The sequence below is a fragment of the Phyllobates terribilis genome, unplaced genomic scaffold, assembly GCF_046119375.1.
Source record: "Phyllobates terribilis strain yellow unplaced genomic scaffold, ASM4611937v1 Scaffold_1__5_contigs__length_1240528914, whole genome shotgun sequence".
Lineage (NCBI taxonomy): Eukaryota > Metazoa > Chordata > Amphibia > Anura > Dendrobatidae > Phyllobates > Phyllobates terribilis.
In genome coordinates this window covers 307,368,534-307,512,712 of record NW_027362761.1, presented here as the reverse complement: position 1 = coordinate 307,512,712, position 144,179 = coordinate 307,368,534, and the positions used below count along the sequence as shown (strand labels likewise).

The window sequence follows — 144,179 nt, the reverse complement described above, 5'->3', positions numbered from 1 at the left end:
ATATGATGGTATCAGTATAATCAAAATAATTTAGAAATATAAATCCTACAAAAAATTGTCAGCAGACTGTCTAACAATGTTTTGGAAATATAAGTATACATTGTATACTACATTGATACATAGGCTAGCAGCTAAGGCTAAAGAACACAATAGTTCTGCTATTCAAAGATATATTTATTTTACTCACTTATATAGCGTCATTAATTCCACAGTGCTTTACAGACATTATTGGCACTGTCCTTATTGGGGCTCACAATCTAAATTCCCTATCAGTATGTCTTTTGGAGTGTGGGAGGAAATCAGAGAACTGGGAGAACATACAAACTCCTTGCAGATGTTGTCCTTGGTTGGATTTGAATCCAGGACCCCGGCATTGCAAGGCTGCAGTGATAACCACTGAGCCACCGTGCTGCCCTAAAGATCATAAGAATATAGCTTTAAACTATATAAAGTGCATAGTGCATAAAACAAAGGCATGTGCCTCAAAATAAATGGCAAGAAAGAATATATAGATGGTTTTAACAATACCTTAAACAAAGCTGCAACTACTCAGATATATAGGAAACCAGGAGTCCCTACCCCCAACGTACGTTTCGTATGTTACTTCTTCAGGAGGCCAATCATTTATATACACCTTCCCACCTGCTTGTTTTCCATCTATCTCCACTTTTCTCTGGCTCTATAAAGCCAAAGCTGTCAATCAAAGAAGAGGTGGCGATACAGAGAAAATAAGGGGGAAGGTGCACTTAAATTTTTGGCCAATACAAGGGTGCTCCAAGTGCCTGTACTTGGTTTTAACAGTCAAATCCTTTACTCAGGCATCTTTTGTGGCAATTTACAGCCTTGAGTCTTCTTGGGTATGATGCTTCAAGCTTGGTACACTTACAGGCAATCAGAAGATGTGACAAGTTTCGGTGAGGTGACGTCGAGGATCAGAGGGTCAAGGTGAGCGGTAAGGTAAGTAATATAATAATAAGTAATAATTTCTTAACCTTTTGATAGCCCTTTACGGGTAGGAAAAAAATGTCAGTCACTATTTTGCCAAATTCATGCCTAAGCGAATCATAAAAAAAAATTCTGAAATCTGAAAAATCACTGATCTTTACTAAGGATTTCTTTGTTACACTAGCACTTTTAGGACTTCCATTGGATGAGTTACTCATTTTCATGAATAGGGCATTGACTGGGCAATTTAGATGACAAATAAATTTGAAACACTATTTGTGACATGAATATACAAGGTAAATATATGTAAATGGGGGTGCACGAGTGCCAAATGTGGCGCCCCTGAGGGTTCGGCCGCCACAGGAATGCTACACTTCTTTATTGGAGTGTGGTGTTCCTCCTCTGAGGTAAGTCCGGTGTGATGGTAGTTACCTAGTTTTGCATCCAACGCCACATTTCCACCAGAGGGAGCTAATATGCACTAGATGCTGCTCTCCCCTGGTTACAGGGAGACTGGGGAACACAAAGTGGTAGGAACCAGTTAGTGGGTGTGGGTGGAGGAACAGTTAGTTAGTGACACTTCTAATTTCATATTTAATAGAATGCCATCTTTGATCTTGGTCCTTTTCATTCTTTTTGGTCCTCCTGACCTGTGTGGTCTCGGACAGTGTGTCTGTCAAGTGGTCGTACTGTGCTGTCATCTACTGTGTGTTAATGTGACTTCCCTCCGGGAGCGCAGATCCTGTGTGGGCCTGCACCGGTATGGGACACAGCCCTCGTACCCCGATCTATGGGACGAGAGGGAGGTTGCAGACAAGGAATGTCTCAACCCGGCCAAGGACCAGGATCAAGAAGGCCCGGGAGCTTTAGAGTGTGGCTCCCTAGCAAATGGGTCCCGGAGAGGATGCAGACGGAGCGGAGTTCGCCACCTGTCATCTCCTACCTGATCTATTCAGAGGGATTCCGTCTGCAAGAGGGGTACCGGCCCCCGCCACCCGACCTCGTACTCTATGTCCAGGACGGGAAAGCCCGGTTAGGCCCAGAGGATCCCGCCAGGCTTGGGATGGAGAGGAATTGCCACCCGAGCCATACACCTGAGAGGAGCTCAGAGGGAGACCCGGCCTATCTACACACGCACAGATGGGAAGGGGTAAAGTCTGTAGTGCAGGAACACCCTGGTGTAGGGACGCTGCCGGACACTGGACTTCCTCGGAGGTAGTCGGACCCCCGTCCCTGGTGGCCGCAGGACTCCGCGAGGAGCTGGGAGAAGCCTTGCGCTGCTTATGAGAACTGTGAGTAAAGCCTTGGAAATTCATCCCTATGGCCTCCGGACTGTTCATTACGCGTCATACCACGCGACACGGTGCCCGCGTCTCTACTCCCGCACTACTACCCCCCCTTAATCCCTCCTTGCCTGCCCTGAGGCCGCGCTCCGCCTGTGGGGAGCAGCGAGAACTTTGGCCGCCATGACACCGGGCCTCAGCGGACTGTAGCGGCGCTGGTGGCACATCACCAGACACCACAGGTGGCGTAGTCGACAATTACCACTCAACCCGGATAGCCCTAACATAATTTTTAATGTGACGGCCCTGGGCACGGAACGGGTCAAGGCCACGACTGCATCGCCCTTCTCAACATCTGACCCGGCTCCGAGTACCCCATCTTCCCAGGGCAGGGCTTGAGAGGCGTCACACAATCATAGGGCAAAAAATGACCGGGTGCAAAATACCTACATTGACAAGATAATCTGAAGCAAAAAAAGAAGAAAGAGACAATGTAATATGGAAATGCACACCTATGAGTCAATAGTGTTAAATCAAAAAATTCCAAAATGTATTAATGTACACTGACACAAACATGCTAAAACCAATTAAAAACAGAAACCATACAGAAAAACCATATCCACAAGTAATCGATAACCTGAAAGTACAGATAATGACATAGATCAATTGCGTGTGGGCGTTTTTGCTCACACTTGTTTTTCCATTAGTCTGTGCAGTCTGTGGGCTTCGCTCACTCCTATGGTCCCTCTCCCATTTTCCCCACTACATCCACATGCATTCCTCTTCATCCCACCACATGGAGATCTATATGACTAACACTGCCTTTGACAGGTTGGAGTGGCTACACTAGTCTGCATTTCAGGTTCTTTGCTCGCACACTGGATTTGTATAGTTATACTGTGTATGTGTTATATGAGCCATTATATAGGTGCTATACTGAGGTTAAATATTTTCTCCAGGGACGCCTGGTTTTGAGTTCTATATCTTTATTATACTATATACCTACCGTACAGACCAAAAGTTTGGACACACCTTCTCATTTAAAGATTTTTCTGTATTTTCATGACTATGAAAATTGTACATTCACACTGAAGGCATCAAAACTATGAATTAACACATGTGTAATTATATACTTAACAAAAAAGTGTGAAACAACTGAAAATATGTCTTATATTCTAGGTTCTTCAAAGTAGCCACCTTTTGCTTTGATGACTGCTTTGCACACTCTTGCGATTCTCTTGATGAGCTTCAAGAGGTAGTCACCGGAAATGGTTTTCATTTCACAGGTGTGCCCTGTCAGGTTTAATAAGTGGGATTTCTTGCCTTATAAATGGGGTTGGGACGATCAGTTGTGTTGTGCAGAAGTCAGGTGTATATACAGCTGATAATCCTACTGAATAGACTGTTAGAATTTGTATTATGGCAAGAAAAAAGCAGCTAAGTAAAGAGAAACGAGTGGCCATCATTACTTTAAGAAATGAAGGTCAGTCAGTCTGAAAAATTGGGCAAACTTTGAAAGTGTCCCCAAGTGCAGTTGCAAAAACCATCAAGCGCTACAAAGAAACTGGCTCACATGAGGACCGCCCCAGGAAAGGAAGACCAAGAGTCACCTCTGCTTCTGAGGATAAGTTTATCTGAGTCACCTGCCTCAGAAATCGCAGGTTAACAGCAGCTCAGATTAGAGACCAGGTCAATGCCACACAGAGTTGTAGCAGCAGACACATCTGTTAAACAACTGTTAAGAAGAGACTTTGTGCAGCAGGCCTTCATGGTAAAATAGCTGCTAGGAAACCACTGCTAAGGACAGGCAACAAGCAGAAGAGACTTGTTTGGGCTAAAGAACACAAGGAATGGACATTAGACCAGTGGAAATCTGTGCTTTGGTCTGATGAGTCCAAATTTGAGATCTTTGGTTCCAACCACCGTGTCTTTGTGCGACGCAGAAAAGGTGAACGGATGGACTCTACATGCCTGGTTCCCACCGTGAAGCATGGAGGAGGAGGTGTGATGGTGTAGGGGTGCTTTGCTGCTGACACTGTTGGGGATTTATTCAAAATTGAATGCATACTGAACCAGAATGGCTACCACAGCATCTTGCAGTGGCATGCTATTCCATCCGGTTTGCGTTTAGTTGGACCATCATTTATTTTTCAACAGGACAATGACCCCAAACACACTTCCAGGCTGTGTAATGGCTATTTGACCAAGAAGGAGAGTTATGGGGTGCCATGCCAGATGACCTGGCCTCCACAGTCACCAGACCTGAACCCAATCGAGATGGTTTGGGGTGAGCTGGACCGCAGAGTGAAGGCAAAAGGGCCAACAAGTGCTAAGCATCTCTGGGAACTCCTTCAAGATTGTTGGAAGGCCATTTCCGGTGACTACCTCTTGAAGCTCATCAAGAGAATCCCAAGAGTGTGCAAAGCAGTCATCAAAGCAAAAGGTGGCTACTTTGAAGAACCTAGAATATAAGACATATTTTCATTTGTTTCACACTTTTTTGTTAAGTATATAATTCCACATGTGTTAATTCATAGTTTTGATGCCTTCAGTGTGAATGTACAATTTTCATAGTCATGAAAATACAGAAAAATCTTTAAATGAGAAGGTGTGTCCAAACTTTTTGTCTGTACTGTATATTCAATTATTTTTAATATAAAATTAAATGTACCACTTTATTAGATTTTATTTATTCATTTTTACGTTGGCCACTGGGGCTGCTATTTTTTGGGGGGGGGTGTAAGAAGCTAAGCAGCATCGTACACACCTCACTTACGGCAGCCCTGGCCATAAGAGACAGGAGTCGGTGACCGACCCTATCTCTTACATTAGAGGCTGCTCCTCCTGCCTCTAGCTACCACCTGGGCGTGGGAGGAGGTCGTGGCCATGTTTGTGGAGCCCACAGTGTAAGCTGCAAGCTGCACATTCACCCTGTCATTGCATGCACAAGCAGTGTGTGCGATGACAGTCTGGAGCAGCCGGGCAGCGGGGGTGCCGGGCGGTGGAGTTCCCGGGGTGAGTATGGGCTGCGGCGGTGATCTCAGCCTGTCAGTATTATAGTACAGGCTGCGGATCACCGCCGCCCTGTTCAGGACACAGCAGAGAGATCATCCATCTGCTGTGCCCTGAACACACTGAACAGGACACAGCGCTGGGTGGAAGCGCCGGGAAGGTAAGTACAAGAGTTTTTTATTTTATTGAATATATAAAGCCATATATACCAGGAGGAGGATGATGATGGGGGCCATATACAGACAGAAGTTATGTCGCTTATCCATGTTATGTAAATAAAAGCTTATAACCTGATGTTAAATTCATCCATTGGTTTTATAAATTCCTCTTTTGAAAGCTGAAAACCTCCCAAATTTGGTTTAGGTTAAGAAAATAAATTGGCATCAATGCTGAAATATTGATCATTTAATGAACACAGAATGGTCAGATTTTGGCAAGACAAAAGTTTTGTCGCCCACCGAAAGTAATGTGATATTCAAACAAATAATTATCTTAAAATACAAATATATGCTGCATAACATTGCTGAATGAAGTTGTGGTGTTATTAGAGTCATATTTAATATTTTGTGTGACTTCCATGAGCTTGAAGGACTGCATCCATGCGGTTCAACAATGATTCATACAATTTATTAATGAAGTCATCAGAAATAGCAAAGAATGCAGTCTTGCATGCCTCCCAGAGTTCATCTAGATTCTTTGGTTTTGTCTTCCAAGCTTCCTCTTTCATCCTACCCCAAATATGCTCAATGATGTTCATGTCTGGTGACTGGGCTGGCCAGTCCTTGAGCACCTTGATCTTTTTTGCCTGGAGGAACTTTGTTGTAGAGATGGATGTATGAGATGGAGCACCATCCTGCTGCAGAATTTGACCCCTTTTATGATTTGGAATGTAAGAGGTAGCTAATACTTCTTGATATTTTAGGCTATTGATATTGCCTTCCACCTTGCAAATATTTTGCACACCCCCATACTGAATGTAACCCCAGACCATGATCTTTCCACCACCAAATTGAACTGTTTTCTGGGTCTATTTTGGATCCATATGGGCTCTAGTAGGTCTTATGCAGTATTTGCGGCTGCTGTGGTGTAATTCTACTGAAGATTCATCAGAGAAATCCACCTTCTGCCACTTTTCCAGCATCCATCTGTTTAGCAGGCTGTGGGACTTTGCAAATGCCACATGGTTTTTTAGTTGCCTTTTGTTTAGTTCTGGCTTCTGGGCACTGATTCGACCATGGAGGCCATTTCGAGATAGAATCCTACAAACTGTTCTAGTTGACACAGGGACTTGAGGTGACCAGGCCTGTTGGAGCTCTGCTGCAGTGGAAGAGGGGCTTGCTTTGGATTTTCTAACCAACAAACGTTCCTCCTGAGCAGTTGTCTTGCAGGGTCTGCCGGACATGGGCTTGTCAAACACATCTCCAGTCTCTTCAAATCTTTTTTTAATTCTTTGTACTTGACGCTGAGACACATTAAATGTGCCAGCCACCTCTGCAGTGGATCTGGTCTTCAGCCTCTTGATAATTAAGGCTTTGGTCGCAGGGTGGATTTTTGGAATGTTGTCAGAGCTCAAGCTGCAGTTCAAGTGAAGGTCTGGGGTGCTGGGTTTCTTTTTATACACACCCACTAATTAACCGATAATTTACTGACCACTGGTGAGGATGTAAACTAGAATTGGGTGCATTATATGACCTTTTGTCTTGCCAAAATCTGACCATTCTGTGTTCATTAAATGATCAATATTTCAGCATTGATGCCAATTTATTTTCTTAACCTATACCAAATTTGGGAGGGTTTCAGCTTTCAAAAGAGGAATTTATAAAACCAATGGATGAATTTAACGTCAGGTTATAAGCTTTTATTTACATAACATGGATAAGCGACATAACTTCTGTCAGGGAGTGTATAAGGAGGAGGATGATGATGATAGGGGCCATATACAAGGAGGAGGATGGTGATGGGGCCATATATAAGGAGGAGGAGGATGATGATGGGGTCCATATATAAGGAGGAGGAGGATGATGATGGGGGCCATATATAAGGAGGAGGAGGAGGATGGGGCCATATACCAGGAGGAGGATGATGATGGGGCCATATACAAGGAGGAGAAGGATGATGATGGGGGCCATATACCAGGAGGAGGAAGATGATGGGGCCATATACCAGGAGGAGGATGATGATGATGGGGACCATATATAAGGAGGATGATGATGGGGCCATATACCAGGAGGAGGATGGTGATGGGGTCATATACCAGGAGGAGGATGATTATGGGGCCATATATAAGGAGGAGGATGATGATGGGGGCCATATATAAGGAGGAGGATGATGATGAGGTGGCCGTATATACCAGGAGAAGGATGATGATGGGGCCATATACCAGGAGGAAAATGATGATGGGGCCATATACCAGGAGGAGGATGATAAGGTTATATACAAGGAGGAAGAGGATGATTATGGGGGCCATATACCAGGAGGAGGATGATGATGGGGCCATATGCCAGGAGGAGGATGATGATGGGGCCATACACAAGGAGGAGGAGGAAGATGATGGGGCCATATACCAGGAGGAGGATGATGATGATGGGGGCCATATGTAAGGAGGAGGATTATGGGGGCCATATATAAAAAGGAGGAGGATGATGGGGGACATATATAAGAAGGAGGAGGATGATGAGGTGGCCGTATATACCAGGAGGAGGATGATGATGGGGCCATATACCAGGAGGAGGATGATGATGGGGCCATATACCAGGAGAAGGATGATGATGGGGCCATATACAAGGAGGAGGAGGATGATGATGGGGGCCATATACAAAGAGGAGGATGATGATGGGGCTATATACCAGGAGGAGGATGATGATGATGGGGGCCATATATAAGGAGGATGATGGGGGCCATATATAAAAAGGAGGAGGATGATGGGGGCATATATAAGAAGGAGGAGGAGGATGGGGCCATATACCAGGAGGAGGATGATGATGGGGCCATATACCAGGAGGAGGATGATAATGGGGCCATATACCAGGAGGAGTATGATGATAGAGCCATATATAAGGAGAAGGATGATTATGGTGCCATATATAAGGAGGAGGAGGAGGATGATGGGGGCCATATATAAGGAGGAGGGGGAGGATGATGGGGGCCATATATATGGAGGAGGAGGATGGGGGCCATATATAAGGAGGAGGAGGAGGATGATGGGCCATATACCAGGAGGAGGATGATAATGGGGCCATATATACCAGGAGGAGGATGATGATGGGGCTGCATGTACCAGGAGGATGATGATGGGGCCGTATATACTAGGAGGAGGAGGAGGATGATGGGGCCATATATATATAGTTTACGATATATACCGATAGAAGTAGACGGAGCAGGGTCACACATTACACCACTGCTCCCATAGAAGTGGTGACACCGGAAGCGTAGCTAGGGTTTGGTTTGAGATGGTGTACAATGCAAAGTTCTATTGTGGTACCATGTTAGCCAGAAAAATCTATGTAAATACTTTTATGCCCAAAAATGACAAAAGTATTCTCGGAGTGACACCTTTATTGGCTAACCATATATATATATTGCATATATTTTTTTTTCTGGTTAGCCAATAAAGGTATCTTTAAGAGAATACTTTTGTCATTTTTGGGCATCGGTTTAGGATAGTGAAACTTCTGAGTGGGCCCCTAACCCTGATTACAACTACGGTGGGGCACCCTAATAGTACATGTAGGAAAACCTCAGCAGATGACCGCGCTGTTACTAAAAGTATTAAATACCCCATATAGTAAGTATAATGCCCTCCCCATCGGACTCCATATAGTATAATGCCCACCCCATCGGCCTCCATACGGTAGAATGCACTCCCCATCAGCCTCCATACGGTAGAATGCACTCCCCATCGGACTCCATATGGTAGAATGCACTCCCCATCGGCCTCCATACGGTAGAATGCACTCCCTTTCGGCCTCCATAAGGTAGAATGCACTCCTCTTTAGGCCTCCATACAGTAGAACGCTCTCCCTATTGGCCACCATACGGTAGAACACACTCTCCATCAGCCTCCATACGGTAGAATGCACTCCCCATCGGCCTCCATACAGTAGAATGCACTCCCCTTCGGACTCTATACGGTAGAATGCACTCCCCATAGACTTCCATACGGTAGAATGCACTCCCCATTGGCCTCCATACAGTAGAATGCACTCCGCGTATCTAACAGAATCGGTACTGCCGGCCGTCCTCGGTGACACTGTACTTGTCAGTATCACTGGCAGTCACCAACAAAATGGCTCCACACTGTGATCCTAAACTTCATCCTCTCTTATCCTGTTACAAACACCAAGAAGGGAGAGAGGGAAGTGATGTCACACACGTGAGCAGATTCAGCCCACATTTACTGCAGTCGTAATGTGAGCTAGTTGTACACTAGGTTTTCATGGCAAATTTCAGCAACTGCACCCCCTAGTGTTTAAAAGTGGAAATACCAAACCTTTTAAAATTATTTTTCATATTTTACTTTATTCAAAACAAATGATAATATTCTTTAAAAAAATTAAAACATTAATACTTTTTTTCAATTGTTGAAATTTTTTTTTTATGGCACCTTTCCTTTAAGTTAATCAGCTAGTGTGCAAGCAGTAGGAGAAGCAACATTTAAAGAGAAACAACACAACCAAACTGTAACCATATAACAGTTAGTAAGAGCTGTCAAACATGGGAGGGTGCTGTGTCCCCCAATGAAGGCTCCGAGAAACAGATTTTACGGTGAGTAACCAAAAATCCTGTTTTCTCTATCATTTCATTGGGGGACACAGGAAACCATGGGACATCCCAAAGCAGTCCCTGGAGAGGGAAACAGCAGAAAACTCCATTCAGGTTGGAGCACTAACCACTACCGCTTGCAAAATTCTCCTATCTAGGCTGGCATCTGAAAAAGCGTAGTGTGGGGTTTCTACTCACTTGAGTGAGACGGGAGGCAAACAGGAAGCATGTTCCTTTAAACGTCCATGTCGGTTTATTACTTCAGAACCCAGGCAAAAGCAAAAGGAATACAAACAGCCTTTATTTCAGGCCAAAACAAAGTAAAGAGTCCTTAAGGCAAAGTCTCTTGTTAGCCAGTCCAGTGGGCACACAGGCTAGATAGCATCCCGTTCACTGGCTCAGTCGGAAGACCACAACACACAGGAGGCCTTCTCCCTCCAAACACACAGACCATGTGCCAAACAACGACCTGCATTTTTTTTTATCTTAACCACACCCAGAGGTGAGGTATGTGGGTAGCTAGACCCACCCATTTCTCCAACTACCCGTAACCCGGCCCCAGGTGCACCAAACAGTCCTCAGTGCTTATGTGCACTAGATCAACATTCCGAGTTACATCACAGAGGACAGCCATCTCTGTGATACATACCTCCCATCAACTGAGTGTCCGGTAACCACCTTACAGTAGGTATGAACCCTGTAAAACTTGGCGAACGTGTGAACAGAAGACCAGGTCACCGCTTTGTAAACCTGTAGGGCGGATGCCCTATGATGAACCGCCCAGGAGGAGCCCACCGCTCTGGTAGAGTGGGCCTTAATCCCAGGGGGAGGCATTCTGTTCTTAGTCTGGTACGCCTCCAGTATTGCCATCCAGATCCAGCGAGCAATTTTAGCCTTGGACACCGGAAGGCCTCTCCGCGCTCCCTCAGGGATAACAAAAACAAAGTCCATCCTATGGAAGGGGGCGGTCCTGGCAAGGTAAACTCAAACTGCCCCGACCAGGTCCAACCTATTCAGGGAGCGTTCCAGAGGGTGAGTCGGAGTTGGACAAAAAGAAGGGAGATTGGGATGAAAGGTGGAAAACACCTTGGGAAGAAAGGAAGGCACCAGTCGCAAAACCACCTTGTCCTGGTGGAAGACAAGAAAAGGGGACTGAAGCTCCGAAACGCGCCTGATGAAGGTGAAAATCACCTTCCAAAAAGGAAAGGCAGAGATACTTCTCGTAGTGGCTCAAAGGGGGAACTACTATGGGCCTCCAGAACTAGGTTGAGGTCCCAGGGATCAACTGGCATTCGGTATGGAGGAGCTGCATGGGCCACGCCCTGAAGAAAGGTTCTGACTTGAGAGTGAGAAGCCAAATTCTTCTGGAAGAGAATCGATAGAACAGAAACTTGGCCCTTCAGAGAATTGAAAGCAAGGCTTGCGTCAAGACCCACCTGAAGAAAAGGCAGAATCGAAGAAAGTGAGAAACTCATAGGTGCGGTGTGATTCGCCTCACACTAACGGAAAAAAGCTTTCCAAGTCCGATAATAGACTCGAGACGAGGACGGCTTCCGAGCCCGGATCATCATCTGAATTACTTGTCCCGAAAACCCAGACGTTCTTAGAACCTCGGTTTCAACAGCCATGCCATCAAATCGAGCGACCGAGAATTGCGGTGGAAGATGGGGTCCTGGGAAAGCAGATCTTGCCTCTCTGGGAGCTTCCAAGGAGCGTCCGCGAGAAGATTCATGACCTCTGCATACCAGGATCTCCTGGACGAATCCGGTGATATCAGAATGACTGATACCCCTTCCGCTTTGATCTTCTTCAACATTCTGGGAAGAAGGGGAAGGGGCGGGAACAGATAAGGAAAAGACATACAGCGACCAGGGTATCGCCTAAGCGTCAACTCCCACCGCGAGATGATCGCGGGACCTGGAGACGAACTGCTGAACCTTTCTGTTCAGCCGGGATGCCGTGAGATCTACATCCGGAGTGCCCCACTTCAGACAAATCTGAAGAAAGACATCCTGATGTAGGGACCATTCTCCTGCCGCGAGACCCTTGCAACTTGGAAACTTGGAGGCCTAATTCTCTAAACCGGGGATGTGTACTGCAGATACTGCCGGAATCTTGTTCTCTGCCCAGAGAAGAATCTTGGAGACCTCGGCTAATGCCAAAATACCCCAAGTCCCTCCCTGGTGGTTGACATATACCACAGCTGTGGCGTTGTCTGTCTGAACTCTGACTGGCAGGCCCCTGAGAAGGTTCTGCCAGTGGAGAAGGGCCAGCAGAATGGCTCTGATCTCTAGGATGTTGATCGGCAGAGAGGACTCCTCCACCGACCAACATCCCCGGACTGTCAGGTTGCGAAAAAACACTCCCCAACCGAGGAGACTGGCATCCGTCGTCACGACTTGCCAGTGAATGGGAAGAAAGGAAGACCGGGAGCAACAGTCCTCTCTGGTCCTCTTACGGTCATTGTTGGACAACTTGGCTGATGAGTCCTGAGATCCGCCAACAGAGGAGGGGGGGTATCGGCAACCGGTCCAGTATGGATACAAGGGACTAGGACACCCTAGTGAGATCCGCAACGGATTGCGACAGAGAAGTCGCCCACTCTGGGATAGGGGTGGGGCCACACTCTTCAGAAGCAGTAGAGGACTCCTGAGTAGTAAGAACAGCGGAGGTACTGTAGTCCTGACAGAGGGAAGAAGACTGACCTGAAGGTAGTCTGCATTTACAAGAGGAGCAAACATGATAAGAGCAGTAGAGGCCGGAGGGAAAGAGTGCTCCCCTTTAAAATTAGACATGACAAGAGATAGACTCACTAACTAATGCCGGAGGTTAGGGGACAGAAAGATCGCTGAGGAGAGTGTCAGTCTGCAAAGCAGAGCTTACCCACAGGACAGTGGTCCTAAGGCAGGCAGGTTGAAAGTCCTGAAGACTGGTCCTCAGAAAGCGTGGAGGAGAGAGCACAGTGCGATTTCAGCTCCTAGGAACAAGGACTCCTAAAAAGAAGGATCCCAGGCGCCGGAAAATGGCAGCCACAGAGGAAGAGGCGGACCCTGGGCTGTAAGCATGGCGTGCAAACCCAGCGGCACAAAAGGAGGGAGGGGGCATGACCGCAATGTGCGGGAGAAAAGCTTGTGCGATGATACTGAGGAGGAGGGGCAGGGCTAAACGCCACGGCTAGGCCGCACAGAAGCTGGGGCCTAAATTTGTGAGAGGTCGGCGGTGCGGAGGCCTAGAGGAATGCGGTAAAAAGAGGCCTTGAGCCTCCCACTCATCCCAGATACACAGGCATACATTCGGATAGCCCCAGATGCTGTAGATCTGTGTATGTGGGTACCCCAGGGCCATACTGCCCCTCCTAATATGGTCAGTTCTTCTTCACCATCCTTTTCTTCAACTTCTTCTTTATCTTCTTTTTCATCTTCCTCTTCTTCATCTCCTTTCATCTCTTATCCTCTGGCATGGGACCTGAAAGAAAGAGGAGGGGGTACCTCTGCATCCCTGAAAATGTAAAGGACCATCAGACATCCAGGACTCGGTAAATCGTGGGGACATCCGATCCACCTGAGACCATCAGGCTCTGGTAAGCGAGCGGACACGAGAGGGGGGCCTGGACCGATCGTCGGGTCACCTACACACTCTACATGTGTTAGGGTTTAAGGTCCTGCCTGATAGATATATGAGTATATGGGGTGACATCCCACGCCGTACTCATAGCCTCTACATGGGAGTGCAGTGTGACTGTCGCGCACTGTATCCCTCCAGAGGTAAGGAGAAGAGCATCTGAAAAAGAACAGAGGGAGACGTTACTGGAAAACGACGAAAGCCGAGGTTGATCTCGGTCTAGCAAAAGACCTGTGTCCACCTCCTGACACTAAGCTAAACTGATTAACTTAAAGCCAGTCGGTGGGGTGTACTTTGCTGGGGAGGAGCTATCTTTTTATGCATAGTGTCAGCCTCCTAGTGGCAGCAGCATACACCCATGGTTTCCTGTGTTCCCCAATGAAGCAATAGAGAAAGTACGGTCATTTACAATTTTAATCAAATTAAATGGTCTTTATGACTCCTGGTATCTGTAGATATTAAAAAGCATTTGGGTCTAACACATGTCCTTATAGTACCCCGCTACTGACTTCAGACTATTTTAAACATATAACAAGCAAATAGCCTCTTCTGAAAGGAAAATGACCTCAACTCTGGCACCACCTACTGAGGGTAACAATCTTAAAAAAAGACAAAACTGATCCTTTAACGAACCTTGCCACATGACGTTACATAAGAAGCCAAATCAGACAATTAATTTGCAGACATGTGTTTCTCTGTGTTTGCCCCACTACAGTGCAAAGCAGGTCATCTGATTTGGCTTAGTAAGAGGCCTCTGACAGAGGGAATATTTCTCCTGGAGAATGCCCAGATGACATAAGGAGCCTTATAGGCCATGCAATGCTCCTCAGGCAATTTAAATATGAAAACAGCCTCTTCAGAGAGGAAGTGGACAGGAACTCTAGTGCCACCTATTGGAGGTATGCAAATTGCCTCTTCAGAGCCAAATCATATCTCATACTTTTGCACTGACTAGGAGCAGAAATACAAAACACAGTGTCAGCAAATTGAAATTCTGGTTTGGCTTTTATACTAAGTCGTATGGAAAAGCTCATTAAAGGGTTGATATTGACTTTTAGGATTGCTACTTCCAATAGGTGGCACTAGTGTTCTAGTCCTCTTCCTCTCTGAAGAGGCAATTTGCTTGGAAGCCTCTTGACCCTGGCATTCCAGGAATGTCACTCTCCACAAGGAGAAACATTATCCCTTAGAGATCCCTATTGGGGGTAGTAATCTTAAAAGTCAATATTGACCATTTATCGACCGCCAATACGTGCCACTAGAGTTCGAGTTCTTCCTTTGAGAAGAGGCATATTTAATTTCCCAGAGGAGCAACGCATGGCCTATAAGTCTCCTTATGACATTCTCCACGATGAGAAATGTTCAGCCTTGACCTGAAGTATATAACATTTCCACCAAGTTTTGTCCCCTCGTCAATACTTTTGAAGCTTCAGTACACACCTGTTGTATGGTACAGGATCAGATGTGGTAAAGTGAAAAACAGATTACAATATTGAGAATGATATTGTGTGAACCTAGTCTAACTTCTTCTTGGAACCATACCTAATACTGCAAGGTGTCAGAACAGCGTATCCCTATTGCAACTATCCCATCCCCACCCTACCATAAATCTGTCTTTTTTTGGTTCTGTACAACTAAGAATCAGGTAGGCAGTCCAACAAAGATTTGCTAACTTTTGGGATGGTTTTGCTTTAATTGTTTAGACATGTATGGCCCATTAAACATTTATAGTGATCTGTCCTCTCCTGCATTACATAATCTTTTTTAATAATCTTTTTATTTATATAGCGCCAACATATTCCGCAGCACTTTACAATTCAGACAATTTACAGACATTATCGGTACTGTCCTCATTGTGGCTCACAATCTACATTCCCCATCAGTATGTCTTTGGATGAATAAAGATTTTGTCTTGACATTGTATATACACTGCTCAAAAAAATAAAGGGAACACTTAAACAACAGAATATAACTCCAAGTACATCAAACTTCTGTGAAATCAAACTGTCCAACACTGATTGACAATCAATTTCACATGCTGTTGTGCAAATGGAATAGACAATAGATGGAAATTATTGGCAATTATCAAGACACACTCAATAAAGGAGTGGTTCTGCAGGTGGGGACCCCAGACCACATCTCAGTACCAATGCTTTCTAGCTGATGTTTTGGTCACTTTTGAATGTTGGTTGTGCTCTCACACTTGTGATAGCATGAGACAGACTCTACAACCCACAGAAGTTGCTCAGGTAGTGCAGCTCATCCAGGATGGCACATCAATGCGAGCTGTGACAAGAAGGTTTGCTGTGTCTGTCAGCGTAGTGTTCAGAGGCTAAAGGCGTTACCAGGAGACAGGTCAGTACACCAGTAGACGTGGAGGGGGTCGGAGGAGGGCAACAACCCAGCAGCAGGACCGCTACCTCCCCCTTTGTGCAAGGAGGAACAGGAGGAGCACTGCCAGAGCCCTGCAAAATGACCTCCAGCAGGCCACAAATGTGCATGTGTCTGCACAAACGGTTGGAAACCAACTCCGAGGGTGGTATGAGGGCCCGACGTCCACAGATGGGGGTTGTGCTCACAGCCCAACACCGTGCAGGAGGCTTTGCATTTGCCACAGAACACCAGGATTGTGAAAGTCGCCACTGGCACCCTGTGCTCTTCACAGATGAAAGCAGGTTCACACTGAGCACATGTGACAGGCGTGACAGAGTCTGGAGACGCTGTGGAGAGCCATCTGCTGCCTGCAACATCCTTCAGCATGACCGGTTTGGCAGTGGGTCAGTAATGGTGTGGGGTGGCATTTCTTTAAAGGGCCGCACAGCCCTCCATGTGCTCGCCAGAGGTAGCCTGACTGCAATTAGGTACAGAGATGAGATCCTCAGACCCCTTGTGAGACCATATGCTGGTGCAGTTGGCCCTGGGTTCCTCCTAATGCAGGACAATGCCAGACCTCATGTGGCTGGAGTGTGTCAGCAGCTCCTGCAAGATGAAGGCATTGAAGCTGTGGACTGGCCCGCCCGTTCCCCAGGCCTGAATCTGATTGAGCACATCTGGGACATCATGTTTCGCTCCATCCACCAATGTCACGTTGCACCACAGACTGTCCAGGAGTTGGCGGATGCTTTAGTCCAGGTCTGGAAGGAGATCCCACAGGAGACCATCCGGAACCTCATCAGGAGCATGCCCAGGCGTTGTAGGGAGGTCATACAGGCACGTGGAGGCCACACACAATACTGAGCCTCATTTTGACTTGTTTTAAGGACATTACATCAAAGTTGGATCAGCCTGTAGTGTGTTTTTCCACTTTAATTTTGGGGGTGACTCAAAATCCAGGCCTCCATTGGTTAATAAATTTGATTTCCATTGATGATTCTTGTGTGATTTTGTTGTCAGCAAATTCAACTTTGTACAGAACAAAGTATTCAATGAGAATATTTCATTCATTCAGATCTAGGATGTGTTATTTGAGTGTTAACTTTATTTTTTTGAGCAGTGTATATATTTTACACATAATTTAGCCCCAGATCTTTTGTCTAGAATGCTTTGAACATGTAAGTGAAGCGGGATGCTGAGGCTATGTGTACACTGTGCATTTTCAAGGTGTTTCCGCACGGAAATGGGCCAAACATGCTATGGAATCCTTGTGCCAGCTAGTGCAATGACAATCCTGAAGTGCTGTGCACATGATCAGGAATGTTCCTCTCAGGATTGTCATTGCATTTAAATCTGCAGCATGTCAATTCTTTGTGCGTTTTTGCAGCGTTTTTAATCCATTGACTTCAATTGAGTCAGTCAAATCCACAGCAAAAACGCAGGCATAAATATATTTGGGGATTTGCTGCGTATTTGACTGACTCAATTCAAGTCAATGAGTTAAAAACGCGGCAATAACGCACAAAGAATTGCCCGCTACTACTCCTTCCATCATCCTAAGGCCGCCCCCGCTGATAACAAGAAAGAATCAATAGACTCCTTTAATTCTGCCATACAAAGGTTGTCTTTTAGAAGGTGATCATTCATTTTCCATGTCCTTGAACGCTGGACAAGGTAGGGAATGGATATACACTGCTCAAAAAAATAAAGGGAACACTTAAACAACAGAATATAACTCCAAGTAAATCAAACTTCTGTGAAATCAAACTGTCCACTTAGGAAGCAACACTGATTGACAATCAATTTCACATGCTGTTGTGCAAATAACCAAACAATGTGAACTGAGGTCTAAGATGGTAAACATGCAAGAAATAGGAGCATGTTCACACTAGCAAAAAGAAGCAAAACCTACAAAAGACAAAAAATATATCTCATACCCTACCATCATTATATATAAATGTAAAGCAAAGTTGCATATGAAATATAGGGTTCTTAGTGAACTATTTTTGATCAAAAAAAGTATACAAGCCGTCCCACCAGCGACAAGGTGACCCTAAATTGGGACAGTACCTACACTGTCTATATTAAAAACCTAACTGTATATCAAAGTTGAAGTAATGCATATAGAAGGGTAGACAAATAGGACCGGGTCCCAACTCCAGACCACCTAGGTACGAGTTCAGACTCTGCAGAAAAAGGAAAGGTACGGACATAGAGAAAAACAGGAAACAGGCTAGAAGAGTATACAGACAAGAACAGACACAGTAGCAAGATACAGGAGCGGGTCTAGGTATGCAGCCCCTAGAAGGCGGAAGGAACAGGCTAGGAGCGTGTTCAGACAGGACAGACGAGATACAGGAGCGGGTCTAGGTATGCAGCCCCTAGAGGGCGGAAGGAACAGGCTAGGAGCGAGTTCAGACAGGCCTGGAAATACAGCCTCCAGGAAAGGCAGGCAAGCAAACACAGAAAGGGACCTGGCACATTCAGAGTGAAAGAGCACACTGAATGAAACACAATGCTTAGGCAGGGTTTCTTGGGAGGAGCTGGGTTAAATACCAGATGACAGACAGCAATAGGCTGAGGACGCACAAGGGGTGTGCCCGCAGCAGGTACAAGAAACAGGAAGTGATCGGGCGCCGCCCTTAAGCAGCAGAAACAGAGGCAAGCAAACAGCATGGAGGGAAGCCAGACTAGCAGACTGGACTGGAGATCAAGTGCGCGCTCTTGCACAGTGGGAGATGGATCACTATGCAAGGACGCCGCCAGGTATGTTACACATTACTTCAACTTTGATATACAGTAAGGTTTTTAATATAGACAGTGTAGGTACCGTCCCAATTTAGGGTCACCTTGTCTTGTCGCTGGTGGGACGGCTTGTATACTTTTTTGATCAAAAATAGTTCACTAAGTACCCTATATTTCATATGCAACTTTGCTTTACATTTATATATAATGATGGTAGGGTATGAGATATATTTTTTGTCTTTTGTAGGTTTTGCTTCTTTTTGCTAGTGTGAACATGCTCCTATTTCTTGCATGTGTACCATCTTAGACCTCAGTTCACATTGCTTGTTTTTTTGTCTTGTTTGCATTCTGTGCAAATTAAGGGTGTGGCATCCCCTTTGTTGAGCTGATTAGTATATATGTAGCTTACCACGGGCCTAGGTGGTCTGGAGTTGGGACCCGGTCCTATTTGTCTACCCTTTTATATGCATTACTTCAACTTTGATATACAGTAAGGTTTTTAATATAGACAGTGTAGGTACCGTCCCAATTTAGGGTCACCTTGTCGCTGTTGGGACGGCTTGTATACTTTTTTTGATCAAAAATAGTTCACTAAGTACCCTATATTTCATATGCAACTTTGCTTTACAATTATATATAATGATGGTAGGGTATGAGATATATTTTTTGTCTTTTGTAGGTTTTGTTGTGCAAATAGAATAGACAATAGATGGAAATTATTGGCAATTATCAAGACCCACTCAATAAAGGAGTGGTTCTGCAGGTGGGGACCACAGACCACATCTCAGTACCAATGCTTTCTGGCTGATGGTTTGGTCACCTTTGAATGTTGGTTGTGCTTTCACACTTGTGGTAGCATGAGACAGACTCTACAACCCACAGAAGTTGCTCAGGTAGTGAGCAGCAGGACCGCTACCTCCACCTTTGTGCAAGGAGGAACAGGAGACAGGAGGAGCACTGCCAGAGACCTGCAAAATGACCTCCAGCAGGCCACAAATGTGCATGTGTCTGCACAAACGGTTAGAAACCGACTCCATGAAGGTAGTATGAGGGCACAATATCTACAGATCGGGGTTGTGCTCACAGCCCAACACAGTGCAGGACGCTTGGAATTTGCCACAGAACACCAGGATTGGGAAAGTCGCCACTGGCACCCTGTGCTCTTCACAGATGAAAGCAGGTTCACACTGAGCACATGTGACAGGCGTGACAGAGTCTGGAGACGCCGTGGAGAGCGATCTGCTGCCTGCAACATCCTTTAGCATGACCGGTTTGGCAGTGGGTCAGTAATGGTGTGGGGTGGCATTTCTTTGGAGGGCCGCACAGCCCTCCATGTGCTCGCCAGAGGTAGCCTGACTGCCATTAGGTACCGAGATGAGATCCTCAGACCCCTTGTGAGACTATATGCTGGTGCGGTTGGCCCTGGGTTCCTCCTAATGCAGGACAATGCCAGACCTCATGTGGCTGGAGTGTGTCAGCAGTTCCTGCAAGATGAAGACATTGAAGCTATGGACTGGCCCGCCCATTCCCCAGACCTGAATCCGATTGAGCACATCTGGGACATCATGTCTCGCTCCATCCAACGTCACGTTGCACCACAGACTGTCCAGGAGTTGGCGGATGCTTTAGTCCAGGTCTGGGAGGAGATCCCACAGGAGACCATCCGCAACCTCATCAGATGGGAAACGGAAATACACCGAAAACTAAGAAGAAAGAATGGGATATATAAAATAAAAACAAAATTGTATAGAAAAATGAAAGAAGAGCAATCTGATGAGGGGAAATAGATATATTTTACACCTGCACAGCAGAGTGTAAACCCCCTGGAAGGACGGGCTTTCTACCAGGGAGCCCCCCCAAATCAGACATCAGGCCATACCTTTTTGCCTTAAAACCTATGAGAGATAAGCAGCCAAAAGCTGTCAAAGATTAGCATCTACTTATCATTATATTTAACGTTAAATCAGTATATCATATATCCTTATGGAGTAATATCAATACCGTCCAAGAACGGAATATTATTGACATAATATAATCAGATCTTATTATTGAGAGCCAACCATATAAATGAATTATTCGTAATATGAACTATACTCATTGCTGAAAACATTTTAGAGGAATATAACACTCTAATATCCTTCACAAGATTGACTAGCGCTGAAGGCTAGCGTATTGACCACAGGATCCATTAGTAAGAGACGATTCAATCTGGGGAGTGAGGGATATGTTTTCCATTGTTCACTCTCCTATATTCTTCTCTGGATTTGTTTCTTGTCGCTCTTTGTGGTCGTGGATTCAGATCTGACTTGGGGCCTCCTGGGAGACTCGGCCAATCCTCTGTTGATATAGATACATGGGGAATCCCCAAACCTGTAACAAAAGCTGGAATGTCTCCAGGGCAACGTACCACATGTATAGCCCCTGAATGGCAGACCTGTAGACAGAAAGGGAAACCCAAGAGTATAAAATGTTCTGCTGTCTCAGAACCTCTAATAGTGGCTTTAATGCCTTCCTCTTCTGTAGTGTGTGACGTTATAAGTCAGACATGAGTTGAACAGGATATTCTTGCTATAAAATGGAGTCCATTTTTCTAGCTTTGATTAAGATGCTTTCTTTTGTTTTATATTTGTGAACCCGGCAAATCACATCACAAGGTTTTGTCACATCAGAGGATCTGGGGCCCAAGGATCTATGAGCCCTATCTAACTCATTCTCTAAGAGCAGACCCAAAATTGAATTAAACAAATGACGTAGTGTCTCATCCAATTTATGGTGTTCAATTGTCTCTGGAAGTCCTCTAATCCTAATATTGTTGCGCCTTCTTCTGTTTTCAATATCATCTATCAAATTTGTTAGGTATTCCAGCAGTGCCATAACTATAAACTTCGGGGCCACGGGGCGAAACTTCATAGTGGGGCCCCTCAACATTTCAATCACTAGAGGTTGTGCGGAACGTGGTGAAGCCTGCTACGCATTGTTGTATACAACACACAGGCTTCACCACGTTCCGCAAGACCTTTGATAGATTTTGTTGTTTATGATGCAAGTTTTAGAAGTTAAATATTCAGTGAATATGTTTGGAAAATTAATAAGGTGAATAATTCCAAATATTGCACAATTTTCAAATAAATGTATATGTTTATTAAATAGCAGGGCTTCTCACAGTTTGTCACAGAGATATTTGTGTCTGCTGAGACTCCTCTCAATGATGCTGAGAGTTTGTTACAGTCAGTGTGCACTGTGCCGGCCTTGCCAACTCTCTGTGATCTCCAGACTAACATATTGTTACAAATCTTGTGCTATGAGACTCTCCAGGCCAGTGCAGGTTTCCATTCATTGACAGCTGGCAGAGCTCCTGGAAATTATTGAAATGATAGTCTCTCCTGTCCTCCGGGTGACATTGTCTGACAGGAATATAGGAGCTGGGTATTTTATGAGAAATTAAAGTATTAAAATACATTTTTTTACCATCAGTTTGGGGCCCCTTGGGTGGTTGGGGCCCCGGGGCAGTGCCCCGGCTGCCCCGGTTGTAGTTACGGCCCTGTATTCCAGTTGGTATGAGTGAGAAGAGAAAGTTTGTTCATGAGTATTTACTTGTTGAGCAATGGATGCCGTATGAGATTCATCAGCAGACACCTTTTCTGTTAACTCTTGTATATCCCCTCTAATGGAGGCTGCTTCAGCCCTGTAAGAGGACTCCAGTCTAGACATATAATTCTCCATGTCCTCCCTGGTTGGAATAGCTCGTATTCGGGCTCTGAGGTCCCTCCACACTGCCTCACATTGTAATGAGTCATCCTGTTGGCTCTCCTCTGAGCAGTCAGGGGAAGGAGGACATAATAATGCAGGGAAGGAGCCTCTCAGGGGAACTCCGGGCATCAGTATGCGACTGGAGCCTCTCCAAGCCAGGGCCTGCAGCAGAGGTAAGCACTGCCCGATCTGGTGTGTCCAGGGGCCGGGGTCCCAGGTGATCCTCTACCACGCACCTGAGCTCTGAAGGCGCGAAGCCGGGATCTGCCATCTTGGATTGAGGGAGATCCCCCGCAGCAGCAGCGAGGCCTCCCGCGGCTCCCCAAGTCCGAGGAGCCAGGTGCGCATCCTCCACCGATGAAGGTATCGTCCGCTCTGCTAACATTGATGTGGGGGAGCATTTACACCGGGAGATTTGGCCCTCCGATGCAGAAGCTGAGGAGCGCTGGGCAGGGACAGCTGACGCCATCTTTTATCCCACTCGCACAGGAGAGGCAGATGCTGTACTTCTCAGGTAGCGGGTAATATTTGTTGGAGGGGCCCACTGGTCTGCGTTGTGTTCTTTTTCTTTTTTGCCGGCATTGGCAGTGTTTTGGCCCGATTTGAAGTGGTAAGAATGCCCTGAAGCTGGTCTAGGGACGGGAGCAGCTAACCATGCAATTTCACTCCTCCATAGCCAGGCCACGCCCCCCTATTCTGTAATTTTATTTAAAAGAAAAGATTTTATTCTGGCCATGTCTTTATTTCAAAAACTTTACTACGGGGTTAATAATGGGGGTGTCTTATAGACGCCCTCCATTATTAACCTGGGCTTCATGTCAGCTACCAATACAAGGCTGACATGAACCCCAACCCTATTACCCCACTTGCCACCGCACCAGGGCAAGTGGGAAGAGCGGAGGCTAAGCGCCAGATTTGGCGCATCTTATGGTTGCGGAGACCAGCGACTCCGCAAGTGAATTTGACATGCTGCAGTCCTGAAAGACGTGCCGCATGAGACTGTCCGCGGGTGATCCGCAGTCTCAGATGCACGCATAGTGGACATGAGATTTCTAGAAATCCCATCCACTATGCTGTAACATATGGCCGCCGCGGGTTTGACATTGCATAAATACTCAGCATCAAACCAGCAGCATTTCCTGATCATGGGCACCTAGCCAAACTCATCCGCAGCATGTCAATTTCTGTAGCGGAGCCGCTGCAAATTTTGACTGATTGAAATGTCATTACATGCGGTGGATTCGCATATACTGACACAACACATGTGTTATTAGGATTAATGGGATTAGGTGTCTCTGCTACCTAACCCTGGCTTTAGTAATGAAGAGGTGTCAGCCAGACACCCTCATAACTAAATAAAGAGTTAAATAAACATACACACAGAGAATAAAACACTTTATTTAAAATACAACAGACACATTCTTTAATAATTTAAATTAACCAATATACTCACCCCAGGTCCGACGGTAATCCAAGGGTTAAAACGTTGTCCCACGTTTTTTTTTTCAAATATCTTTATTTAGCTCCAAAAAAGCATTCATTGCTGTACAAAAACGAATCAAAAAAGCACCAAAATTACAACAAAACGCACGTTTTTGCTGCCAAGAGATGCAGAAACCTTGCGGAAATTTCCGCAATCAAATACTGAACGTGCGCACATAGCCTTTTAGGTTGTGTTTTACTTCCTGAGTTTTGGTCTACAAATGCATTATTCAATACATCAAGGAGCTCTTGTAAAAAAAGCATAAATCAAGCCAGCATGCTATTAGTTTGATAGTCCAGGTCAAAACCTCATAAGTAGTGTTGAGCATTCCGATACTGAAATATCGGGTATCGACCGATATTCGCGGTATCGGAGTTCCGATACTTTTAGAATATCGAATACCGGAATTGGAAGTTCCCATAATGCAATGAGCCAATTTAATTTTATTCAGCCAATGAGGATCCTAAGAAGTGTAGGCACATCCTGTTAGGCATGTTAGGCATGTTAACTAATGGCATGGCTGTGATTGGCTGCTGAAATGATGTCATGATGCACTATAAAAGCCGCCGCCGCCATTTTGGGTTCACTCTGCTGTGAATTCAGTAAGGGATAGGACGCTGCTGTTCTGAGGGACAGTTTTAGCTACCTATTTGCTTTATTGTGCTTTACCCAGGCTACTTTATAAACCGCTGTGCGAGAAGCTTTCTTTTGCCTTGCAGCGCTAGTGCACAGTTCTCTGCACTGTTCACGGCTGTCTGCGAGGTCTCTGTGTGTGAGTGCAGCTCACGGTATAGTGTTTTCTGCAGCCACGTCTGGTTGTAGTCCGCTCAGCGTGCGTCACTGCCTCATACATTGTGCTTTTTTGCATTAGTGCTGCTCATTTTTCCTGATTTCTCCTATTAGTGTGGTTCCATCCGTATCCAGATAGATTGCTTCCAAACACACTATATAGGAGTAGATAGAGAAGCTTTCTTTTGCCTTGCAGCGCTAGTGCACAGTTCTCTGCACTGTTCACGGCTGTCTGCGAGGTCTCTGTGTGTGAGTGCAGCTCACGGTATAGTGTTTTCTGCAGCCACGTCTGGTTGTAGTCCGCTCAGCGTGCGTCACTGCCTCATACATTGTGCTTTTTTGCATTAGTGCTGCTCATCTTTCCTGATTTCTCCTATTAAGCTGCGTTTTTCATGCGTCTATGCTGCTTAATTTCCGGAGCGTAAACGCATGTGAAACGCTAGGTAATCCGCTCCCCATGGTCCCCAATGGGATTCCGCAAGTTCTATGCACATGCTGCGGATTTTTCCGCAGCGTCTATGCTGCGTTCAAAAATCCGCAGCATGTCCATTAATTTTTCGTTTCCGCAAGCGTAATTGCCTTGTGCAATGCATTAAAAACGCAAGGCAATTCCACATGTGGAAAACGCGCGATAAACGCGCGATGAACACGCAATAAACGCATGCGGAATTCCGCATGCGTTTTTCCGGGAGAGGACTTGCAGAAATGAAGCAGAAATTTTCTGCTTCATTTCTGCAACGTGGGCACATAGCCTTAGTATGGTTCCATCCGTATCCAGATAGATTGCTTCCAAACACACTATATAGGAGTAGATAGAGGAGCCTTTCTGCAGCCTTGAGCCCTGCAGCCCCAGCCAGATTAGTATTAGCCTATTTTTTGTAGCCTCATCTATTGCATTGTAGGTTACCTTCCTGCATTGTAATAGCTACAAAAAGTTTGTGATACGATCGGTTTTACATCTTTGGGCACATCCAGTGTCTTTTTGTGAAAAAAAAAATGTAAATAAAGTTCACCAAGCACTCCACTTTACAGTTGTGTAGGTCACATTAGCTCATATTAAAGTCTGGTCCACACTTTATAAAATTAGTGTTTCTTATACCTGTTAGCAGCTGTTCAGGAATAAGCACACTAAGCCCTTAGTACTTTTCTGCCTATCTTTATCAGTCTACCAAGATGAAGAAGGCAGGGAGTAAGGCATGTGGTCGTGGGCGTGGGCGTGGAGTTTCTGCAGGGAGAGGACATGGGGATTCTGTGCCTGCTGCGGGCCCCAGTGACTCAGCATCCCCCAGTTTTACCAGGGAACAGTCCTTTATGCGCAGCTTTGTAGGAGCTTGCCATACCCCACTGTTGTGGGAGGACCAAATTGAAGCCGTTGTCGGATGGATGGCAGCTAACGCATCGACATCAATTAGTTCCAGATCCTCTCAGGTCCTGAGCACTGAAGAGCACCCATCTGTCTCTTTACCACCTGCCAAATTGCTCAGGCAGTCAGAGAGCCCTGGACAGGAGACATCTCTACTTCTGTTCTCTGAATCTCTTGGCTTGGAAAGCACACCTCAGTACGCATCTGATGATGAGACTCAGGTGCCACTTTCTGGTGCGTACTGTGCTCTCGAGACTACCCAGGAGAAGCAGTTGTTTGAAGAGGGTAGTGTAGATGATGAGGTCCTTGACCCATCATGGTGTGAGGTACAGGAAGGTGGTGGGAGCAGCTCTGAGGAAGAGATTCCCCGAACGGCCCAAAAAGGAGGGAGAGGGAGGGGGCAGACTTGGTTGCCTGTAGCCTCCACTTCGGCACCCATTAGGAGCATGCGTCTTCCAAAACCCAAAACGGGCGCTCCCAAGACTTGCAGTGCCTGGTCCTTTTTTGACACAGTTGCAGATGACATTTGCTTTGTCAAATGCAAGCTGTGTAATCAGAAAGTGAAAAGAGGGAAAAGTGTCAGCAACCTCAATACCACAAATATGTGGAAACATGTGCGGACCAAGCACATGGTGGAGTTACAAAAACACACTGAAGACCTAGGCCAACCTACAGCGCCACCTACCACCTCTTCAGCTCGTGTTGTAGCCTCTTCCTCCAGCTCACACACAGCTGGTTCGGCTTCCTCACAGGATCGCCATGGAAGAACCTCTGGCACTGTTGTACAGAGACACAGTGTCAATCCACCCACAGCACCACGTTCCCTGTCATCCTCACATTCCCAGGCCAGTCTACAGCCATCGTTAGCACAGGCATGGGAGAAAAGGCGCCCATACTCGGCAAACCACCCCCGAGCACAGGCTCTGAATGCTGGCATTGCAAAACTACTGTCCCTTGAAATGCTATCATTCAGGCTGGTGGAGACTGACAGCAGCAGAGCGACGTGTGGTTTGTGCCAGCGAATCTCCAGCCAGGCATGGTAGTGTGTGACAATGGCCGAAATCTGGTGGCAGCTCTGGGCCTAGGCAACCTCACTCACATCCCATGTCTGGCACATGTGCTAAACTTGGTCGTGCAGAGTTTTTTGAGGGACTATCCGGATCTTGATGCACTGCTGCACAAGGTCCGCATAGAGTGCACTCACTTGCGGCGTTCCAGCATCGTAAGATCGCGCATTGCAGCTCTGCAGCGTCGATTACGCCTTCCGGAACATCGCATCATATGTGACCTACCCACCAGGTGGAACTCAACGTTACATATGTTGGAGAGGTTGTGAGAGGAGCAGGCATCAGTAATGGAGTACCAGCTGCAGCAGGCGCAAACAAGTCGCACTGCGCTTCTTTCACACTTCACCACCACTGAGTGGGCCTCTATGAAGGACATCTGCCACGTTTTGCGTGCCTTCGATTATTCCACGCAGATGGCGAGTACAGATGATGCACTAGTCATCATGACTATCCCCCTTATCTGCCTGCTTGAAAAAACACTGCAAGCACTAAGGGAGGAGGTTTTGGAAGAGGTGGAGGATGAGGAGTCACAAATGCCATCTGCTTCTGTACAGTCTGCGCAAGAAGGTTCCTCACAAAGGCCTAGGCAGGGGACACTTTGAGAGGAGGATGAGGAGGAGTCAATGGAGGAGGAAGACATCTGTCCAGAGGAGGGAGGTACACAATGCTCTAGTAGTCAGTATCTAGATCGAGGGTGGGGTGATGCAGAGCAGGCAGAGATCACGCCTCAAGCAGGGGACAGCGTTTCTTGGCCAGTTGGCAGTCTGCAGCACATGGTTGATTTCATGCTGCAGTGCCTGAGAAACGACCGCCACATCGCCCACATTCTCAACACGGCTGATTATTGGGTGTCCACCCTCCTAGATCCTCGCTACCGGGACAACTTACAAAGCCACATAACACCATTGAACCGGTAGTGTAAAATGCGAGAGTACGAAGACACACTGGTGCATTCCATCATGTTCTCCATTCCACCCGAGAGCAGTGCTGCTAGTGCTTTACAAAGCAGCTCAGTGCATCGAGGCAGCTCTGCACAAAGAGGGAGCAGAAGCAGCGCCTCAGCACAAGGCAAGACCAGTATGGCCCAAATGTGGCAAAGTTTTGTGTCCCCGCCACAAATGTCTACACCATCACAGACGGCTCCAGTCAGCAGGAGGCAACGTTTCCGTCAGATGGTGACAGACTACATGTCTTGCCCTGTCAGTGTACTCCCAGACGGCTCTTCCCCTTTCAAGTTTTGGGTCTCTAAGCAGGATACATGGCCAGAGCTTAGCCAGTATGCATTGGAGGTGCTGGCTTGCCCTGCTGCTAGTGTATTATCGGAACACGTCTTTAGTGCCGCAGGTGGTGTATTAATGACTCGCCCCCTGGGAACCGGGCTTCTGTGCGATGCTGGGGGTAGTAGTGGCAACCCGATCCCGTGGCTCAGGGTGGTCAGACCAAATGCTGTGGCAGTCTATTTTTAGAGTTATGAAAGTCCGACTACGCCACCCGTGGATTGCGGTCAGGGATGACCGCCGCTGCAAGGCAGACCGCTCAGGCTGATGGTGGGGTGCAGCATAGGGATAGGATAACTCCTCACGGGAAGAGTGCAGCCTCAGGGCAGCGTATGTGAATGCTGGGGGTAATAGTGCAGGCTGCAATAATCAGAGTTCAGAGACCACTTCAAACAGTCCAGGGTCTTTATTGCAGGTATTTCTAATGACCCAACAGGAGTACAGGGTAGGAATAGGCCTGGGTGTCTGAGAACATTCGGGCGAGCCCCACTGGTCAGGGTGAGTGTGAAGGCCTACCATTCTCTCTCTGCCCTTGCTGACTATCCCCCTTTTTGTGGTATGATAGCCCACGTCCCTGAGCTGGCCGTGTACTTCGCCTGTATGGCTTGTGACTCGGGCCTTAGGTACCTGTTACTTCTTTGTGCTGTACTGGTCCCTCTGTGTGGCGGAGCCTCCAGGCTTCTTAGGCCAAGGAACCTGAAATCCCTTGCGGGTTGGTTATCTGCTGCAGGGCTTGCAACCCTGACAGCCTCGGACCCCAATGTCCGGTTGTGTAGTTCTCTCTCAGCCAGGACCGGCTCTCGTCGCCTCTGTCCCTGGCTTGCTGTTCCTCCTCTGCCTCCCGGACTCCTCAGCAGCTGCTGACCTGTCCCTTTCCTCTGGGAACCCTTCTGGATGCTTCAGAAGTGGGTCCTGGTCTCTCTAACCCTGCCCTCAGTTCCAGCTTTTATAGGGGCAGCCTGCTCCCCCTACTGACCTGGGACAGGAGGTGCTGCATGCTCCCTCCTGCTCTCAGACACAGCCTTTAATAATTGTGGCATCCAGGCCTGGGGTGACACATTCCCCCCTAGTAAAATTTAGTACTCCGGGACTAAACAGGAAACACAAATATAGGGCATAAATACATGACCATAAACACAACAGTGAAAGAAATAACAAACAACACCACATATTGAGTTCTTTAGGTCACAGTGTGGTCTGTGACCGGGTGTCCATTTCACCCAATAAGGCGAAGTTTTTGAGCGATGTGGGGACCTGTCCCTATAAACCCCAAGTTCCTGGCCTTGGGCGTGGTGGCAAGGCTGAGCTACCTACTTTGGATCACAAGGAGGCCACGCCGGACAGGTTTTTCTTCTGTGGCCAACTTCGAAAGAGGGCACCAAGTGCAACTATCTACATGGTAGTTCCGGTTATTCACTGTCCATAACCTGTTAGTCCATTGCATCTAGGAAAACTGGAGAAACATTATTAATAACCAGGGTACAAACATAACACATTAAATAGATACATTATACATTTAGATCTTCCAGCGAGCTGGTATTTGAGCCCTAGTGCTCCGGGTTGACCTCCGTAACCTACTGTCTGGTGGTGGTCTAACCTGGCTTTCCCCACTAGTATTAAGGGTACAGCTACTAGCTGGGTTCACAGGCAAGGCAGGCAGCTGTCTTCGGGTTCTTTGGCTTACCGCAGGCATGGCAGGCTCACTGTCAGCAGAGGGTTGACTCTCCTGGGCTGCTGGCATGGGTTCTTCTGCCTCTGGGGTTGCTTGTTCTTCTTGTTCTTCCTGCTCTCCTGTAGACTCCTGCTGGGTAGGTTGAAGGAAGTGTAGGACGGGTACCACTATCGCGTCATTTATCCGAGTCCAGGTCCGGGGGAACTCTCCGAGAACTGTGCTGATCATTTCTTCCTTGTCCTCTGCGGGTTCAAGGTCATCTTGATCTTCACTTGGACTCTGCAGTTGCTCGGGGCACCGTTTTAGGTGGTCTCTGGAGACGGTGCTAGTGGTTTCTCCTCCATCCTTGGTAATCACACATACCTTTGGGTTGTTGTGGTCGGACTGCAGTACTGTGTACGGGTCTCTCTCCCACTGGTCGTCCAGCTTGTGAAGCCTTCTCTTCCGCTTCAGGACCTGCTCACCAGGTTCCAGGGGACCAGCAGGGGCGTGTTGGTTGAAGAGCCTCTCTTGCTTTTCTCTCGCTTGAGCCAGACTCCTATCTACACTCTCCTGTACCTTCTTGTACTGTAGCCGCCGTTCCATATCCCAGTCCGTGTCTGGGGAGGTGTCCTCGGGTGTCAGGACTCCCATCTCCAGGTCTATCGGCAGCTTACCTGGTCTTGCGCGCATCAGGTAAGCCGGGGTGCAATTTGTAGCATTCACCGGGATATGGTTGTACAAGTCAATCAGGTCTGGCAGCTTCTCCGGCCACAGGCTGCGTTCTTCCAGGGGCAACGTCTTGAGGAGATCAATGACGATATTGTTCATTTTCTCACACAGCCCGTTGGTTTGCGGGTGGTAAGGCGTTGTCCGAATCTTCCTACAGCCGTAGAGGTTGCAGAACTCCTGGAATACTTCAGCCTCAAACGCTGGACCTTGACCTGTCAAGACCTGTTCCGGATACCCGTGTGGGCGGCAGAAGAGTTGCTGGAAGGCTCTGGCCGTTGTTTGGGCTGTCAAGTCTTTAACAGGAACCACCACCAGGAACCGGGAGTAATGGTCCACAATCGTGAGGGCATAGACATAGCCGGACCGGCTTGGAGCCAACTTCACATGGTCCAGAGCTACTAGCTCAAGAGGCTGCCTGGTGACTATGGGACTCAAGGGTGTCTTCTGGCTGGTACGGTCCTTCCTTCTGAGGTGGCATGGGCCGCAGTCCCTGCTCCACTTCTCTATGGCCCCTCTCATACCGATCCAGTAGAACCGCTCTCTCAGTAGGTACTCCAGTTTCTTCCACCTGAAGTGTCCCGCTCTGTCATGGTAGGCCTCCAGGACCATTGCTGCATCTCGCCTTGGGACCACTATCTGCCAGGTCAGCTCGTGCGTCCGGTGGTTGACAAGCCTTCTGCACAGCTTGCCCTCGTAGAGGAATAGCCTGCTTTTCTCCTTCCATATCTGCTTGGCTTCCTCTGGAGCGTCCGGGCCAGGGCTAGCGTCTGCCTGGGTTAACAGGTCTTTCACCAGGCGAACTGCAGGGTCACTACCTTGCGTTTCAGCCCAGCCGTGGTGGGGTAAGGGGTTGAACATGACAGTGGTTAGGTATTTGTCTCTTACCCGGTGAGAATACTGAGTGGCCCCATACCGGTGGAACGCAGGGAGCTCTACTTCCTCCAGCTCTTCCGAGTCTTCTTCTCCTTCAGGTAGGTGGGGCATTCTTGATAGGGCGTCTGCGTTGGCGTTGGTCCTGCCTGCCCGGTACTTGATTGTGAAGTCATAATTGGATAGCCGGGCCATCCACCGCTGTTCTAGGGCACCTAGTCTTGCATTGTCCAGGTGTGTCAGCGGGTTGATGTCCGTGTACACAGTGAACTTTGCAGAGGCCAGGTAATGCTTAAACCGTTATGTGATGGCCCACACCACTGCCAAGAATTCTAGCTTGAAGGAGCTGTAATTCTCCGGGTTTCTCTCGGTGGGTCTCAGCTTCCGGCTGGCGTACACGATCACCCTTTCTCTGCCCTGTTGGTTCTGTGACAGTACGGCTCCCAGCCCCACATTACTGGTGTCTGTGTGGAGGATAAAAGGCTGGCCATAATCGGGGTAGGCCAGGATTAGGTAGGCCAGGTAGGCCGCGTCACTCCAGTACCGCTTGAAAAGTACGTAGGGGATGGTAGTCACTTGGGACCCGGTGTCTAGCAGTGCACTCATGGGGATACCGTCCTGCACTACGGGTAAAACCGGGCGTCCCCCCACGTACTTATCACGCCAATTAGACGGGCCTGATGACCTTATGCCTGGAGGTTGGCCCTCTGCCCCAGGTCGGACCCATTTAAAGTACAGTACCTTGCTATGTGTCCTGGCTGACTGCAACGGCGGCAAATCGGCTGTCCATCCTCAGTGTAACAGTCGGCGGGCCTCCCTCTGAACGACGGGATCCTCCTCTGTTGACGCCACGGGACATCCTCCGGACTGGAAGCCAGCTTGATTGGTCTTGATGGTTCCATCTGCAACGACTGTACGGTCCTGGTCAATGCAGCCACACTCTTGGTTAATTCTTGGACCTGATGGTGCAGGTTTGCAGGCTGGGATGAATTTAGGGCCTGCGCATCAGCCCCCACTATGTCTGCGGGGTAGGGCGCCGCCTCCTGGTGGTAAGTGATGGCAGGGCGCCGGGAAACTACAGCGCCACCTGGTGCGGGTTCTCGGAGCACCCGGATGGCCCTATCCTTGAACTGCGCAAAAGTCAGATCGGGGTTCTGTAGGGCCATGAGGCGCAGCTGGGTTCTGTGGGCGCTGGACAGCAGACTTTCTATGAACTGGTCAGTCAACAGTTTATCGGTGTCCTGCACGCTGCCAGGGTCAGCTTGTTTAATTGCTCCCAGAGCTTCTTGCAGGTTCAAGGCATAGTCTCTGATACTATCTTGGGCTCGCTGCTTACAGCCATAGAACCGCATTTTGATTTCTGCTGAAGTACGGGTATCAAAGGCACTCCACAGCCGGGTCAGAATGTCCTTTACAGTCCTTTTCTCCTCATCTGACCATGATTTCGCTTCCCGCTGGGCTGCACCGGTTAGCTGCCCCGTCAGAATGCTCACTTTCTGTTCTTTTGTCAGGGGATAAACTTTAAATAAACTGTGCAGTTTTTCCTTAAAGTCAGTTAATGTATGGGATTCTCCTGAGTATCAGGGCAGCCAGGCTGCTCCGGGGATGTAGGGCATGGAGAACGGCATCACTGCTGCTGCAGCCACGCTGGTGGTAGAAGGTCCCTCCGCGTCCGTCATATTCCTCCCCCCTAGTTAACCGTGGCCTACCTTCCGTTGATCCTCTTCCGTAGGCCGCGGCTCCGCTGGTGCTGCTCCAGGCGAGGACCTTGCGTGGCGTCCTGGTGACGTCAGCGTCGCTCTCTCTCCTTCCAGGACCTTGCGCAGCGTCGGTGCATAGGGCGGGGCTTCAGGTCTCTTGCGGTTTGGACGTCCACGCCCCTCTTCTTCCCGCACGGCGTCCTGAAGATGGCATCCGATGGCGGGAAAACGGCTGAAGATGGCGGGAAACGGCTCCGGATGGCGGGAAACTTCACTCAGGTAAGTACAAAGTCTTTTTCAGGCACGCAATACCCGTTTGTGGTGGGTTGGTCACAATCCTGCCGACTACGCCAAAGCTGACTCGCCCCCTGGGACATGGGGCACCCGGAACCGGGCTTCTGTGCGATGCTGGGGGTAGTAGTGGCAACCCGATCCCATGGCTCAGGGTGGTCAGACCAAATGCTGTGGCAGTCTATTTTTAGGGTTATGAATGTCCAACTACGCCACCAGTGGATTGCGGTCAGGGATGACCGCCGCTGCAAGGCAGACCGCTCAAGCTGATGTTGGGGTGCAGCACAGGGATAGGATAACTCCCCACAGGAAGAGTGCAGCCTCAGGGCAGGGTATGTGAATGCTGGGGGTGATAGTGCAGGCCGCAATAATCAGAGTTCAGAGACCACTTCAAACAGTCCAGGGTCTTTATTGCAGGTATTTCTAATGACCCAACAGGAGTACAGGGTAGGAATGGGCCTGGGTGTATGAGAACATTCGGGCGAGCCCCACTGGTCAGGGTGAGTGTGAAGGCCTACCGTTCTCTCTCTGCCCTTGCTGACTATCCCCCTTTTTGTGGTATGATAGCCCACGTCCCTGAGCTGGCCGTGTACTTCGCCTGTATGGCTTGTGTCTCGGGCCTTAGGTACCTGTTACTTCTCCGTGCTGTACTGGTCCCTCTGTGTGGCGGAGCCTCCAGGCTTCTTAGGCCAAGGAACCTGAAATCCCTTGCGGGTTGGTTATCTGCTGCAGGGCTTGCAACCCTGACAGCCTCGGACCCCAATGTCCGGTTGTGTAGTTCTCTCTCAGCCAGGACCGGCTCTCGTCGCCTCTGTCCCTGGCTTGCTGTTCCTCCTCTGCCTCCCGGACTCCTCAGCAGCTGCTGACCTGTCCCTTTCTTCTGGGAAGCCTTCTGGATGCTTCAGAAGTGGGTCCTGGTCTCTCTAACCCTGCCCTCAGTTCCAGCTTTTATAGGGGCAGCCAGCTCCCCCTACTGGCCTGGGACAGGAGGTGCTGCATGCTAATGGTCCCTGACCAGGGAACCTCCCTCCTGCTCTCAGACACAGCCTTTAATATTTGTGGCATCCAGGCCTGGGGTGACACACTAACAGACCGTCGCATCCGACTATCCTCCGATAACGTTGACCGGCTTACTTTTCTGAAAATGAACAAGGCCTGGATCTCGCATGAATTTGCCAGTCCTCTTCCAGATTTACTAATTGGTTGTCAACAGTATCCAGGTCTCCTGTTGTGTTCATGTTTCTACCACCTGAACTGTAATCCCTGGGCTCCAACACCGCCAGTTGCTGCTCAGAAGTGCCGTCTGCACAGTCAACACTTGCTCCAGTGTTATTGGGGTTCAGTAACATCAGCTGATCCCCTGCTGTGTGTCCGGCAATTTCTCCTGCTCTGTCCACATTCACACTACTACTGATTTTAAACTTGCTCCAATTAGGCCTCTGGCTCCTCTCTGTTTTCAGTATTTACCCTGGGCTCCAACACCGCCAGTTGCTGCTCAGAAGTGCCGTCTGCACAGTCAACACTTGCTCCAGTGTTATTGGGGTTCAGTAACGTCAGCTGATCCCCTGCTGTGTGCCCGGCAATTTCTCCTGCTCAGTCCACATTAACACTACTACTGATTTTAAACTTGCTCCAATTAGGCCTCTGGCTCCACTATGTTTTCAGTATTTACTCTGGGCTCCCACACAGCCAGTTGCTGCTCAGAAGTGCCGTCTGCACAGTCAACACTTGCTCCAGTGTTATTGGGGTTCAGTAACGCAGCTGTTCCCCTGCTGTGTGTCCGGCAATTTCTCCTGCTCTGTCCACATTCACGTTGATTTTAAACTTGCTACAATGAGGCCTCTGGCTCCACTCTGTTTTCAGTATTTACCCTGGGCTCCCACACCGCCAGTTGCTGCTCAGAGGTGCCGTCTGCACAGTCAACACTTGCTCCATTGCTATGGGGGTTCAGTAACGTCAGCTGTTCCCCTGCTGTGTGTCCGGCAATTTCTCCTGCTCTGTCCACATTCACGTTGATTTTAAACTGGCTCCAATTAGGCCTCTGGCTCCACTCTGTTTTCAGTATTTACCCTGGGCTCCAACACCGCCAGTTGCTGCTCAGAATTGCCGTCTGCACAGTCAACACTTGCTCCAGTGTTATTGGGGTTCAGTAACGTCAGCTGTTCCCCTGCTGTGTATCCGGCAATTTCTCCTGCTCTGTCCACATTCACGTTGATTTTCAACTTGCTCCAATTAGGCCTCTGGCTCCACTCTGTTTTCAGTATTTACCCTGGGCTCCAACACAGCCAGTTGCTGCTCAGAAGTGCCGTCTGCACAGTCAACACTTGCTCCAGTATTATTGGGATTCAGTAACATCAGCTGATCCCCTGCTGTGTGCCCGGCAAATTCTCCTGCTCTGTCCACATTCACACTACTACTGATTTTAAACTTGCTCCAATTAGGCCTCTGGCTCCTCTCTGTTTTCAGTATTTTCCCTGGGCTCCAACACCGCCAGTTGTTGCTCAGAAGTGCCGTCTGCACAGTCAACACTTGCTCCAGTGTTATTGGGGTTCAGTAACGTCAGCTGATCCCCTACTGTGTGCCCGGCAATTTCTCCTGCTCTGTCCACATTCACACTACTACTGATTTTAAACTTCATCCAATTAGGCCTCTGGCTCCTCTCTGTTTTCATTATTTTCCCTGGGCTCCAACACAGCCAGTTGCTGCTCAGAAGTGCCGTCTGCACAGTCAACACTTGCTCCAGTGTTATTGGGGTTCAGTAACGTCAGCTGATTCCCTGCTGTGTGTCCGGCAATTTCTCCTGCTCTGTCCACATTCACACTACTACTGATTTTAAACTTGCTCCAATTAGGCCTCTGGCTCCACTCTGTTTTCAGTATTTTCCCTGGGCTCCAACACCGCCAGTTGCTGCTCAGACGTGCCGTCTGCACAGTCAACACTTGCTCCAGTGTTATTGGGGTTCAGTAACGTCAGCTGTTCCCCTGCTGTGTGTCCGGCAATTTCTCCTGCTCTGTCCACATTCACGTTGATTTTAAACTTGCTCCAATTAGGCCTCTGGCTCCACTCTGTTTTCAGTATTTACCCTGTGCTCCAACACCGCCAGTTGCTGCTCAGAAGTGCCATCTGCACAGTCAAAACTTTCTTTAGTGTTATTGGGGTTCAGTAACGTCAGCTGTTCCCCTGCTGTGTGTCCGGCAATTTCTCCTGCTCTGTCCACATTCACGTTGATTTTCAACTTGCTCCAATTAGGCCTCTGGCTCCACTCTGTTTTCAGTATTTACCCTGGGCTCCAACACCGCCAGTTGCTGCTCAGAAGTGCCGTCTGCACAGTCAACACTTGCTCCAGTGTTATTGGGGTTCAGTAACATCAGCTGATCCCCAGCTGTGTGTCCGGCAATTTCTCCTGCTCTGTCCACATTCACACTACTACTGATTTTAAACTTGCTCCAATTAGGCCTCTGGCTCCACTCTGTTTTCAGTAGTTTCCCTGGGCTCCAACACCGCCAGTTGCTGCTCAGAAGTGCCGACTGCACAGTCAACACTTGCTCCAGTGTTATTGGGGTTCAGTAACGTCAGCTGTTCCCCTGCTGTGTGTCCGGCAATTTCTCCTGCTCTGTCCACATTCACGTTGATTTTAAACTTGCTCCAATTAGGCCTCTGGCTCCACTCTGTTTTCAGTATTTATCCTGGGCTCCAACACCGCCAGTTGCTGCTCAGAAGTGCCATCTGCACAGTCAAAACTTTCTCTAGTGTTATTGGGGTTCAGTAACGTCAGCTGTTCCCCTGCTGTGTGTCCGGCAATTTCCCCTGCTCTGTCCACATTCACGTTGAATTTCAACTTGCTCCAATTAGGCCTCTGGCTCCACTCTGTTTTCAGTATTTACCCTGGGCTCCAACACCGCCAGTTGCTGCTCAGAAGTGCCGTCTGCACAGTCAACACTTGCTCCAGTATTATTGGGGTTCAGTAACATCAGCTGATCCCCTGCTGTGTGCCCGGCAATTTCTCCTGCTCTGTCAACATTCACACTAATACTGATTTTAAACTTGCTCCAATTAGGCCTCTGGCTCCACTATGTTTTCAGTATTTTCCCTGGGCTCCAACACCGCCAGTTGCTGCTCAGAAGTGCCGTCTGCACAGTCAACACTTGCTCCAGTGTTATTGGGGTTCAGTAACGTCAGCTGATCCCCCGCTGTGTGTCCGGCAATTTCTCCTGCTCTGTCCACATTCACACTACTACTGATTTTAAACTTGCTCCAATTAGGCCTCTGGCTCCACTCTGTTTTCAGTAGTTTCCCTGGGCTCCAACACCGCCAGTTGCTGCTCAGAAGTGCCGTCTGCACAGTCAACACTTGCTCCGGTGTTATTGGGGTTCAGTAACATCAGCTGATCCCCTGCTGTGTGCCCGGCAACTTCTCCTGCTCTGTCCACATTCACACTACTACTGATTTTAAACTTGCTCCAATTAGGCCTCTGGCTCCACTCTGTTTTCAGTAGTTTCCCTGGGCTCCAACACCGCCAGTTGCTGCTCAGAAGTGCCGTCTGCACAGTCAACACTTGCTCCGGTGTTATTGGGGTTCAGTAACATCAGCTGATCCCCTGCTGTGTGCCCGGCAATTTCTCCTGCTCTGTCCACATTCACACTACTTCTGATTTTAACCCATTAACCCCCGAGGGTGGTTTGCACGTTAATGACCAGGCCAATTTTTACAATTCTGACCACTGTCATTTTATGAGGTAATTACTCTGGAATGCTTCAACGGATCCCCAAGATTCTGAGACTGTTTTTTCGTGACATATTGTACTTCATGTTTGTGGTAAAATTTCTTCGATATCACTTGCGTTTATTTGTGAAAAAAATGGAAATTTGGCGAAAATTTTGAAAATTTTGCAATTTTCAAACTTTGAATTTTTATGCCCTCAAATCAGAGATATATGTCACACAAAATAGTTAATAAATAACATTTCCCACATGTCTACTTTACATCAGCACAATTTTGGAACCAAAATTTTTTTTTGTTAGGGAGCTAAAAGGGTTAAAAGTTGACCAGCGATTTCTCATTTTTCCAACAAAATTTACAAAACCATTTTTTTAGGGACCACATCACATTTGAAGTAACTTTGAGAGGTGTTTATGACAGAAAATACCCAAAAGTGACACCATTCTAAAAACTGCACCCCTCAAGGTGCTCAAAACCACATTCAAGAACTTTATTAACCCTTCAGGTGCTTCACAGGAATTTTTGGAATGTGGAAGAAAAAAATGAACATTTAACTTTTTTCACAAAAATGTTACTTTAGACCCAATTTTTTTTATTTTCACAGGGGTAACAAGAAAAAATGGACCCCAAAATTTGTTGTGCAATTTTCCCTGGGCATGCAGATACCCCATATGTGGGGAAAAAACACTGTTTGGGCGCACGGCAGGGCTCGGAAGGGAAGGAGCGCCATTTGACTTTTTGATTGTAAAATTTGCTTGAATAATTAGCGGACGCCATGTTGCGTTTGGAGAGCCCCTGTGTGCCCAAACATTGGAGCTCCCCCACAAGTGACCCCATTTTGGAAACTAGACCCCCCAAGGCACCTATCTAGATGAATAGTGAGCACTTGGAACCCCCAGGTGCTTCACAAATTGATTCGTAAAAATGAAAAAGTGAAGAAAAAAACACTTTTTAATTTTTACGAATCAATTTGTGAAGCACCTGGAGGTTCCAAGTGCTCACTACGCATCTATATAGGTGCCTTGGGGGTCTAGTTTCCAAAATGGGGTCACTTGTGGGGGAGCTCCAATGTTTGGGCACACAGGGACTCTCCAAATGCAACATGGTGTTTGCTAACAAATTGAATGGAAAATCGGCTAAAATTGTTAGCGGACACCATGTTGCGTTTGGAGAGCCCCTGTGTGCCCAAACATTGGAGCTCCCCCACAAGTGACCCCATTTTGGAAACTAGACCCCCCAAGGCACCTATCTAGATGCATAGTGAGCACTTGGAACCCCCAGGTGCTTCACAAATTGATTCGTAAAAATGATAAAGTTTTTTTCACTTTATCATTTTTACGAATCAATTTGTGAAGCACCTGGGGGTTCCAAGTGCTCACTATGCATCTAGATAGGTACCTTGGGGGGTCTAGTTTCCAAAATGGGGTCACTTGTGGGGGAGCTCCAATGTTTGGGCACACAGGGGCTCTCCAAACGCAACATGGTGTCCGCTAACAATTTGAGCCGATTTTTCATTCAATTTGTTAGCGGACACCATGTTGCATTTGGAGAGTCCCTGTGTGCCCAAACATTGGAGCTCCCCCACAAGTGACCCCATTTTGGAAACTAGACCCCCAAAGGCACCTATCTAGATGCATAGTGAGCAGTTGGAACCCCCAAGTGCTTCACAAATTGATTCGTGAAAATGGAAAAGTGGAAAAAAAAATACTTTTCCATTTTTACGAATCAATTTGTGAAGCACCTAGGGGTTCCAAGTGCTCACTATGCATCTAGATAGGTGCCTTGGGGGGTCTAGTTTACAAAATGGGGTCACTTGTGTGGGAGCTCCAATGTTTAGACACACAGGGGCTCTCCAAACGCAACATGGTGTCCCCTAACAAATTGGAACTATGTCGCGTTTGGAGAGCCCCTGTGTGTCTAAACATTGGAGCTCCCCCACAAGTGACCCCATTTTGGAAACTAGACCCCCCAAGGCACCTATCTAGAAGCATAGTGAGCACTTGGAACCCCCAGGTGCTTCACAAATTGATTCGTAAAAATTATAAAGTTTTTTTCACTTTATCATTTTTACGAATCAATTTGTGAAGCACCTGGGGGTTCCAAGTGCTCACTATGCATCTAGATAGGTGCCTTGGGGGGTCTAGTTTCCAAAATGGGGTCACTTGTGGGGGAGCTCCAATGTTTGGGCACACTGGGGCTCTCCAAACGCAACATGGTGTCCGCTAACAATTTGAGCCGATTTTTCATTCAATTTGTTAGCGGACACCATGTTGCATTTGGAGAGTCCCTGTGTGCCCAAACATTGGAGCTCCCCCACAAGTGACCCCATTTTGGAAACTAGACCCCCAAAGGCACCTATCTAGATGCATAGTGAGCAGTTGGAACCCCCAAGTGCTTCACAAATTGATTCGTGAAAATGGAAAAGTGGAAAAAAAAATACTTTTCCATTTTTACGAATCAATTTGTGAAGCACCTAGGGGTTCCAAGTGCTCACTATGCATCTAGATAGGTGCCTTGGGGGGTCTAGTTTACAAAATGGGGTCACTTGTGTGGGAGCTCCAATGTTTAGACACACAGGGGCTCTCCAAACGCAACATGGTGTCCCCTAACAAATTGGAACTATGTCGCGTTTGGAGAGCCCCTGTGTGTCTAAACATTGGAGCTCCCCCACAAGTGACCCCATTTTGGAAACTAGACCCCCCAAGGCACCTATATAGATGCATAGTGAGCACTTGGAACCCCCAGGTGCTTCACAAATTGATTCGTAAAAATGAAAAAGTGAAAAAAAAAACACTTTTTCATTTTTATGGATCAATTTGTGAAGCACCTGGGGGTTCCAAGTGCTCACTATGCATCTAGATAGGTGCCTTGGGGGGTCTAGTTTCCAAAATGGGGTCAATTGTGGGGGAGCTCCAATGTTTGGGCACACAGGGGCTCTCCAAACGGAACATGGTGTCCCCTAACAAATTGGAACCATGTCGCGTTTGGGGAGCCCCTGTGTGTCTAAACATTGGAGCTCCCCCACAAGTGACCCCATTTTGGAAACTAGACCCCCCAGGGAACTTATATAGATGTGTGGTGAGCCCATTAAACCCCCAGGTGCTTCACAGAAAATCATAATGTTGACTTGTGAAAATAAAAAAAAAACATTTTTTCCACAAAAATGCAAAAAAAAATATTTTCACAAGGATACCAGGAGAAATTGCACCCCATAAGTTGTTGTGCAATTTCTCCTGAGTACGCATATACCCCATGTGTTGGAAAAAACTACTGTTTGGGCGCATGTAAGGGCTCGGAAGGGAAGGAGTGACGCTTTTGAACGCAGACTTTGATGGAATGGTCTGCGGGCGTCATGTCATGTTCTCAGAGCCCCTGATGTGCCTAAACAGTGAAATGCCCAACAAGTGCCCCCTTTTTGGTAGTGGTAGTTGATTTTTGAATTTTGTAATGTAGTGTTATACATCAGTTGTGTAGGATAACCTGACGAACACTACACAACTGATATATGACAACCTGACGAACACTACATCAGCTGTGTAGTGTTCGTCAGGTTGTCATACGTCAGAAATTAATTTAATAGTCCATCGAAGTATGGTACCTTTTGAAGCAGTCTTTCATACACAGGCCAGGTTTGTCAGGGCAGGTGTCACATTGATAAATGGTGTCCTTGCGTATTCCACTTTTATAACACACTCGGCACCTCTTTTGTGACTTTCCTTTTTTTCCGCTGTGAGGGATCTGCCCTGGGAAATTCTGGCCTGGTACATTTCTCGGTCCTTCAATTCCAGAAGTACTGGGGCCCGCTCTGTCACCGCTGCCAAATATCAGGGCCTTGATAAATGTTTCCTGAAACTGAAGATACGACGCAGAAGTCTGGCCTGCACATTGTGACAGAAGGAAAGCGTTGTGCATTGCCATCTGTACAATGTGCACGGCCAGCTTCTTGTACTACACTCTGGCCTTTCTCAAAGCACTGTACGGCTGGAGGACTTGATGAGAGAGATCAACTCCCCCCATGTACTTGTTGTACCCCATTACACAGTCTGGTTTGACGACCTGAGTAGTGGAACCTCGTACAGTGCTGAGTGTGCTGCCATCACCATGTATGGTGGTCAAGAAAAGGACATCCCTTTTGTCCTTGTACTTGACCATCAACAGGTGGTCGCTACATTGGGCTCTGCTCTCACCCCTTCTGAGCAGCTGCCCAATTAGCGTCTTTGGGAGGCCTTTCTGATTTTTGCAGACAGTACCGCAGGCTGCGGTACGTCGCGCAGAGAGGGACTTGAAGAGCGGGATACTTGTATAAAAGTTATCCACGTAGAGGTGATAACCTTTATCAAGCAGTGGGTGCACCAAGTCCCACACAATTTTCCCACTCACTCCCAGAACAGGGGGGCATTCAGGGGGTTCAATCCGGGAGTCCTTCCCTTCATAAACTCTAAACTTGTGAGTGTATCCTGAGGTACTCTCACAAAGTTTATACAGCTTGATCCCGTACCTTGCCCTCTTACTGGGCAGGTACTGCCGGAATCCAAGCCGCCCCTTGAAAGAAATTAAGGACTCATCCACACAGATGTCACTTTGGGGCACGTACACTTCACCAAACTTGTTGTTGAAGTGTTCGATGACCGGCCGAACTTTGAAAAGACGATCAAAGTTCGGGTCATCGCGTGCAGGACACCTTGCATTATCTTGGTAATGCAAGAACTTGTAGATGGCCTGAAAGCGTGTCCGGGGCATGACCATTTGGAACACTGGAGTGTTATACAAAACGTCAACACTCCAGTATTGCCGAAGCTCGGGCTTCTTCAAGATCCCCATAAGAAGGACCAGGCCCCAAAACTTCATCATTTCTACTGCGTCTACAGGAGACCAGTTAGAAAATGATGAAGAGGGGTTTTGTTCTAAAAATTGATGAGCGTATAAATTAATTTGGCCCACCATGAGGTTTATAAAATCCTCAGAGAAAAAGACTTTGAAAAAGTCTATTTCTGTGAGGCCGGTGGTGTCAAACTTGAGTCCTGATTCCGCCACGAAATCAGGAATCAGCGGCTCATAATTTTCGGGGGGCGAAGTCCATATAGGCTCAGTAGTGGGGGGCGCTGGAACATCTCTCCTGCGACGACGGCGGGGCGGGCCAGCAGAACCTGAGGAAGAGGAGGAAGAAGAGAAGGAGGAAGACGACGAGGAGTCGGAAAAACAGAGAAATGTGGGATCCTCACCCTCGCTGTCAGTGTCGGAGGCAAGAATAGCATATGCCTCCTCTGCTGAATACTGAGTTTGGGATGAGCAGGACATTGTTTGTTATGTATGTGGTGCGTGTGTGTCAATACTTTATTGAGAGTGTGTGTGTCAGTACTTTATTTAGAGCGTGTGGAAAAAGGAAATACTGTATGTGGTGCAAACAGCGAGCACGAGTGTTGATTGGTGAACTATGTCACCGATCAATACTCGGCGGCTGCTGGATGTGCGCACAGATGTGTGGGGAGTGGGAAGAGGGGAATTGGGTTGGATGAGGGGAGATCAGAGATTACTTACCAAAGTCCTCTCTGTTCTTCTTTCAGGACCGGGAGCCCGGAGCAGGAGCCCAGCGCTGGTGACCGGGAGCCCGGAGCAGGAGCCCGGAGCAGGAGACCGGGAACCCGGCGCTGGTGACCGGGAGCCCGGCGCTGGTGACAGGGAGCCCGGCGCAGGAGACCGGGAGACCGGAGCAGGAGCCCGGAGCAGGAGACCGGGAGCCCGGAGCAGGAGACCAGGAGCCTGGAGCAGGAGCCCGGAGCAGGAGCCCGGGAGCCCAGAGCAGGAGCCCGGGAGCCCAGAGCAGGAGACCGGGAACCCGGAGCAGGAGACCGGGAGCCCGGAGCAGGAGACCGGGAGCCCGGAGCAGGAGACCAGGAGCCCGGAGCAGGAGACCAGGAGCCCGGAGCAGGAGACCGGTACTGGAGCTGGAGATCAGAACCAAAAGAATTAACAGGGACACTGGGGTGAGGCGGATTGGGGTGGGAAGGGGGGTAAAAAGACAGGGGAGTGGGAAGAGGGGTAAAAAGACGGGAGTGGGAAGAGGGGGATTGGGGTGGATGAGGGGAGATCAGAGATGGACTTACCAAAGGGTCACCAGGACTGGAACAGAAGACCCAGAGCAGTAGACCGGAGCAGGAGACCAGGAGCCCGGAGCAGGAGACCAGGAGCCCGGAGCAGGAGACAGGGAGCCCGGAGCAGGAGACTGGGAGCCCGGAGTAGGAGACCAGGAGCCCGGAGCAGGAGACAGGTACTGGAGCTGGAGATCAGAACCAAAAGAATTAACAGGGACACTGGGGTGAGGTGGATTAAGGTGGGAAGGGGGGTAAAAAGACAGGGGAGTGGGAAGAGGGGTAAAAAGACAAGGATGTCGGAAGAGGGGGATTGGGGTGGATGAGGGGAGATCAGAGATGGACTTACCAAAGGGTCAGCAGGACTGGAACAGAAGACCCAGAGCAGGAGACCGGAGCAGGAGACCGGGAGCCCGGCGCTGGTGACCGGGAGCCCGGTGCTGGTGACCAGGAGCCCGAAGCTGGTGACCGGGAGCGGAGCTGGAGACTCGGACCAGAGCTGGAGACCGCTGCAGGACGCAGAAAAAAAGGTAAGGGGGGGTAAAAAGAGGGGGGAGGGGGGATTGGGGTGGATGAGGGGAGAACAGACTTACCAAAGTCTTCTCTGCAGGATCAGCAGCAGGATCAGCAGCAGGCTCTGGAGCAGGAACCACAGCAGGTCAGGAGCAGAAGATCCAGGACGCTGGAGCAGAAGATCCAGGAGCAGCGGCAGCAGCGACTGGAATGGGTGAGAAGATGGTCTTGTGGTGTCACAGAATATTCTGTGGCACTACAAGGCCCAGCACAGACACATCAGATGTGACCACTCTGTAGAAATCCTCACCAAGTGTGAGGGTCTGCAGGGCGGTCTGCAGGGCGGTCACAGGGTGATGATGGGGTGGTGACAGGTGGAGGTAATCTGATTGGAGCAATCATTGATGACATTGATTGCTCCAATCAGAGTACCTGAATACAGGTGATCAGGCGGTCACAGGGAGGTGTCACCTCTCTGTGACCCCCTGTGGTGCATGCTGTGCCCCAGCCATCTGATTGGTGACACTGATTGCACCAATCAGACAAGGCTGGAGCAGAGCACGCACCACAGGGGGTCACAGAGAGGTGACACTTCCCTGTGACCGCCGGTCACCTGTATTCAGGAACTCCAATCACAGCAGTCTGGGGGCTTGAATCGCATTACAGGGGGTCATGAGGAGGTGACAGGGAGGTCACAAGCCGGTCACCGCCCCATGACCGCCCTGTCACCGCGCGGTCGCGCTACGATCGGTGCGATCGATGTGATCGGCGATCGCACCGATCATAGCAGTCTGGGGCCAGGGCTGGGGTGTCCTAGCAACAGCCTAGGATCGGTGCTCTTAGGAGCACCGATCCTAGGCTGCAGATCACTGTTTCCGGCAATCACATTGCCGGAAACAGTGAGAAATGCTGTGATTGGCTGTTCAGATTTGAACAGCCAATCACAGCGATCGCTGGTGTGGGGGGGCGGCGACACCCCCCGGGATGATGACGCCATCTACCCAGAGGTAAGATGGCACCGTAACTTTAATGCTGTCACCGCGACTTAAGTCGCGGTGCCGCATTAAAGATATGACGTACTAATTCGGGTCTGGTTCTTAAGTCCCAGGGCACAGACGCGTATTAGTACGTCTAATGTTGTTAAGGGGTTAAACTTGCTACAATTAGGCCTCTGGCTCCACTCTATTTTTAGTATTTACCCTGGGTTCCAGCACCGCCAGCTGCTTCCCAGCAGTGTCTTTGGCACGGGTACTCCCTCCTGCCCAGCCTGGTTCCAGCACGCCAGCTGTTTCCGGGTAGTGCCAACGTCACTTTGCCTCCAATACGTTGTACTGTCGTTTTGCGGTCGGGTTAGCCGACTCTATGGTGCCTGCAGTTTAGGTGACTCCTATGTGGGCTGCGGGATCTGGCAATGATGGCTGGTTCCATAGTGCCAATAGGACAAGCACCCCCTGTAGGACTGTGGGTTTCGGTAACTGCGGCCGGCACGCGGCCTTGTAACTTTTTTTTTCATGTGTACCCTCTGCTAGCCATCTGGGATCCAGTACCGTCAGCTGGTTCTCGGCAGTGCCTTTGGCTTAGGTGCCTCCTTCTCGGTATCCGAGTTCCACCAACTTCTGCTGGTCCTTGGTAGTGCTTTCTGGCACAGGTACCTCCTGCTTAGTAACCGGGTTCCAGTACCATCAGCTGGTCCTCGGTAGTTCCATTGGCTCTTGTACCTTCTGCTACCCATCCGGGTTCCAGTACCATCAGCTGGTTCTCGGCAGTGCCTTTGGCTTAGGTGCCTCCTTCTCAGTATCCGAGTTCCACCAACGTCTGCTGTTCCTTGGTAGTGCTTTCTGGCACAGGTACCTCCTGCTTAGTAACCGGGTTCCAGTACCATCAGCTGGTCCTTGGTAGTTCCATTGGCTCTTGTACCTTCTGCTACCCATCAGGGTTCCAGTACCATCAGCTGGTTCTCGGCAGTTCCTCAGCCTTCTTGTACCTTCTGCTACATTTCCAAGTTCAAACTTTTTGAAATGGTTTTTGGTAATCACTCTGGATCTCCCTGACGACGACCCTGAAGACCACCCCAAAGAAGACGAGGACCCCGAAGACGACGACCCTGAAGACAACGACCCTGAAGACCACCTCGAAGAAGACGAGGACCCCGAAGATGACGACTCTGAAGACGATGACCCTGAAGACCACCCCGAAGAAGAGGAGGACCCCGAAGACGACAACCCTGAAGACGACGACCCTGAAGACCACCCCGAAGAAGACGAGGACCCTGAAGACGACGACCCTGAAGACGACGACCCTGAAGACCACCCTGAAGAAGATGAGGACCCCGAAGACGACGACCCTGAAGACCACCCCGAAGAAGACGACGACCCTGAAGACGATGACCCTGAAGACCACCCCGAAGAAGATGAGAACCCTGAAGACGACGACCCTGAAGACCACCCCGAAGAAGAGGCGGACCCCGAAGACGACGACCCTGAAGACCACCCCGAAGAAGACGACGACCCTGAAGACCACTCCATAGAAGACCAAGAAGATGACCCTGAAGAAGATGACCAAGAGGGCAAAGAACAAGAAGACAACCACCAAGATACAGAAGAACAAGAGACAGAAGACCAAGAAGCAGAAGAACTAGAAGCTGCAGAACAAAAAGCAGAAGAACATTAAGCATAAGACTAAAAATCAGAGCAAAATATATTATCTAAATTATAAGCAGAAGAAGACTAAGCAGTGTATGGGGGTGAGTCCGTTCCTCCTCGTGGTGCCCCTGGAAAATACCTGCTGCTGCAGGCCAAACTGAACGTGGACAAATCCTGTTGTAAATCTTTTGTGACAGGTAGAACGGAAGGTGTAATCTTCAAACTCTTATAGATAACAACTACAGGAATGCCTGTCACAAATAAGAATATGATAAAGAAGAAGAATATGAAGAAGATGAAGAAGTAGAATATGAAGAAGAATAGTTGAATAAGAAGAATATGAAGAATGTAAAAAAAAAGAATAATAGGAAGAAGGTGAAGAAGAAGAAGATGAATAAGGTGAAGAAGAAGTTGATGAAAAAGATGCTGCTGCTGAGGATGATGAAGGAGAAAGTGTGGGAGAAGTAAAAAAGAAGGTGAAGAGCATGGAAGTAGTGAAACATAAATATCTGACCAAATATAAAAAAAGCTTAACATAGTCAATATCTTTGTAACTCCAAACTGTAACGGGTCTGGGAGGCGGAACCTCTGAGCTACTATACAAGGGGGCAGTCCTTGTAAGGGAGCGGGTGGCGACCAGGCAGGCAGTCACAGCAGGTGACCGGGACAGTCTCTGGAAGAACGGGCAGGAGATCACGACAAGTGACTGGGGCAGTCTCTGTGTGAACGGGCAGATGGTCACGGCAAGTGACCGGGACAGTCTCTGGAAGAACGGGCAGGAGATCACGACAAGTGACTGGGGCAGTCTCTGGGTGAACGGGCAGATGGTCACGGCAAGTGACCGGGGCAGTCTCTGGGTTAAGGGTTGGTACGACCTGTGGCGGCTGATGGTAGACTTGAGCTCCCAGGTGAGCAGGCGAGAGTCTCTGGATAAACGGGTGGTCACAGCATGTGACGGCGGAGCCTCCAGGAAGACCAACAGACAGGCGGCAGATGAGCGCTCCCAGGTGAGCGGGCAGAAGTCTCTGGACAGGCGGGTGGTCACAGCACGTGACGGCAGAGCCTCCAGGTAGGCTAGCAGACAGGCAGCAGAAGAGCGCTCCCAGGTGAGCGAGCAGGAGTCACTGGACAGGCAGGTGGTCACAGCATGTGACGGCGGAGCCTCCAGGTAGACTAGCAGGCAGGTAGCAGGTGTGTGCTCCCAGGTGAGCGGGCAAGCTGGTCCATAGACAGACTGACGGGAGTAGGAAGGCAGACCGTCGGACCTCAGGCAAGCAGGCAGGTGGCTGGTGTGCGCTCCCAGGTGAGCGGGCAGGCTGGTCCTTAGACAGACTGACAGGAGTAGTAAGGCAGACCGTCGGACCTCAGACTAGCAGGGAGGTCGCAGATAATCAGGCAGGAATCTGGCAGGTAACTGGCAGGTAACTGGCAACGGGACCTGAGGGCTGAAGCAGAGTAGTGAACAGTGCAACAACATTGCTCGGGCACCTCCATTTTGGAGGAGGTGCCTTATATATGGTGAAGTCCTCCGGCCATTGGCCGGGGACTCCTTAGGACGGCGCGCGCGGCCCCTTTAAGAGGGAGGGAGAGCGCGCGCGCCCTAAGCACAGTGGCCGGGAAGGAGCGCGCGCTGCCAGCAGAGCGGGAGGAGGACGCCGGGCACGGAGCAGGGAGGTGAGGGGAACAGCGTCCCTGCCTAGCAGAGGGCAGGGACGCCGGCGCTACACAAACGTCTTAAAAAAAATATTAATTCCTGCTATTCCATTTGATTGGGCTAAACCTCTATGCCTTTAATGTCTCCTCCACCTCCCCCAATACATTCTACATTATTCTTAGTTGTTTTCCTTCATGTAGAATTAACCTACAAGGAAAGAAAGGGTTTATTTTCTTTCCGATATTTATGTCCCATTGACTTGCATTGGTTTCCGGTATCGGAATTGGCGATATCTGATATTTTTTGGGTATCGGTCCGATCCAATCCGATATTTCCCGATATCGGAAGGTATCGCTCAACACTACTCATGAGCATAATTATTTTTATTTTTAGAGCACATAGAGCTGTACATGAGAGGGGGTTACATACAAAGTACAAATATAAATCAAAGTGAACTAACAATGACAGACTGGTACAAAGGGGAGGAAGCCCTGCCCTTGCGGGCTTACAGTCTACCAAATAATAGAAAAGGAAACAGTAGGTTGGGGGGGGGGGGATTTGGTAAGTGTGGAGGAGAGAGTAAGGCCCTTGAGACAATCAGAGATTACGTGTTGGAAGGTAATGGGAGATTAGTTTGGTGATATAAAGGAGGATACAGATTATGGACGGCCTTGTAAGTAAAGGTTAATAGTTTGAACTGGAAACGTTGGGGATTTGGGAGCCAATGAAAGGATTTGCAGATGGCAGAAGCGGAGGAATAGCGAGGCGAAAGATGGATTAGTCGTCCGTCCTTAACTTTGCTGCATTGGAGAGGTGTGAGAGTGTTTGTAGGGAGGCCACAGAGATGATATTGCAGTAGTCGAGGCAGGAGATAAGGGCTTGCACTAACATTTTAGAAGATTTAGGGTTGAGGAAAGGACGGATTCTGCAAATGTTTTTGAGTTGGACGTGGCATGAGCTTGAATGTGCGGTTTGAAGAACAGGGCAGAGTCGAGGGTTACTCCGAGACAGCAGCCTTGCGGTACCAGGGAAAGCTTGTTATCATTTATTGTGATAGATCGATCAGGCAGGGGAGTTAGGTGAGATGGGGGAAATAGGAGTTCAGTTTTTTCCACACTGAGCTTTAGGAAGCATGATGAGGAGGATATAGCTAATAAACACTCAGGGATTTTGGACAGCAGAAGTGACGTCTGGACCAGAGACGTAGATCTGAGCATCATCAGCGTATAGATGGTACGCAAAGCCATGGGACAGTAGTCCCAGGCCAAAAAGTATAGATTGAGAGAAAGGGATGGATGAGGAGGTAGTGTGGGAGTGGGAGACACTAAATGTGCGGTTGGAGAGGTATGAGGAGATCCAGGAGAGGGCAAGGTCTTTAACACCAAGGGAAAAGAGGATTTTGTAGTAGGAGGGAGTGGTCGACTGTGTTGAAGGCAGAGGACTGGTCTAGAATGAAGTTTATAGAGAACTGTCTATTAGCTTTGGCAGCAAGTCGTTGCTAATTTTGGTCAGGACAGTTTCGGTGAAGTGGTGGGGACGGAAGCCGGATTGTAGGTTGTCAAAGAGTTAGATGAGAGATGGGAGGAAAATTCAGCATGGACATGTTATTCAAGGAGTTTGGAGGCGAATGGGAGCAGCGATATGGGGCGATAGCTGGACGTAGAGGTCGGGTCAAGGGATGGCTTCTTTAGGATAGGTGTGATAGTAGCATGTTTGAAAGCAGAAGGGAAGGTACCAGAGATTAGCGATAGGTTGAAAAGATGGGTTAGGGCTGGGATAAGCCTGGTGGTGAGGTTGGGGAGAAGGTGGGATGGGGTCAAGTGCACACGTGGTGAGGTGCGATTTGTAGAGGAGAGAGCTCTCGTTTAGTAATGGTAGGGAGGAAGGTTATGGGGGTGGGCATTGGTCTATTATACATAGGGATTGTGGTGAATGGGCAGTAAAGACTTGCCTTGTTTGGGCGACCTTATTTTTGAAATGTGTGGCGAAGTCTTCTGCAGAAATGAGGGAGGTCAGAGGGGGCAGTGGAGGGTGGAAAAGGAAGTTAAAAGTGTTGATTAACTGTTTGGAGTTGTGGGATAATGATACAACTGTTGTGAAATAGACCTGTTTAGCAAAGGAGAGAGCATATTTAAATGTGAAAGTTGCTGTTTTCAATATAGTGAAGTCTTCTTAAGGCTGATTGTCCACGATGCGGATTTAATGCGTTTCCACCGCGAAAACACATTAAAAATGCTTGTTAAGTTGTCTGCCACGTTTCCTAATGACAATGCTGTGCTGTGCACATGCTGCGGAAATTTCCGCTGCGGATTATCATTGCGGAAAAATCTGCAGCACAACCATTAATTTTGCGGAATCGCGGCAAAATCGCCGCCATTGACTTGCATTGGACTGCATAACATCCGCATGACTACACGTACACATACGGATATTATGCGACTCAATGCGCGGATGGTACCTGGGTCTGGAGAAGAGGAGACTCTCCTCCAGACCTGGGTACCATAGTACCTGTAGCTAAAAAAGAATTAGAATAAAAACATATACTTACCTTCTGATGGCCCCCTGTCTGCTCCCGGCGGCGCTGCTGGCTCTTCGGATGCTCGTGGTGGTGTAAAAGGACCTTCCATGACGTCATTTAGTCATGTGATAGGTCACACGACCGCTGACGTCGGCGGTCACGTAACCTGTCACATGACTAAATGATGTCATGGAAGGTCATTTTACACCACCGCGAGCAGCCGAGGACACCGGACGCACCGTAGTAGAGATCAGGGGCCATCGGAAGGGGAGTATAATATATTTTTTTTTTACTATTGATGCTGCATTTGCAGCATCGTTACTTGGTCACACAACATAAATCCATGCCAGTAGCATGGATTTATATATTGTGACCAAGTTGTCAAGCACTTTTCCAAGTGATGCTAAAATCACTTGGAAAAGCGTTTGACAACCCGCATGCGAAATCGCATGTTAAAAACGCTTCACAAACGCTTCTACCTGGCAGAAAAAACGCATGTAAAATCCGAATGCGTTTTTTATACCAGGGAGATGCAGAAACGCTCCGCATCGTGGGCACTTAGCCTTAGAGTGTGTTTTCTTCCAACGCTGCTCCACAACCCTGGACACTTGCCGAAGCTTTTTAGTGAGGTTAATATGCCAGGATTGTCTATTGATTCGTCGCACTCTGCCATGCATGAGAGGGGCGACCAAGTCAATAGCGGATGCTAGTGTGGTGTTGTAGAAAAGGGTGGCACTGCATTATAATGGTTTTCCTTTTCTTCTTGATAGCTGCTGTTTGGTTATTTGTAGACTTCTATCTGTCCACCAAGCTCATCCTCAGTTCAATTGTTGGATTACCTGTGAGTAGTGTTGAGCATTCCGATACTGAAATATCGGGTATCGACCGATATTCGCTGTATCGGAGTTCCGATACGGAGTTCCGATACTTTTAGAATATCGAATACCGGAATAGGAAGTTCCCATAATGCAATGAGCCAGTTTGATTTTATTCAGCCAATGAGGATCCTAAGAAGTGTGGGCACATCCTGTTAGGCATGTTAAGCATGTTAACTAATGGCATGGCTGTGATTGGCTGCTGAAATGATGTCATGATGCACTATAAGTGCCGTCGCCGCCATATAGTTACATAGTTTATAAGGCCGAGAAAAGACAAGCGTCCATCCAGTTCAGCCATATTGGGTTCACTCTGCTGTGAATTCAGTTAGGGACAGGACGCTGCTGTTCTGAGGGACTGTTTGAGATAGCGATTTGCTTTATTGTGCTTTACCCAGGCTACTTTATAAACCGCTGTGCGAGAAGCTTTCTTTTGCCTTGCAGCGCTAGTGCACAGTTCTCTGCACTGTTCCCGGCTGTCGACGAGGTCTCTGTGTGTGAGTGCAGCTCATGCTGTAGTGTGTTCTGCAGCCACGTCCGGTTGTAGTCCGCTCAGCGTGCGTCACTGCCTCATACATTGTCCTTTTTTGCATTAGTGCTGCTCATTTTTCCTGATTTCTCCTATTAGTGTGGTTCCATCCCTATCCAGATAGATTGCTTCCAAACACACTATATAGGAGTAGATAGAGGAGCCTTTCTGCAGCCTTGTGCCCTGCAGCCCCAGGCAGATTTGCCTAATATGTAACCTATTTTTTGTAGCCTCATCTAATGAATTGTAGGTTACCTTCCTGCATTGTAATAGCTACAAAAAGTGTGTGATACGATCGGTTTTACATCTTTGGGCACATCCAGTGTCTTTTTGTGAAAAAAAAAACGTAAATAAAGTTCACCAAACACTCCACTTTACAGTTGTGTAGGCCACATTAACTCATATTAAAGTCTAGTCCACACTTTATAAAATTAGTGTTTCTTATACCTGTTAGCAGCTGTTCAGGAATAAGCACACTAAGCCCTTAGTACTTTTCTGCCTATCCTTATCAGTCTACCAAGATGAATAAGGCAGGGAGTAAGGCATGTGGTCGTGGGCGTGGAGTTTCTGCAGGGAGAGGACGTGGGGATTCTGTGCCTGCTGCGGGCACCAGTGACTCAGCATCCCCCAGTTTTACCAGGGAACAGTCCTTTATGCACAGCTTTGTAGGAGCTCGCCATACCCACTGCTGCGGGAGGAACAAATTGAAGCCGTTGTCGGATGGATGGCAGCTAACGCATCAACTTCAATTAGTTCCAGATCCTCTTAGGTCCTGAGCACTGAAGAGCACCCATCTGTCTCTTCACCACCTGCCAAATTGCCCAGGCAGTCAGAGAGCCCTGGACAGGAGACATCTCTACTTCTGTTCTCTGAATCTCTTGGCTTGGAAAGAGGGGGCAAGCCAAGCAGAATTCTAGACTTTGAAGAAGAGGTAGTATGCAGTGATGCGCAACCGCTTTGTCTCTCTGAATCTGAAGAGGCGGGTGGGCCAGTGCCTATGGTCAGCACACCTCAGTACGCATCTGATGATGAGACTCAGGTGCCACTTTCTGGTGCTTACTGTGCTCTCGAGACTACCCAGGAGAAGCAGTTGTTTGAAGAGGGTAGTGTAGATGATGAGGTCCTTGACCCATCATGGCGTGAGGTACAGGAAGGTGGTGGGAGCAGCTCTGAGGAAGAGATTCCCCGAACGGCCCAAAAAGGAGGGAGAGGGAGGGAGCAGACTTGGTTTCCTGTAGCCTCCTCTTCGGCACCCATTAGGAGCATGCATCTTCCAAAACGGGCGCTCCCAAGACTTGCAGTGCCTGGTCCTTTTTTTGACACAGTTGCAGATGACATTTGCTTTGTCAAATGCAAGCTGTGTAATCAGAAAGTGAAAAGAGGGAAAAGTGTCAGCAACCTCAATACCACAAATATGTGGAAACATGTGCGGACCAAGCACTGCTGCACAAGGTCCGCATAGAGTGCGCTCACTTGCGGCGTGCCAGCATCACAAGATCGCGCATTGCAGCGCCGATTACGCCTTCCGGAACATCGCATCATATGTGACCTACCCACCAGGTGGAATTCAACGTTACATATGTTGGAGAGGTTGTGTGAGCAGCAGGCAGCAGTGGAGTACCAGCTGCAGCAGGCGCAAACAAGTTGCACTGCGCGCCGTTCACTCTTCACTACCACTGAGTGGGCCTCTATGAAGGACATCTGCCACGTTTTGCGTGCCTTCGATTATTCCACGCGGCTGGCGAGTGCAGATGATGCACTAGTCAGCATGACTATCCCCCTTATCTGCCTGCTTGAAAAAACACTGCAAGCACTAAAGGAGGAGGTTTTGGAAGAGGTGGAGGATGAGGAGTCACAAATGCCATCTGCTTCTGTACAGTCTGCGCAACGTGGTTCCTCACAAAGGCCTAGGCAGGGGACACTTTGTGAGGAGGATGAGGAGGAGTCAATGGAGGAGAAAGACATCTGTCCAGAGGAGGGAGGTACACAATGCTCTAGTAGTCAGTATCTAGAGCGAGGGTGGGGTGATGCAGAGCAGGCAGAGATCACGCCTCAAGCAGGGGACAGCGTTTCTTGGCCAGTTGGCAGTCTGCAGCACATGGTTGATTTCATGCTGCAGTGCCTGAGAAACGACCGCCGCATCGCCCACATTCTCAACATGGCTGATTATTGGGTGTCCACCCTCCTAGATCCTCGCTACCGGGACAACTTACAAAGCCTTAGAACACCGTTGAACCGGGAGCGTAAAATGCAGGAGTACCAAGACACACTGGTGCATTCCATCATGTTCTCCATTCCACCCGAGAGCAGTGCTGCTAGTGCTTTACAAAGCAGCTCAGTGCGTCGAGGCAGTGGAGGAAACTCTGCACAAAGAGGGAGCAGAAGCAGCGCCTCAGCACAAGGCAAGAACCAGTATGGCCCAAATGTGGCAAAGTTTTGTGTCCCCGCCACAAATGTCTATACAATCACAGACGGCTCCAGTCAGCAGGAGGCAACGTTTCCGTCAGATGGTGACAGACTACATGTCTTGCCCTCTCAGTGTACTCCCAGACGGCTCTTCCCTCTTCAAGTTTTGGGTCTCTAAGCTGGATACATGGCCAGAGCTTAGCCAGTATGCATTGGAGGTGCTGGCTTGCCATGCTGCTAGTGTATTATCGGAACGCGTCTTTAGTGCCGCAGGTGGTGTACTAACAGTCCGTCGCATCAGACTATCCTCCGATAACGTTGACCGGCTTACTTTTCTGAAAATGAACAAGGCCTGGATCTCGCATGAATTTGCCCATCCTCTTCCAGATTAAATAATTGGTTGTCAACAGTATCCAGGTCTCCTGTTGTGTTCATGTTTCTACCACCTGAACTGTAATCCCTGGGCTCCAACACCGCCAGTCGCTGCTCAGAAGTGCCATCTGCACAGTCAACACTTGCTCCAGTGTTATTGGGGTTCAGTAACGTCAGCTGATCCCCTGCTGTGTGTCCGGCAATTTCTCCTGCTCTGTCCACATTCACACTACTACTGATGTTAAACTTGCTCCAATTAGGCCTCTGGCTCTACTCTGCTTTTAGAATTTACCCTGGGTTCCAGCACCGCCAGCTGTTTCCCAGCAGTGTCTTTGGCATGGCTACTCCCTCCTGCCCAGCCTGGTTCCAGCACGCCAGCTGTTTCTGGGTAGTGTCAACGTCACTTTGCCTCCAATACGTTGTCCTGTCGTGTTGCGGTCGGGTTAGCCGATTCTATGGTGCCTGCAGTTTAGGTGACTCCTATGTGGGCTGCGGGATCTGGCAATGAAGGCTGGTTCCATAGTGCCAATAGGACAAGCACCCCCTGTAGGACTGTGGGTTTCGGTAACTCCGGCCAGCTTGCGGCCTTGCAACTTTTTTTTTCATGTGTACCTTCTGCTGACTATCCGAGTTCCAGTACAATTAGCTGGTTCTTTGGAAGTCAATCTTGAATATGTCCCCCTGGGTTCCAGTAACATCAGCTGGTTCCAGGCAGTGCCTTTGGCTTAGGTGCCTCCTTCTCGGTATCAGAGTTCCACCAACGTCTGCTGGTCCTTGGTAGTGCTTTCTGACACAGGTACCTCCTGCTTAGTAACCGGGTTCCAGTACCATCAGCTGGTCCTCGGTAGTTCCATTGGCTCTTGTACCTTCTGCTACCCATCCGTGTTCCAGTACCGTCAGCTGGTTCTCGGCAGTTCCTCAGCCTTCTTGTACATTCTGCTACATTTCCAAGTTCAAGCTTTTTGAAATGGTTTTTGGTAATCACTCTGGATCTCCCTGACGACGACCCCGAAGACGACCAAGAGGACAAAGAACAAGAAGACAACCACCAAGATACAGAAGAACAAGAGACAGAAGACCAAGAAGCTGCAGAACAAAAAGCAGAAGAACATTAAGCATAAGACTAAAAATCAGAGCAAAAGATATTATCTAAATTATAAGCAGAAGACGACTAAGCAGTGTATGGGGGTGAGTCCGTTCCTCCTCGTGGTGCCCCTGGAAAATACCTGCTGCTGCAGGCCAAACTGAACGTGGACAAATCCTGTTGTAAATCTTTTGTGACAGGCAGAACGGAAGGTGTAATCTTCAAACTCTTATAGAGAACAACTACAGGAATGCCTGTCACAACTAAGAATATGATGAAGAAGAATATGAAGAAGAAGAATAGTTGAATAAGAAGGATATGAAGAATGTAAAAAAAAAAAGAATAGGAAGAAGGTGAAGAAGAAGAAGATGAATAAGGTGAAGTTGATGAAAAAGATGCTGCTGCTGAGGATGATGAAGGAGAAAGTGTGGGAGAAGTAAAAAAGAAGGTGAAGAGAATGGAAGTAGTGAAACATAAATATCTGACAAAATATAAAAAAGCTTAACAGTCAATATCTTTGTAACTCCAAACGTCTTAAAAAAAATATTATTTCCTGCTATTCCATTTGATTGGGCTAAACCTCTATGCCTTTAATGTCTCCTCCACCTCCCCCAATACATTCTACATTATTCTTAGTTGTTTTCCTTCATGTAGAATTAACCTACAAGGAAAGAAAGGGTTTATTTTCATTCCGATATTTGTGTCCCATTGACTTGCATTGGTTTCCGGTATCGGAATCGGCGATATTCGATATTTTTTGGGTATCGGTCTGATGCAATCTGATCCGATATTTCCAGATATAGGAAGGTATTGCTCAACACTACCTGTGAGGCGTTTGTTTCTTTTTAAAGTATGCTTTCTTATGGCCTTCACACAGCCAAATCGTATATCAATGCTGCCATCGGACAAAAAAAAAAAAATCAGAAATCTCTTCGTATTTTTTTTAAATCTGCTCTCGTTTTTGGCAAGATATACACAAACTCAATGAAGCCTAAACGTGCAGAAGTTATCCTCAGAACGTCCTGGGCAGACTCAATAACCATGTTGACACGGGAAAATGAAGCTTTACGTCTTTATTTTGTAAATGCCCTTTTGCATCGCAAAGCCAACGCATGTTTACATATATCATATGTAATAGATATGTTATTAATAAAATAATAATAAAACAATGCCTATAATACCGTGCTTGCAGAGAGAAACCTAAAGGATGACATATATATTATATTGTTACTGCTTCAATAGGGTACTATTGCCCAGTTGTGGTTAAAGCTCAAGTATCAATGCAACGACAAGCTGCAAAGAAATTTTTATTCATCATGAAGGCAGTCTCTGTTTAAATACTTCGTACTTAACATAGAATAATAATGTAAGTCATTTACAGTAATGGTTACAAAGACTCATTCGGATTCACACTTACAAAAAAAAAAAAAAAAAAATTTGGCAAAACATTTACTTTCTACACTTGTGCATGTGAGAAAATATGAAGTAACAAAAAAAATAAATTAACCTGGAACATTTACATTATAAAATATGCCTATAGGATCCTAAGTAATGGTATTTAACAATGAATGCCCTATGTAACTGACCTCATATAAATACCTAAGGCTGGCAATCAGAAGGCGAAAAGTCCATTACATTATCTGACCTTCACAGCCAATTGGCAAACAACATTCAGAAATAGCTGCAAATTATGTAACTGAAAGTGGCAGGGAATGTATACCAGATAACATGCTTTATGTTAAGCTTTCTAGATCATCATTCCTAAAGTGATCTGTGAAAAGTTCCTAGTGAAGTAATAAAAGGTTATTAAAGAGTTTGCATCAAGTTAGGATATTGTAGGGAATAGCTTACTGATCACTGGAGGTCCAAATGTCAGAATCCCAACCAATCCTGAGACTAGGGGGTCCCAGTGGCAGACCCCCAGCGATCAGTGAGCTATAAATAAGGGATAAATCACAGGTTTAGTACAAACTGTTTAATGTCCTTGTAGTGCACTGTCTGCAGCAGCTCTCTATTCTGGCTAATAGAGGCAAACATTTTTAAAAAAGCATTTGTGTTTTGCTAGCATAGCTTATACATACATTAAACAAAGTGCTATGGCAGAGCAGACAGCGAATTCTAAAATTAAAAAAATAAGCAACACTGCCATTATAGCCCAAACTTGTGAATCCTATTTGTCAGCTTTTAAGTAAAAGATTTATGTTCTTCCAGTTGAAAACTACACTGGGAAACCATTGAAGAATTCTTTTACTTGATCCAAAGAGCTGAGCGGAATGACTTTTGAAAAAGAGAGATGGTAATGGTAACAAAACCGTTCAAGATTGCAAGAAGATCAAGGATTCATATAAAAAAGAAATGCAAATCTACATTTTACAGGATGTTGAAATGCTGCTAAGTCCACATAAAGCATGTGCAGTTGTACAGAGTAGTGGGAATGCTAGTATTTCATTGTGCATTGGAATGAAAAGCATCCATTTTAATACTAGAACACTAAATCCAAAAAAATTCTGAATATTAATATAACCCTCCCGGGAAAGCACCTGCGGAAGGAAACATGTACCGAGCCTGGTATGCAGCTTGTGAAGATCTTCTTAAACAAAGTTTCTTAAAGAAACATGGGATATGGAGTCTGAGGTTTGTGCAAGACATAGCATGGGAAGATCTCAGTAGCTATATCCCAAGTGTGATCAGTCTGCAGGAACATTGCAAATGAACAGTTTGTCATTTTCAGCTCTCATATGTCCAAAGGCCAAGAGCTGATTGTAGCTAAACATTCGCAAGTATTGTCACTAGTGTTATAGGCACAAAGAACAGTGGACAATCAGGTATCAAAAGGCAGCAGCTAAGATGTTTGCACAATATGTGCTTTAGTGTGCATCCCTTTACTATGCATCTTGGAATTTCTTCATTTGTGTCTTGATGGTGGTCAGATCATCTGTAAGGACGCACATTGCTAAGGCACTAGGAGAACATCAGCAAGACTTAAAAAACCAATACAACCACTGCATTCATCTTGTTGCTTCCACTGCCTTGGCACAAGCTGCATCCTGAGATACTACAATCTGAAAATTAGATGACCCTTAGTTCACATAGACGGATGTGTGTGTCATAGTCTGTCTGGCATGTCGGTGAGATTGTATAAGATGTTAGGCAGTTAAGACACTTCTACCACTCTTCATATGAATGGCAAATCTTGCAGAGACAACTCTTCAAAGACATTCCCAGGTGGTAGAGGAGGTCTTGACCGACATCAGCAAGATTCAATTTCAGGTTTCAAAGTATTTGTAGATTGATGTGACATAAGTCATGAGACACTGCCAGTCTGGACGCTCAGTTCGTACCATTTCATTTATGTCCTAGGAAAAAAAATGAAATAATGAAATCATAAAAGGGAAATAACCAATAGATTCTTTTCACCAAAGTCTCCAGAGCTCACCAGGGTAGACTTGATGCCCACACTTTCAGCTGCTTGGAATGCCAGGGTGAAATTTCTCCTCTATAAAGTGAGGGAAAAGAATGATGAACAAAAGAAGGTCTGATGAGTCATGACAGCTTTAATGGTGAGAGAGTGGTATTTCTTTGTCAGCTAGTTACCTTGTCTTGGTTGCTCAGCTCCTGGTATGGGATGTGGGCAGGAAGATAGGTGTGCAGTAAAGCGCAGAATGCAAGCCCATCATTCCAACTGCTGCTGAAATTCGTGATATCGATATTCTGCAAAACAAAGACTGCGTAAAGATATGCACTATATTGTCCAGTTTATAGGGAAAACCCAGGTATAGCCTGTGCTAATATGTTCGTGTATACAAGAAAAGAAAACAAATTAAGATCAAATAGAGCATATTTTGGAAAGCTGGATATACTGTGGACACCGAATTATTGGTATACCCTAATACATCTCTTCCCTTGCACTACTGCTTCAATGCCTGAAAAGATGCATACATCCACTCCTTCCTAAAGCAGTTTTCACATTCCCCAAATATTGGCCCTAATCCCTTCATACTGCAATCTTGTAAGGGCAGGGCTCTCTTTTTTTATTGAGTAATTTGTACTTGTGTTAAACGGGTTACACTTGTCGTGACACAGTACCAAGGAAGATGATTTTGCTAAATGTCACAATTTTTCTGTCCAATTTATTAAAAAAAAGTGAAATAGCCAAGATCTCTAAGGCTACGTGCCCACGATGCAGAAATGAAGCAGAAGTTTTCGGGAGCATTTCTGCATGTCCTTGGCAGAAAAAACGCATGCGGATTTTCCACGTGTTTTTGAAGCGTTTTTACTTGCGGATTTGCCATGTGTTTTTCCAATGCATTGTATAGGCAAATCCGCATGCGGAAACGTACAAGAAATGGTCATGCTGCGTTTTTCTCCGCACCTAAAATCCGGGCAGAAAACATCCTGACCATGTGCACAGAACTGGCAGAATGTCATAGGAAGTCATGGGATAAGACGTGCAATGCGTTTCTGCGCTGCAAATCCGCACCAAATCCGCATCGTGTGCACATAGCCTAAATCTGCCATTTATTTCACCTTTTTTTGCATAGGTATATAAGTTATATGAAAAGATAAATATCAATGACTAATTAACCATGACGAATAACTTGTGTGTTTTGGGTTTACATGAAGCTCAGAAATACTGTATATCGTAATACAAAGGAATCTCCTTCTCACTGGAGCAGGAAGTTCCCTCCCGCTGTCCATGTCTTCTCTACCCCCCCGCCTGTCCTTGGGTCAAATTCATTTCTGGGAAGAAACTAAAATAATACCAATAATAATAAAGAATTCATTTCCTGACTGTAGAACAGCTGTACGTGCTGAGGCGCGCAGACACATACAATAGCTATGACCTGCTTAATCGTGGAGTCCAGCCTGAGAGTCTGATTAACCAGCAGATCGAGGACACAGAAGGTGCAGAAATTCAGGTTTCGCTAATAGTCTCCATCCTCTTGAGATCAAGGATTCTCAGAACTAGCTTCTATGCGAGATAATTACACAGGATTTTTCATTTGCATTTTTACAAATCTGCATCTAGATTTACAACTCTCCTGTTGGAGTCTATTCACGATTGCCTTTCCTATACACGGCAATTAGAAAAAAAAACTATAGGAACAAAGCAAAGTTTAGATTTTCTCATGAGCTGTAACCTGTATTCATACTGATTGAGCATGATGCATAAGTTTTAGGTGGCCATACAAAGGCTCAATTTTTTTAGGAGTCTAAGATCCTAAAACCTAAGATATTGTCCAATATGTTGCTGTTGATGGCAAGATTCGTAAGATTTAATAGACATTGCTGACACTTTTGGTAAAACCCAATGTTGTATTTGCCATTCTGAATAGATCTTGTTCTGAGCTACAAAGTGAGAATTTCTAAAGGCACAAATAGAGAAAAAAAGATAATAGGGAACATATGAACTTTCCTCAAACTTTGTGTGGAAAAATTCCAAAGATCATCATCACATTTATAAAGCTACTTAAGGAAAAGACACAGACAGACAAATTATCTCAGTGTTCACACACCCATAACTCCTTAGGTGAAAGTTGAGAAGACATTGAAGCAGGGTGGGAAATCCATTCTAAAGAGCTCATGAGAGTTAGGGAGTTTCTAGTAGAAGAGCAATCTACTGTGCATAAAAATACATTTTGTTTCTTTAAAGGGGGTTTCTATGACTTAAGTTATCATAATCAGATAGATAGTGATGTCAGACGCCCACCAATCAGCTGTTTGCAGGTCCTGCAATGGGCAAATATAAGGTACAGAGAACCAGACTATCATGGCTCTTTACAAGTATAAAGGCTGTTCTATGGTACGGCAGCACAGCTCCCCATCACTTTAAAAGGAGCTCAGCTGTGAAACCACAGAATGCCTGCTGCAGAGTGTACAGAGCTATTCATTTCTGCCTTTGTACATTTGTACTTCAGTCCGCTACAAGACGGGTTGCTGGGTATCAGGGCCCCACACATCTGATATTTATAATTGATCCTAAGGATAGGCAATTTATATCAAGGTTCTGGAAAGCCCCTTGTATAGAAGTTTCTAATAACCATCTTCAACAACTTTGAGGATGTGCCAATAGGTCAATTTATCAGATTGTCACCAAACAAGTATGGTTGTTGGGGCAGACAAAAAATGGAGCAAGAACACTCGTACAAAAATGCTGCTCTATGCAGCTGCTACTAGGGAGTCGCCGTGTGGCCAGGCAAGAACCAGAGGCGAATATAGTACATAAATCTCCAATTCTGGTAATAGGTGGGCGTCCCCACAGGTAGTCAGATGGATTTAATTAACCCATATTCAGTGGATAAGTTAAACATTTTTAGAGACTTAAAAATATTCCTTTAATGTACCTATCAGATAATCCTTTTGGTTAAATGTACCACTTATTGTTTGCTATACCCTCAAAGTATGTTTTTCTCACAAACCATAATAACTGAGCTGCTCCTATGACTTCTGGCAAAATCACCAAACCGTACACAGTACCATGCACTAACATAAGATTTATATAAGATTAATTTAAGATAAACTGCATTTACAAGTAACACAACAGAAGAACGTAAAGTACCTAAAAAAAAAAAAAACACACCAATGCAGGTTTAACAAGAGCTGACCAACACCTATGCAGGTGAATTGCTAAAAAGGAAAAGAAAACAAAAAAAAAAAAAACAGATTTGTGCAAATTTTCTGGAACACAAAAGAAAAGACCTTGTTCTAGTTTTTGCAAGACAATCGCTGGTCTACTCTGCAGGAAAGATCTAGACCATCACAAGATAATCATTTACTGTGAGAAAATAGACCACAATACATACAGAATTAAGTGCCTTGTAAATGTTTCAACCCCAGTGCAGTGCCCACACAGCTAAACAGGAAAAAGCTTCTCTAATATTTGGCACAAAGCCTTTATTTGCCAGGAAGTCACAGGACCTTTACACCAAGAATATGGCTGTTCATGTTATAGCTCATTAATCTATCCTCGTCTCACACACACAATAAAAAGTGTTTTAACTGGCAACAAAAAAAATGATCTAGAAAAAATGAAATTCCTTGAGTCTAAGGGAACCAATATTTTACTGAACGTCTGTTGTCGAATTGGTATTAAAAGATTGCCAAGTAGAGTTTAACAAATCTCCTTCCAATGGTTCTTAAGATTGTAAGGGTAAAGGCCATATGTGCAGTATTTTCCCGCTGAATTAACAGCAAAGTCATTACAAAATCCACATTTTGATGTGGAATTGTCAAGTTTGCTTGTTGCAGTGCAAAAGGAGGGAAAAAAACACAGCACAAATCCACTGCTGATTGGCAGTTTTCCCACGGACTGTTTGTATCGGAATAACCGAATCGTCCGACTGGTCTCCTACCTCACAAGGATATATGAGACAGTTAGCTAAGGTCAGGAGACCCAAGTATTCCTAGCTGGTCCGTGTTTCAGCGACGTGTGAATCCGGCCTAACACAAGTAGACCTTACGGCACATTCACTGTGGTCAAGTGGACAGCTTAAAAATATGCCATGAAATTAGTATGTTCTTGCCAACCAAGTTTACATAGCTAAATTCCAAAGTATTCCGTTAAGTTGATTTGACATTTAGATTAACAAAATTATTTCAAAATTGGGATACAGTGACTGATCACACTTGCGATCCAAAGAATGATAGGGCAATATATTTAGAACATCCAAAAATTGTGGCACCCTAAAACTACTGTTTATATTATTGAAAGGATAAAGTAACAGTCATCCAACTGACATCTGTGTCTTTAAAGAGCATTTGCTAATTCCTTCCTGGTTCTGGACAGATGGAGCAACATGTATCCCGGTAACTATCCTTCATCCGCTCCCAGGAGAAAAAGTGCTGCTTAATAACCCAGGACCTAATTAACCAACCTAACAATCTGCCTACGCTCGTTCAGGGTCAAATCTACATAATAACCCATGCAGTGCCAACAAGGCTGATAGGTAAGGGAACATGTACGAAAGTGGTCTGTCTTTACTCAGCACCCCACCATGCTTACCAGGTATCCTTCAGTTTTCTTCTGGCACCATTTCAGCAAAGCATTCCTCTTGGAACCACCATATTCCCTGGCAAGGGCTGACAAGGGGTCCTTCCTTTCTTCCCTATATACAATGCAAACAGTAATTGTAAAACATGAGATCATAAAATATACAGAAGGAAATAAGAAGCGGAAATGAAAATAAGCGGAATGCAAAAACAAGAAGCAAAGAAAAGGTCATTTAGTTGATACCCCACAGTCTGTATAGAATGTGCGCTAATGATTTGCATTCTGGGACGTGTAGTATTCAGCACCAGGTACTGTATAGGAATCTGATGCAGAAAAAGCTAACTTGCCCAGAACATAGCGGAGCACAGAGTATTGCATTGTAGAAGCTCATCTAACCTGTTAAGGGAGTTTCTGTCGACTGTTTCCAATAGCAATTGTGAATGCATCTCGGGTCTATAATACAGGCTGTAACTCAGGGTCAGTACAAGAGAAGTAAATTCAATGTATTTGCACATTTACTGAAGTTTTTTATGTAGATATTTAATATATAAACCTGTAAAATAGTGTTCAAAAGGTGAATGTACACTTTAAGCCACGTTCCCACAGGGAGTAATTGTTGGGTTTTACAAAACCACACATCGTTTTTGAAAAAATATCTGTGCCGATAAATCCAAAATTATACCCAATCGTGGATTTCTTCATGAGTGCTAGCACATTTTACCCAGTGCAATGCATAGGGAAAAATCTGCTCCAAGAAAATAGATGCAACTTGTGGATTTGCTGCAAATTTTAGACAGTGGTAGAAAATACCTGCAATGAAAATGACCTGAAGCACTTTCATTATTTATCAATAGTATCTTATTGAAAATACACAATAAAACATACTGTTCTGCTCATTTCTAGTATCTAATGCACCCAAATAAAAAGTACAGTCCTGTTCCCCAAAAATCAAAATAAACAAGTAAATAAAAAAGGAGTTTATTCTAACCTGCAGCAGTAAATAAGAATTACATAGACTACAGCAAGCACGGTGCAAATGGAAATTAGACTAAATAACGCACCATTTAACGTCAGAGGATATATATACATCTACAGGATGCGAGAATACCAAGTCCGATTTATTATACCTGATGCGGCTTCGAGCAGTTGGTGTAACAGAAGCAGTGGGAGAGGAAGAAGTGAGAGAAAGTTGTGGTGAAGATGAGGTCATTGACATCAAAGGAGAAGGCGAACCCCCATCTGGCACAGTGATGTCACGTTTCAGTTCCTCACTGCTGCGGCGCGACACTGAAAGAACAAAAATAGCTACTAAAAAAAAACAGTAGGAAACAGCTTTCAGGGTTAGATATGATACTCAGTGGGCAATCTGGAGATTTCTCCCAACTTCCAGTATGACAGCTGACAAACATGCCAATATATTTCCCTTTTACAAAGGCACAAGATATAACAATATTGACAGAAAGCAAGATATTTATTGTCAGCAATAATAATGATAGCATATAGAGCATTTTATTAACATGCCTGCTTTACAATCGAATCGGCACCACAAGGGATCCCAGACAAGGCGAGGAAAAGGGCAGGAAATCAGTATGGAAGTTCAGGTCAGACACTTCCTCCCCAATATTGTTTTCAATATCAGGCCAGGAAGTATAAAAACAAAAGAACAGCGTAAATTAAGAAAAAAAACCTGAATGCTAAAGTACGACGTGCAAAGTGACAGCTATTAAGCCATCTATTGGTATCCAGTACACAGTCTCCATCTCCAGTTATGCATTTGGTTCATTTAAAATGTATTTTGATATATAAATAGGAAGTAAGTTTCTTGGTTTTACCAGCAATAGATTTTGTACTATCCATAGTCGGGACCCTCGGTAAGGAAGATGCGGTTCTGGCGCTGGAAGCCGTTCTTAGCAAATGATCTGTAGACAATAACAGCTTTGGTTACACTTACGTAATGTTTCTACAGTCCTGGTCTCCTAGACAAAAAGGAGATGCAAATGCTGCCGTAAAACATTTGGCAGTTGAGTTCATTGTGGATTCCGTCATGGGAATAGTTCTTCCCAGTAGAGGGCTAATGAGAAGTATTAGTATCTCCTACTAAGAATACAACGGAAACAAAAAAAATTATTAAAGGTTTAAAATAAAGAAAAAAAAAAGATAAGATTCACCAAGAACCTTTATGCCAAAAAGTATTTTAAGGAAAAACTAAAAACTTTCTTTTAACTTTGTGAACATTGGGTTCTCCGGAAAAATGGCAAAAAGAACGCTGCATGCGGCAGTATTGTTAAAATAAGACGTACATCCAGCGAAGTGCAGCTACTAACCTCGCAGAGTCTGCATAAGTTAGTGGAAGACAATGTGGCAGTGCAGGACATTGATGTTGTGGACAGCTGAAGGAAACTGTCCGGCATTCACTGACCTTTCCCTGGTGGGGCAGTACTGGCATCACGAAAAAAAAGTAGCCATAGTTAAAAGGGTTGTCCCACGAACGAAAGTTCATTTTAAATCAATAGATCTTGGAATAATAATAATTTCTACAATTGGATGTGTTCAAATAAAATGTTCCTGTGCTGAGATAATCTTAGAAATGTTTCCGTGTAATGGCTGTGTGCTGGGTAATGGCTGTGTCTGACCGTGCACGAAACAGTCTGATCATACCACATCTCCTGGGCAGGGGAGGAAGCAAAAAAGTATACAGACATTACAGCAGGGGATCACAGCTGATTCTCTTCCCTGCCTGTTTTTAAACAATCTTTTGCTTCAAAGAAAGAATCAGCTGTTATCCCCTGCTGTAATGTCTGTATACTTAAACAGAACGTGGGAAAAGTCTCCAATAAAAAATAATTCTCACTTTATTTGTGCAAAATATTAAAATATAGAAAAGTCCATGATAGCGGAGATGCAACTGATATTCACTGATTAAGGGCGTAAGCCAGAAACGCGTCGAGATTACATCTCCGCTATCATTTTTATTGGAGACTTTTCCCACTTTCTCTTTATGTATACTGGCCGAGAGTCACGGCATTGTGGGTCTGAGCCAAGAAGATATGAGCAGCAGGATGGATTAAATTATGGTGAGGCTTACATTGTTTTTTTGTAAAGTAATGTCTGTATACTATTTTGCTTACTCCCCTGCTGAGGAGATGTGGTATGATCAGACCATGTTCCTGCACAGTGAGACACAGCCATTACAGCACACAGCAGGGGACATTTATAAGATTATCTCAGCACAGGAACATTTTATTTAACACATCCAATTGTGGAAATTATTATTATTCCAAGATTTATTGATTAAAATGAATTTTTGTTTGTGGGAAAACCCCTTTAAAGTAACCTTTCACTACTTAAGGGCTGCTGTCCACAGTGGTAGACAAAACTGGAGACTTAGCCTTTCAGGGAAAACTTTTAGGAGGTGTAGCATTAGCAGGACAGATTTTTGCCATTAACATGAGGTAGACACATAGCGAAGTTACTTGGCTAATGTATGCGGTAAAAAGGTTAGACTGGAAAGAGGTGCCCCCCTGAAGAGCAAGAACCACTGATGGGGCTGATAGAAATATGAAGATATGCATCTAGAATCTCCTTAGCCTGTGACTAAATGATGGACCTTAGATCCAGGTCACACAAACTTAAATTCTCATTGCGAAGCAAGAACATTCGCTCCTTAGGCCTCATTCATGCGTCAGTATTTTTCATCATTATTTGTATGCCAAAGCCAGGAGTGGAATTTACAGAGAAAAACTATAAATTGAAAGATTGACAGTTGTTCTGGTTTTGGCATACAAATACTGATGAAATACTGGTAAAAAAAAATAATACTAATAATATTTTTTTTATTTCTATAGCACCAACATATTCTGCAGCACTTTACATTTCATATATACTGATGTGTGAATGAGGCCTTACTGAGAGAGGAAGTCTATGGCTAGGAAAGGAGAATGAAAAAAATGTTCTCTGGACATCCTAACTCTAGATGAAGATTTACAGCTTCTTAGATTATCCAGATGTGTTACAAAGATTTCTAGGATAAAACACATAGCTGGATTAGAATTTGGCTAAGTGGGACTATAACAGGATTTCAACTTGGATGATCCTTTTTGTTGCAAAACAAGGGAACTTGTCTTTCAAAAGGCATAAATCACCAGTTGGTAGAATGGGTCCTACCGTGTCTACTACAAGGCTTCTACCACACTATGCCTTAAAGGGGTTTTCCCAAGAACGAAAGTTGATTTTTATCAATAGATCTTAGAATAATAATAAGTTCCACAATTGGATGTATTTAAATACAGCCATTACACAGGACACAGCAGGGGCACATTTATAAGATTATCTCAGCACAGGAACATTTTATTAAACACATCCAATTGTGGAACTTATTAGTATTCCAAGATCTAATGATTAAAATGAACTTTCGTTCGTGGGAAAATCCCTTTAAAGTTTTTAGAAATAAGAGGATATTTATACAATACTATTATTTATACAAAATATCAGAAATAAATGGAAAGACTTATGCTGCTGAATTGGTTAATAGTGGATTGTATATAAATGTGAATAAAGGTTAGAACTGTACTCCTTTTGTGAAGGTTATAAATAAGAATTACACATTTTCTCTTGCTTTTTTTCTAAATTGTCAAATCAGATTTGGGAGTAAAATAAAATTTGTATTACTGATATTTTGTATATATAAATAAATACTTTTTTATTTTGCAAATGGGGGCTTGTTCGTTGAGCTAATTTTATTGTGTCTGTTCAGAGAGCTTGCTTTCCATTTTGCTTTGAAGATTATGTCACCATGAATCCTTTTGAAAAACCATGAACTTCCTTGTTAGGGCAGAGTTGTCAGAGGAGGTCTACAGAAATGGACCACTTAAAGGGAAGGTGCCATCAATTTTTTTTTTCTTTTTGTGAAAATAACATTATAATATTAATTTAAGCTTTGTAATGCAGTGTTTGCATAGATTGCAAACACTGCAACATGCAAAATAGCTATAAAAAAAAAAAGATTACCTATACTTGCAGCTAGGGGGAGCATCTTCCTGTATAGACCTCAAGCAGCTACAGTAATGCTTACTTGCATTACGTTAGCTGCAAAATTGGGGCAGTGTCCTTGTGACATCAATGTTTCCCTCCCCTTTTAGGTGTTATACTACACCCAAAAGTGGGGGAGGCAGAATAAAGACTAGAGACAATGCACCGCCATTTTCTTGGTGACTGCACTGTGATCTAATCTCAACCAGCTGCGAAACAGGAAGTGGATCTCAGTATATTTACAGAAGAGCAAGCAGAAGGAAGACAACGGACTGTGGAGCAACGAGAACCTGAGGAGCAGAGCTGCATGCAGTGAAGAAGAGAGCAGCTGCGAGGCCAGGACCGAGGAGACTAAACAGTGCAGCGGTGAGGGTCCATAGCTTTACTGCACAGGCAGTGGAGGATGGGAGAATATGAGAACAGAGCTGGGGGAGCGCGCGTGTGTGTGTGTGTGTGTGTGTGTGTGTGTGTGTGTGTGTGTGTGTGTGTGTGTGTGTGTGTGTGTGTGTGTGTGTGTGTGTGTGTGTGTGTAAAAAGCTTCCAATTACATGTCCTCAGTGTGGAAGCTCTGGGCCACAATGAAATGGCACCTAGACACACCTACAGCTGTGACTTGAGCAGCCCACAGAGGCGTGCCCAGTTCACAGCTAATGTGGCTACAATGTTACAGATAGGGTCAGCATCCGACCGCTGAAGCCTATGTCCAGGGCTGCCATATTTGAAAGAGTGTGAGTGTAGTGCAGTAACTTTTACACTCCTGAAAAGCAAGATGGCAGCCCCCAGTAGCTGCAAAACAAATTAATAAAAAATAAACTATAAGTACTGGGCACTTGAAAATATGTTATAACATTAAGGAATTTAACATTTTAATTTATTTTACATAATGTAAAAATGCGGCACCTTCCCTTTAAGTCCTGAATAAAAGAGCAGCTGGTGCTCTACACTGTATTAACCCTATGAATCCCCTGTTGTTGCTGGGCTGGAATTTATGATGTGATATTAGCGGTGGTTGAGGCTATGAGATTGTGGCCTCCAAGATCAAAATTGGAAGAGACAAAGAATAAAAATAAAATAGGAGACTACACATACCCCGCATATTAAGCGGAATTTGTGTGAGGATGTCCTAATCCTCATTTCAGGAAGAAGTTGCGAAAAAGAATGGCTGAAGCCCCTACCATTCAGTCACTGAAAGGCTGCAGATGATTAGCGGAACAACTGACACAACAATGTCATGTGACTTGCTGAGCGTAGCAGTATAGACACCTCAGGATCGGCGCAGCTACAGGTGAGTATCGATTTATTTATTTATATATAGGGCACGGAAATGATTAAGAGGACATGACAGGACATATCTAGTAACTACCTTCATTCCACATCCAAAAGAGCTAAAGTAACTTTAGAACTTTGTATTGTTCTATCCCTCTAGTACAGGGTTCCCCAACTCCAGTCCTCAAGGCCCACCAACAGGTCATGTTTTCAGGATTTCCTTAGTATTGCACAGGTGATGGAATTATTGCCTGTGCAGGTGATGCAATTATCACCTGTGTAATACTAAGGAAATCCTGAAAACATGACCTGTTGGTGGGCCTTGAGGACTGGAGTTGGGGAACCCTGCTCTAGTAGCCCTCCTGGTAAAGTATAAGTAAAATGACATACGAGAATAACCATTTCCTTATCAAGAGAGATGTTTCTCTACATGGTCTTATAAGGTCCTGTTGGCAATCTTGCTTTAAAGAAGTGGGAGAGGGGACAAAGATGATAAAGAAGTAAATGGTAATTTATTTGAGCTATATCCTCTATTTGGTGCTTTGTCTGCTTTGAATAGTCACTTTGTGCTGGCAGACTCCCTTTAACATATGAAACTAAACAATGGATTATACACATTGGGGTCTTCTAGTGTCTCAGACTTCTAGAGGTAAAGCATTTCCTGATGGTACTGTGCATCTCCATATAAAAAAGAAAGAACTATTTTGTCCCTTATGTTTTATGTACCTTGTACTGGTATTTCAGCATAACTTGGTCTTTTCTCCGACAGGCCTGGTAATGATTTAGTGGAAGATATAGGCCCACTTATGGAGTGTCTCTACAAAAAAAGAAAAGGATGTAGATGTGTTTTTTTGCCATATATTTGATAAACCTCAAAAAGAATAAGATTAAGTTTTGCCAGTGCATTCATAAACCAAAGTTCATTTTGTTTTTTATTGTGGCATAACAGATACAAAGTCCAATAGAATATCTGAATAAAGAATTCGTCCTTAGGCTACATTCACACCATTACACTCTTTTGATCAAAATAGTGTCAACTAAGCACCCTATGTTATTACATGTACTATTACTATTTATTTACTACAGGATATTTGATCATTTTGTTTTTTTATCCTAGGTTGCGCTTGTTAATGGCCATATTAATGTGCACCTACACATTGCATTTATACCAACATGTGTTCCGGCTCATTTCTTTTGCTTTAATTTTTTGTACTTTGCACATACAGGGATGTGGTTCCCCCTTTTTGGGCTGTGCTTCTTGTCTATATGGTTCTCCACAGGAAGGTATAAAACAGTGAGACCTGGATCCTGCTCTGCTCCCATCTATTTTGAGGTCTGCTGACACAGCAAGGTGAACTACAAGAGTTAGGGTTCATCCAGATGAGAACACCTTGTCACGGTGGAATGGCTTTTAAACTCTTGATCAAAATCGTGTAAACTAGGCATCCTATGTTATTTACAGGTACAATTTTATTTATTTACCTACTGCAGGATAGTTGTACAATCACAACATTTTTTAGAGCGGTTGTCCTTGACTTTTAGATTGATGGCCTACCCTTAAGATAAGCCATCAATTTCTGATTGATGACCCTCACTGATCACTGTTCTCACTGCTAGGGGTGGCCGGATGTGATCAGTTGCAGAGCAGAACTACACAGCTCTATCAACTTCATAATGCTCACGGCCGGGTATTGCACATCTGTCCCATAAGGATTCGAATAGGGGCGGATGTGCAGTACTCAGTCTTGGCCAGTATACAGTTAACAAAGCCAAGTAGTTCCACTATGCAACGGAGCACATCCGGCCACCGCTGCCACCAGTGTTTGGAACAGCTGATCAAGTGGCCTATGTAAAAGGTCCAGACAACCCCTTTAAGTGCTCTATTTAACATACATGCTGACAGAAGCTATCGACATGCACGGAGGCTCTGACAAATGTCTACTAGTGGCATTGGTCATCCACACATAAAGAGATATACATATATGGAAATAATATGTGTGTAAAATGTGTAAAACGTCTGAATGTTGTGCTTGTCAACAAGGGTTTTGCCACCAAGTATTAAGTGCTGTTTTCCAGAAAAACGCAATTAAATGTATCTAATTTATACAATGTGATGTTCTTGATTTTTATTTTTGGATATTCTGTCTCTCGATGTTAAAATTAACCTACCCTTAAAATTATAGGCTGTTCATGTCTTTGTCAGTGAGCAAACTTACAAAAACAGCAAGGGATCAAATAATTCTTTCCTTCACTATACTAGTTTGGACACACCTTCTCATTTAAAGATTTTTCTGTATTTTCAGGACTATGAAAATTGTACATTCACACTGAAGGCATCAAAACTATGAATTAACACATGTGGAATTATATACTTAACAAAAAAGTGTGAAACAACTGAAAATATGTCTTATATTCTAGGTTCTTCAAAGTAGCCACCTTTTGCTTTGATGACTGCTTTGCACACTCTTGGCATTCTCTTGATGAGCTTCAAGAGGTAGTCACCGGAAATGGTTTTCACTTCACAGGTGTGCCCTGTCAGGTTTAATAAGTGGGATTTCTTGCCTTATAAATGGGGTTGGGACCATCAGTTGTGTTGTGCAGAAGTCTGGTGGATACACAGCTGATAGTCCTACTGAATAGACTGTTAGAATTTGTATTATGGCAAGAAAAAAGCAGCTAAGTAAAGAAAACCGAGTGGCCATCATTACTTTAAGAAATGAAGGTCAGTCAGTCCGAAAAATTGGGAAAACTTTGAAAGTGTCCCCAAGTGCAGTCGCAAAAACGATCAAGCGCTACAAAGAAACTGGCTGACATGAGGACCGCCCCAGGAAAGGAAGACCAAGAGTCACCTCTGCTTCTGAGGATAAGTTTATCCAACTCACCAGCCTCAGAAATCGCAGGTTAACAGCAGCTCAGATTAAAGACCAGGTCAATGCCACACAGAGTTCTAGCAGCAGACACATCTCTTCAACAACTGTTAAGAGGAGACTTTGTGCAGCAGGCCTTCATGGTAAAATAGCTGCTAGGAAACCACTGCTAAGGACAGGCAACAAGCAGAAGAGACTTGTTTGGGCTAAAGAACAAAAGGAATGGACATTAGACGAGTGGAAATCTGTGCTTTGGTCTGATGAGTCCAAATTTGAGATCTTTGGTTCCAACCACCGTGTCTTTGTGCGACGCAGAAAAGGTGAACGGATGGACTCTACATGCCTGGTTCCCACCGTGAAGTATGGAGGAGGAGGTGTGATGGTGTGGGGGTGCTTTGCTGGCGACACTGTTGGGGATTTATTCAAAATTGAAGGCATACTGAACCAGCATGGCTACCACAGCATCTTGCAGCAGCATGCTATTCCATCCGGTTTGCGTTTAGTTGGACCATCATTTATTTTTCAACAGGACAATGACCCCAAACACACCTCCAGGCTGTGTAAGGGCTATTTGACCAAGAAGGAGAGAGATGGTGTGCTACGCCAGATGACCTGGCCTCCACAGTCACCAGACCTGAACCCAATCAAGATGGTTTGGGGTGAGCTGGACCGCAGAGTGAAGGCAAAAGGGCCAACAAGTGCTAAGCATCTATGGGAACTCCTTCAAGATTGTTGGAAAACCATTTCCGGTGACTACCTCTTGAAGCTCATCAAGAGAATGCCAAGAGTGTGCAAAGCAGTCATCAAAGCAAAAGGTGGCTACTTTGAAGAACCTAGAATATAAGACATATTTTCAGTTGTTTCACACTTTTTTGTTAAGTATATAATTCCACATGTGTTAATTCATAGTTTTGATGCCTTCAGTGTGAATGTACAATTTTCAAAGTAATGAAAAATACAGAAAAATCTTTAAATGAGAAGGTGCGTCCAAACTTTTGGTCTATACTAATATATATATATTTATACACACACACACACACACACACACACATATATACTATACCATTTCATATTTTTTTTGTGGTATACTAATGTATACAAGTCAGACTGAAGCCAAAATGCCATTTAACCCTTTGCACACTGGACACATTAGCATGCAAGTCGGGAGCTCTCCCAGGGTACATGCTAAACGTACAAGTAGGACACAAATGTATTCACAAGTTGTCTTCCATTTATTTGTACAATGGTACAATTAAAGATTTGACCAAATTAAAAGACCTAATAAGTTTTGCCATCACACTTAGTAAGCAAGACGATCAGCTGGTAAGTAAGTGAACAGGACTACAAGTGTTCTATCATGAAAGCAAAGCAGGCAGAAAATGCAGGATGTAGAAAGCACACACCCTGAAGTATTAGCAGAAGACTTTCTTTTCCTTACCTGCATGGGGGACACGGCAGCAGCAGGTGGTGTCTTCATTGGGCTAGGACTGAGGGGTGTGCGGGGGATTGAAGCTGCTGCAGCAGCAGCTGCTACTGCTGGACTGGGGGCTATCGAGAGGGGATAATACGCAGGTTACACTACACATTACTACCGATGATGGCACATTACATTTGTTTGCCCTGTTATGCCGATAACTGTACCTTGTGAAGATGCGTTGTCAAACGATTTGATGAGCGTCTTGACGGTTGGTGTAGGCTCAGAAGAGGTGGAAGACCTACGACTAAGACCCATTCCTTGTCTGAGCGCTGCCAGGTCTCTCTCCACTGCATTCATGTAATTAAACACCCTGCCCCTTTCTTCTTCTTGCCTAGAGAGATTGGAAGCTTTAGTACCCATACACAACTAATTGCACATTTTTACATTTTTCTATTCCGCAATACAATTTTGTGGCCTTACTTGCGGGATGCAGCATTATCTAATTCTTTTGAAAGTTTTTCATTCTTCTCCTGTGCCTCGTGCAGCCGTCGTTTTAAATCGCCAATTTCTTCTTGTGCTTCTGACTTGATATCATTAGCAATTACAACTGCAGTTTGTAAATCAGCTTGAAACTGGCGCCACTCAGCAGACTCCTCCTATTTGGCATCAGAAGAGGAGAGAGTTCACTGGCATATTAAAATATATGTACAGCTTTTACAGTGGAGTATTACTCTTAAACAACAATCTTCTCATATTGTGAAAAATTAGGACAAGAACAGGGGACTTTCTTTTAAGATATTAAAATAGATTAACAATTATAGGAAGAAAAAAAAAAGTCCTTACCCGCAACTTCCGATTTAATATTTTTATCTCACGCTCCATGTCATGTTTTTGATCCTGCAGCTTTTTTACTGTGTCTGTAAGATAAACGAGACTCGTTATTGAAGTGTGAGACATATATGGTGCATTAATTAAGGACATGATCCACAGCACTCATTTTAGAGGCAGTTAGTGATGTTTTTGTATTGGTTAAAGCCTGAGGATGTATGTAGACCAGAGGCATGAAAGGAAATGAGAATAGTCACATTTAATAGCTGCACGTGAGACATGTTCCCTTGATAAAGCACAGTCGTCACACCTCGTCTGGATAAGTGCTGCAGCCTTATTGTTTGAGACAGGAAGACAGAGGAGCTTGAGGCATCCAGCACGTACATGACAGGATGCCACCTTAAGGCTGTCTGTAACCATGTCATTAAAGTCACTTGACTCATGAAGGGTTGTAATTAGTACAATTAGGCTTCTAGAGTGACAGAAAACAAACACAAGACTTCAAGATAGTCAAAATTATTTAAAATTATTTTTGCAAACTTTTATCCTCCTTTATTTTTTTACATATTTGGCTTGACATGGCATCGCTAAAATCCCTTTCATGCATTGTATTTAGGCGACATTTTTGGTTCTACAACAATGACTTTTTCATATAAAGAATTACATGTGGCGTTTGGCATATTTAGTGGTCTTTTTTTGTCAGTGAACTATTTCTTCTTTAGCAGAATTATTGGGCTGAAAACTCGCAATATGTCTGACGTCTGCCGATCATCAATGGGTGGCTGTGCTTGTTAGGATTATTTTTGTTGTTGTCTTAAAGTTTTCTATGACACAAACTTAATGGAAAAACCAAACAACATATTATAGCTATGTTCACGATAGATTAAAATTTGCAGTTTGCACTGCTATGAAGAATTACCCCATTCAATGAGGCTTAGCTGCATCTGGCTGAGGGTCCATTTACACTGTGTGATAAGCAGCATTAATCGACTGAACCGGCGGTCGTTTATAGCCTGTTTTAACAGGCAGCCCCAGTCTCAGATAAGCACTAAATGATCGGTAATAATTGCATTCAGTGCACATAGGCTGCCATTGGTCTCGGCAGCACAGGACCTGTCTACCACAGGCAATGTGCTGCTGTGAACGATGATCATTTGTGCAAACCATATCATCACTTCACCCAACGAACAACCATTTTTCTCATTCAATGGGTGATTGGCAGCCTGTTCACACAGGAAGATTATGATGAATCTTGCATTCCTAGGAAAGCTCCTTCATGATAATTGTACTGTGCAAATTCTCCTTAATCTGCCAGGTAGGCTTCCATGTGAAATCTTTTGGAACAAATAACATGTTACTCATTAAAAAAATTTTTTTTCCATGCACGCAATCCAGTTTTCACACGAATTTCATTAGGGCACACTCAAGAAGACTGCATCTGAGTGACAAATGACGTCAACATTGCTAAACTATTCCAAACTTATAACTTTTTTTGTGGTTAAGCAAAAACTTCAGTTTTTAGTTTTTAAAGCATGGTGGTTTTGTTTTTGGAATCAATGGTATAGTGTTATTTTAATAATGCTACAATAAGAAAAGACTAATACACTTCCCAAAATTAACTACGGTATATAAGCATAAGTCTAAATGCTTTACGAAGAAATTTGCATATACAACACAAACATTCCCATTTTGATGGCACATGGCAGGATCATGCATGGGTGAAATACTCTGGACACTAATCCTTATTTTCTCTTTATCTTCCTTAGTTTGCAAGGGGCAGAGTTGTCTCACTGCTGCGAAAATTGAATGTTGCGCGCATTTGTAAGATGGGCTGTGTCATACTGCCCTCTGCTGGGAAAAATGCAGGACACTTACTCTCCAGATCTGAAATGATGAGGTTGTCATGTAGCTTGACAGCTCGGTGCTGCTCAACTTCATCCTCCAGTTCAAATATAGTCTCTTTCATGTCACTGCGTTCCGTCTCCTTTTCTTCCAGCTCACTCCTCACCTTATCCAGTGCCAGGGTTAATTCCGACACCTGCTTTTGTGCCTCCTCACGGAATGCTCTATATTCATCTTCCAGCTATAAAGACCATTAAGAACAGAAAAATTAATCAATAATTTAAAATTCATGGTTGAAAATAAGATATTATTTTTATATCAATTCACCTTTTCATAGGCATCTTGCATTCGTCTGAGGTCACTCTGTAAATGTAGCAATTCCTCCTGTAGGTTCCCAGCCAGAGTTTCTGCTTTTTCTTTATCAGAACGCACACTTTCTAGTAGATTCTGGATATGAGATGCATCTCCAGAGCTGTGTATAGAGTATAACTCTGCCACTCGTTGCTTCTCCTGTTCCAGCTGCGTCTTCAGACGTGAACATTCGGCCTGTTCAGCATTTAATGAAACTTTGTATTCCTCCAGATTTGCAGCAAGTGTCTGCTTGGCATGTTGCTCAGCCTCAACAATGCGCTCCATGTGGTGGTTCCTCTCCTTGAGGGCTCTAATTACCTCTTGTGCATCTTTATTGTCTTGCTCTGCCATTTTTAGAGTATTGCTCAAATGTTGCTGAACGCCCAACAGCTGCTCTCGTTCAAAACGGCCACTCTCAGCCAATTCCATATATCTCTGCTCTAGATCTAGATAACGGCTACTCTTCAGGTCCTCATCTAGAGAGTAAGACACATGGTGCTCATCAAGAAGTGCCCGAGCATATTCCAGCTGACGACTAAACAACTCTAGCTTGTCACTCTGCTGACAAAGGGAGTCCATTAAAATTACCTTTTCTTCTCCTAGCCTCTCATTTTCACTGTTCAGCTCTTGTGTTATCTGCTGTAAATCAGCCAGTTCTTGTAACGTTGCTTGTAGCTCTTCAGCTGTGCTATGTTGGTTCTCTTCCATTTGGTGTATACGCTCAGTAAGACACGCTACAGACACCTCACTTACATTTCCGCTACTACCTTTGCGGGAGCGCTCAGTACTAGGAAGACCTTCTGACTCAGATGATGAAGATGGAGCATCTAGAGCATCATCACTTGAGGTGAGAGGCTGGTAAACTTCACTACACTCACTGTCCAAATTATCCATGGAGCTACTTCTCCTCTCTCCTGTCAGTGTACTCTCATCCTGGCTCAATAGGTCCTCCATTGAGCCTGGTGCAGAACCCTCCACAGATGAGGCTAAAGTACCTCCGCCACAGTCACTGTGGCTTCCAGTAGCAATATCCATTGATTGGTAGCCAAACAATTTCTCTGTAACATCTAGCTGCTGACCCAATGAAAAACCTAATGCATTTAAGCGGTCTTTTAGCATGCGGTTTTCATTTTTCAACTGCTGCAATTCTTCTCGAACCACAGCATTCTGCTCCTGCAACTGCACTAATGGGGCTTCTTCAGGACTCTTGTCAGAAAGATCTTCTCCTAATTGTGTCTTAATGTCCCTCAGCTCTGTGCGGAGGAGCAAAATCTCAGAATCTTTACTTTTGGCCAGGCTTACCAAGTCTTTTACCTTAGCTTCAAGAGCAGCACGATCACTGATCTGGTTGTCAGATTTGGATTTGCTCATACGAAGCACATCAGACTCTGCACGGGCCCGAGAGCGTTTAGTTGGGGCAGATGTCTCTCCTACAGTAACTCCTGAGCTCTGGTTTTTTTTACTTGCATTCAGACGTGAACGTTCACGCACTCTTTCTCGAGATGATCCTGCTTCTTTGGTCCCCGAGGAGCTACTTCTTTTGGTGCTCGTGCTCCCTATACAAAGTGAAAAAAGAGCAATGATTATATACATGTAATATACAGGATAGATACTAACTTTGGTGGATGTCTGACTACTGAGACCTCAATTCATCTAGAGGGCAGGGCTCTGGAATGCCGTGAATGAGCCTACCACCACTCCATCCAGTCTCCATGCAACTGCTGGAAAAAGTCATGCGCTGTACTCTATTATCTCCGGAAAGCCTGTCGAGAATGGATGGAGCAGTAGTGTCCCTGAATTCCTACAGGACATTTCAACTATGGATGATTATTTTCAATGTTTGGAAAAACCCTTTAACAGTTTCTCATAACTGGCCATAAAAGGAGAACACAAGTCTTTTCCACTACAACCACAGAGAGTCAAAAAATAATTAGTTAAAAGTACCACAGTCAAGAGATTTCAGTGTTAATGGAAATAGTCCTACCTGTGTTGCTCCTTGTTTTGCTATCTGACCCACTCATTGCTGCTCCAGAACTGGGATTTGACACGGCACTGCTTTTCTTCACCTTCACACCATTACTAGCTGGCCCGCCAGCCATCCCAGCTAGGAGGTCATCATTACTTTTAGCCTGTAGAGCAGGGAGATAGAAATAATTATATTTTATTTCCATTTAATGATTGTTCTGTCACCTAAGCCTAGGGCCACTTGGCAAAATAAAATTCCACATATAAAACTGAATTGTTTCATAAGGACGTTTACAACTTTTAAAAAATAAAGTTAAACATCTGAAGAAAAAGTGGCCCATAAGCCTCATCATACCATATCATAAATGTGTCATATTTCAAAAGTGTTATTACAAGGAATAAAGTCCTTTTTTTATATTACACATACAGCACACAAAGGCAACAGGAGGATAGAGACAGAGACAGACCCCATCTTCTATGATGGGGGTGCATATGATGTAAACTGTTCATGTTCTATGACATGTGCAATTTACAGTGTAACAAAAGAGTGAGGGGACTAATGCCATTTTCCTAAAGTAAGAAGTCAGTGCCAAGTTAATGAGGTAGACACCCAACAACGGCTTCCAGATGTGAAGTTCCGGTGAAGTGTGGTGGGTACAGTCAGTACCAGGCAGCGTCAATACAGTGAAGATTTACAGGGGGTCAAAAATAGTAGACCTAGTAAATATATGTTGTATATAATATACCATAATTTTCGCTTTATAAGGCGCATTTTTTTCCCCCTCAAAGTGAGGGGAAAAACTCAATGTGTCTTAAAAAGCGAACACAAATATTTACATGAAAGCGCAAACTGCGCTATCACCCACCACGGCCCGGGGAAAATCCGTGCAGCGGGCGGTGAAGTGGCCGGGCTGTTCATTACAGCAGCGGCGCGCAGGCATGGAGTCACTAAATCTTGCTCTCCCTCTGAAGGCACGGATGACGTAAGCTGCACTTAGTACTAAGCAGCAGCCGGGACCTTCAGAGAGGAGAGCAATCCCCCCCCCTCTGCAGGGCTGGATGCTGATTGGTGGAGGGACCTGATGCTAATCTGTCTCCACCAATCAGTGATCTGCAATTGAAAAAAAAATGTCACATGTATGAAAGGTCCTGTAGGCTTTAATAAACATCTAGCCGGCTTTATAGGTGAGCAGAGGCACCGGAGGGGAGTAACTACAACCACCATCATCCTTCAGAATATACAGTACCAATGGGTATATTCTGAAGGATTATTATTTATTATTATAGCGCCATTTATTCCGTGGCTCTTTACATGCGAAAAAGGGGTATAAGTAGCAAAAACAATTACAATAATCTTGAACAAAACGAGTCAGCGACTGGTACTGGAGGAGAGAGGACCCTGCCCGCGAGGGTTCACAGTCTACAAGGATGATGGGGATTGTAGTCACATTTAGTATAAACAGTCCAAGGAGTGTACCATAAGTGGCCAAAGTAGTGTTTATTGTAAATGTGACTACTTCCCCCATCATCATTAAGAATACACTCGTGTGTACAGTACGTGGGTGTATTCCTAAGAATGAGGGGGGTTGCAGTTAAACAGGGACTGCACTGTCAAAATGGTCAAAATGTTTACTGTATTTTAATACAACAATATCCCCAGTTATCCTTAAGAATGCATCCAGGCAATGCAGTACACACGGTAGGTGTATTCTGAAGGATGATGGGAGCCGTAGTCACATTTAATGTACCGTAAAAACAGATCCCCCCCACGACAGTGCGTCCTCCACAGATCCCCCCCACGACAGTGCGTCCTCCACAGATCCCCCCCACGACAGTGCGTCCTCCACAGATCCCCCCCACGACAGTGCGTCCTCCACAGATCCCCCCCCACGACAGTGCGTCCTCCACAGATCCCCCCCCACGACAGTGCGTCCTCCACAGATCCCCCCCACGACAGTGCGTCCTCCACAGATCCCCCCCCACGACAGTGCGTCCTCCACAGATCCCCCCCCCACGACAGTGCGTCCTCCACAGATCCCCCCGACAGTGCGTCCTCCACAGATCCCCCCCACAACAGTGCGTCCTCCACAGATCCCCCCCACAACAGTGCGTCCTCCACAGATCCCCCACAACAGTGCGTCCTCCACAGATCCCCCACAACAGTGCGTCCTCCACAGATCCCCCACAACAGTGCGTCCTCCACAGATCCCCCACAACAGTGGCTCAAATATTTTTTTTTTCTTATTTTCCTCCTCTAAAACTAGGTGCATCTTATAATCAGGTGCGTGTTATAAAGTGAAAAATACGGTAATATATTTTTGGACTATGAGACACTTTTTAGCAAGAAAAAAATCTTGCTAAAAAGAGCATTCGTCTTATAGTGTGGAGGCAGCTTCCTATGATCAAGGAAAACAATGATACAGTTTCTTTCCTGATCACTGAAAGAAGTACTCTCCTTCAACCTGACACGGATTAGTCTGATTGGTGCAAGAGAGGCGAACTACTAGTACCTGCACATCTCTACAGCTGCATGGATGCTGCATATCCTGGCTATGGTAATGTATACAGAGTGTGCGTGCGAGTGTGGAGCGGAGCTGCGAATGCGAGTGCAGCGGAGCAACAGAGGCGCGCGCAACAGAGCCGACTATGTTCTGTGCATGCAGTAGTGTTGTATATATGTGTACGCTGCAGAGAGTGCACATAATGTGCATCCTCCCACCCCATCAGAGCAGGAGCTCAGCGTGGCCAGTGGCCGAACTCCTGCACTAAAAACTAGGAGTGTTGCCAGCACCACCCCAGTCTGATAACCCCTTAAAGGCTGCGATCGCAACATTTAGGAGACAGGCAGAGGGACTGGAGCTCCCTCTGCCTTCAGATTGCCGCCCCCGCTACGTCATCGCTGGGGCCCGATCAGTGCTATGGTGTCCCGGCATCGTCATAACAATGCCCCCGAGTCACCAAGCTACGGAGAACTTCTTAGACCATGCTCAGAACAAGGTCTAAAACGTTCAGTATAGGTTTAATGCATTGCAATGCTGGTGCACTGCAATGCATTATACTTGCAAACAAAGTAAAGAAAGTGAAAGTCCCATAAAGGAACTATGTAAAAAAGTAAAAACAAAAATGAAAAAAAAAAAAAAATCTGTAAAAAATGATAATAAAAAAAAAAAAGATTACACTAATAAAAACACATTTTTATGCAAAAAAAAAAAATGAAACAAAAAAAAAAAGTAAAAAACATTTGATATCACCGCCTCTGGAACAACCCAAGTGTCACATTAGTTAACCTCTTCAGTGAACGTCGTAATAAAACAACAACAACCATAGCAAACTAAGCTTTTTCATCCTATTGCTGGAAAAAAGTGGAATAAAACAGGATCAAAAAGACAAATTTAAATATAAGTGGTATAGCTGAAAACGTCATCTTGCCCCGGAAAAAAACAAATCGCCATACAGCTCCATCAGCGGAAAAATAAAAAAGTTATAGCTCTCAGAATTAATCGACGCAAAAATAATTATTTTTTCTATAAAAGTTCTTATTGTGTAACAGCATCAAAACATAAAAAAATGACATACAGTGGTGTGAAAAAGTGTTTGCCCCCTTCCTGATTTCTTTTGCATGTTTGTCACAAGTAAATGTTCCAGATCACAAAACAAATTTAAATATTAGACAAAGATAACACAAGTAAACACAAAATGCAGTTCTTAAATGAAGGTCTTTATTGTTAAGGGAAAAAGAAATCCAAACCTACAGGACCCTGTGTGCAAAAGTGATTGCCCCCTAAACCTAATAACTGGTTTGGACACCCTTAGCAGCAACAATTGCAATTAAGCATTTGCGATAACTGGTAATGAGTCTTTTGCAACGCTGTGGAGGAATTCTGGCCATCTCATCTTTGCAAAATTGTTGTAATTCAGCCACACTGGAGGGTTTCCGAGCATAAACCACCTTTTTAATGTCATGCCACAGCATCTCAATCGGATTAAGGTCAGGACTTTGACTAGGCCACTCCAAAGTCTTGATTTTTATTTTTCTTAAGCCATTCAGAGGTGGACTTGCTGGTGTGTTTTGGATCATTGTCCTGCTGCATAACCCAAGTGCGCTTGAGCTTGAGGTCACGAACAGATGGTCGGACATTTTCCTTCAGGATTTTTTGGTAGACAGCAGAATTCATGGTTCCATTTACCACAGCAAGTCTTCCAGGTCCTGAATCAGCAAAACAGTCCCAGACCATCACACCACATTTTACTGTTGGTATAATGTTCCTTTTCTGAAATGCTGTGTTACTTCAGATGTAATGGGACATACACTTTTCAAAAAGTTAAACTTTTGTCTTGTCAGTCCACAGAGTATTCTCCCAAAATTCTTGCTGATCATCAAGATATTTTCTGGCACAGCTGAGATGAGCCTTTATGTTCTTTTTGCACAGCAGTGGTTTTCGTCTTGGAACTCTGCCATGCATGCCATTTTTGCCCAGTCTTTTTCTTATGATGGAGTCATGAACACTGACCTTAACTGAGGCAAGTGAGGCCTGCAGTTCTTTGGATGTTGTTGTGGGGTCTTTTGTAACCTTGGATGAGTCGTCGCTGTGTTTTTGGGGTAATTTTGGCCACTCCTAAAAAGCTTCATCACTGTTCCAAGTTTTCGCCATTTGTGGATAATGGCTCTCACTGTGGTTCACTGGAGCCCCAAAGCCTTAGAATTGGCTTTATAACCTTTTCCAGACTGATCGAACTCAATTACTTTGTTTCTCATTTGTTCCTGAAATTCTCTGGATTGCAGCATGAGGTCTAGCTTTTGAGGATCTTTTGGTCTACTTCACTTTGTCAGGCAAGTCCTATTTAAGTGATTTCTTGATTGAGAACAGGTGTGGCAGTAATCAGGCTTGTTTTTCTTTTTCCCTTAATAATGAAGACCTTCATTTAAAAACTGTATTTTCTGTTTGCTTGTGTTATATTTGTCTAATATTTTAAATTGCTTTGTGACATGAAACATTTAAGTGTGACAAACATGCAAAAGAATAAGAAATCAGGAAGGGACAAACTTTTTCACACCACTGTAAATGAGGTATCGCTGTAATCTTACTGACTCGAAGAATAAAGATGTCTTTTCTTTTTAGGCATGCATAAAAGCGCAAGCGGCCACAGTTTTGTGCACCTCTGAAACAAAGGACACCGCTGAACAGAGTCCAGACGAGTCCAGAGTAACTCTGCCACCTCATTATAGTGAATGGATCCCTCGGTGTTTCATCTGAATCACGTCACTCGGAGATTTAGATGGAAACCCTGATGCAAGTACTCTGCGTGGAGCGCAGGATAAATGTGATCCGAAACATTATGTAAAATGTTCCCAATAAGAGCTGCAACTCAATCCACAAAAAAAAAACCCACTCAGGTCCGCCATCTGTTAACGGAAAAAATAGGTGGCTTCCACGTTACTGGTAGTACAAAGGCTCTGGAAAAGCGCTATGACTTATCGCCCCCCAAAAGAAATTCACCTAATTCTGAAATCACAAATCCAAATCCCCCCTCCCTTCTGAGCCCAAGTGTGCCTAAATTGGAGTTAGCGTCCACATGTTTGACAGGGGTATAATTCCCAAAATAGATCACTTGAGGGGGGATTCTGCTCTTCTAGCACTCAGGGTCTCTGTATATGAAATCCGCAAACTATTCTAGGAAAATCTGCGCTCCAGGAGGCAAATAGCGCTCCATCCATCCAGAGTCTCGCAGTGTGGCTAAGCAGTACTGTACAACCATATATGGGGTATTGCCAAGTTCAGCAGAAATTGTGGGACACATTTTGGTGCCATTTTTACTCATGTCCTAGCGTGAAAATGTAAAATCTGGGGTTAAAACAAAATTTTTGTGGTAAAAATGAAATTTTTTTTCTTCACTGCCGAATGGTATAAAATTCTGTGACACCCCCGTGCTGTCAGTATGATCACTGTACCCTTAGATGAATTCAATGAGAGGTGTAGCTTGTAAAATGGGATCACTTATGGAGGATTCTGCTGTTCTGGCACCTCAGGGGCTCTCCCAGTGAGGGTCATGGCACATGTAGGGTGTTGGCGCAATCAGGAGAAATTGCACAACAAACAGAGGTCCATTTTTCCTATTCGTATTCATAAAAATGTAAAATTTGGGACCAAAACAACATTAGTGGAAAAAATTACCGTATTTTCCGGAGTATAAGAGGACTGGGTGTATAAGACGACCCCCAACTTTTCCAATCAAAATATAGAGTTTGGGATATACTCGCCGTATAAGGCTACCCCTCTTCTAACGCACATACGGTAAAAATTTAAGAAAAAATCAGATTTATTTTCAATATGGTAATTTTAAAGTGATGAACCTTACCGGATATTGGCTGGTTGTTGTATTCAAATCCTGCTTGGATTGGTCAGCTCTCCCTGTCTCCAAGACTATCAGAGTGGTAGCACATCCCTCTGGCTCGCCCTTGTATCCTATTACCGGTACCTCCTTCTCTGCCTCTCTGATCTCGCTCCTGAGGACTGCAGTGACGAGGTGAGGGGGCACCTCACCGAGAAAGTGTAAGTGAAGCAAGCTGCAGGCGTCCGGGACGCCCGGGGTATGTAAAAAAGAGAAAGAGCGGTGCTGTGCCTAGAAAAATACGCCTCTTTCACTCGTCTGGCCCGCCCTTGTATTACCTTCTTCTCTGCCTCTCAGATCTCATTCCTGAGGACTGCAGTGAAGCAGCGCAGGCGCGCATGTGCAAGATCTGAGAGGCAGAGAAGAAGGTAATACAAGGGCGGGCCAGACGAGTGAAAGAGGCGTGTTTTTCTAGGCACAGCACCGCTCTCTCTCTTTTTTCCATACCCCGGGCGTCCCGGACGCCTGCAGCTTGCTTCACTTACACTTTCTCGGTGAGGTGCCCCCTCACCTCGTCACTGCAGTCCTCAGGAGCGAGATCAGAGAGGCAGAGAAGGAGGTACCGGTAATAGGATACAAGGGCGGGCCAGAGGGATGTGCTACAGCTCTGATAGTCTTGGAGACAGGGAGAGCTTATAAATTACCATAAACACCGTATTTTTCAGACTATAAGATGCACCGGACCATGAGACGCACCTAGGTTTTAGAGGAGGAAAATAGAAAAAAAATGTAAGCAAAAAATGTGTTCACGATGCACTTTTAAGGGGGAGGGGTCTTCTGCTGACACTGGTATAGGGGAAATGTCCCCCAATTCTGAGAATATCCCCCATCCTGGTATGCCCCCCCCCTTCCTTTTATACGTGGCCCTCATCCCCGTCCTGGTATGCATGGCCCCCCTCATCCCCGTCCTGGTATGCATGGCCCCCCTCAGCCTTATCTTGGTATGCATGGTCCCCCTAATCCCCATCATGCTGCACATTAAAAAAAAAAAAAAAAACTCCTACTCACCTTTCTTCTCTCCTCCAGCGCTGCGTCCTGTCTGCCCACACTGAGCTCGCCATGTGAGCCGTGCATGGGGCTACCATGCGCAGCTCACAAGGAGAGATCAGCTGCCGGAAGTCACTGCTCCCCACGCCGGGACTTTGTGCGCGGGGAGCAGTGACTTCATGCTCCTTAATAGCCGGCACACAGCGTAGCCGCAGCGCGGCTCCTGCTGCTGCCGGGCGATCAAGTGTGGCCGCTATTAAAGGGCATGAATATTCACCCCTCCCCACGCCCATGGGCGTGGAAAGAAGTTGAATATTCATGCCCTTTAACAGCAGGCACAGGCGATTTCGGCAGCAGCAGGAGCCGTGCTGCGGCTACACTGTGTGCCGCTATTAAGGAGCAGTGAATATTCATTTTCTTTAGCAGCGGGGACAGTGTAGGCTGCAGCAGGCGGCTCGTGCCTCCTGCGCCCCGCTCCCCGCATTAAATTTATATAGATATAGATATATACAGTACAGACCAAAAGTTTGGACACACCTCATTTAAAGATTTTTCTGTATTTTCATGACTATGAAAATTGTACATTCACACTGAAGGCATCAAAACTATGAATTAACACATGTGGAATTCTATAATTAACAAAAAAGTGTGAAACAACTGAAAATATGTCTTATATTCTAGGTTCTTCAAAAGTAGCCACCTTTAGCTTTGATGACTGCTTTGCACACTCTTGGCATTCTCTTGATGAGCTTCAAGAGGTAGTCACCGGAAATGGTTTTCACTTCACAGGTGTGCCCTGTCAGGTTTAATAAGTGGGATTTCTTGCCTTATAAATGGGGTTGGGACCATCAGTTGTGTTGTGCAGAAGTCTGGTGGATACACAGCTGATAGTCCTACTGAATAGACTGTTAGAATTTGTATTATGGCAAGAAAAAAGCAGCTAAGTAAAGAAAAACGAGTGGCCATCATTACTTTAAGAAATGAAGGTCAGTCAGTGCGAAAAATTGGGCAAACTTTGAAAGTGTCCCCAAGTGCGGTTGCAAAAACCATCAAGCGCTACAAAGAAACTGGCTCACATGAGGACCGCCCCAGGAAAGGAAGACCAAGAGTCACCTCTGCTTCTGAGGATAAGTTTATCCGAGTCACCAGCCTCAGAAATCGCAGGTTAACAGCAGCTCAGATTAAAGACCAGGTCAATGCCACACAGAGTTCTAGCAGCAGACACATCTCTTCAACAACTGTTAAGAGGAGACTTTGTGCAGCAGGCCTTCATGGTAAAATAGCTGCTAGGAAACCACTGCTAAGGACAGGCAACAAGCAGAAGAGACTTGTTTGGGCTAAAGAACACAAGGAATGGACATTAGACCAGTGGAAATCTGTGCTTTGGTCTGATGAGTTCAAATTTGAGATCTTTGGTTCCAACCACCGTGTCTTTGTGCGACACAGAAAAGGTGAACGGATGGACTCTACATGCCTGGTTCCCACCGTGAAGCATGGAGGAGGAGGTGTGATGGTGTGGGGGTGCTTTGCTTGTGACACTGTTGGGGATTTATTCAAAATTGAAGGCATACTGAACCAGCATGGCTACCACAGCATCTTGCAGCGGCACGCTATTCCATCCGGTTTGCGTTTAGTTGGATCATCATTAATTTTTCAACAGGACAATGACCCCAAACACACCTCCAGGCTGTGGAAGGGCTATTTGACCAAGAAGGAGAGTGAAGGGGTGCTACGCCAGATAACCTGGCCTCCACAGTCACCAGACCTGAACCCAATCGGGATGGTTTGGGGTGAGCTGAACCGCAGAGTGAAGGCAAAAGGGCCAACAAGTGCTAAGCATCTCTGGGAACCCCTTCAAGATTGTTGGAAGACCATTTCCGATGACTACCTCTTGAAGCTCATCAAGAGAATGCCAAGAGTGTGCAAAGCAGTCATCAAAGCAAAAGGTGGCTACTTTGAAGAACCTAGAATATAAGACATATTTTCAGTTGTTTTACACTTTTTTGTTAAGTATATAATTCCACATGTGTTAATTCATAGTTTTGATGCCTTCAGTGTGAATGTACAATTTTCATAGTCATGAAAATACAGAAAAATCTTTAAATGAGAAGGTGTGTCCAAACTTTTGGTCTGTACTGTATATACCCCCTCCTCCCCCAACATTCGGACTATAAGGATATATGCCCTATAAGACGACTCCTGACTTTTGAGAAGATTTTCAGGGGTTAAAAAGTTGTCTTATACGCCGGAAAATACGGTGAATTATTCTTTCTTCACCACCCAATGCTGTACATTTCTGTGAGGCACATGTGGAGTCAACATGCCCACTGCACCCCTAGATGAATTCATTGAGATGTGTAGTTTGTAAAATAGGGTAACTTATGGGGGTTCTGCTGTTCGGGCGCCTCATAGGCTCTGCCAATGTGACATGGCAACATCAAACCATTCCAGCAAAATATTAACTCCAATATGGCGCTTCTGCCCTTCTGAGCTTTGCATTGTGCCTCAAAACTAGTTTTCGACCACACGAGGGCATTGACGCACTCATGAGAAATTGCACAACAAATTTTGGGGCCAATTTTCCTCTGTTACCTTTGTGAAATTAAAAAATTTGGGGCTAAAGGAAAATTTTTGTAGGATAAATGTGATTTTTTTTTTTATATATACTCACAGCTCTGCGTTATAAACTTCTGTGAATTACCTGTGGGTTTAAGATGCTCACCACACATCTAGATACATTCCTCTCAAAGTCACTTCAAATGTGAGGTGGTCTCTCAAAAAAATGGTTTTGTAAATTTTGTTGGAAAAATGAGAAATCGCTGGTCAACTTTTAACCCTTATAGCTCCATAACAAAAAATATTATGTTTCAAAAATTGTGCTGATGTAAAGTAGACATGTAGGAAATGTTATTTATTAACTATTTTGTGTGACATATCTCTCTGATTTAAGGGCATAAAAATTAAAAGTTTGAAAATTGTGACATTTTAAATTTTTTTTGCCAAATTACGATTTTTTTCACAAATAAACGCCAGTCATATCCAAGAAATTTTACCACTATCATGAAGTACAATATGTCACGAAAAAACAATCTCAGAATCAGCGGGATCCATTGAAGCGTTCCAGAGTTATTATCTCATAACGTGACAGTGGTCAGATTTAAAAAATGAAAGCTGGTCATTAAGCTACAAAGTGGCTTGGTCCTTAATGGGTTAATTAGAAGGAAATGCGTTTTTCCTAGTTTATGCTGTCTAAACCTGGGGTGCATCTTATAGCAAGATGCGCCCTATAGTCCGTAAAATATGGTCATTTAATTTAAAGGGGGTTGCCCGGTCTGCAGTTACTATGTGCACATTGTTGACACCAAGAGCAGGCAGCTGCTCCTGCTTCACCAACCTGTTGCCGGACGCTCACCAGTGGGGGAACACGCAAAGGGGACTCCACGTTGGTTTTCATGAGTATTTTGTATATTGGAAATAGCTGATGCCTTTGCACCACAACTATTATTAATTCCTGTAATTTTTGTGAACATATAATATTATTATATAATGATTTAGCGATTGTTGTCCTGGGACAAGAACTCTGCCCTTAAAGGAGTTGTCCGAAAACTAACTAAATAGAGAATTATATTAAATTCAAAGTAAAAGAAAAACAAAAAAAGTAAGCACTTTTCTAATACACCGTACTTCAACTGAAAAATTTCAGGGGTAGTTTAGGGCTAAAGAAGGCCAAAATATAAGCCAGAGATCGCAATGACATCTATATGTACAGAACTTATTGACATATTGAAAGACTTTTCCACACTTTATTGTCAAAATTAAATCTATTTCTTAATCCAGGTTTGTTAGGCTATGTTCTCACATTGCGTTTTTTCAGCGTTTTTTTTTTCTGCAGCAAAACCTGATCTCTGGGCAGGTGGTTTTTGGTCAGGATTTTTCTTGCTTTTTTGCTTGTTTTTGGTGCGTTTTTTTCACTGTCCTATTGTATCTTTTATGAATGTACGTAAAGTTCAGTGAAAAAAAAAAAATCTCATTCTGGTTTTGGCACAAAAGAACACAGAAAAAAAGCTGAAAAACTTGACACCTGCTTTTTGGTGCGTTTTTTCAGCGTTTTTTTTCACCACCCATTACTTCCAATGGGTGAAATACCGCTGAAAGAAGTGACATGCTCTATTCTGCAAAAAAACATGCAAAGCACAAAATACTGATCAAATAAAGATCAATGTGTGTGCATGAGATTTCTGGAATCTCAGACTTTGCTGGTACTGTAAAACGCAGAATAAAGTTTACATAAAATAACGCATAAAAAAAAAAAACACAATGTGTGAACATAGCCTAAAAGTTTCAGCCAATGGAAAACTTTTCTAATGAAAGCCGGAACACATTGGTTGCAAGCAGACAAGCAGCAGTTTGGAGCTGGAACAGCGCCTGCACTCTTATTATTTTATAAGGGTGAACACTGTTATTGAGAAGTAGTGTACAACCCTTTCAAATATGGCATAGGAGGAATTCTTTACTCAAAAGATATAGTGAGAGCTCTACTGTAACACAATGTTTGTGTGAATTTTGGTCTAAGCTGAGACCTCAGGGACCACTCTGTATGGTCGTCACCGGCATGTCTGGGAACAGACACTAGGACACCATGATCCTTCAGCCTCTCACTAGCAATACTAATGCTTCTGACACATCTAATGTCGGAATAATTAACAAAAAATACATATAGAATATATATATTGTTATAAAGTAAATTAGAGTTTAGGTAGCAATTTTTGCGAACACCAGTTCTAACCTTTGATAAAGATGATCCTGGTCGGGGTGCCCTGGATGATGTAGGGGCACAGCTGTCCGACTTGGCCTTCTCACCACCCTGTGGTCTGTTGGTGACCGGTACTTTGGGCGCAGAGCCTACACTCCTGCTTGCTTTCCTCATCCTGGGCGGCCTGTTTGTGATGCATTTACAGCTGAATCTGTCAAGTAAGAATAGGACATCAATATATTAGACAGCATTTTTATGAACAGGTCTGCTGTTATGGCAAATGTTGGGCTAAATAAACAGCAAAATGCTTTGATATAATTTTACAGCTTTAAATAACCACTTTGGAGAGGAAAGGCCACATAAAAGCTAAACTACAAAGATAGGTCTCATCCTGATGGACAATAAAGCACAAAAGGGCTGTACGCAGTCCATGAGCCATATGATGCCCCGTGCAGCCAGGTATTCTGAAATATTCTTCCCTAAACGTGTTTCTAAAGAAAAACACCCCCGTAGTACAATATTCACTTTACTATGCCAGGTTTGTCCTTTTCAGATTCATAAACAATCCAACAGAAAAACCATGTATGTTTCTATATGAGATCAGGGGAACATTAAGGACCCATACCACTTCTATACGTGGTGAGCAGTGGTGCAAGGGAGTAAATCATAGACATATCTCGTATGTGCAGAATTTTACTACCAGCTGAGCATACATTTCACAGAATTAAATATATATATATATTCCTTATCGCATCACATAAGCTCAATACATACATCTGTTATGATCAGATACACTGCTATGTAAGCCAAAGGCAGCTGAAGGAGACAGCAGAGACTTATATGCAATTCCAAAAACCCACACACATTATATGGAATATCTTGAGGAGTCCTTATATACTTAATACAATTACTACATACCTGTCCATAACTTGCTAGAATACATAAAAGGTATCCTTTATGTTACCTGCTGTTAAGCTGAAGGCTTCTTGTAGAACACATGGTGAGACTGATCTGGACTACGTCCCGTATCTACCCATTACAGCGTTCTAGGATATTTATAGCTTTTGATGCCCGCTCTTGCACCTTTCAAAACTTGCGGTAACCCAATGAGCAGCGGTGCATCAGACATCAGTAAACACTCTGGATTCTTCTCCAGCATTGCATCCAGAGGGTCAGAGAGGCAACGGGATTTAGATTTAAACCAAGCAACTGATGTAGAGACAGCGTCTCGTATCCCGGGGACAAGTCTTCCTTATTTGGAGTCTCACACAGCACTGCGGGGATCTGACAGACATTAAACGCTCCTAATATTTGGAATTCCATGGAAATGACAGACAAGAGAAAGTTCATATTTGCCCTGCCCCCATCTAATGTCCAACACTAAACATACGGAATACATCTATCTATTACTATGCAAGATGATTGATGAAATACAAACATATGTAAGATGGTTGGCTACCTGTTTGATGTGAAAGGTTAAAATCCCAAATCAATTATTTTCTATGAGGGCTTCTACCAAAGATATTATCCTATGCAAACAGTGAGGTGAACAGAAAGCTTTTAAAAAGGTTCGATCACTGGGACTTCACTGATCAGTACACTCAAGGGGACCTCGTGCTCCTGTGGGTAACAGATTCTTCCATACAGGCAGCTGTCCCTTTCACTTGAACAGGCCTGAATTGCAGAACCATGCATAGCCTCCTGCCATAACTGTCTGACAGATGGGGGTCCCACCACAGTCCTGTCACAGACTGTCAGGAAAAGGTGGTCACGCATGCACATCTGAAAACCCATCTCTTCAAGAAAGCTTACAACCTGCAAAGAGCACACTGCCTCCTCACTAACACCGCAGCTGCTGCAACCCCCCAACCTACTGTCTCCTTCCCCACCATCCTGTAGAATGTAAGCCCACAAGGGCAGGGTCCTCTTCCCTCTGTACCAGTATCATTGTTAGTTTGTTCACTGTAATTGATATCTGTATTTTGTATGTAACCCATTCTCATGTACAGAACAATGGAATCAATGGGGATATAAATAATAGTAATAATAATCTCTCTATTCATTTTTAATCCCTTTCTGATTTGAGGCGTAATACGTACCTGTGCCATGGGCCTTAATTATCAGGTACGTATTATTACGTCTCAGTGATCGCGCCCACAAAGCCTCTGTTTGCCTCTGATGGCCACCGGGTGTCAGCTGATTCTGTCAGATGACACCCAGTGCCAGGAGCAGTCCCACATCGCTCCCAACACTTTAACCCACTAAATGCTGAGATCGCAGTATTTAGCGAGAGAGCAGAGGGACAGAGGCCCTACTTGGATCGGAGACCCCGCGACATCATCGCGGGGTCCTGATCATTGCCTTAGTGACCTGATGTCATCATGATGATCGTTGATGATTATGGCTTACAGCCAATGAGAACACAAAAGTCATTATCTCAGTAAATTAGAATACTTTATAGCAACAGCTTGAAAAATGATTTTAAAATCCAAAATGTTGTCCTACTGAAATGTATGTTCAGTAAATGCACTCAATACTTGGTCGGGGCTCCTTTTGCATCAATTACTGCATCAATGCGGCGTGGCATGGAGGCGATCAGCCTGTGGCACTGCTGAGGTGTTATGGAAGCCCAGGTTGCTTTGATAGCAGCCTTCAGCTCGTCTGCATCGTTGGGTCTGGTACCTCATCTTCCTCTTGACAATACCCCATAGATTCTCTATGGGGTTACGGTCAGGTGAATTTGCTGGCCAATCAAGCACAGTGATACTGTTGTTTTTAAACCAGGTATTGGTACTTTTGGCAGTGTGGACAGGAGCTAAGTCCTGCTGGAGAATGAAATTTCCATCTCCAAAAAGCTTGTGGGCAGAGGGAAGCATGAAGTGCTCTAAAATTTCCTGGCAGATGGATGCGCTGACTTTGGTCTTGATAAAAACACAGTGGACCTACACCAGCACATGACATGGCTCCCCAAACCATTACGGATTGTGGAATCTTCACACTAGACCTCAAGCAGCTTGGATTTTGTGCCTCTCCACTCTTCCTTCAGACTCGGGGACCCCGATTTAAAAATGAAAATTGGAATTCTGTGACCTTGTGGAATGTGTCAGCGACTGCCTTCTGGACATCTGTCAAGTCAGCAGTCTTCCCCATGATTGTGGAGCCTACTGAAACAGACTAAGGGACCTTTTTAAATGCTTAGGAAGCCTTTGCAGGTGTTTTTTGTGAATGATTTTAATTTACTGAGATAATGGCTTTTGTGTTTTCATTGGCTGTAAGCCATAATCATCAACATTAATAGAAATAAACACTTGAAATAGATCACTCTGTTTGTAATGACTCTATATAATATATAAGTTTCACTTTTTGTATTGAAGAACTGAAAGAAATTAACTTTTTGATGATATTCTAATTTATTGAGATGCACCTTTAAATCTGGTATCGCTATAATCGCACCGACCCGAAGAATAAAGTCATCTAATCACTTATACCGCATGAGGAACAGCGTAAAAAAAATAAAATAAAATAAATTCTTCACCTACTGGTGATTTGTTCATTCTGCCCCCCAAAGATTGCAGTAAGGCTCAGCTCACATTTATCCTGTGCTCTGCGCTGAGCGCTGAGCGCTTACACCGGGGTTTCCATGTAAATCTCTGAAATACCTGATTCAGACGGAACCCCTGGCGGACGTTTCGCTGTAATGAGGCAGATGGAGGCACTATGGATGCAGTCTGGCCTGTGATCCCACGGTGTCTGTCTTTCTATCAAGCATGCATAAAAGTGCTGTTGGCCACAGTTTTGTGAACCTCTGAAAAAACGACACTGCTAAACAGAGGCCAGACGGAGTCCAGAGTAAGGCCGGTTTCATGCGTCCCGATATCTCCGGTACTGGAAAAATCAGTGCTGGAGATATCAGTGTCCGTGTGCACCTGTGTGGCGTACTGCTGTGGAGAATGACTCGCTCCAGCGAACAGGCCCTGGAACGGCCCTCAGCGAGCGATGTCTTGTCACTCACTGAGCCCAGCGCAGCTTCGGGGCCCACTCGCTGGAGCGAGTCATTCTCCCCAGCTACTCGGCGTGAGCGGTCAGGTGGATTACAGCGGGGGGACATCTTCGGACATGCGAGTATAAGGATTTTTTTATTTTATTCTTATTTTTACATCAGGACACAGCGGGAGCAGAATACTACTCTCATCATGGTCCCTTGCTCGCGTTGACTGCAGTGCCGGCAGGGGACAATGAGGAGGGCATCGTTCAGCACTCGGGAACAGTGCTAACTGTACACTGATTCCCAGGCGCCGGTACGTGTCACACTGATGACACATGGACGTCATCTGTGTGTCAGCGTGGGACATTTTGTGGCCCGTGCAGTGTGAAAAAAAATTGACATGTCAATGTGTTTTGCCCACGGACACACGGTCCATGGAAACACACTGACGTGTGCACAGACCCATTCACGTGAATGGGTCTGCATGTGTATGTGTCTCCGGTATGCGTGGAAACTGTCACTACATGTACCGAACACACTGACGTGTGAAAGAGGCCCGACTCTGCTGCCTCATTATAGTGAATGGATCCCTCGGGGGTTCATCCGAATTACGTAGGAGCTGTGTATATGGAGTCTGCATACTATTCTAGGAAAATCTGCGCTCAAGGAGGCAGATAGCGCTCAGTCACTCCGAGTTTCACCATGTGGTTAAGCAGTACTGTACAGCCACATATGGGGTATTTCTACATGCAGCAAAAATTGTGTGACAAATTTTGGTGCCATTTTTACCCATTTCCCAGTGTGAAAATGTAAAATCTGGGTCTAAAACAAAACTTTAGTGGTAAAAATGTAATCATTCTTTCTTCACTGCCAATGGTGTAAAATTATGTGAGGCACATGTGGTGTCAACATGCCCACTTCATCCCTAGATGAATTCATTGAGAGGTGTAGTTTGTAAAAAGGGGTGTCTTATGGGGGGGTTCTGCTACCTTAGCGGCTCTGCCAATGTGACATGGCACCGTCAAATCGGCCCAGCAAAATATGACTCCAATATGGCGCTTCTTCCCTTCTGAGCGTTTCACTGTGCCTCAAAAGTAGTTTTTGACCACATATGGGGTATTTGCGTGCTCAGGAGAAATTTCACAACAAATTTTGGGGTCCAGTTTCTCCTGTTACCCTTGTGAAAATAAAAAATTGGGGCTAAAAGATCATTTTTGTGGAAAAAAAGTGTTTGTTTTTTTTATTTTCACGGCTCTACGTTATAAACTTTTGTGAAACACTTGGGGGTTCAAAGTGCACACATCTAGATAAGTTCCTTAAGGGGTCTAGTTTCCAAAATGGGGTCACTTGTAGGGGGGTTTCCACTGTTTAGGCACATCAAGGGCGCCTCAAACATGACATGGTGTCCACTAATTATTCAAGCAAATTTTACATTCAAAAAGTCAAATGGTGCTCCTTCGCTTCAGAGCCCTGCCGTGCGCCCAAACAGTGGTTTCTCCCAACATTTGAGGTATTGGCATGCTCCGGAGAAATTGCACAACAAATTTTGGGGTCCATTTTTTCCTGTTACCCTTGTGAAAATAAAAAAAATTGGGTCTAAAGTAACTTTTTTTTTTTTTTTTTTAACAAAAAAGGTTAAATGTTCATTTTTTTTCTTCCACATTCCAAAAATTCCTGTGAAGCACCTCAAGTGTTAATAGACTTTTTGAATCTGGTTTAGAGCACCTTGAGGGGTGCAGGTTTCAGAATGGTGTCACTTTTGGGTATTTTCTGTCATAAAGGCCCTTCAAAGTCATTTCAAATGTGATGTGGTGCCTAAAACAATGGTTTTGTAAATTTCATTGGAAAAATTAGAAGATCGCTGGTCAACTTTTAACCCTTATAATCCTAAAAAAAAAAAAAATTGGTTCCAAAATTGTGCTGATGTAAAGTAGACATGTGGAAAATATTAATAAAGCACACCTGTCAGCAGGATTGTGCTGAGTAAACTACATACACTGTCAGGTGGGCGACATTACTCTGATTAAAATGATACCTTGGTTGATGAAATTCATCCCGTGGGTCTTGTGTAATCTGTACTTTCAGTTTGGAGATAATGATATGCGCGTGCTTTGAGGCAGCTCTATCTGGTGCTCTGCTTACATATGCATCTGTATGCTCTTCTGACAGCTCACTGATCCTTCACGGACCATCCTCCTATATTACATAATGCATCTAGTAGTGCAGGGCTAGGTAAAATAGGAGGAAGGTCAGTGAAGGCACAGTGAGCTGTCATAAGAGCATACAGATGAATATGTAAGCAGAGCACCAGATAGAGTGCCCCCCCACAGGCCGCCCCAGAGCACGAGCATATCATTATCTCCAAACTAAAAGTAATGATCACACAAGAACCACAGGACGGATTTCATCAACAAATGTATCATATTAATCAGTGTAACGGCACCCCTCCCTGACAGTGTATGTAGTTTACTGAGCACAATCCTGCTGACAGGTGCGCTTTAACTATTTTGTGTAACATATCTCTCTGATTTAAAGGCATGAAAATTGAAAGTTTGAAAATTGTGAAATTTAAGCCAAATTTCCGATTTTTTTCACAAATAAATGCCAGTCATGCCAAATAAATTTTACCACTATCATGAAGTACAATATGTCACGAAAAAACAGTCTCTGAATCAGTGGGATCCGTTGAAACGTTCCAGAGTTATTACCTCATAAAGTGACAGTGGTCAGAATTGTAAAAAGCTGGCCTGGCCATTAAAGTGCAAACAGCCTTCGGGGGTAAAGGCGTTCTGAGAAATGCAGCGCAAGAGCACACGTCAATTTTCAGAGCGGCTATAAAAGCTAATAAAAAGAGCCAGAGATACGCAGTCATCTCTCATCTGACAGCAGTGTTCTAAAGGGTCATCTGCACCTATCATACAAGTATATCAACGGGAGCTGGTTAGCAAAAAAGCACTATAGGGTCTTAGCCGATAGCAACAGTTAGGTTAGTAGGGCATGCTTGCTCACCTGATGGGCTTATGTAGCCCACAACTATTTCAGAGCTTTGGTAGGCCAGTATACAACAAAGACTGCTCGGAAGTCGCAAGGATAAGGGGTTTGTTATTACAGGAGCTTGTATCTGTGGATGAAACACGCTACTGAAACCAGTAAGGCAACTTTTACCAGAAAGAAGAATAAAAGTTTTGTTGATTTTTGTTCATGCCTGACCAGGGCCCAGCACACAATGCATATTTATCCAGCTGGTGGGAAGGTATGCATCCGAGGGGGTGCAGCCTTTTTTGACACAACCATTATATCTGCTGCCTTGTGGCACATTAGCCAGTCCAGCTGTGTTGATACGGTCACATCCAAATAGTCAAATCACAATCACACCGAGATTCCCAAGCATTTTCTACTTACTTTTAGCAATCACCAGTTGCTCATTGTGCTTGCTCAGCAGTTTTTGGAGCTCTCACAGAAATAAATGGAGACAGCTGCTGCACATGTGCAGATACCAGTCTATTAGTGAGAGCGGATACTGGGGGAAGTCCTAAAAGTGAATATGTCAAGTCTCTTGACTGTTCCCAACTGTTCACATAGCAGTATGGGTGCAGATTTCTTTCATTTGATAAGGTTCCATAATGCTGCAGTATTTGAAAAATTAACATTAACCCTGCAACAAATCATAAGTTAATGAGATAGAACTAGCCCGGGAGACGATCTCTTTACTTAAACTAATTTTACCTCAGAAACCATAACAACACCTCTTGGGTGTGACAAAGCCTGGATACAATTCCCACCATGGTAGGACCAGTATGTTGGTTGTCAATCACATCCAGGGAGGCGGCGTGATGAGACAATTTGGGGAAGGACTATTGGACTATTGCCAAACTAATCCTGTCTTATTAGCATATGTGCAGAGTGGCGCAAGAGTTGGGCAAACTGGGCATTTGCCCAGGGCCCCAGCCAGTGGCTTGCCGCTAACAGAAGCAGACCGTGCAGCCGCTATGGGGCCCATGTATCAGGAGGCCTGGTGCCGGTGGCCGCACCGGCACCCCCCCCACCAGTCATTGCACATTCAACCGTATCAGCGTCCGATCCAGGATGCCGATACAAGTAAAAGCAATGATGGGGGAGGGATGCAGCTTGCTCCCTCCCCCATCATTCTTCCTTGGCATCTGACGTCTCATCCAAAGGGCAATGACGTAAATTCATGCTGGGCAGTGGAGCTGCTGAGGGCGCTGAAGAGACCAAAGCAGTGGGGGAACAGGGAGAGGTGAGTATTGAATTTTATTTATTTATATTTTTTTTTTAAGTCAATAAGTACATTGCAGAGGCCATAATGCGGGAGGACTATGAGGGCTGCATTATACAGTATGGAGGACTATGGGGGGTGCATTATACTAAACCAGCAGAATGCTGCCTATTCATCGACTGATTGGATTGTTTATGCCAGAACAAAAATCACTGTTGAACTTCTCAGCAGCACATCGCCGGTGAAACCTGCAGATATGCTGCTGATAACATGATACTGTATGGGGACAGATTGATCGTTCTGTCTCCATCATTCTTCCTCAGCGGGTGTAAAGAGGCTGGGAAACAAGCACCGAAAGACTTACATAAACGAGCGTGATCGAAAATAAATGCCTGAACTCCGCTCATGTAGATGCAACCGAAATGTTTGTGTGATGGTGCAATGTGTGAGCATTTGGGGCCGCACTTTAAACTTTTGCCCACGGCCCCACGACTCCGGTCCAGTGGTACCTGGGAAAACGCATAGAAGAAATGCAGCAAACATGCAGTAATCAGAGAAGATTGTTATTGCGTCGTGTGGTGCGGACAGCTGAAGAGAATGTGCAGAAAGAAGTAGCAGAAAAAGTGCAGCATTTAAGCTACATGTGAACATGGCCTCAGCATTACATTTTTATTACATTTTTGGGGGGTTTGATAGAGAAGAAAAAAAAAAAAATCGTGCCTTTTTTTTCCCGCCATTTACCAAACACCATAAATAATCTGATTGCTGGGTTGTGCGGGCTGTTACCATTGCAGGGACAGCAAACATGTCTGTTATTTGCTAATTTGTGACATTTAATATTTTTTAAAAAAGCACATTAAAAATTGCATTAGTGTAATTGTTTTTAATTATTTTTTTAGTAATTTTATAGGACGAAAAAAAAATCTTTTATTTTCCCTGTAGAATACATTGACAGAGATAGAAATACACTGCTATGTATAGATGTATGTACCAGTGTAATCTACCTGTGGTGTCAGGGGCCGCAACGCAGCTTCAAGTATACAAAATTCTCCTAGTGACATTGCTGCAGCCTCTGGCTCAAAACTTTAGCAGTTGTGGGTTCAAGTACTAGGGAGACTCAGAAAAACAGAGAAAATAACATTTTTATAATTGTTTATTATTTTTTAGTAGCTTTATAGGAATGGGGTCACTGCCGGAAATACAGCTCAAGATTATCAAATGCTCCTATTAGTGATGAGCGAGTGTGCTCGTTTAACACTAGGACTACTGGACTCGTGACCCCGCCTAGAACTACTGAAAGGAGTCATTTTGACTCCTTGCTTGTTTTCGTTTATTTTTAGAGTTTCATTTGTGGTTATTTATTAATAATTATATTTTTTGTAATGTATTATTATTGTGAGATCCAACAGTAATGCTTTTGATTGTTTTTTTTCTGCTTTTCTTATTTTTCTACAGAAAATAACAATAATTATAATAGACGTTTTTCAAACATTTTTTTTTATTCAAGTGCACACATATAAACAACAACTGAAGAACAAAAAGCAGAGAAAATGTAGGTGGAGGAGCATAAAAATGAAAATATGGCGCAGAATTCACCTTCTAAACATTTGGTGTTTCGCATTTTAGGCATTGCCTTTGATTTATGGCAGTACATTGCCCACACAAAGACTTACCACAAGTCTTACAATTTCCGACAGATCTATTTTTCTTGCACTTTTCTTTGATCTGGCAAAATTTTGTTTGAACCATCATTTCTGAGCATGTAGAAACTTGGGACGTGGAACCCTTTTCCCTATCTGTGACATAAGGACCACTCAACTCTCTCACAAGCGTTTGCAAAAATGCCTTGCATGACATTTTTTGGTGGGTAATCTCCTTGAATATTATCCATGCATTTATACCCGCAAAGTCTAAGGCATTTTCAAATGCATGAACAGGCCATCTCCTTGTGCATGTTCGTGTGGTATATTTTCGTGCCATCTGATCCACTACATCTACTCCATATTTTGTTTCATTGTAAAACTTTACCGTTTCTGGAGTTTTTTAGCGGAATCAGATGCAACAACAACATCTGGATGGACGGAACTCAAAATGACAACATTTTTGTTGGGCTTTCCTTGATATACTGTAAGTGTAAAATTGTCTTCATTTCTAAACACTTTAGTGTTGTACAATTCCTCTTTCATGGATTTTATTTCTTTAGGCACTTCTCGCCTTATCTTGTTCAGTGTTCCCACGATGGTTGTTCCTTTGCTTTTTAGCTGTTTAGCTAATTTTACTGAAGTAAAATAATTATCGGTTGTAACATTGCGACCTTTTTTCAAAAACGGGTCCAATAACTTCATTACCACATGGTCAGCTAAACGGTCCTCAGCACGGCATGTGTCATCTTTGCCTAGATAAGGGAAGCCATTTGCCAGATATTTGCTCCTCTTATCAACAGCTAGCCAATATTTGTGGCCATATTTATCTGGTTTGGAAGGCATGTACTGCGTGAATGGACACCTAGTTTTGCTTTGGAAAAGTTGCTCATCCACCATTATGTATGGGCCAGGTTTGTAACACACAATACAATTTTCAATAAACCTGTCCCACACAGTAGAAAATAGAGCAAACTTGTCCGTTTGCAGTCTCTCCGATCGAGTAGATTTCTCATCAAATCTGAGAAACCTCAATTTCAACAAAGCGGTCCCTAGACATTGTCGCTTTGCAAAACGGTATTCCCCAGTCATTACACCAAATACTGCTAATCGAGTGACGGTTCGTGCCAGATATTCCACGAGCATAGAATATCGCAATGAATGCATCTAGCTCCTCATCAGATAGAGTTTGTTCAGCATTACACAGTAATACAAGCAGGTAAAACACAAGGAAAATGTGAAAAGTTGACATGTAAATTGAACTACATCTATATGAACATCAGGGTAAATAAGACAGAGTGAAAAAATTATGCACAAATATAGCAACATTTAGTGACAAAAGGACCTCAAAATATAGTAGGGAGTCAAAATGACTCCCTTCAGTAGTTCTTGGTAAATTTTGAAAAAAACGCACAAATTTTTCACCAAAATTATTTATTCTCACAAAATCTTTTTTCACATCATATTTGAGGAAAAGTCACCGAGTTTCAAGCCGGAATTCTGAAAAATGTAGTCACAGAAGAGAAATAAAAAACGAAAGGAGTCAAAATGACTCCATCAGTAGTTCTAGTGTTAACCCTTTCACCGAGCAAGCTCGGGTGCTTTCCGAGTATCTTCGGGGTGCTCGTATATTATGTTCAAGTCACTGCATGATTTATGGCTGTTAGACAGCTTCAACGCATGCCTGTTTGTTAAGGAGTCCTCAGATGTGTTGAGGCTGGCTTATAGCTGTAATCATGCAGACGCCGTGATTCGAACATAACATACGAGCACACCGAAGATACTCGGAAACCACCCGAGCGTGCTTGGTGAAAGGGTTAAACGAGCATGCTCGCTGATCACTAGCTCCCATCTTCCACTATGTGGGCCAAGTCTCCAAGATTGAGCTGCTGCCTGCAAGTTGGCTTCTCGGTGGAGACCAGAGAAGAGAATTGTTTATTTAATTCATGTATATGTGAGCAGAGATCCTCGGGGGTAGGATTGGGATGAGGGGCTACAGAGTGAGAGGAAGTCGGGACAAAGAACTGAGGTGCTGGGACTGAGCCCTCAAATCAGGACAGTCTGGCTGAAACTGGGATGGTTGGGAGCTATGCGGGCGCTCTAGTGCACCCAGAGTTTGCTAGCTTCACCCCGTCAGTGCTTATGCCTGGATCAAACTGTGGTTCCTCTAAGGCAGCACTCTGATGGCTGGTTCATCTAATCACTGTGTATACTGCAAAACATAGAACATAGGAAAGATGAATGGGACATTGCATGTCCAACTGCTCACGTACAGAAAAGCGGGGTGTCTCATAGCAACATGATTAAAAAAAAAAAAAAAAAGAGGCTGGCATGGATCATAGGTTGGTGGATAACTAGACAATTAGCATATTGAATACGCAGATACTAATCTGAATCCCATCAGCGGCCATAAGGAAGCGTGTGCAGGTAGCTGTATAAGGGAACATGGAGTACTGTGCCGCTCTGTACCATAAAACTAAAGGGGACTCTTTGCCCTCGTATCACACTGTGTAACAGCAAAGCTCTCTTACTGCACTGACGGAGCATAGCACTATAATGTGATCATACAGCTGATCCACACTAGCCATACGTACGGTATTTAGGTTGTTGGCTCAGAGACCAAATTGTAATACAGTGCCTACAAGTAGTATTCAACCCCCTGCAGATTTAGCTGGTTGACACATGCGGAATTAACTTGGCATTGTGACATTTGTACTGTAGATCAGCCTGGAAGTGGGAAATGCACTGCAGCAAATTTTGTTTTTGCTTTTTTTGTTTTGTTTTTTTTAAAACGTTAAAAGTTAATTCAGAGTGTCATTTATTATTCAACCCCTCAAACCACAAGAATTCTGTTTGGTCCCCTAAAGTATTAAGAAGTAGTTCAGGCACCAAGAATAATGAGCTTCACATGTGTGGATTAAAGATCTCTTTTGCCAGCCTTTTCTGACTATTTAAGACCCTCCCCAAACTTGTGAACGGCACTCAGACATGGTCAACATGGGAAAGACAAAGGAGCATTCCAAGGCCATCAGAGACAAGATCGTGGAGGGTCACAAGGCTGGCAAGGGGTACAAAACCCTTTCCAAGGAGTTGGGCCTACCTGTCTCCACTGTTGGGAGCATCATCCGTAAGTGGAAGGCTTATGGAACTACTGTTAGCCTTCCACAGCCTGGACAGCCTTTGAAAGTGTCCTCCCGTGCCGAGGCCAGGCTTGTCCGAAGAGTCAAGGCTAACCCAAGGACAACAAGGAAGGAGCTCCGAGAAGATCTCATGGCAGTGGGGACATTGGTTTCAGTCAATACCATAAGTAACGTACTCCACCGCAATGGTCTCCGTTCCAGACGAGCCTGTATGGTACCTTTACTTTCAAAGCGTCATGTCAAGGCTCGTCTACAGTTTGCTCATGATCACTTGGAGGACTCTGAGACAGACTGGTTCAAGGTTCTATGGTCTGATGAGACCAAGATCGAGATCTTTGGTGCCAACCACACACGTGACGTTTGGAGACTGGATGGCACTGCATACGACCCCAAGAATACCATCCCTACAGTCAAGCATGGTGGTGGCAGCATCATGCTGTGGGGCTGTTTCTCAGCCAAGGGGCCTGGCCATCTGGTCCGCATCCATGGGAAGATGGATAGCACGGCCTACCTGGAGATTTTGGCCAAGAACCTCCGCTCCTCCATCAAGGATCTTAAGATGGGTCGTAATTTCATCTTCCAACAAGACAACGACCCAAAGCACACAGCCAAGAAAACCAAGGCCTGGTTCAAGAGGGAAAAAGTCAAGGTGTTGGAGTGGCCTAGTCAGTCTCCTGACCTTAACCCAATTGAAAACTTGTGGAAGGAGCTCAAGAATAAAGTCCACATGAGACACCCAAAGAACCTAGATAACTTGGAGAAGATCTGCATGGAGGAGTGGGCCAAGATAACTCCACAGACCTGTGCCGGCCTGATCAGGTCTTATAAAAGACGATTATTAGCTGTAATTGCAAACAAGGGTTATTCCACAAAATATTAAACATAGGGGTTGTATAATAATTGACCCACACTTTTATGTTTAAAATTTAAAAAAATTCAACTGAGCAACATAACTTTTTGGTTTGTAAGATTTATGCTTCTGTTCATAAAACCTACTCTCATTTGCAATTTGAAGGCTCTAACTTATTTGCATCTTATCAAACCAGCTAAATCTGCAGGGGGTTGAATAGTACTTGTAGGCACTGTATATAAATTCTAAAAACTGCAGCAATTTCTTAATGCTGAACTAACGTCATGTCAAATTCTAGCCAACTACATCCGACAATACTGTTTTGTAGCCGGCCTAACCTGCCTATTCCACTATATATAAGCTAGCTTGTATATTGTGGGGGAGGAGAATTTGGTTTTCCTAAGCGTGCTAGTAGTTAACCACAGGGGATTCAGTTAATAGGAAGTGCTAGGCGGTTTGTGCTGGAGATCAGATTGTGAGGGGGAGGTTTGTTCTCCAAAAGCCACTTCAAAGAGCTTGGGAAACACTGGCAGGGACACATTGCAAGGAAACTACAGAAGGTTTATTGTGTTCAGCCTCTCAGAAACCTGCGCAGAAGACACGCCAACGTACGTCTTATAGAATAACAGGCGTTCCTCCTTTGATTTAATTCTCTTAACAAACCAAACAGTAATAACAGTGACTGTATGAGGGAGATCATCATACTAAATGTGCACACGATAAGTTCCCCAAACACCAGCTTCTATGTGCAGTTGCGACCCATTCCTTAATATCTGTGCAGACAGTAAATGAGGCCAGAAAAATGACTCTACCATACGTCAATTTAGAAGAATCCGACACTCTTAGAAGGAAAAGTCACATAATCACACACTGTATAGTGGAAAACATGATTACAAAGTTCCTTAATTCATCTAAGAGTGCCAGATTCTTCGGTATTGATATTTATGGGCTTGCACCCTATCGAAGCACCAAAAATCTCAAGGAGTGCCATATTTCAATACAGATTCAGGCTATGTGCCCACATAGCAGATTTGATGCAGAGCGTTTTTGCCTCTCTCTGGCAGAAAATAAACACATGCAGATTTACACACGTTTTTTCTGCCAGAGACAACTGATTTTTTAGCGTTTTTACATGAGTTTTCGCATGCGTTTTTTCAAGCACTTTTCAAAGCAATTTTGAGCATCACTTGGAAAAGTGCTTGACAAGTTGGTCACACAATATAAATCCATGCAACCGGCATGGATTTATATTGTGTGACCAACTTAGATGCTTTAAATGCTGCATCCGTAGTAAAAAAAAATAAAAAAGTTAAAAATAAAAAAAACCTGTATACTCACCTCTTCGGTCTGCTCCCGGCGGCGTCCACTCTCCACGGCGTCCCGAGATGTACTTGCAGGACCTGCAGTGACGTCATTTAGTCAGCTGATGGTCACGCGACCATCACCTGACATCAGCGGTCGCGTGACCATCAGCTGACTAAATGATGGTACTTGCAGGACCTGTAGTGACACCACGGGACGCTGAGGAGAGAGGAAAAGGCCGGGAGCAGACCGGAGAGGTGAATATACAGGGTTTATTTTTAACATTTTTATTTCTTTTTTTCACCGCGTGGTAGCAGGGATGAAGAGGAGTCGCAGTCTCCTCTTCATCCTGGGTACCACACGCACCGCGATTACGCTGCAAATTCGCGGCCATTGAATTTAATTGATACGCAGTAAATCCACATATACCTGCGGGTTTGCTGCGTTTCAATGTTCCTCAATGGCCGCAAATTTGCAGCGTAATCGCGGTAGAAATTGTCATGCTGCATTTTGTAACGCACTGCAAATTCAGAGCGCTAATTAGCGCATCATGTGCACAGCACATCCGAATTCACATTGCTTTCCATGGCAGGCTGTTTTACAAGCGTTTTCGAAGCAGTAAAAACGCGGCAAAAACGCTATGTGGGCACATGGCCTAACTTGTAGTACATCTGATATGTAACAGTATGACACTGCGTACCATACAATTGTGAGCGTGCCCTGCTGGGCTTTTATCTTATTTAAAGGGATTGTTCAGTCTCAGAAGAAGAGTCTGATGCACACACTGTTACAATTCCCATGTATGCGTCACGTGACTATAGACGTCATTTCATACTTGTGGTCACATGCCGATTATTCGCCCGGATTTTCTCAATAGAAGATAAGTTGAGAGAAGCAGGATGAGACTAGTTGGTACTTAACCGCAAGTATGCAAATCACATACATGCAGTCATGTGACGCTCACCCACACAGGGAATACAGGGGAATTGTGACAGTGTGGGGCACACTGTCAGGATTTGGCAATCTGAAGTCACAAAGTGACTATAGACCTTAAATTTCTGCCTGGACAACCCCTTTAATGTAAAGGGGTCACATATACACAGATACTTCTCCACAACCACCCCATTTTTCAAATTCCTAAAAGTCCAGAGGGATAACCAGTTTTACGATATGTAGGTTTCAAGTAAGTGTTTTTCCCCCATATAGAACACGTATCTATTAAAAGGAGTTGTTCACTACTTTCACATTGATGCCCTATCCTACAGACAGGACATCAATGTGATAGTAGTGGACAACCCCTTTAAAGTCAACGGAAGCTGTTTTTTTGTCAGTCGGAGCTTCCGCAAAAAAAAAGCGCCTATTTTTGATCCAAGTCAAGAATCAAAATTGCACATTCAAATCTATGGTCGATGTAAAAACTAAAAAAAAGACAATAAGATGGTGGTATCCTAGTGCTGTCTGTTTTTCATGTTTGAATCTTGAGAAAACCTTCATTAGAATTACCGATGATAAAAACTGACACACGGACCAAACAAGGATGAAAAGCCAAACCTGCACAGTGGTGAAAATCTTTTTCTCCCCCCACATACAACTGCATGAAGTCTTCTAAGAGGCAACATTAACATTTGCATTTGTGTACAGGATTAAACTGGAATTTTTGCCCTCCGTTTCAGAGGAAAAAATGAATAGAGCAGCAAGCCACAATAAACTTTCAATCAAAACAATGGAAACCTTGAGCACATCCCCACAGACCAAAATAGATGTCAATATGGGATGTGAGGAGCATTAGGATTTGACAGATCTGGCAAGGCTTCATCTAGAAACAGGAGCATTGACATCAATGGGAATAGTGCCTCTTGCTTCCTCCCACTTATCTGCTTGATGTTAAAGGGAATCTGTCACCCCCCTGGGACTTATCAGACCTCTTATATGGGCATACAGGTGAAAGAAATGTAAATCTATACATACCTGTATGCCCCATATTAGAGGTTTGGTTGGTTTGAAAAAATTTTTTTATTAAATCAGTTTTTTCACTCATGCCATCCGGGGGACGCGAAGAAATCCCTGCCTACTTACTTCATTTCCATATTCCCCCCCTCCCCTGCACATCACAGTGCCCTGTGACGTACAGTTTCGTTTTGCGGATCCCTGCTGTGCTCTAGGGCACAAGCGCCGGGGAGTCACTGTGACTTCCGCTTAAGTGACCTCCGACATTCGCAACAATAAGGTTTGCTCCTCACTTCCTCCCCAGCATCCCGATACTTAGGAACCATAGTGTGTGTGTGTGTGTGTGTGTGTGTGTGTGTGTGTGTGTGTGTGTATGTGTGTATGTGTGTATGTGTGTGTGTATGTGTGTATGTGTGTATGTATGTATGTATGTATGTATGTATGTATGTATGTATGTATGTATGTATGTATGTATGTATGTATGTATATATATATATATATATATATATATATATATATATATATATATATATATATACACATAATTATGTGTGTGTGTATGTGTATATGTACAGTACAGACCAAAAGTTTGGACACACCTTCTCATTTAAAGATTTTTCTGTATTTTCATGACTATGAAAATTGTACATTCACACTGAAGGCATCAAAACTATGAATTAACACATGTGGAATTATATACTTAACAAAAAAGTGTGAAACAACTGAAAATATGTCTTATATTCTAGGTTCTTCAAAGTAGTCACCTTTTGCTTTGATGACTGCTTTGCACACTCTTGGCATTCTCTTGATGAGCTTCAAGAGGTAGTCACCGGAAATGGTTTTCCAACAATCTTGGTGGTTGGAACCAAAGATCTCAAATTTGGACTCATCAGACCAAAGCACAGATTTCCACTGGTCTAATGTCCATTCCTTGTGTTCTTTAGCCCAAACCAGTCTCTTCTGCTTGTTGCCTGTCCTTAGCAGTGGTTTCCTAGCAGCTATTTTACCATGAAGGCCAGCTGCACAAAGTCTCCTCTTAACAGTTGTTGTAGAGATGTGTCTGCTGCTAGAACTCTGTGTGGCATTGACCTGGTCTCTAATCTGAGCTGCTGTTAACCTGCGATTTCTGAGGCTGGTGAGTTGGATAAACTTATCCTCAGAAGCAGAGGTGACTCTTGGTCTTCCTTTCCTGGGGCGGTCCTCATGTGAGCCAGTTTCTTTGTAGCGCTTGATGGTTTTTGCAACTGCACTTGGGGACACTTTCAAAGTTTGCCCAATTTTTTGGACTGACTGACCTTCATTTCTTAAAGTAATGATGGCCACTCGTTTTTCTTTACTTAGAATTTGTATTATAGCAAGAAAAAAGCAGCTAACAGTCTATTCAGTAGGACTATCAGCTGTGTATCCACCAGACTTATCCACAACACAACTGATGGTCCCAACCCCATTTATAAGGCAAGAAATCCCACTTATTAAACCTGACAGGGCACACCTGTGAAGTGAAAACCATTTCCGGTGACTACCACTTGAATCTCATCAAGAGTATGCCAAGAGTGTGCAAAGCAGTCATCAAAGCAAAAGGTGGCTACTTTGAAGAACCTAGAATATAAGACATATTTTCAGTTGTTTCACACTTTTTTGTTAGGTATATAATTCCATATGTGTTAATTCATAGTTTTGGTGCCTTCAGTGTGAATGTACAATTTTCATAGTCAGGAAAATACAGAAAAATCTTTAAATGAGATGGTGTCTCCAAACTTTTGGTCTGTACTGTATTATTTATATTTATATTTATAATATTTATAAATATTTATATAAATAATACACACACATAATTATATATATATATATATATATATATATATATATATATATATATATATATATATATATATATATATATATATATATACACACACACACATACACACATAAATATATATATATATATATATATATATATATATATAAACAAACATATATATGGATTACTCACGTACATTTTGACAAACTGTAGTCTAGCTTTTTTTTTGTCTCTGCGTCAGCAGTGGGGTTGTCCTAAGTCTCCTGCCATAGCGTTTCATTTCATTCACATGTCAACAAATAATTCTCGCTGACACTGATTAACCCTGAGCCTGCAGGACAGCTTGAATTTCTTTGGAACTTGATTGGGGCTGCTTATGCACCATCCAGACTATCCTACGTTGCAACCTTTCATCAATTTTTCTCTGTCTTTGACATCCAGGGAGATTAGCTACAGTGCCATGGGTTGTAAATGTCTTGATTATGTTGTGCACTATGGACAAAGGACCATCAAGATCTCTGGAGATGGATTTTTAACCTTGAGATGATTGATATTTTTCAACAATTTTGGTTCTCAAGTCCTCAGACAGTTCTCTTCTTTCTGTTTTTTGTGCTTAATGTGGCACACACAGACACACACAAAGCAAAGATTGAGTCAACTTCTACCCTTTTTATCTGGTTTCAGGTGTGATTTTTATATTGCCCACACCTGTTACTTGCAACAGGTGAGTTTGAACGAGCATCACATGCTTGAAACAAAGTTGTTTACCCACAATTTTGGAAAGGTGCCAACAATTTTGTCCGGCTCATTTTCAGGGTTTTGTGTGAAATTATGTCCAATTTGCCTTCCTCAGTTTTTTAGGTTGTTCCAATACACACAAAGGAAATAAACATGTGTATAACAAAACATGTATAAGTGCAATCATTTTCTGGGAGAAATACTTCATTTTATGGAACAATTTCAAGGATGCCAACACTTTCAGCCATGACTGTAACTTCACATCAGATGCGCCGGATCACACTGGTGTTTATGTGTGGACCAGAAATTGCTTTCACTGTAAGACTATGGAGCCTCATCTGATACTCCATAGGCTTACATAGATGAATGTAGCACCACATCGCACAACGCTCCCCTCTGTGAGCCAGCGAAGATGAGGAGCGCTTACGTGATTCAGAAGAGGACCAAAACCACGCTGGAAATCGAAGAAGAGGGCGATCGGTAGGAATTTTAAAAAGGAACTACACTACATGACATACCGCATTTTTCGGATTATAAGATGCACTTTTTTGCCCAGAAATTTGGGAGGAAAAGGGGGGTCCTTGTGCCCCCTCGTACGCTAATCCGCTCCTGGGCTGGTGGGAGGAAACCATCGTATTTAGTGATGTTGACTCATCAAGTAGCGTTGACATGTGGCTTAGGTTCATTGACGACGTTTTTGTGATTTGTAATGGCTCCCTTAAAATTTTGGAGAATTTGTTACTGGACTCAACGATAACCTTATTGGACTAACTTTTACCTTGGAGGCAAACATGGTAGAACTGGCATTCCTTGACGTGCGTATCCGCAAAGGACTAAATGTAGAATTAAACACAGAGACTTACAGGAAGCCAATGGCCACAAACTCTCTCTTGAGGTGGGAGAGTAACCACCAGATCCCCCTCAAGAGAGGCATCTCTAAAGGGCAGTTTCTGAGACTACGAAGGAACTGTTCTGAAATAGACAGTTTCAAAGTATAAGCATTAGATGTCAGAAACAGGTTTGTGGCAAGGGGATATCCAAAAAGGGTCCGGGATGTAGCTTATAAAGAGTCCCTTGCTAGAGAAAGAGGACAATTACTCGACCCCAATCCGAAAAACAATGAAGAAACTACTAATCAGATATATGACACAGTATTGTAACAAATCAAAATAATTTTTCAGAAGCACTGGGAAGTTCTTTTGATGGACGAAGACATAAGAGACAAATTAGCTCCATGCCCACAAATCAACATACCGTAAAGGGAGATCATTGAGAGACGACTAGTACATAGTAATTTTCAGGCTGAGGTAACCCCGACAGGGTTGGATCGAGCGGTAAAAGGATGCTTCAGATGTAACAACTGCAGAGCGTGTGGAGCCATCACACGGAGCGGAATTTAGAAGCAATGTGAAAGGGAAAAGTTACACCATCAGACAGTTTATCAATTGCTCTACAAAGGTAGTGGTGTATAAAGCTGCTTATGTTTGCAATCTAGAGTACGTAGGCAAGACACAGAAAGAATTAAAAGTGAGAGTACTAGAACATCTTAGAGACATTAAGAATAAAAAGGACACCCATTTGGCCAACCACATAAACACTATGCATCAGGGAGACGACACTAAGATCAAGTTTATGGGGAGTGAGAGAATTATGCCACCAAAGAGAGGAGGAAATTGGGATCTTATGATATTGCAAAAAGAAACCCAATGGATCTTCAAATTAGGCACCAATGCTACTGATGGTATGAATGAAATTATATCTTTCGCCCGTTCCTTCCGGCATAGGGCTATACAGGGTCAACCAGTTAGGGTCAGTCGCCGTAGAGTGGGGGCACCATTGCACAGGAAAACAGGGTGCCAACCTCCACGTAGGTAGGGCGAGCAGAATAGGTGTAATTAGGTTCAATAATAGGGTTTCCCTTTAATCTTGCAGGTCCGCCTTGGTCGCATTAATGGGTTTAGGTCAAAAGTTATATTATAATCTAACCGTTAATTTATGTCTGAGAATTTTATCCACAATCAGTACATTCATAGTAGTGAAGGGTTGTACCTTGCATATACTTATTAGGCAGTGAGGTCTAAGTAATTTGTGTACTTTGCGCCTCCTTGAATTTGTTAGGCGCAGTCGTAAAGTGAATGGTTCCTAAGGGGTTAAGTTGGATGATAAGATATCCTGGTACCTTACACTGTGACCTAGACAATATGGTTGCTGGACCACATGACCGGAAGTTATGTATGCGGTTCAGCATCATCCCTCATGGCCGCTGACACGCATCTCCGGAAATGGAGTATGCATTCCAGCTCCATGTTGTTGTGATGACAATTCCGGCGGCGAGGCTCCTGGACCGGAAGTGCGTTATCAAGTATACTGCGAACAGGTTGAGCACGGCTGGTGCATGAAAAGAGGCACGGGACACTTGTGTGTAATGGCTGGAGGCATTGGCGCCCATTGATATTGAGGGACAAATGCCGGATCAGGATGCATGGAACCATTTGCCCCTGATGAGACACTGAAACGCATCGGGGAGGTTCCTATGATCATTAGAATCACCAATGAATGAAAGGGAAAGAAAGCCCTAGGGTGAGATCTAACCAATAGCCTTTTTTGAGGATTTAAGGTCCTGATGGTAATAAGAGGCCTTCTCAAACTCTTGTCTGGCAGTCCAAGGGTGGGACATTGATTGTATATTATCCATATAAATAATCCCAGGGATCTTGATACATTGTGTTGGGCTGGATATATACAATCCCCTTATTTTTTGCTGCTATAAGAAAATTGTTAAACACAATCTATAGTGTGGGAATGCCAAGAGAAGTATATGAACTTTGGTTGTGGATTTAATAACCAGCATTTCACATCTACATCTTTTACTTATGGGTTTGTTAGTCTTGAGCACTTATGCAATGGGCACTTTACTATTTTAGTGGTATTTATTAAAAACTATGTTTTAAATTTATTCTGTGCTTGGGGCATCATTGTATTGATCAGAATCTATTAGCCTATAGCTGAAAAGAAAAGGGGGGTGCGTCTTATAATGCAAAGTTACGATATTTTACCTGGGGGGCAGCGTCGGAGGAGCGGGGTGTCACAGGTACAGGAGGTTGGTGAAGGCTGACTCTAATCTCCTGCATATGTGACCCCTGCTCCACCACCGCCGCCCCCCAGGTAAAACGGATTATAAGGAGCACCATTTTATTTAAAAAAAAACACAAACATTTTTTCCTATTTTTCACCCCAAAATTTAGAGTGCATTTTATAATGCAGTGCGTTTTATAATCCGCAAAATACAATACATATTTAGAAAGGTTTAGGAAATAACATTTTTGGCCAGAGTGCATCTTTAAAACATGCATCCTCTCGATTCTTCAATTCAGCTAGATATAAGGGTTAATCTTTTCAGCATCTGCAGTTATTAGAAAATAATATGCCAAACATAAGCTCATACATCCAGAGGGAGCTCAGTGGTGTAAGTGGTCATTCACTTCTTATATAATATAACACATTACAACATAACATGCATGACAAGCTCAGCCTGAGACCCAACAGGTTTTACTAGCATTATAGAAATAATAAAAATGAAAAGAGCACCAACTAAGATATATTTGGTGTTTCAAATTCTCAAAGGTTTCAAGATCTCTGATTGCCATCAGTGCATGGAATCATTCAGGAACTGAAAACGGATTCTCATCCACAGCTAGTCACGCAAAGCACCGCTTACAAAGTCTCTGTTTCCTCTTCAAATGAGCCATCCACGAAAATCACAAGGTCATGACGAGGAATTCACCCACAAAACTTTACATTAGAAAATGAATATGTAACATTTCCATAACATTGATTAACCTCTTTACTGTAAGGTACATTAATAGAAATATGGATGCGATGCAGACTTTCTGTATGGTGTATTTACAATTTCAGACTGGGAATTCTAAAAACTGTGAAATATACATATTTTGGGTTTAGAAAATGACTATGCCTTTTTAGATCACCTGGAAAAACAGGAAAATTGGTATACAAAAACTTAAAAGGGCTTGTCCACTACTGGGATCCACTGAGAGGTTCGCTGTGATGTGACAGTGGGCTTATACATTCTGATCAAAATATATTAAAAGGGTTTGTCTGCTTTTAGGGAGTTTTTTACTTAAACACATGTAATTGGGATTTAAAATCATATTTTCAAATGGGTCTTGTTAAAAATGTTAAACAGTTTGGCTTCTACAAGTTCTTTGTTTCCTTACACATTCAACTTTGATGTGGTCTGTGGTCATAAATCAGGTGCAAGGATCTCAGAAAAAAAACACAGAGAAAAAGAGTTACCATATTTTGCGGACTATAAGACATCAAAAATTTTGGAAAAGAAAATAGGAAAACATTTTTTTTTTTTTTTTATAAAATAGGTGTCCATCTTAAATAGTCCGAATTTACGGTAGCTTACCGGGGGCGGCGGCAAAGGAGCGGGGCCACAGGGGGCTGCTACAGGAAGCCGGCAGCAGAAGTGGGGCGATGTTGCGGGCTCCGGGCTAGGAGGAGGGGGTGTCCTGGCGTTGTGAGGCTGCAGGCTTTGGGCTTCAAGAAAATGTTGGCGGTGAGGCAGGAGTGGAGCCCATGCTCTGCCCATTGATTTCCCGGCGGTGGGCCTCAGGAAAATGGCCGCCAGAGATGGAGCATGCGAAAAGTGAGAGCTCTGCTCGAAATTTTCCTGAAGCCCACCGCCAGGAAAACAATAGGCAGAGCGGGGACTCCGCTCCTGCCTCACCCCTGACATTTTCTTGAAACCCAGGGCCCACAGCCTCGCACCACAGGGACACTCCCTTCTCTAATCCCAGGGTCCGCAGCATCGCCCCACACCAGCCAACGCCGGCTTCCAGCAGCGGTGACCCTGCCTCTTGGGACCCCAGTCTACCGCAGCCGCCCCACCCTGGTAAGCTACATTCGGACTATAAGACGCACCCCCATTTTCCTCCCAATTTTGGGGGGGGGGGGGGGGGGGTTGGGAGAGTGTGTGTCTTATAGTCTGCAAAAATACAGTACATATAGACTATCATAGCAAGCTGAATGATGGACTCTAATTAGGGTTGTGTACCCACCATGTGGCTTTGGCGAATTGATGACGTTGTGTATTTTGCTGTGTCAAAAATATAACGTCTTATAGTTCCAAAAAGGTGGATGAGATTTACAGAAATCTCATGTCCACTCTGCTTTTTTCATTTTGTAATGAAGCGTAAACTGACCTGAGCTTTGTGTTTCAAATCCACAACATGTAAATTTTTCTTGCGGGTACGCTGAGTTTTATGTGCAGATCTTTCACATAGAATTGCATTAGATGCAGAAAACCTGCAGGTAAAAAATGCATGTGTGTTTTTACTGTGGTTTGGCTGCAGAAACGCAATAAAAACCACATGTAAATCACACATGACTATCAATAAAATTCTGGCAAAGCCAAATACCAGAAGTATCAAAAACGAAACAGCTTTATTTAAAGCATGATATACCACACAGACAAACAGCACAGTGTCAAAAACGGGATAACACATGTAAAAAAAACGCACTCAAAAACATAATGAAAAAATATGCAAATAACCTAATTTACATAATAGGTGCAGAAATGCTGCAAAAAATCTGCAACATCAAAAACTCACAAAATTTGCATCGTGTGAATGTGGCCTAAGATAAAGGGATTGTTCCCTTTCAATTATGTTTCTACTTTGGCTGCAGTTTGCTATGAAAAAAAAAGAAAGAAGCAAAAATGTCGTACTCGCCTTCTTTATGTCTACCGTCAAGTCTCCGCCACTGCTCCCTGAATCTGGCATTGGCTGCAATGCCAACATTACACCCATAGTGCAGCAGCCGATCAGTGAGCTCAGTGGCTCTACAGAGGGCATTCAGTCCACATTGGCAGCAGGCCTGTGGAGTCGGTAAGCCAAACCTCCGACTCCAACACCGACTCCTCAATTTCCATCACACCGACTCCCTCATACATGGCTCATGTTTAAGTGATAAATTTACTGTAGCACAGATTCATCTCAGCTAAAAGTCTAGACCCTTAGATCAGGAATAGGACATTTCATAACTTTCCCAAATTGTTATGAAAAAATATATTCCCCATAAACTGCATTGAACCACTGTACCCAATTTATTAAATATTTTAGGAGTTGGAGTCGGTCTATTTTATATTGACTCCACCGAAATGGACACCGACTGACTCCACAGCCCTGATTGGCAGAGAGCTGAGCTCACTGATTGGATGCGGCGTTGTGGATGTGACATGAACTCCAATGTTAAACACCAGGAGCAGCTGCGGAGACTCATTGGTGGCCATAGAGAAGGCGAGTACAGCGAAATTTGTTGTTTTTTTATTTTATAGCAAACAGCAGACAAGGGAGAAAACTGATAGGAAATGACAGGTTCCGTTTAAAGGGGTTGTTCCCTATCTACTATCTACACTGCCCCCATAGCGTTGTTAGTGATGCAATGTGCATCACTAACAAACTTTTTTTCATTAAACCCTTAACAACCTTGGGATTTTCCGTTTTTGCATTTTCATTTTTTGCTCCCCTTCTTCCCAGAGCCATAGCCTTTTTATTTTTCTGTCAATATGGCCATGTGAGGGCTTATTTTTTGTGGGACGAGTTGTACTTTTAAACGCCATCACTGATTTTACCATATCGTGTACTGGAAAACGGGAAAAAAATTCCAAGTGCAAAAAAAATGCAATTCCACAGTTCTGGGGGGGGGGGGGGGGTTTAACCACGTTCGCTAAATGCTAAAACTGATCTGCCATTATTATTCTCAAGGTCATTACGAGTTCGTAGACACCAAACATGTATAGGTTCTTTTTTATTTAAGTGGTAAAAAAAATCCAAAGTTTGTAAAAATAAAAAAAAGCGCCATTTTCCAAAACCCGTAGCATCTCCATTTTTCGGGATCTGGTGCTGGGTGAGGGCTTATTTTTTGCGCGCTGGGCTGACGTTTCTATTGATACCATTTTGGGGTAGATCCGATGTTTTGATCGCCCGTTATTGCATTTTATTGCAATGTTGAGACGACTAAAAAAAGTAATTCTGGCGTTTAGAATTTTTTCTCGTTACGCCATTTACCGAACAGATTAATTCTTTTTTTATATTGATAGATCGGGCGATTCTGAACAGAGATACCAAATATTTTATTTTGAATGGGGTGATTTAAACTTTTATATTTTTTTAAAAAAAATTTACACACTTTCTGCTTGCTCCATAGGAGACTAGAAGCAGCAGTTGTCAGATTGCCTCTGCGGCATACAGGCGATGAGCAGATCGCTTGTATGCAACAGAAATGCTCACTGGCTATGAGCGCCGACCACTGGGTGGCGCTCATAGCAATCAAGACATGACAACCACAGGGGTCAGCTGTAGACCCTGGGTTGTCATGCCCACCCATCGGTGACCTGCGATCATGTGACGGGGTCACCAATGGACGGGGCTAATGCCGCACTTCTGGCGCAGCGATGTTGAATGCCGCTATCAGAGATTGACAGCGGCATTTAAGTGGAGGAGTCCTGAGGAGATAATTTGCATATTCCCACTGCATTTTGGGGTAAGTGAAGAGTCTCCGCAAGCTCAAAGAACACTGGATTTTGGCTGTTGGAGCTGAAAAGAGGACATCGGTAAACCAGTGGAGGAGTCCTGAGGAGATAATTTGCATATTCCCACTGCATTTTGGGGTAAGTGAAGAGTCTCCGCAAGCTCAAAGAACACTGGATTTTGGCTGTTGGAGCTGAAAAGAGGACATCGGTAAACCAGTGGAGGAGTCCTGAGGAGATAATTTGCATATTCCCACTGCATTTTGGGGTAAGTGAAGAGTCTCCGCAAGCTCAAAGAACACTGGATTTTGGCTGTTGGAGCTGAAAAGAGGACATCGGTAAACCAGTGGAGGAGTCCTGAGGAGATAATTTGCATATTCCCACTGCATTTTGGGGTAAGTGAAGAGTCTCCGCAAGCTCAAAGAACACTGGATTTTGGCTGTTGGAGCTGAAAAGAGGACATCGGTAAACCAGTGGAGGAGTCCTGAGGAGATAATTTGCATATTCCCACTGCATTTTGGGGTAAGTGAAGAGTCTCCGCAAGCTCAAAGAACACTGGATTTTGGCTGTTGGAGCTGAAAAGAGGACATCGGTAAACCAGTGGAGGAGTCCTGAGGAGATAATTTGCATATTCCCACTGCATTTTGGGGTAAGTGAAGAGTCTCCGCAAGCTCAAAGAACACTGGATTTTGGCTGTTGGAGCTGAAAAGAGGACATCGGTAAACCGCGCGCCTACCGGCGCGCGCATTTTTAAGCTTTTTTTTTAAGCTTTTTTCACTGTTTTCAGAACATTAACAATAAGAACATGGAAGAGTCCAGGAGCCATTTGGTGAGCTGCATATCCTGCTACATGTTCACAGACTTGCCAGTGGAAAAGCCAAACTTCACATGCCAGAAATGCAAGCTTGTGTCCCTGTTGGAGGAAAAGTTGCGAAATCTAGAAGAGAGGTTAACTACCTTGAAAATCATTAAGGAAGGTGAAGAGTTCTTAGACAGAGCAGAATTATCTCTTCATGATTCAGAAAGAGAAGAAATTCGAACTGCACCTGACGAAACAGAGGAATGGAAGCATGTGACCCACAGAAGCAGGAGGATCGAGAGGCAGTCAGCACCCATACTGCTCAGGAACCAGTACCAGGCTCTCACACAGGAGAACCATGAAGAAATACAGCAAGATAAGACTTTGCCAGCAATGAATAACCTTGTAAGCCCTCAGAATCCTCCTGGATGGAGAAAGAAGAATGTTGTGAAGAAAAAACGGAGAGTGGTGGTCATGGGGGATTCCCTGTTAAAAGGAACAGAGGCCGCTATCTGCAGACCAGACATAACCTCAAGAGAAATGTGCTGTCTTCCAGGAGCAAAAATTAAAGATGTGTCTGACAGGATATCAAGACTCTTCAGACCTACAGATCACTACCCATTCCTGCTAATACATGTGGGGACAAATGACACCGCAAGAAAGGACCTGGAAACCATCTGCAGTGACTTTAAAGACTTAGGCAAGAAAGTGAAAGAATTGGGAGCGCAGGTGGTCTTCTCATCCATCCTCCCAGTGGATGGCCATGGAACAATGAGGTGGAATAAGATTCTACAGGTGAACAACTGGCTACGTCGATGGTGCCGTCAACAAGGATTTGGACTTCTGGATCACGGAATGAATTACCTATACGATGGACTACTTGCTAGAGATGGGGTGCACCTTACGAAGACTGGAAAACATGTATTTGGAAGTCGCCTTGCTACACTCATCAGAAGAGCTTTAAACTAGAACAATGTGGGAAGGGAAGCAAAAGGCCAGAAAAAGCCATACAGCTGACAAATACTATTGAGATCTCTGCTACTGGAAGTGGAAAAGAAGAACAAAGACAAAAAAATCTAAATAATAAAAATATGGGAGGAAGAGAAACCAATCACAAACTAAAATGTTTTTATACAAATGCACAAAGCATGGGCAACAAACAAGGAGAATTGGAACTACTAATGCAGGAAAAGGAATATGATGTCATTGGAATCACTGAAACTTGGTGGGACGATACACATGATTGGAATAAAAGGCTAAAAGGATACAACTTATTTGCAAGAAACAGACTTGATAAACGAGGAGGAGGTGTTGCATTGTATGTTAGAAAAGCGTATATCTGCACAGAGATTGAAGCTTCAGAGACTGGGAGTTCTGTGGAAACTGTTTGGGTAAGAATACAAGGAGAGAACAACGGAAAGGACACCATTGTAGGCATTTACTACAGGCCACCTGGGCAAGCTGAAGATATGGATGAACTCTTTATGTATCAAATGACCAAGTTCTCCAAAAAATATGACGTAGTGGTCATGGGAGATTTCAACTATCCAGACATTTGTTGGGAATCTCTCTCAAGTAAAACTAACAGGTCAAGCAAATTCTTATCCTCTCTTGCTGACAACTTTATCTTCCAAAAGGTAGGGGAGAAAACAAGGGGATCTGCTACTTTGGATCTAATCCTTATAAACAGGGAGGAAATGGTTGAGGAGGTAAAGGTGGCTGGGACGCTAGGAGGCAGCGATCATGCTATTATAGAATTTTGGATAACTAGAGGAGGAAGACATGTGAAGACTCAAACTTCAAGGTTAGATTTTAGAAAGGCAGATTTTAAGAGACTCAGAAAGAGAATAGGAGGGATCCAATGGCTGGATGTCCTTAAGGACAAAAATGTCCAGGAAGGATGGGAAATTTTTAAAAATGAGATTCTCAAAGCACAATCGTTAACAATCCCGAAAAGTAGGAAGAATGGGAAGCATTTAAGAAAACCAGGATGGATGAACACAGAACTTAAACACATGCTAAAAAGAAAGAAAGAAATGTTTATTAAATGGAAAGAGGGAGGCATATCTAAAGAAGATTATAATGCAGTCTGCAGATCCTGCAGGGCACGTATCAGGTTAGCTAAAGCTGACAATGAATTAAGGCTTGCAAGAGATGTCAAAAGCAATAAAAAAGGATTTTGGGGGTATGTCAAAAGTAAAAGAAAAGTCAAAGATGCTATAGGATTTTTACAGGATGAAAATGGAGAAATGGTAAGAGAGGATGTTGAGAAGGCCGAACTTTTTAATTCCTATTTTGCATCTGTTTTCTCTCAGAAAGAAAATGTAACATCAACTGATCTTCACTGTCCTTTTAAAGGAATAGAGGAATCCAAGTTATCTGTAAACAGAAAGATTGTGAGGGAATATTTAGCTAACATAAATGAGTTCAAGTCTCCAGGTCCAGATCAATTACACCCCAGAGTACTGAAGGAGATTGTAGAAGAAATTTTAGAACCACTCTCCATAATATTTGAAAATTCTTGGAGAACAGGAGAAGTCCCAGAAGACTGGAGAAGAGCAAATGTTGTTCCTATCTTCAAAAAGGGGAAGAAGGTGGACCCAGGGAACTATAGGCCGGTGAGTCTGACTTCTATACCAGGAAAGATCTTTGAACAAATTATTAAACAACATGTATGTAAGTACATGGATAAGAATGAAGTGATTAACCAGAGTCAGCATGGGTTTGTAACTAACAAGTCATGTCAGACTAACTTAATTTCCTTCTATGACAGAATCACTGACTGGGTGGATCAGGGAAATGCTGTAGATATAGTATATCTTGACTTCAGCAAAGCATTTGACAAAGTATCTCACATCATCCTTATTGAACAAATGACCAAGTATGCAATGGACCAGGCAACTGTTAGGTGGATTCATAACTGGCTTAGTGATCGGACTCAAAGGGTGGTTGTAAATGGCTTTACATCCAGCTGGATGAATGTCTCAAGTGGGGTACCACAGGGCTCCGTCCTGGGACCTGTATTGTTCAACATCTTTATCAATGATTTAGATGAAGGAATTGAGGGTAAACTGATTAAATTTGCTGATGATACAAAGCTAGGAGGGATAGCTAATACTAGAGAAGAGAGAGAGAGGATTCAAAAAGACCTAAATAAACTGGAGCAGTGGGCAGCAACCAACAGAATGGTTTTTAACAGGGAAAAATGCAAAGTACTACATCTGGGCAATAAAAATGAAAAAAGCATATACAGAATGGGAGGAATAGAGCTAAACAACAGTACATGTGAAAAAGACTTAGGTATACTAATAGATCATAGACTGAACATGAGTCAACAGTGTGATGCAGCAGCAAAAAAGGCAAATACAATTCTGGGATGTATTAACAGAAGCATACAGTCTAGATCACGTGAAGTCATTATCGGTCTTTACTCCTCTTTGGTCAGACCTCATCTGGAATACTGTGTACAGTTTTGGGCACCACATTTTAAAAAAGACATAGACAAACTGGAGCAAGTTCAGAGAAGAGCGACCAGAATGGTGACTGGTCTGCAAACCATGTCCTATGAGGAACGGTTGCAGGATTTGGGAATGTTTAGCTTGCAAAAAAGAAGACTGAGAGGAGACTTAATAGCTGTCTACAAATATGTCAAGGGCTGTCACATTGTAGAAGGATCATCTTTATTCTCATTTGCACAAGGAAAGACTAGAAGCAATGGGATGAAACTAAATGGGAGGAGACACAGATTAGATATTAGAAAAAACTTTTTGACAGTTAGGGTGATTAATGAGTGGAACAGGCTGCCACGAGAGGTGGTGAGTTCCCCTTCAATGGACGTCTTCAAACAGAGGCTGGACAGACATCTGTCTGAGATGATCTAGTGAATCCTGCTTTGAGCAGGGGGTTGGACCAGATGACCCAGGAGGTCCCTTCCAACTCTACCATTCTATGATTCTATGATTCTATGAAGTGGTTAACAGCCGCAGGTGGATCTCGATTCCAGCAGGGGGTTTTGTGGGCACATGTCAGCTGTATAAATCACCTGACATGTGCCCGGTTCAGTGCGGGCTCAGCGCTGGAGGCCGCGCTGAACCTGGGGTTATAGTACGCCCCAGGCAAATACGCCCCAGGCCAGAAAGGGGTTAAAATACGCCCCACTATAATAGTGCTTGCCGGAAGCAATATTCAAATACGTGGGCGGCACCAGCAGTGAGTGAATGCTGCGCCCGCCCCTGACTGTATGTGAGAATACCCCTATGACTGAATAGAGCAGGTAGGACAAAGTGTATAAAATGTTATAAAATCATTATGCTACCACCGACTTTAATGAAAAAAGCTTGGGGGCAAAGCAATGGGGGCAGTGTAAATAGTAACTAGGACATGACAGGTTCCCTTTAACTCATACTACATCCAGCAGTAGACAGTACACCACAGAGGATACAGAAGACAAACTGTAACATTATTATTTTTTTTAGTGAAACTAAATTGCAAACATTATTTTCAGTACTAAATACACGCCCCTTAAAATAAATAATTATCCCCTAAAGACAGACAAGATTTGGAAGTGCATGTCTAATGTGTAGGATTTGGATGTGCCAGTCCATGTCTTTTTCTAGTTATGATCTAAAAGTAGATTATAATTTTATTCAACATATGAAACTATGCGAGAACTGCTGTTTTGGTTCATCGTGTTATATGTTACCTATGATGATAACAATAAAAACCCCACCTCAATATGCAAAAAAAAAAAAAAAAAAAACAGTTCTGTTGACAGAAAAGTGCAAAGTCAGAGCTCTCACTATATGATAACCAAATAGAAAAAAATGTAAAAAGGGATCATCTTGCATAAAAGTGGTAAAACATAAAACACTGTATTGACCCACAGAATAAAGTTAAAGGGGTGTCCAGTACTTTATATGATCCCCCTACGTATTCCCGCAGGGTCCATAAGTGTTTCTCTAAATACCTTGTGGTGCCTTTTCTGCCTGTGAGCGGCGCTATCACTGGCCGCTCACAGGCATCACGTGACCCCCGGCTGCATCCGGCTCTGACATCCGCTGATGTCACGTCATGATTCCGGATGCAGCCGGGGGTCCCTCTTCTGCGTTCCACGGTGGCTGCTGGGCTGTGGGCGAGGTTACCCAGCACGTCACACCCAGCATCCACCGCGCACTCTCCCTCTCCTCATTCACTGGGAAAGCGTGCGGTGGATGCTGGGTGTGAAGCGCGGGGTAAACCCACCCACAGCTCAGCATCCACCGTGGGGACCGCGTCACTGATGTCACGCCTCACTTGACGTGACATCAGTGACGGGTCACGTGATGCCTCTGAGCAGCCAGCGATAGCGCCGCTCAGAGGCAGAAAAGGCACCGCAAGGTATTTACAAAAAAACTTCTGGGCCCCGGGGGGATACATTGGGGGGTTCATATAGAGTAGTGGACAACTTCTTTAACCTGTGAATTATACTGCACAGTGAACACGATAAAAAAAATTAAAAAAAATCCAGATGTATTGTTTTTGTTCATGCTTCCTACCAAATAAATTAAAAAAAAAGTGATCAAAAGCTTTTATGTATATATCGACAAAAGAAAGGATACCAGTAAAAGCTTTACAAAAAAACAACAGGAAATACAGGTTGTCCTTCAAAAAAAAAAAGTTATGGGTAGCCGAAAATAGTGGGAAGAAAAAAGAAAACAGCATTCTTTGGTGTAAAAGTTCTTTCACTTCCTCTGGATGTATATGATACGTCCGAAGGCGGGAAGAGTGAAGCCAGTGCCGATTGGCTGCAGGGATTAAGTGACACGGCACTGTGTCAGTGCCGACATAGCTGAAACGGTGCTGGCACCAGGGCGGAGTATAAGGCTATGTGCCCACGATGCAGAAATGCTCAGGATTTTTTCCTGAGCGTTTCTGCATTTCCCTGGCAGAAAAAAACGCATGCGGATTGTACATGTGTTATTCATGCCAGGGACATGCGGAAATGAAGCGTTCTTCACTGGCATTTCCGCATGCGGATGTCAAGCGCTTTCCAAGCGATTTTAGCATCACTTGGAAAGTGCTTGACAACTAGGTCACACTATATAAATCCATGCAACCGGCTTGGATTTATATAGTGTGACCCGAGAGAATGGTTAAAAATAAAAAAATAAATCTATACTTACCCTCCGATGGCCCCTGCAGTCTTGCTGCGCTCCTGTGCTGGCTGCCGGCAGATCGCGGTACGCTGTACTGAAAGACCTGCCGTCACATGACTGTGACATCTGTGCAGGTCCTTCAGTCCTGCGCGATCTATCGGCAAGCACAGGGAAGGAGTCCGGGGGCAGTCGGAAGGTGAATATAATCTTTATTTTTTACAGCTTTTAAAGGTACCTGGGTGTGGAGGAGAGTCTCCTGTCCTCCACACCCGGGTACCATCCGCACATTAGAATGCGTCAATTACGCAAGTACAGATGCAGTCTTGCGGAATTGGCGCGTTCTAATGCAAGTCAATGGCAGCGAAAACGCAGCGCTTCCGCAAAATTAATGGACATGCTGCGGATTTTTGAGCGCAGCATAAACGCTGCGGAAAAATACGTAGCATGGGCATTGAAAGTGCGGAATTGCATTGGAGACCATGGGGGAAGGTTTACCAAGCGTTTACGCTGCGGAAATTCCGCAGCGTAAACGCTTGAAAAACGCATCGTGGGCCCACAGCCTATTAGTGTTTTTTTTAAAAGAAGAAAACAGGAGGTTTGAGAAGGGGTTGTTGGAGTAGTTTAAATGTACTCCATAATGTTTCCAATAATAAATAACACTCATCCCGAAAATAAAAAATCCCTCAAACCACTACTAAAAAGATTATAAAATTAAGGTTTCTGGAACATGGCAATAAAAAAGTGAAAAACAAAAATGGTTTCTCAAAAAGGCTAAAACTGACAGCTACAAGAAAAAGTGAAAGGGGTTGTCCAAGACTAACATTGATGGCCTATCCTTACAACATCCTGACTCTGGCACAGGAACGTAATCCTACATTGTTTGCGCCACAGCGTTCAGTAGTTAAAGGGGTATACCCATCTCCAAAATCATATCCCAATATGTAGTAGGTGTAATAATAATAATATTAGCAAATACCTCCAATTAGAAATGCAGCATAGTTCTCAGATTCGCTATGTCGTTTACCTCATGTGCAGGAATTGCAGGACCATAGGTATCCATGGTTACGACCATGACGCTGGGTGCCCACGTAGCGTTTTTCAAGCGTTTATGCTGCGGAATTTCCGCAGCGTAAACGCTTGTGAAACGCTAGGTAATCCGCACCCCATGGTCCCCAAGGGGATTCCGCATGTTCTATGCACATGCTGCGGATTTTTCCGCAGCGTTTATGCTGCGTACAAAAATCCGCAGCATGTCATTTAATTTTGCGGAAGCGCAGCGGAACTCCCGCCATTGACTTGCATTGAAACGCATAGAAACCGCGACTGTACATTTGTACAAGCGGCTTCTATGCGTCTCTATGTGCGGATAGTACCCAGTTCTGGAGGAGAGAAGACTCTCATCCAGACCTGGGTACCATTGTACCTGTAAAAAAAGAATAAAATAACAAATAAAGTTTATATTCACCTGTCCGGCGGCTTCTCTCTGAATGCCGGCATCGCTTGAGGACCTGCGGTGACGTCACAGTCATGTGACCGCAGGTCATTCATCGCTCTGTCTCGCGATATGCCGGCAGCCGGGAACCAGCCAGGAAGCAGCGCTACTGCCACACCGGGGCCTCGGGGGTGAGTATAGCTTGATTTGTTTTAATTTTTACGGTTCACACTGTATAAATCCATGCTGTTTGCATGGATTTATACAGTGTGACCTAGTTGTCAAGCACTTTCCAAGTGATAGTATCGCCTGGAAAGCGCTTGTCAATCTGCATGCGGAAACGCATGTGAATCCGCATGTGGAAACGCATGTATTCTGCAGGAAAAACGCATGCACAATCTGCATGCGTTTTTTCTGCCAGGGAGATGCAGAAATTTTCTGCTTCATTTCAGCATCGTGGGCACATAGCCTGAAGAGCGGTTTTAATCTAACTGTCATTATATGTGTGGTCATATCCATGGATACCTAAGCTACTGTAATATCCTACACATGGGGTAAGCAACATAGGGAAGCTGAAAAACTACACTACATTTCTAATTGGAGGTATTTGCTAATATTATTTACACCTACTACATATTGGGATAGGTTATTGGAGATGGGAATACCCCTTTAATGCTGTGTGCACATGCTTGCAGAATAAACTTAACATGTGAATTAAACTGCACAGTGAAAACCGTAAAAAAATAAAATAAAAAAACATACAGATGTATGGTTTTTCTTCATGTATCCTACCAAATAAATGAAAAAAGTAATCAAATTATTTTATAGGTAGGTAGAGAGATAGGGAGCCCACGTCCAATTTTAAAGCAAATGGAATTGTCTATTATGATAAATAGGTGGACTGCAAAGGGCTCATGTGTTGTTCTTGCACAAGGAACCTTTTCTGCCTGTGTCCACCACTGTCTAGGGGCAATATCCAAGGGAGACATGTAGTCCCCCATACTCCAGTGCAGCATGTGGCTCAGTGGTTAGCACTGCAGCCTTGCAGCGCTGGAGTCCTGGGTTCAAAGGACAACATCTGCAAGGAGTTTGTATGGGTTTCCTCCCTCACTCAAAAGACATACTGATAGGGGATTTAGATTGTGAGCCCTAATGGGGACAGTGCCCATAAGGTCCGTAAAGCGCTGTGGAATTAATGGCACTATACAAAAGTGGGTAAAATAAATAAAAAAAAATACTCCACATACCAAAGGGATAGTGATGACGGCGAGTGGCAGCTGTAACAACACATCTAATAGACAGGAGGACGAATATCAGCTAAAATACCACAGCTCATCTGCAGAGAACAAGACATACTACTATTACTACTACCTAGCTGCTGACATAACCAGTCCAGATGTCACACTGATGTCAGGCATTGAGATATGGCAATGCCCGGATGGCACAATCAAAACAGAAGGAAAAGACTTCAGACAACTCCCATCCAGAATGAGGCATGTTCCTAATTACAGCACTTCCATTTATTATGTAACCGCAGTTATGTGATGTCCTACTTTATGTGCCACTATGCATGGATGACTGTACATGCTGTCATTACTATATATATATATATATATATATATATATATATATATATATATATATACACACACATATATATACATACACACACACACATACTTATATGATTAAACATTATAGTAATATAATATACACACATAAATATATATATATGCACACACTAACATAATATAACATCACATAGTAATATAATATGCACACACACATATAGATATATATTACACAGCATACATGCACACACACTGGAGAGCCAGCAGTGAGTAGGGCACATCCATCTCTCCATCTGGCAGGCACTGTACGGTCACCATACACGGTATAACGCTAGCTGGATGCACAGGCAATGACAATTCTAGCAGAGACAACATTTGGACGGTATACGTACGATGTTCATCCCTTGTCCCAAATGTGAAGCGACTCCGGAGCTCTGGATCGGGATAGGTCCAGGGAGCACTTCCGGTTCCGGAGCTTACGGACTCCTACAAGACACGGCGGCGACACAGCATAGCGCATGCGTATTAGCCGTTAGTCGTAGCTCCCTAACCTTGCCCACGTCCCGACGGGAGCATTACACTACGCATGCTCGTGTAACGGATTAGGTTATGTGCGTGTGCACAAGCACTCCGCGCTGTTACCTTCATGTGTAGTGTAGCGCCAGACAGCTGCTCTGCAGAAAGCACTTTACCTGAAACATGTCCGCCTGGCTTTAGAGGAAAGGCCTCTCCAGCCTCCACTATTGTTGTGCTTGCTGAAACACATACATAGTTTATACAGAGTTTTTGGGGCGTTCAAAAACGAGTTTTTCATGTGGAAACCATTTCAGTGCACGCAACGTCTTTTTCAGTCAGTCACACCTGTACAGCTTTTTAAGAGGCAAACACATTTTTTCCTGAAGCGTTTTTTTTGGTGATTTCCTGAACAAATAGTGTAGTTGTTTAATTTTTTCAGTTTTTATGAGGAAAAAAATTCTAAAATCTCGTTCACGCGGTGCTATTTTATCTTGTTTTTTGAGCCGTGGTGCCTTTTTTTAAAAAACCCGCAGCATGTCATTTTTTTCAGTGTTTTTCTGTATTTTTTTTTTATACATTGAATGCCTAAATAAAATCACTTTAAAAAATCACATGTGACGTATATGCATCATTTTTCCTGTTAACACTGCGTTGTTCATGCAAAAAAGCACTGCGTGAATAATTCCTTAGTTTATGGTTTTTGGCCTATAAATATGGAGCTTCTTCAGAGCAAAAGACTCATGAACAATGGTCTGCTTACTTGCTTAACCCCGAAGGCTGTTTGCACGTTAATGACCAGGCCAATTTTTACAATTCTGACCACTGTCACTTTATGAGGTAATTACTCTGGAACGCTTCAACGGATCCCCCTGATTCTGAGATTGTTTTTTCGTGACATATTGTACTTCATGATAGTGATAAAATTCATTTGATATGACTGGCGTTTATTTGTGAAAATATCGGAAATTTGGCGAAAATTTTGAAAATTTCACAATTTTCAAACTTTTAATTTTCATGCCTTTAAATCAGAGAGATAAGTCACACAAAATAGTTAATAAATAACATTTATTAACAGGTGGAGTCTGTCTATATGTAAAGACGTGTCTAAAGCCTACAATACGGGAGGATGTATGGGAGGGAAATGAGGAGGTCGAGTCCTTATGGGTGGAGATACATGGGGCAAAAAACAATAATAAAATTATCATAGGAGTCTGTTATAAACCACCAAATATAGCAGAAGCCACGGAAAGTCTATTAATGAGACAAATAGACGAAGTAGCAAAAAATAACGAGGTGATTATTATGGGGGACTTCAACTACCCCGAAATAGACTGGGAAACCGAAAGCTGTAGATCTCAGAAAGGAAACAGGTTTCTGTCAACTATCAAAGACAATTATTTGTCACAACTTGTGCAGGAACCAACTAGAGGGACGGCCCTTTTAGACTTAATATTAACTAACAGGCCAGACAGAATAACTGAGGTGCAGGTCGGGGGGCACCTGGGAAATAGTGACCACAACATTATACAATTCCACATGTGCTTCAGTAGGGTGCCCAGCAAGGGAGTCACAAAAACACTGAACTTCAGGAGGGCAAAGTTTCATCAGCTAAGAGATGCCCTTCACCTTATAGACTGGGATAGTATCTTCAGTAATAGGAGCACGGATAGAAAATGGGAAATTTTCAAAACAGTCCTACATAGTCACTGTAGAAGGTACATACCTTATGGGAATAAAAGGGCTAGGAATAGGAGGAAGCCAATGTGGCTAAATAAGGAAGTCAAGAGGGCAATGAAAAACAAAAAAAGGGCTTTCGGTAAACTTAAACAAGAAGGCAGCGAGGAAGCGCTAATATCTTATAGGGAAAAAAACAAAATCTGTAAGAAACAAATAAGAATAGCAAAAGAGGAGACAGAGAGACTAATTGCCAAGGAAAGTAAAACGAATCCCAAACTGTTCTTTAACTATATAAACAGTAAAAGGATTAAAACTGATGGAGTTGGCCCATTGAAAAATAACCTGGGTAAAATCATAGAGGGCGATGAGGGTAAAGCAAACCTACTCAATAGCTTCTTCTCCACTGTTTTCACAAAAGAAAACAATTTATCGGAGGAAATGCAGAGTGATAAAGTAAACCCTCCGCTAAATATCACCCACCTAACCCAGGAGGAAGTTCAGAAACGCCTAAATAATATCAAAATAGACAAGTCACCAGGCCCAGATGGCATACACCCCCGGGTACTAAAAGAATTAAGTAATGTGATAGACAGACCGCTGTATCTTATATTCAAGCACTCTTTATGGACGGGACTGTCCCACTAGTCTAAAAGTGACCCTGGGAACTATAGACCAGTAAGCTTAACGTCTGTTGTGGGTAAATTGTTTGAAGGATTTCTTAGAGATGCTATTGTAGAATATCTTAATGATAATAACTGTCTAACTCCATATCAACATGGATTCATGAGGGATCGCTCCTGCCAAACAAACCTGATCGCCTTCTACGAGGAGGTGAGCTCACAGCTGGACCGGGGAGAGTCAGTGGATGTTGTATACCTTGACTTCTCCAAAGCGTTTGATACCGTGCCACACAAAAGGTTGGTATATAAAATGAGAATGCTTGGTCTGGGGGATAATGTGTGCAAGTGGGTAAATAGCTGGCTGAGTGATAGAAAGCAGAGGGTGGTTATCAATGGAGTAAGCTCAGGGGGTGTCAGGGTTACTAGTGGGGTGCCTCAAGGGTCTGTCTTGGGCCCTATATTATTTAATATATTTATTAATGATCTAGTGGAATGGTTGCATAGTAAAATAGCAATATTTGCAGATGATACTAAACTTTGTAAAGTAGTTAATACAGATGAGGATAGGGCACAGCTACAGGAGGATTTAGATAAATTGGGGGGTTGGGCCAAAAAATGGCAAATGGGGTTCAATGCCGATAAATGTAAGGTCATGCACATGGGAAAGAAAAACAGCAGTCACCCATACATATTAAATGGGAAACCGTTGGGGAAATCTGACATGGAGAAGGACCTCGGCGTCTTGGTTAACAGCAAATTAAATTGGAGTGCCCAGTGTCAGGCAGCAGCTGCGAAGGCAAATAGAGTCATGGCATGCATCAGAAGAGGAATAGAGGCATATGATGAGAACATTGTTCTTCCTCTGTATAAAGCGCTGGTAAGGCCGCACTTAGAATATTGTGCACAGTTCTGGGCTCCGGTGCTCAGGAAAGACATATTGGAGCTAGAGAGGGTACAAAGGAGGGCGACTAAGGTAATAAAGGGAATGGAGGGACTAGAATACCCAGAGAGGTTGTCAAAATTAGGCCTATTTACGTTGGAAAAGAGAAGGCTTAGGGGAGACCTCATAAACATGTATAAATACATCAGGGGGCAGTACAGAGATCTCTCCCATGACCTGTTTATACCAAGGATGGTGACAAAGACGAGGGGGCACACTATGCATCTGGAGGAAAGGAGGTTCCTGCACCAGCATAGAAGGGGATTCTTTACGGTCAGAGCCGTGAGACTCTGGAACTCTCTGGGAGAGGAAGTGGTGATGTCCAACTCACTTAATGAGTTCAAGAGAGGCCTGGACGCCTTTCTTGAGAACAATAAAATTACATCTTATGCTTAGTGATAGTTAATTAATCCAGGGATTTAATCTGACTGCCAGATTGGAGTCGGGAAGTGAATTTTTCCTCAATGATGTAAATTGGCCTATACCACATGGTGTTTTTTTGCCTTCCTCTGGATCAACGCTGCGGAATAGCTGCAGTGCACAAGAAATAGGCTGAACTGGATGGACGCTTGTCTTTTTTCGGCCTTATAAACTATGTAACTATGTCTACTTTACATCAGCATAATTTAGGAACCAACATTTTTTTCCGTTAGGAAGTTATGAGGGTTAAAAGTTGGCCAGCGATTTCTCATTTTTCCAATAAAATTTACAAAACCATTTTTTTAGGGACCGCATCACATTTAAAGTCACTTTGAGGGGTCTATATGACAGAAAATGCCCAAAAGTGACACCATTCTAAAAACTTCACCCCTTAAGGTGCTCAAAACCACATTCAAGAAGTTTATTAACCCTTCAGGTGCTTCACAGCAATTAATGGAATGTGAAAGGAAAAAAATGAACATTTAACTTTTTTCACAAAAATTTTACTTTAGACTCAAATTTTTTTATTTTCGCAATGGTAACAGGAAAAAATGAACCCCAAACTTTGTTGTGCAATTTCTCCTGAACACGCCAATACACCATATATGGGGGAAAACCACTGTTTGGATGCACGGCATGGTTCAAAAGGGAAGGAGCGCCATTTGACTTTTTGAATGTAAAATTTGCGGATGCCATCTTGCATTTGGGGAGCCCCTGATGTGCCTAAACAGTTGAAACTCCCCAACAAGTGACACCATTTTGGAAACTAGACCCCTCAGGGAACTTATCTAGGTGTGTGGTGAGCACCTTGAACCCCCAGGTGCATCACAGAAGTTTATAACATTGAGCTGTAAAAATAAAATTTTCACATTTTTCCCACAAAAATGTTTTTCAGCCCCACATTTTGCATTTTCATAAGGCTGTGTGCCCACTATGCGTTTTTTAAGCGTTTCCGCAGCGGCAATTCCGCTGCAGAAACGCTTAAAAAATGCTTGGTAGAAGGTCTGCCATGTTCCGCAATGATAATCCGCATATGCAGTGCACATGCTGCGGAAATTTCTGCTGCGGATTATCCACATCCGCTTGACAACCCGCATGCGGAAATGCATGCAAAAACGCTTCACTTCCGCTTGTCCCTGGCAGGAAAAACGCATGTAAAATCCGCATGTGTTTTTTTCTGCCAGGGAGATGCAGAAATGCTCAGGAAAAATCCGGAGCATTTCTGCATCGTGGGCACATAGCCTAACAGGAGAAATTGTGCCATACCATTTGTTGTGTAATTTCTCTTGAGTAAGCCAATATCCCATATCTGGGGGAAAACCACTGTTTGGGCAGACGGCAGGGTTCGGAAGGGAAGGAGCACCATTTGACTTTTTGAATGTAAAATTTGCTTGAATAATTAGCAGATGCCATGTCACATTTGGGGAGCCCCTGATGTGCCAAAATAGTGGTAACCCCCTAGAAGTGACCCCATTTTGGAAACTTGACCCCCTCAAGGAATTTACCTGAAAAAAAAAATTGTAGTCAAATCTCCTAAATAAATGCTCCCTTTTTTCATGTTTTTTTTTGCGGAATGTTTGTGTTTATTGAAGAAGATTTTTTGAAGCATTTTTTTCCTGAAATGATTTTTGCAGCCTTTTGACTTGATATGTCAAATTTGAAGTGAATTCCATGAGGCACCCACTACATCAGAAGCGCTCTTTTTTCTACTAGTTTTTGAAAGCCTGAAGAAGGAAAAAAACTCTCTCAACACTAACCATGCACACCTCAATATTGAAATTGGAACACAAAGTCTTTTTGATGAGTTTTTGGAGTGGAAACGCCAAGTTTTTGAGCAGAATTTTTGGAGAGTGTTAGCTCCAAAAATTCAGTGAAAAGTCTGCGTGAACACACTCTACTTCCTCGTGCAGATGACCGTAAAAATCGAACGAGTGCTATACGTTATTTTGATGGAAAGCACCCGTCGTCATGTTATTCTATGGGGCCATGCACATGTCCTATTTTTTTACTCCGACCGAGTGGTGCATGGAAAAAAATTGCAGCAGGCATGAGTTACATCCGATTATCGGATCGCACTCGGCCATTCATGTCTATTGGTCTGTGGAAAAAATAGAACCGCTCTCAGATGTCATCCAAGTACAGTCCAATTTTCACTGACTGACAGAATGGAGAAGATGGAGAAATTTATTTTTTATTCTTCAGATCCAAGAAAATCGGATCACACTCTGATCAGAGTTTGATTAGCATAATCGGCCCAATTTTCTCGGATGAGATAAAAACGGTTGAGTGACCCTAGCCTAAGAAGGAAAAGTTGTGCAATTATGGAAATCACAGAATCAATAAGCATCTTAATATGCAAATGATAAAAACATTGAAACAAAATTTACAAATAAAAAAACAAACAATTTATTCAGTATTGAGTATGAGCGCCACATGCAGAAATACACGCACTTGCACGCTTTGGCTGCTATCACTAAGGTTATTATTGGTTGTCTGAGAAATGTGCTTCCAAACTGAATGCGCTTGGACAAGCAAATTATCAAGATCCACTGCTTGCTTCTCCCTTTGCAATTGATGACTAATGATGTCCCAAATGTGCTGGATGATAGACAAGTTCGGAGACAATGCAGACCATGGTAACAGGTTTAGGCCAGCTGGCTGCTCATAGTAGCACGCGCAACATGTGGCCTGGCGTTGTGTTAAAAACCGGCTCCTTGGATACTTTGGATGAATGGCCGTACGACCAGTTCCACCACCAAATCAATGTAATGCCGATCTGTTTGTGTACCTGTAATGAAGACTAGGTGTCCAGCTATCATACATTATGCCAACCTACAACATAATTCCAAAAGTAATGGAAAATTGAAATTTTGTTTTAATTTTTCCATCATTTGCATGTCATTTACATGTCTATCGATCCTGTAATTTCCATAGTTCCACAACTGTTGCTTCTTGATGATGCAATTTCAGTATTGAGGAATGTATGAACAGCAAATTAATAGGAATATCCTGAATTTCCAGATTTTTTTCCACTGAATTTTTTACAAGAGTTTTGATGGTGTTGTTTTATTTAGTACATTATTTATTATTTATCGTGCTGGGTTGTGCACGCGTCTTCTTGTGCAAAGTGGCTTCGGAGATAAGTGGCAGTTATTTCAGAGGCCATGGACTAACACCCGTCTTCTTCTTCTCTTTTCACACAGGTACATGCTCTTCTCTTGCACAATTCCTCTGCTTGCTGTATATGCCGCCATCTAATGCTCTGCTCTCCTGATTCAACTCACTGGTACATGCTCTTCTCCTGCACAATTCCTTTGCTTGCTGTATATGCCGCCAACTAATGCTCTGCTCTCCTGATTCCAACTGACTGGTACATGCTCTTCTCCTGCACAATTCCTCTGCTTGCTGTATATGCCGCCATCTAATGCTCTGCTCTCCTGATTCAACTCACTGGTACATGCTCTTCTCCTGCACAATTCCTCTGCTTGCTGTATATGCCGCCATCTAATGCTCTGCTCTCCTGATTCAACTCACTGGTACATGCTCTTCTCCTGCACAATTCCTCTGCTTGCTGTATATGCCGCCATCTAATGCTCTTCTCTCCTGATTCAACTCACTGGTAGAATTCTCTGCTTGATATTTCTGCTTTATCTGTCCCATTCCACTCAATACATACATATGTCTGTCCTTTCCCCACTGTAGACTTTATCTGATGTTTAGAGGTGCCAAACTGCAGAGCCTCCAGAGTCCTAGCTCTGTCTTTGATCACCCAGCCATCTCCTGGTGAGATGACCAGCTGCTAATTTAGACACAAGCAGCTCCCACAATGCCCCTCACCGTATGGTTTAGAGTGCCCTATATATTTAGAAGCTCTTTAAGGGGTGCACGTGTCTTCTTGTGCAAAGTGGCTTCGGAGATAAGTGGCAGTTATTTCAGAGGCCATGGACTAACACCCGTCTTCTTCTTCTCTTTTCACACAAGTACATGCTGTTCTCCTGCCCAATTCCTCTGCTTGCTGTATATGCCGCCATCTAATTGTCACGCTGTCTCTGTATACTGGAGGTAGGGGGCCTAAGCTGACCCTAAGCTGGGGCCCTGACTAATCCCTCAACCTGGAGGTACTGTTAAAGGTACAGAGGTCCAGGCCGCCAGCGTAACCCCTACCTCCTGAGGATCCCTGCACCTAAGTAATCTAGTCCTGAGAAGGACCCCGATCACAACAAAAGGGGACAAGTAATAATATGCCCACACACAGTACTTAGACGAACGAGACAGTACAAGGGAAAAACCAAAACCACCTTGCATACAAAAACTACACAACTACAACAGAGGGAACACCAACGGGAAAGGAGATAAATGATAAAGCGAGGAAGGGAAAAAACTCTCCGAATACACTTATCTCTGAAACTCCAAATACCACGATCCGCTCTGTTAGTCTGCATGAAATGCTTTCACCGACACTTCCCTAACAGACCAGCAGGCATTTGAAGGAGTCTCACTATAGCAGCATTGATTGCAGCTGGGCGAGGCTGGACCTCGTCTAGCACAGAGAGAGAGAGAATTAACTCCCTCACTGCCGAAAAACACAAAGCACCAAAAAGTCAGCTGCGAGAAGTCAGGCTGTGTAATCGTGACGATCTTCGTGGCGACACACCCGTGACAGTACCCCCCCTTCTACGAGGGGCCTCCGGACCCTCAGGGCCAGGTTTATCCGGGTGAGTCGTGTGGAAGGCCCGAACTAATCGGTCTGCGTTAATATCCGACGCAGGAACCCACATCCTCTCCTCAGGACCATACCCTTTCCAATGAACCAGGTACTGAAGGGACCGGCGATTAAAGCGTGAATCGATGACCCTCGATACCTGGAACTCCAAGTTACCATTGACCACCACTGGAGGGGGAGGTAAAGGTGACGGTACCACCGGCGCCACATACCTCTTAAGCAACGATCTGTGGAACACGTTGTGAATTTTAAACGTAGGGGGGAGGTCAAGACGGAATGCCACCGGATTAATTATAGAACTGATTCTGTACGGCCCGATGAACCTGGGACCCAGTTTCCAGGAGGGAACCTTAAGTTTTATATTCCTGGTAGACAACCATACCCGATCGTTCACACTTAGGTCCGGACCAGACACTCTCCTCCTATCAGCCATACGTTTGTATCGGTTCCCCATAGTATTCAGATTCTTCAGCACCCCTCTCCATACTGAAGCGAGTGATGAGGAAAATCGTTCCTCCTCAGGAACCCCCGAAGAGCCCCCCCTACTGAAAGTACAAAACTGGGGGTGAAAACCATATGCCCCAAAAAACGGGGACTTACCAGTGGACTCGCTCCGCCTATTATTAAGAGCAAACTCTGCCAGAGGTAAGAAAGAAGCCCAGTCCTCCTGGTTCTCTGACACAAAACACCGGAGATATGTCTCCAAGCTCTGGTTCATTCGTTCCGTCTGACCATTGGTCTGAGGATGAAAAGCCGATGAGAACGACAAATGCATCCCCCGCCGTGCACAAAACGCCTTCCAGAACTTGGACACAAACTGAGACCCCCGATCAGACACCACCTCGGAGGGTACCCCGTGAAGCCTCACAATCTCCCCAATGAACACCTGCGCAAGAGTTTTAGCATTAGGGAGAGCAGGAAGAGCGATAAAATGTGCCATCTTGCTGAACCTGTCCACTACAACGAGTATGACCGTTTTACCCGAAGATGGAGGGAGGTCCGTAATAAAGTCCATAGACAGATGAGTCCAAGGATGCTCCGGGATCTTCAAAGGTAAGAGGGCCCCAGACGGACGGGTATGTGAGGTCTTAGAGCGCGCACAAACCCCACAGGACGCGACAAAAGTTACCACCTCCTTATGTAAGTTAGGCCACCAAAACCGACGCGAGAGGAGATCCACAGTTGCTTTACTCCCCGGGTGTCCTGCAAAAACTGAGTTATGGTGTGCCTCGATCACCTTTTGTCGCAACTGATCTGGAACAAACAGTCTCCCCGGAGGTCCAACAGGGGCGTCCCCCTGAGCCTCCAATACCTCCTCCTCCAGCTCAGAGCATACTGCCGAAACCACCACCCCCTCCTGAAGGATAGGAATCGGGTCGTCCGTATTCCCGGCCCCAGGGAAACTACGAGATAAGGCATCCGCCTTTACATTTTTTGACCCAGGACGATATGTAACGACAAAATTAAACCTGGTAAAAAACAATGACCACCTAGCTTGTCTGGGATTCAGACGTTTCGCGGACTCCAGATATAGCAGGTTCTTGTGATCGGTGATAACGGTGACCGGATGGACTGCCCCCTCCAAAAAATGGCGCCACTCCTCAAAAGCTAACTTAATGGCCAAGAGTTCCCTATTGCCGACATCGTAATTCCTCTCAGCGGACGACAATTTTTTAGAGAAAAAGGCGCACGGATGCCACTTACCAGGGGACGAACCTTGTGACAATACTGCTCCCACCCCTACCTCGGAAGCGTCTACCTCTACAATGAATGGCTGTGACGCATCAGGTTGAATGAGTATGGGTGCCGAGGCAAAACATTTTTTCAAGGAGGAGAATGCTTGACAAGCCTTGTCAGACCACCTAGAAAAATCCGTCCCCTTTTTAGTCATGTCTGTGAGAGGCTTAACCATGGACGAGAAATTACGAATGAACTTCCGGTAATAATTAGCAAACCCCAGGAAACGTTGTAGTGCCTTGAGATTCTCTGGCCGATCCCACTCAAGAACTGCCCGCACTTTCCCAGGGTCCATACGAAAACCGGACGCTGAAACCAGGAAGCCTAAAAACTGGAGTTCCTGTACGGCGAACACACACTTTTCCCATTTGGCATACAGTTTATTATCCCGCAAGATCTGTAACACCTGCCTAACGTGCTCCTGATGAGACACCAGATCCGGCGAGTAAATTAAGATATCATCCAGATATATGACAACAAACTGTCCCACCAGGCGGCGAAAAATGTCATTAACAAAGTGTTGGAACACCGCCGGGGCATTAGTCAGACCGAATGGCATGACAAGGTTCTCATAATGCCCCTCCGGAGTGTTAAACGCCGTCTTCCACTCATCCCCCTCCTTCATCCTAATCAGATTGTACGCCCCCCTGAGATCCAACTTAGAGAACCATTTGGCGCCCACGATCTGATTAAAGAGATCGGGAATAAGTGGGAGCGGATACGGATCTCGGACCGTAATCCGATTAAGTTCACGGAAATCCAGGCAAGGGCGTAGGCCTCCATCTTTCTTCTTAACAAAGAAGAACCCCGCAGCCACCGGTGAAGATGAAGGTCTAATATGCCCCTTAGCCAGACTTTCTGAAATATAATCCTTCATGGCCTGCCTCTCAGGACCAGAAAGGTTATACAACCTAGCTTTAGGTAACTTGGCCTCAGGGAGCAGTTTTACAGAACAGTCATACTCGCGATGAGGAGGTAGTTCCTGACACCCTTTCTCCGAGAATACATCCTCAAAGTCCGCCAGAAATGGAGGTAAGACCCAAGGAGTAACCGCACCGATGACCGTGTTCATGCAGTTTTTATTACAGAATTTACTCCATTGGCTTATCTCTCTGGTTTGCCAATTAATAGCCGGGTTATGCTTAGTTAACCAAGGAAGGCCCAACACTATAGGAGTGGGAAGACCCTCCAACACGTAGCAAGACAACAGTTCTTTATGTATCGCCCCCACTTGAAGTTTTACGTCATGCACAGCTTGCAAAAAACTTCCCTGACCGAGAGGCCTGGCATCGATCGAGAATATGGGGATGGGTTTAGCCAACTCACTCAATCGCATACCTTGAACCCGGGCAAACCGAGCATCAACCAGATTAGCCCCGGCCCCACTATCCAGAAGAACAGATATCCTCTCAGTTCTCGTACCCACCACCACCTCCGCCGGTACGAGAAACTGAGACGAACCTAGGGACGAAATACCTACTCCCAGATTGCCGTCCACCACACAACCTGGGATCAACAGTTTTCCGACGACTCTTCACTCTGCAAGGGACGGGATGGACACCCCCCAATAAAATGTCCCTTTCTCCCGCAGAAGAAACACCTTCCTGTCTTATGGCGCACCACCGGTCCCCTCCCCCGAAATGATGTCCCTCCTAATTGCATAGGCTCCTCTGGACTGACCAGGGGAACCACCATATGAGGGGACCTTGTAGGAGGTGGAGTCATCACAGGGGGTAGAGTTATCCCGCACCTCTCCCGAAGCCGTCTGTCAACGCGAATAGCAAGGGCCATAGCGGCTTCCAGTGACGCGGGAGAGTCATACTGTGCCAACACATCCTGTAATTTGTCGGATAAACCTTGACAAAACTGGCTCCTAAAAGCCGGGTCATTCCACTGGGTGTCCGTGGCCCACCTACGGAACTCCGAACAGAATTCCTCCGCCGGACGATCTCCCTGCTGAATCCTACGTAACTTAGACTCAGCAAGGGAGATCCGATCTGGGTCATCATATACGAGTCCCAGAGCAGCGAAAAACCTATCCACTGACTGGAGAGCCGGGGAGCCCGGGGGAAGAGAGAACGCCCAAGATTGTGGGTCCCCTTGTAGGAGCGAGATGACAATTCCCACCCTTTGTTCTTCACTCCCCGATGACCGAGGCCGCAGCCGAAAGTACAACTTGCATGCCTCCCGGAAAACAAAAAACTTGTCCCGCCCCCCCAGTGAACCTGTCAGGGAGAGCTACTTTAGGTTCTGGTCCGGCTTGCTCCTGAGGATACAAAACCTTGGACCTAACGTCCGCCAGCTCCATGGACAAACTCTGCAACTGCCGAGCTAGACCGGCTACTGGATCCATGGTAGCTGGAGAAAAACTAAGTGGTCGGTGAAAATGTCTTTGATCACCCAGCCATCTCCTGGTGAGACGACCAGCTGCTAATTTAGACACAAGCAGCTCCCACAATGCCCCTCACCGTATGGTTTAGAGTGCCCTATATATTTAGAAGCTCTTTAAGGGGTGCACGTGTCTTCTTGTGCAAAGTGGCTTCGGAGATAAGTGGCAGTTATTTCAGAGGCCATGGACTAACACCCGTCTTCTTCTTCTCTTTTCACACAAGTACATGCTGTTCTCCTGCCCAATTCCTCTGCTTGCTGTATATGCCGCCATCTAATTGTCACGCTGTCTCTGTATACTGGAGGTAGGGGGCCTAAGCTGACCCTAAGCTGGGGCCCTGACTAATCCCTCAACCTGGAGGTACTGTTAAAGGTACAGAGGTCCAGGCCGCCAGCGTAACCCCTACCTCCTGAGGATCCCTGCACCTAAGTAATCTAGTCCTGAGAAGGACCCCGATCACAACAAAAGGGGACAAGTAATAATATGCCCACACACAGTACTTAGACGAACGAGACAGTACAAGGGAAAAACCAAAACCACCTTGCATACAAAAACTACACAACTACAACAGAGGGAACACCAACGGGAAAGGAGATAAATGATAAAGCGAGGAAGGGAAAAAACTCTCCGAATACACTTATCTCTGAAACTCCAAATACCACGATCCGCTCTGTTAGTCTGCATGAAATGCTTTCACCGACACTTCCCTAACAGACCAGCAGGCATTTGAAGGAGTCTCACTACAGCAGCATTGATTGCAGCTGGGCGAGGCTGGACCTCGTCTAGCACAGAGAGAGAGAGAATTAACTCCCTCACTGCCGAAAAACACAAAGCATCAAAAAGTCAGCTGCGAGAAGTCAGGCTGTGTAATCGTGACGATCTTCGTGGCGACACACCCGTGACACTAATGCTCTGCTCTCCTGATTCAACTCACTGGTACATGCTCTTCTCCTGCACAATTCCTCTGCTTGCTGTATATGCCGCCATCTAATGCTCTGCTCTCCTGATTCAACTCACTGGTACATGCTGTTCTCCTGCACAATTCCTCTGCTTGCTGTATATGCTGCCATCTAATGCTCTGCTCTCCTGATTCAACTCACTGGTACATGCTCTTCTCCTGCACAATTCCTCTGCTTGCTGTATATGCCGCCATCTAATGCTCTGCTCTCCTGATTCAACTCACTGGTACATGCTCTTCTCCTGCACTATTCCTCTGCTTGCTGTA

General features: G+C 44.6%; 1 protein-coding gene across 4 annotated transcripts; it reads right to left on the bottom strand.

The window, feature by feature from the left end:
* Positions 1-58,172: 58,172 nt before the first annotated feature.
* SPECC1L (sperm antigen with calponin homology and coiled-coil domains 1 like) lies at positions 58,173-130,482 on the bottom strand. 4 transcript variants are annotated; one of them, XM_073674161.1, is made up of 18 exons: positions 130,325-130,469; positions 129,609-129,697; positions 92,832-93,009; positions 80,688-80,832; positions 78,680-80,259; positions 78,386-78,593; positions 76,526-76,599; positions 76,163-76,338; positions 75,907-76,073; positions 75,704-75,813; positions 72,125-72,215; positions 66,937-67,023; positions 66,232-66,391; positions 65,501-65,569; positions 65,117-65,219; positions 60,709-60,825; positions 60,551-60,610; positions 58,173-60,470 (listed from the first exon to the last, which is right to left on the bottom strand). In XM_073674161.1, exons 3-18 carry the CDS (start codon positions 92,970-92,972, stop codon positions 60,381-60,383), a joined length of 3,378 nt encoding a protein of 1,125 aa, XP_073530262.1. In that variant the 5' UTR covers positions 92,973-93,009; positions 129,609-129,697; positions 130,325-130,469; the 3' UTR covers positions 58,173-60,380. The 4 variants fall into 4 exon arrangements, with proteins under 4 accessions (XP_073530262.1, XP_073530254.1, XP_073530237.1 ...); XM_073674153.1 differs by lacking the exon at positions 129,609-129,697 and having other exon boundaries at positions 130,325-130,482; XM_073674136.1 differs by lacking the exons at positions 129,609-129,697; positions 130,325-130,469 and adding an exon at positions 93,763-94,022.
* Between the last annotated feature and the right edge of the window lie 13,697 nt (positions 130,483-144,179).

What these genes read in the sequence shown, in the direction of transcription:
- SPECC1L (XM_073674136.1), bottom strand. Translation starts at nt 93,797, where the DNA reads ATGTGTTCTACAAGAAGCCTTCAGCTTAACAGCAG. An exon ending in CAGGATCATCTTTATCAAAG is followed by an intron (nt 80,833 to 92,831) that starts GTTAGAACTGGT and finishes CCTGCTCTACAG; the next exon opens with GCTAAAAGTAATGATGACCT. An exon ending in TATTAAATCGGAAGTTGCGG is followed by an intron (nt 76,339 to 76,525) that starts GTAAGGACTTTT and finishes GATGCCAAATAG; the next exon opens with GAGGAGTCTGCTGAGTGGCG.